Raw genomic sequence first — 144,179 nt, 5'->3', positions numbered from 1 at the left:
ATCCAGTTGTGCCTGTTCTAAGAAGCTCAAATATCTGAGAATAAAATAGAAACAGGTTACATAAGGTATAAGTGTATGTTAACTGGAACACCACCAAACAAATGTGGGGAGAAGTGCTAGACTTACAATATCACCTCTTTTTGTGGCAGGATAAAAAATATTTCATTTAGGATTGAAAAAACAAAACAAAACAAAAAAACCCAAAACTGAATAACTGGCAAAGGTGTGACCAATCAGGCATCCATAAACTACTGTGAATGAAATGACATGCATGCAAAGCTACAGTTACAATGTAACTTTTAATGACAATTCTTTTTTTTTTTTTTTAAAAAAAAGAGAGAGAGAGACAGGGGAGAAAGAGAGAGAGAGAATTTTTAATATTTATTTTTTAGTTCTCGGCGGACACAACATCTTTGTTGGTATGTGGTGCTGAGGATTGAACCCGGGCCGCACGCATGCCAGGCGAGCGCGCTACCGCTTGAGCCACATCCCCAGCCCCTTTTAATGACAATTCTAAAGCAACATATTTAAATACTGGAAATTCATTCCATTAGAATATAACCATGTTAATGGGAGTACTGCACAATCATCAAAAAGTACTATTTATCAAAAACCAGATGGGAAAATCAACTATGAATACATTAATGCTTCTAAAATTAAAATTCAAATAGAGTAATTCTAATCATGATGAACTGAAGAAAACAATTTTTTTTAAATATTTATTTTTTAGATGTAGTTGGAAACAATACCTTTATTTTATTTATTTATTTTTATGTGGGGCTGAGGATCGAACCCAGGGCTGCACATGTGCAAGGCGAGTGCTCTACCGCTGAGTCACATCCCCAGCCCCTGAAGAAAACAATTTTTAAGATACTGCGCAAGGAAAAAATCCTTAACAGTGACAAAGAAAATTATGAAAAAGAAAAAAGAGGGTACTCTGTAGGTTCTTATAATAGAAATATTTTAACCTCCCAGTACTGGGAACCTGGGTAGTTTACCACTGAACTAAATCCCTAGTCCTTTTACAGGCGAGTGCCACTGTGCCCAGCTCTACATACATATTATAATGGCACAATAAACATTGCTATTATTTCAACTGATGAGATTAAAGAATAGACAGTCCATAATTAAGACATAAATGTATCTGTTTAACTTACTGTTTAATAAAGGTGGTATTTTAATTTTGTGGGGAAAATGTGGTTTATTTAATAAAGGTGTTGGTATGGTTGTCTTATCCATCTAGAAAAGAACAAATCTAGACCATCACTTCAAACCATATCCAAAACCATCTTTCAGATGCATTATACACCACACACACACACACACACACACACACACACACACGCACACGCACACGTAAAAAATGAAAGAATAAAAATATTAGAAGAAAATTGAAAAGAATACTTAGAACATAGAAGACTTCCTGAACAAGACAAAAACAAAAAACTATCAACAAAACAAAACAAAACAAAACCCCAAAGACCAGGAGGAAATAAACTGTATTTTTTGTTAAAGAACTCTTAAGAAAAAGATAACATGTAATTCACAACAGAGATAAATGAATATTGTACTAAAATTGGGACAATGCAAATTAAAAGAAGAATGGAATACCACATTATCATCAGATTGATACCATTTTAAAAAGGCAATAGGAGTACAGGGATATTGTCAAATGCTTCAAGTTTTGGGGAAAGAAATCTGGCAGCTATATGTTAAATTAAAAAAAAATTATAAAAATATATGTTAAAAACTATGAAGTATATATAAGCACTTTATCCTGGCAATCTTATTACTGGGAAGCTATTTTACATAAATAAATAAATCAACATATAAAAAAATTAGTATTTCAGGCTATTTACAACTGTAGTTTGGAGTGGCAAAAAAGCAAAAATAATCTTGCAATCCATTCACTAGAAAATGATACAACAGTTTATGAAAGAGATTATGAAATGATCTGCTATCTTTAGGAAAAAAATTAATCTATACCATATCAACTAACCTAGAGTACCAGGACTGAGGGGCAGACAAATAAGTATGTTAATATGATTCAGTTTCTGTACAAATAAAAACAAAAAATCCTATGTGTGTGAATATGTTTACGTAAATTTGTATAGCAGAGAGAAAGGAATGAAAAGGAAAAAATGTATACAGTTAATAGTAACATTGGCTATTTTAAGATTATAAAAATAAAGGAGGTTAGGGAGATTAAGTTAGTAGAACATGATAAGTTTCATGAGCAAAGGGAAAAGATGGCAGGCCTGGTTCTATTAGTGAAATGCTGTCATTGCATTGTATTGTACAACAACAAAAATTAAGCTAAATGGGTGCCTGATTCAAGTTGGGAACCACTGTAATCTACTCCACTGGCCCTTTAAGAACACAGACGATCAGGACTTCTTACAATCATCTCATTAATAGCATACACACTGCTCAACAAATAAATAGAAAAAACTTCAAATGGTAATTTAGCTATCATCTCTACCAAAAATGTTGTTTCTTAAAAAACATTTTACAGAATGTCCATTTAAATTGTTACTTACACAAGGCCAGGAAAGTGTGCTTCGAATTCATCAAGACCAAAACTCTTCTTAGCAAGTCCTTGTTCATAATGTAGTTTTTTATATGGTATGTGTGATGTTCCACACAAAATGTAAGTAACTCTAAAATTAAGGCAAGTAGCTGTGCTGTTTGATAATTATCTAAAAAAGAAAGTCATCTCATGAAAATAGAATATTATAATACATCTAAATAGACTAAATAAGCTTATATCCTATATATTAGAGCCATTTTCTTGTCTGTTTTTATGACAATTAAGAAGGCTGTAGACGTATACTTTTTCTTAGGCGGACTATCTGAAAGTATTATCAGTTTTACCTACTAAGTAGATATTTTCTAACAGAAAGAAAACAATCTGAATCTACAAATGTAATATAATCTACAAATGTAATATAACCTTCATTTCACTGAGTTTTCTTGGTAATGCTTCCTTAGTAAGTATTATCATTAATATTAATGATGCTATAAAAGGGTTCATACTAAAGAGGAATTACTTCAAATGTTTTGTCTAAAGTGCTCAATACAAATCTCTTAAGAAAAATTACTATGCTTTTTAAAAAATATTTTTTAGTTGTAGATAGACGATACCTTTCTTTTATTTATTTTTATGTAGTGCTGAGGATTGAACCTAGTGCCTCATACGTGTCAGGCAAGCACTCTACCATTAAGCTACACTGCAGCTCCAACTATGCTTTCTTTGAACACATCTAAGGGAAAGATATTTTTGGCTATTTGAATATAAAGTGAAAAAATATTACATTAAAAACTATTAATTTTAAAAGCATCAATTCATGATATCCATAAAGAGAGGCCCACTGAAATAAACTAGTGTGCTTTTCCCCCTCAAGAGGCTTTGATTTGTAAATTCAAGAAATGATTATGAATTGCTATCAAATTTTAATGTGTATTAAGGACTTATATGGATAATTATGCTGTATTACAAATGTTTTAGGCAACGAAATAGGAAATATTAAATTGTGAGAAAACTGTGGAATCACAGCCTTACAAAATAGAAAAAAAAAATCAACATCCCAAATACAATTTTTTTTTAATACAAAAGATGATAAGCACATACTCTGTGGAAATATAAGCCCATTTGGAGTAAAGCAGCATTCTTTTTCATAACAAAATGGCCATAAAAAATATAATTCTGGTATTTCAAAGATTGCTTCCACTTTAAATGCAAGTAAGAAGTTTTACTTATTCCCAACATAAATAGCCAGTATGTCACAGCCAAAATTCCTCACCATTAAAAAATAATTTTTTATTTTTCAATTCTACAATTGTATTTTAAAAAGGATGCATGGTGTTTAACAAATATCTTGTTTACCCTTTCCTACATTAGGTGAAGAAATTACTCTTATCGCTACATATCTCTGTCTAACCCTATTTAATTTCTAAATAGTCTCCTTATTTGAAATTGGTTCTCCTGGAATTTTTAATTTATTTTTCGGTACTGGGGATAGAATCCGGGACCTCGTGTATGCTAAGCAAATACTTTACCACTGAACTACATCTTCAGACCCCATTCTACATTATTATTAGAGACAGAGGCTCCCTAAATTGCCCAGGCTGAGATGGAAATTGTGATACTCTTGTTTTGGCTTCCTGAGTGGCTGAGATTACAGGCAAGAATCCCCTTACCCAGATCTCTCCAGGAAATTTGATGAACTTGGCAGAAAAGATGAAAAGCTAGATGCACATAGTATAGTTTCAATACTACCAGACCCACACCTATTATACCTGTTCCAAGTGGAAGTAACAATGTTTAGACTTAGGTTCAAGGATAGTAAGAACAGACAATGCCTTCTTCAAAACCATAACAGAAAATACGCTGCAAATTTACAGAAAAAAAACAACTGTTTTTTCCATATTTTGTATTGAGCAGGTGAAATTTCTTCTTTATAATAAAGAAAAAAGTGAACCTATTATTTGATTTTATCTTATGTTGAAAATATGCTTTCCTTAGCCTTATATAAATGCTTTATACTCTGAGAAAAAAATAACTTAGAATTTGTATTAGTTCAGAAAATATGAATTTATACTTACCAGGGCAAATTGTGTTGTTTTTGTTAGATCCAACTATGTTATCTAAAAAAAAAATTACAATTAACTACTTCAGTAACAATATCTCATACCTCACAGATACTTTATAATATGTAAAACTCATCTTTAATCAATCACCTTTAACCTTCATAATGATCATTAAGAGCTGGCTGCCTTGGTTAGTTATATATATCTATCTGTAATCTTTCAAAAAATTGGGCGCAGATGTGGAATTATTAAAAGACAACATAGGATAAGTATTCTGATAAAAATATAAGTGAGACCATAACCAAAGATAAGACTGACTGATAAATCTTCTTTTATCTCCCATTCATCATTAACAATCAGGATATTGTTATATCCTCTGGATCACATATTTAAAAACAGAAAATACAGAAATTTTAAAACTCTGGAATAACATATGTTAATGATATGCTTTAAAAAATAAAAGCAGAACATTTTTTCAGGCATATATAGTTTATCATGCACATATAGGTGCACTGCATAGGGAAACGCATTGCACAGAAAGGCAAATTACACTGTATAAGAATGTATACTGAAGCATTCTTTTAATAGCAAAAAGCTGGACACAAAGGTATATGAGAAGTGGAATAGCTAAATTATAGCCTACTCATACAAGAGAATACTGTGCAAAGATTTTTAAATGCTATTTATTTAAAAATAAATAAGAACTCAAGGTATCAATATGAATAAATCTCAAAAATAGCATCAAATAAAAGGAAAGAATGCAGGTTAATATGTATAATCAGAATAAATTTAATATGAAAAACAATGCTCTATTATACATATAAAAAGCATATGCAAATATAAGTGATAAACTCCAAATTCAGCATATCTTGAGGAATGGGGGAGTGGGGATAGAATGGGAATGAGAATTTGAAGGGGCATATTTTCATTGAAAAAAATCTGAAAAGAAGTTTAGTAAGTTAGTTTTTTATAAAGCCAATACAGAGTAAATATTATCTATTTACTTCTGTATGCTATAAGTGTTTTACTTTAAAATGAACATTAAATTGAGTAATTATAATTTACATAAATGGAATTATTCTATAATAAAATCTTCTGTGATGTGTTTTTGTACCCATTCAGTTCATATTTTTGAGAATTACTCAGTTGATACATCAAGAATCATTTCAATCACTATAACTCTGTATGGTATTCCATTATATGAATATACCATGTTTTATTCAATTCCCTACAACAAACAATGCAGTAACATTCTTATACCTACCATGTATATGCATAAACATTCCCTATGTTTATAGGGATATATAATCAGAAAAAAAAAATCTATGGTATTATAGGGTGTGTCTCTGTTACAACTTTATATTTTGTAAAATTCTGTTTACTTTCTCTTAATTGATTTCCAATGTTTTCAAGATAGTTGCTAATACTCTAGTATGCCCCCACATACTTGCTTCTTCTTCTTTTTGGTACTGGTGATTGAACCCAGGGGCACTTTATCACTGAGACACATCCCCAAGTCCTTTTTTAATTTTGAGATGGGGCCTCGCTAAGTTGCTAAGGCTGGCCTCAAACTTTCAATTCTCCTGCCTCAGCCTCCCAAGGTGCTGGGATTATAGGCATTATCACAGAGTCTGGATGCCCCCGCTAATTTCTGATTTCACAAATTCAGCTGTATACTTATCTAAGTCCTTTGTTTAAGCTAGCATGTGTTATGGCAACATCATAATATGATTTAAATAGGTGGGGTCAGTAGTATACTCCTGTAATCCTAGCAGCTAGGAAGGCTCAGCCACTTAGGGTTTCACTAAGTTTTTAGGGCCTATCTCAAAATAAAAAATAGAAATGGCTGGGGATGTGGCTCAGTGTTTAAGCACCTCTGGGTTCAATCCCTGGTACCAATCAGTAACTAAATACTGCAGGCTGATGAAATTTAAGATAGCTAGAATATCTACAGTTAAATTGGATATAGTAGAGATCAACTAAAAACTGATGCTGAATTAAATATATACCTAAAGATACTACTTACAACTGTAATAGGATTTTGTATTCAGACTGCCTTAAAAATATCTTTACGTTTCCACTCCCCTTTAATAAACTGAAACCAGAATTTGCAGCTTATAAATTATAGTTATAATTTATGCAATGAAGATAATAAGGGAATACAATAAAAATGCACATGAAAAGCCCTTTGCCCCTATATACTAGCATATGAGTGTACATTTACAGGTTTAATGAAAATGTTTGAAGAGCCAGGTGCAGTGGTGAATGACAGTAATCCAAATGACTCAGGAGGCTGAAGTGAGAGCATTACAAGCTGGTGGCCAGCCTCTGCAACTTAGTGAGATCTTGTCTCACAAAAAGGGTTGGGGATGTACCTCAGTGGAAAAGTGCCCCTGGGTTCATCCCTGGTACCAAAACAAAATTAAAAAACATCATTATTTGCTTTAATCAACTTTTTGTTTAACCCTTCAATCAATTTCTGACCCTGACATTGTGAAATAAGAGGGCTTTCACATAATGTTAAATTGTTCTTTGGAATTGATGTTTCTTGTAGGTTTTTGTTTTTTGATCCTGGGAATGAAACCCAGGGATACCTTATCACTGAGCATACTTGCTCCTTTACATTTTTTTGTTTTGTAAGAGAATTTGCTAATATGCTGAGAGTCACCTTGAATTTTTGATCCTCCTGCCTCAGCCTCCTGCATCACTGAAATTACAGGCTGTAGCACTGTCCCCAGCAGTACCCTCAGATTTCTAATGTAGCAATACACTGTTTGCTCTTAACTCTCTCCAGATAATCTATTCTAACTCTGGGGACAGTCTCCTTTTTTAAAGTGTCTCTCTCTCTCTCTCTCTCTTTATCAGTGTGTAATACTTTTAGCCAAAATTTTTATATCATTCTTTTCCACAGACACTCAGAAACAAGGAAAATCAAGAATTTTACTGCAGTATAAATATTTCAGTAGTAATTTCCCTGTCACATAAAGCACCAAGTAAACAGCATGTTAGTTTTAATATTTATTTCACTCGTATTTAAAAATAGAAGTCCTAAGCAGATAAAAAGAGAACCTACCTTTTTCACATTTGTCTTCTGAAGTATTAGTTAAAAGTGGTGCTGTTAGGACATGCATACAATGATTGTAGAAGAAGTTTAGAAATTCACTTTTCTCAGTTTTCTGAAACAAACACAATTAAGAAAACATCTTCAAGCATTATTAGTGCAGGTCATATACTAACAACACATTTTAAGATAAGGTGAAAAGAACCAAAAACTAGTTATATAATGTGAAAGAACCAAAAAATGGTTATAGTCACTTTAATACTATTTTTTTTTGCAGAAATGAAAAACCAAGTCTTTTATATATTAAATAAAAATGGAAGTATGATAGAATACTAAAATGTTTTTCAGAACAATTGTTTTTTTTTTTTTCAAAGATGCTGGCGATATGAAATGTAAGAACAATCAATCTTCCATACAACAAGGTAATTACAATTAACAGCAACGTATTCCATACCTGAAGTTGCTAAAATTAGACTTTAAAGTGTTCTCGCCACACATAAACTCGAAGTAACTGTGAGGTAAAAAATACAACCAACTAACCAAACATGAGAACAGCATATATCTTAATAGTTACTACTGATCATTTGTTTCTTATTGTATAGCTTCCTGATTCTTTTCCCAAAGAAACAAATGAATAGCAGTGGTTATTAAGGTATATGTTATTCTCACTTTGCCCAACAATGTTTGGTTAGTTGTATAAAATTCTTTCATCTTTAAAAGAGTATAATTCAAAAGCAGAAAAAGATCTGTTTCTAAAGAAAAACCAAAAACACTTAAAAAAAGAAAACAAAAACAAAAACAAAAAACAAACCAAACAAACAAAAGAAAGAAAGAAAAAGAAGTTTGGTATGAGCTACCACAATAATAATCCCAGCAAGTTGGGAGCCTAAGGCAGGGGAAATCACAAATTTGAGGCCAGCCTTGGTAACTTAGTAAGACCCTATCTCAAAATAAAAAACAAAAAGGACTGGGAGCTCAGTGGTAGAACATCTGTGGTTTAAAAAAGAAGGAAAACACAGACGTGAACACACGTGCCATGTGATTGGTAAAGTGCTTAAAATCAGGAGCCTTAGATTTCAATACCTATCCAAATTTGAAAAACTGCTGAATTAATTTATTAAGCCAATATGCAAAAATATGAAAATTATAATTATTCTTTAAATTTTAATAGTTTACAATTTAGAAAATAATATCTTGACTTTTTGCCATTATTTTTCACACAATTGGGCCCACAAACTAGGAAAGATTTAAAAATAATGTACGTATTCTCTAATTTCAAAGGAAAATAAAAGTAAAAAGGGCTGGGGATGTAGCTGGGTTCAATCCTTTAGTACTGCCAAAATTAAAGAGAAAAGAAAAGAGATCCTTAAGAATACATTCTTCTTTTATGATAAAAACTATGTAAAATTCACCCTTTATCACTTTATAGTAAGCAGTTTAGTTGTTTCAATGATATTCATAATGCCATGTATGAATTTTTATGATGTTAACAGATTATCAAGATTTTAATAATTATAATTATAAACTCGTATATGATACAACTGAATTGCTACAAGAATACCACTTCTTCTTGAATACTACATATACAAAGGAAGGTATTTACTATTTGTCAAAATCTCATTGCAAAGCCAGGTGAAACTCCCCATGTCCAAATTTTTAATATCAGGGTGATTTCTTACATTAGTTGTAGCCAGCATGTTCTCTGGATCAATTAGAGTACGAAGAAGTCCCATTAACTGAACTGCACCTCCTAACTCAGGATCAGTATCACAGATCATCTGTTCAATTACTACATTAATAAGAAGAATATCCTGAAAGAAAACATGTTTCCATTAAACCCCTGTTTGGATGTAAGATAAATACACCAACTGAAAGAACAATATCAGAATCATATAAAGAAAAAACAACAAACACAAGAGTTTCTTTAAACTTTTTTCTTCCTAGTGTTTTTCAAAATTCTAAAAACACTAGACTGAAAAAATATCACTCCAAAAGAAAGAAATTAAGAAAAAAAAAAAAAAAAGAATATGCCCCAGCTTATAGGAAAATAAAAAACAATATAGTGAATATTGTTCACTAGAGGTTCTACATTAGATTCTCATTCTAGATTTCAGCCTCAGGCATAAATTTAGAGGTTGACTAAACAAGTAGATCACACATTGTGTTATATTAAAACACAGAAAATCTGAAAACCACTCAGCAAAACAAACAAAAATGACAGACAAGGAGTATAACCTAGTAATGTAACTCTTTTAGGAGATGAGTGGATGAACACTGTTATATAATTATCTAATATTAAGTAGATTTGCTATTTTAGCTTTAATTTAAGAGTCAGAAAGCAACTGGCAATACAAAATATCTTTGCATTCTATAGATAAAAAAGTAGAAATTCTAAGCATAACAGGACAAAAAGTAATTGGTATGTCAAAAAATGTTTTGACATTAGCTCAGTGGATTTGAGGAACATGTTCTGAGAAATGCATTATTAGGCTATTTTGCTGTTGTTCAAACACCACAAAGAGAAGTTACAAAACCCAGATGGCACAGCTTGTCATATACCCAGGCTATATTTATAAATATATGGTATGGCCTACTAAATAAGATAAATCAAGCACAAGAGGAAATGATGCAATCAAGAAAAATATATGGAGATGGTCCCTTCCTAACATAGCATACTGTTTTGTAGTGAGAGTTGTTTTTTTTTTTTTTTTTTTTTTTTTTCCCAAAGAGACAGGATCTTGGCATTCTTATCCAGACTGGTCTTCAACTCCAGGGCTCAGGCAATCCTCCTGTCTAAGCCTCCCAAGGAGCTGGGACTATTGACATATACCCCATTATGACACATTAAATCTGTGTTTGAATATGTTTATGTAAATTTGTACAGGTATAGAGAAAATGAAAATGAGATATAAAGGAAGTTAACACTAGTTATTTTAAGGCCATAAAATAAAGAAGGTTAGGGAGATTAAAAGTCACTAGTAAATGAAAGTTTGATGAAGTAGATGGAAAAGAGAGCAGGCCTAAAAAATGATTTTTAATAGGTACATATACACTCTAAAATAACAAAAATGTAGTTGTTTATTATCAAATGTTATGTAATATACATAATAATATGTGCTGCTATTTCTTCAAAGAAGAATTACAAAATAAATTTCACAGAGCTATGCACTACAAAGAAATGATAAATGTTTGAGATGGCAAATGTGTTTACCTTGATGTAAATATTACACAGGGCTGGGGATGTTACTCAGTGGGGTAAACCATTTGCCTAGTGTGAGCAAGGAACTGGGCTTGATTCCCCCTACTACACACACATACACAAATTGATAAATGTATACACATATTGAGACACAAAGACCCATAAATATGTACAAAACAACAATGAGTGTTGGTGAAGATGTGGGGGAAAAGATACACTCATACACTGCTGGTGGGATTGCAAATTAGTGCAGCCAATATGGAAAGCAGTATGGAGATTTCTTGGAAAATTGGGAATGGAACCACCATTTGACCCAGCTATCCCTCACCTCAGTCTATACCCAAAGGACTTAAAAACAGCATACTATAGGGACATAGACACATCAATGTTTATAGCAGCACAATTCACAATAGCTAAACTGTGGAACCAACCCAGATGCCCTTCAGTAGATGAATGGATAAAAATATGTGGCATTTATATACAATGGAATATTACTCAGCAATAAAAGAGAATAAAATCATGGCATCTGCAAGTAAATAGTTGGAGTTGGAGGAGATAATGCAAAGTGAAGTTAGCCAATCCCAAAAAACCAAACAACGAATATTTTCTCTGATATAAGGAGGCTGATTTATAGTAGGATAGGGAGCAGGAGCACGGGAGGAATAGACAAACTCTAGATAGGGAAGAGGGGTTGGAGGGGAAGGGAAGGGGCATGGGGTTAGAAATTATGGTGGAATGCAATGGTCATCATTATCCAAAGTACATGTATGAAGACACAAATTGGTGTGAATATACTTTGTATACAATCAGAGATATAAAAAATTGTGCTCTATATGTGTAATATGAATTGCAATGCATTCCACTGTCACATAAATTTTAAAAAAATAATTAAAAAAGTGTGCAAAAATAAAAAAGTATACAACTTGGGACTCAACCATTAATTAATACCTCAAATAATCTGCTCTATTATACACACCCATATAAAACATTATCACAAATAATGGATTTAAGTTATACCTAAATAAAAACACAGTGGCAAGGGCAGGGTTGTGGCTCAGTGGTATAGTGCTTGGCTAGCATGTGTGAGACACTGGGTTTGATTCTCAGCAACATATATAAATAAATAAATAAATAAATAAAGGTCCATCAATAACTAATAATAATAAAAAACTACAGTGGCAAAGAAAGACTGCTTAAGGTATAGATCATTTATTGAAGGAACTGTGTTCACTGAAAGCCCCATAGTTTGTTAACTTGTAAAGAGAAAAAGACAATTTATATATTTCATAGTGAAAATAATAGAAACAACTATAGAGAGCTACAGCTTTTAGGAGATAAAAGAACTGCTTTAAAAAGAATCTTCTATAAGAGCTCTGTCCCTGACAAAGGTATAAGCACCACAGGATCTCATTCTTTAGAACTTTTTCAAGACAGTAAAACTTGAGAAAGGGTTTAAGGTCACCAAGTGAAAGGAAATCTTCAGGGTCACGGATTATACTTAAATTTAGATCTTCAGAATCTATAAGGCAACCTTTGTGATTATTCAATCCCTATACCTTTAAAGAATTTATACCAACAAGAAGCAGGCTACAGAAGCTATCTAAAGCCCTCAAGGAAAGGCATCTTCCACTGCCTATCTCAGATATAGCTAGCCATAGCTGAGAGGGAGTCAGGGCTTTGGAAGATAACAAGCAATTCGTAAAATATGAGTTAACCACAGATCTAGAGGTTAAGTTGCATAGAAAAAGAAGGAATAGCAAGATATTCCTATCCCTGAGGTACCCAGTCTCAGCAGTTAGTCAACTTTAATTCATGACTAAATTCACTTACAAGTAGTATAGTGGTACTGTGGGTAACTGGTTTATTAAGGACCACCAACCCCACAGACAACAAAAATCTCCATGTGCTCAAGTCTCTTTTATAATACCTAAAATAATATAAATACCATAAAAGTTATCCATGGGTTGTGTAACCTCACATTTAACAAATATCAGATAAAAAAATTGGTTAAAAAACGTTAGTTACAATGGACATATACATATTTTTTTCTTGCCACTATTTCCTAACCCAATACAACTACTACTTATATGGCATTGAGATTGGATGAGGACTGGATGAGGGATGATTTAAAGTATATGGGAGAATGTGCATGGGTTATATGTGAAGATTATGGTACTTTATATAAGGGACTTGAACATTAACTGATTTTGGCATCCTGGCCAGGGTGAGGGGGGTCCTGGAATCAATTTTCCAATGATACCCAAAGACAATGGTATCTGGTAGATTTTTTGGGTAGCATTAATTGCTATAGTAGAAATCCAACTTTGTTTCCTTGTTTCTTCAACAACCACATGGTTCAGGAAAGAAAACTCATATTCAAGCAGTTTCAGGAGGATAATGAAAAATAAGGATAATGAAATATAATGGAAAATGCCTTCTTCTAATGTCAATGACTTGGTCTTAAACTCTTACGGAGGAACCTTAGTTACTCAATTCCAATGTTGCATCACCAAAAACTATTTTAGAGAATCTCCTCTTAAAAGATTCCAATAACTCCTTCCCAATGCCTGTTTACTCGTGTTTTCCTTGCTTTTGCTCCTTTTCCCAAACTGCCATTGTAGTTTCTGCAACTACAACTTTCAATTTATAATGAGTCTTTAGATGCCACTATTGATTTACTTGGTGTTCTGAGAAAGAGGTTTAACACAGGAGTCAGCAAAGTACAAAACTACCCTACTTACTCCTTGCTTTATAATAAGTAAAACATTAATTGGGATAAAGCCACACACATTAATTTTCAAACTGTCAATGGCCAGCTCACGCTACACTGGTAGAAATAAGTAGTTGTGACAGAGACCACAGGACCTACAATGTCCTACTTTGCTATTTGGGACTTAAAAAAATAACAATATTCAAGTGAGTTTAACCAGTCTGTGAAATATTTCAAAGTTCTAATTCTAAATCAAAGTTTTAAGAAAAATGATGCCCCTGTTGGTTTTATTCACTCCAACATGAAACCATTCTTACTTAGAGGCAAATACTTTGCTTTTAAAGTACATCTTAAGCAGGCTTAAGAATAATGTCCCAAACCACACTGAGATCCCATCTCCAGTCAGTACGGCAAATATCAAGAACAATAAATGCTAGTGAGGCAGGGAGCAGTGGTGCACACTTGTAATCCCAGCAGCTCGGGAGGATCCTGAGTTCAAAGCCAGCCTTAGCAAAAGTGAGGTGCTAAGCAACTCAGTGAGATCCTGTCTCTAAATATATTTTAAGAAATCAGCATACTACAGTGAGGCAGCCACATCAGTGTTTACAGTAGTTCAATTCATAGTAGCTAAGCTACAGAACCAACTTAGGTGCCCTTCAACAGATGAATGGATAAAGAAAATGTGGTATATATACACAATGGACTCAGCCATAAAGAATAATAAGCCAATCCTACAAAACCAAAGGCTGAATGTTCTCTCTGGTATGTGAATGCTAAGACACAGTAAGGAGATACACATTGGGTGGGGTACGGAAGAACAGAAGTTCATTAGATTCAACATAAGGGAATGAAGGGAAGGGATGAGAACAGGAAAGACAGTAGAATGAATCAGACATAACTTTCCTATGTTTATATATGAATATACAACCAGTGAAACTCCACATCATGTTCAACCACAAGAATGGGATCCTAATTAGAATAAGTTGAAATTAGAATAAGTTATACTTAATGTATGTATAATGTCGAAATACAATATACTGTCATATATATATCTAAAAATAATATTGCCCAAGTTGGGGTTATGGGAACATATGCCTGTAATCCAGCAACTAGACAGATGGAGGCAGGAGGATCACAAATTCAAGGTCAGTCTCAGCAAATTAGCAAGACCCTAAGCATTGTAGTGAGACCCTGTCTTACAATTAAAAAAATTAAAAAGGTAGGGGATGTAGCTTAGTGTTAAAGCACTCCTGGGTTAAATCCCAAGTACCCCCTCCCCCAATCATAATTCCCCAAATAATTAGATAGTTTGGGATACCTAACCATAGAATTCTGAAATTATTCAGATTGTGAGCTACATCTCTCATATTCTGATTGAGGATCAGAATTCAACATGCTTTATTTCGCTGATTCCTATTAATCCTTTTGAAACTGTGACACATCCTGTAATTCTATAGTCACTATCAACCAATGGTAATGGTTACAAATTTACATGAAAATTTTCTGACACTTTGTTAAGACAAGGAAAATATTAGCATTTGTGTATCTTAGGTTCCAGAAATACAGTTAAGAAAGAGAAGAACAGGAAGAACAGGAAAACTATTCTGAAGTAGTAGAGTAAAAAACTGATAGATGTTATAGAAAATTTTCATTTTGTTTTTTAAACATTAACTTAAGAACTTAATAAGAAGTCCGTGCATATTTGATAAATGATTACCACAGTATGTATATGTATGTGTGTGCATATGTCTAATACTTAAACCTATTCTGACATTTTAGAAGAAAATAACAATAACAACTCAAACTTTACATTAGAACTTAATGATCCAACTCCTTAAATCTCTGAATTGGTAAAAACAAGCTGGACAAAGACAAAAAAAAGTGGATCAAGGAGCTAGATATCAAATCAGAGACTCTGCGTCTGACAGAAGAAAAAGTTGGCTCCGATCTACATATTGTGGGGTCGGGCTCCAAATTCCTTAATAGGACACCCATAGCACAAGAGTTAATAACAAGAATCAAAATGGGACTTACTTAAACTGAAAAGTTTTTTCTCAGCAAGAGAAACAATAAGAGAGATAAATAGGGAGCCTACATCCTGGGAACAAATTTTTACTCCTCACACTTCAGATAGAGCCCTAATATCCAGAGTATACAAAGAACTCAAAAAAATTAGACAATAAGACAACAAATAACCCAATCAACAAATGGGCCAAGGACCTGAACAGACACTTCTCAGAGGAGGACATACAATCAATCAACAAGTACATGAAAAAATGCTCACCATCTCTAGCAGTCAGAGAAATGCAAATCAAAACCACCCTAAGATACCATCTCACTCCAGTAAGATTGGCAGCCATTATGAAGTCAAACAACAAGTGCTGGCGAGGATGTGGGGAAAAGGGTACTCTTGTACATTGCTGGTGGGACTGCAAACTGGTGCGGCCAATTTGGAAAGCAGTATGGAGATTCCTGGGAAAGCTGGGAATGGAACCACCATTTGACCCAGCTATTGCCCTTCTCGGACTATTCCCTGAAGACCTTAAAAGAGCGTACTACAGGGATACTGCCACATCGATGTTCATAGCAGCACAATTCACAATAGCTAGACTGTGGAACCAACCCAGATGCCCTTCAATAGATGAATGGATAAAAAAAAATGTGGCATTTATACACCATGGAGTATTACGCAGCACTAAAAAATGACAAAATCATGGAATTTGCAGGGAAATGGATGGCACTAGAGCAGATTATGCTTAGTGAAGCTAGCCAATCTCTAAAAAACAAATACCAAATGTCTTCTTTGATATAATGAGAGCAACTAAGAACAGAGCAGGGAGGAAGAGCAGGAAGAAAAGATTAACATTAACCAGAGACATGAGGTAGGAGGGAAAGGGAGAGAAAAGGGAAATTGCATGGAAATGAAGGGAGACCCTCATTGCTATACAAAATTACATATAAGAGGTTGTGAGGGGAATGGGAAAATAAACAAGGAGAGAAATGAATTACAGTAGATGGGGTAGAGAGAGAAGATGGGAGGGAGGATAGTAGAGGATAGGAAAGGTAGCAGAATACAACAGTTACTAATAGGGCATTATGTAAAAATGTGGATGTGTAACCGATGTGATTCTGCAATCTGTATTTGGGGTAAAAATAGGAGTTCATAACCCACTTGAATCTAATGTATGACATATGATATGTCAAGAGCTTTGTAATGTTTTGAACAACCAATAAAAAAAAAAAGAAAAAAAAAAAGAAAGGTCCATCAACAACTGATAAAAATATTAAAAATAAATAAATAAAAGTTGGGTATGGTGGCCCGTGCCAGTAATCCCAGCTACTCTGGAGGCTGAGGCAGGAGAATCATAAAATTAAAAAAAAAAAAAAATACTTATTTTTTAGTTGGACATAATACTTTTATTTATTTATTTTTATATGGTGCTGAGGATCAAACCCAGGGCCTTGCATGTGCTGGATAAGTGGTCTACACTGAGCTACAACCCCAGGAGGACTGTAAATTTGAGGCCACTCTGGGCAACAAAGTGAGATCCTATCTCAAGAAACAAACCAAAATATCAGAACAAAAGTTAGGTATAATTCCTAATATGACACAATGAAGGAAACACAACATCTGAACCATTTCTGCCACAGAAAAACAATTTGATAACTGTGAGGATACATAAGACAAACCCAAATTGTTGGGACACTGGATCAGAAACTGTTTTTTTCTTGGCTAAAATAGAGATCACTGGGCAACAGACAAAATATGAATGAAGACTATAAAGGAAACATCATGCCATTATTTCTATCTTTATTTTTTAATATTTCTTTTTTATTTGCAGCTGAACACAATACCTTTATTTTATATATTTATTTTTATGTGGTGCTGAGGATCGAACCCAGAGCCTTGCACATGCTAGGCGAGTGCTTTATCACTGAGCCCCAGTCCCAGCCCTCATGCCATCATTTGTGTACCTTATTCTTCAATGGTTTAAAAAGAAAACAATACATATGTAGGTATATATGAGTATATATAAAAATAATTAAAAGAAAAAAAAAAAGCAAATGACAGATAAAATGGTAACAACTGGGGAACCACTGTGAAGGGTACATGTGAGTTCTTAGTAGTATTATTTTTATCTTTTCTACAAATTTGTAGGAGGATCCCAATTAGGTGGGTCTGTGCAAATTAGCAAGATCCTGCCTCAAAATAGAAAAAAACTAAAAAAAAGGGTTAGGGATATGGCTCAGTAGTTAAGTGCCCCTGGGTTTAATACCCACTATCAAAACCAAAACCAAAAACTTTTAAAAATGTGGAGAAATTTTAAGAAATGAAATGTGGTATTTTTCAATACAAAATATTCAACATTTTACAAAACAAATTAGCTTGTGGGTTTCTTTTTTTTTTTTTTTTTGTATCAGGGAGGGAAGCCAGGAGTGCTTAACCACTAAACTATACCCTCAGCCCTTTTTAAAATTTTTATTTAGAGACGGAGTCTTACTGAGTTGCTTAGCCTTGCTAAGTTGCCAAGGCTGGCTTTGAACTAGTGATCCTCCTGCCTCAGCCTCCCAAGTCACCGGGATTATAGGCATGTGCTTTCAAGCCTGGCGTAGTTTTTATAACTTCTTTTCATGACAAATCTCAGAGATAGAGAAAATCTCAAAGCTAAAGAAAATAACATAATAAATCCTATGTACCTATCATTCTACTTTTGCAATTATTAACTCATGGCCCATCTTGTTTAACCTGTATACTTCCAACCAAATTATCCATATCCTCTAAAAATTATTTTGAAGCATTCTCCATATAAAACGATAACTATAATATTTCAGTATAAATCTTTAAAATAAGGACTCTTTTAAATAATAATTATCATCTTCAAAAAAAAATTTTTAAAGAGAGAGTGAGAGAGGAGAGAGAGAGAGAGAGAGAGAGAATTTTCAATATTTATTTTTCAGTTCTCGGCGGACACAACATCTTTGTTGGTATGTGGTGCTGAGGATCGAACCCGGGCCGCACGCATGCCAGGCGAGCGTGCTACCCCTTGAGCCACATCCCCAGCCTCATCTTCAAAAAATTTTAAAATTCATTCTTAAATGAGAAAATACTTGACAGAATAAGTAATAATAGTCGCATTACTAATCCTGTCAGATTCTATAGTAAAGTTCTACTCAATGTTTCAAAGGCAATTAGTACAAAAATGTGTGCAATCTGTGGCATAACAAAAAGACAATAGTTACTGCTAAACTGATCCTTCTATCTCAGAAACAATAACAACTGTAAAAAAAAAAAAAAAAAACTGCTAATATTTCCTTGTGTCTTGCACATATTCGAATATTGTAATATATGTTGCTAAAACCAAATTTGCTCCTTAATAGGAGTAAAAGTTTCAATGTTGATTTTTTTTTAAAGGGCATTAAAGTATCAACTATTTAACAAATATATGTTATCTTCTTTTTTCTTCTTAAAGGTCCAAAACAGAATTCAGTACGTAGGGCTGGGACTGTAGTTCAATGGTAGAGTACTTATTTTCATACACAATCCTCTGGGTTTGAGACCCAGCATTGGAGGCAAAAAAAAAAAAAAAAAAAAAAAAAAAAGTAGAATCCTCAATCTTGAAAAAAAATTTAAACAAACTTTAAATATATCTCTCTTCTAGGCTAACAATTACTTTTAAGACAAGGAAAAGTTCAAATTATAAAATTTTTAAGTCTTAGAAAATTCAGAAAATGAAAGACCTCAAAGACTATAATTTTAGGGAAAAGAGAAGCCAGGTTCAATGGCATATGCCTATCACCATTGCTATTTAGAAGGCTGGAAGGGTGGGTGGGTGGATATTAAGCCCAGGAGTTCAAAACCAGCTGGGAAACACAGGGATATCCAGTCTCAAAAGAGAAGGAAAAAAAAAAAAAAAGAAAAGGAAAAAGGAAAGAAACTGAAAAAGGTCATTTAACTATTTCTTCTCTAGTCTTATCCATCAATTAAATGAAAACAATATAATATTGCCAATGAAAACTGGAATCAAATTTTTGACAGTTAAAAATTCTAGAAGTTAATTGTTTAGGATTATCATGATCTGAGTGAGATTTATGGTCACTTTATGATGAATGCCTTTAATCACACACATCACTAAGGATGGAGCAATGGAAATGTTAATATATTTTTCTTTTTTTAAGACAGCAATTTTTGGCATGCTGAGTTATTTTTTTCCCCCAGTACTAGAGATAGAACTAGGGTCTCGCACATGCTAGGTAAACAGTCTATCACTTAACTGAAATCTCAGCCCAGGACCATTAATTTCAAAGTTATCTTCTAAAAAGAATGGTATTTTTCTCTATTGCCTAAATATAATTAGACAATCAATTCCAAAATCAATTCCAAAATTCCTTTTAAAAAAATTGGAACTGGGTAGTGACATGTTACTGTAATCCCAACAATTTGTGAGGCTGAGGTAGGAGGATTGAGATTGCAAGTACAAGGCCAGCCTCAGTAACCTAGTGAGGACTTTGTAACTAAGTGAGACCCTGTCTTAAAATAAAAAAACAGAAAGGGCTGGGGATGTAACTCAGTGATAAAGCACCCCTGGGTTCTATCACCAGTACAGCAAACAAACACAAAGTATTAAAAATACAGGAAATAAAATTTAAGTAGACATTAAGCGACACCAAGGTGGGGCTGGGGGCATGGTTCAATGGCAATGCACATGCCATTGAGCCATGCCCCCATGTGAGGCCCTGGATTCCATCCCTAGCACCATGGAGAGTGGGAGGATTTAAAAGAAAAAAAGGGGGCTGGGGATATGGCTCAAGCGGTAGTGCGCTCGCCTGGCATGCGTGCGGCCCGGGGTCGATCCTCAGCACCACATACCAACAAAGATGTTGTGTCCGCCAAGAACTAAAAAATAAATATTAAAAATTCTCTCACACTCTCTCTCTAAAAAAAAAAAAAGAAAAAAAGGAAGAGTAAACAAGAAATATGTAAAACTGTAATTTCTAATTAACTCTATAATTGAGTTAACCAAATTAAAATTGGGAATCAAACACCTTCCTTCAAGCATAGTTACACTTCAATTATCATTTATTTAACACTAAAACAATTTTACATTATAAGAAAAAAACACTTAAATTACAGTTACGTGTTCATTTGTCCTTAAAATAATTTGAGGGGAAAATCCTAAATTTTCTGCAATGGGAAGACACAACATTGGTCTCATCACTAAACTTTCATTTCCAAGAAAATTCAACAAGGGAAAGCAATTTCTTAGTTATAAGGACCTGACCTGCAAATATCCTAAGGATCTGAAATTCCATTTCTTTAACTCTTCAAATTTAAAAAAAAAAAAAATCAACATTTAATAATCTGATTTGAAGACTGGGAATATGTAGTTCAGTGGCAGAGCACATGCCTACTATGTCCATGGCCTTGGGTTCAATTCTAAGTACTGGGGGAATAAAGAAAAGAAGCTGATTTGGTTATAATTTATGCTAATACTGGTTTGTTAAATATCTGTTTTTTCTTTGCAATAAACAAACTAACTGCAACATATTCTGAATTTGCCATCACGACTGATCAAAAATCTATTATTTTTGAAAATTTAAGATTACAGTTATGTGTCACAAGCTATGGGCTGTGTGTGGACATAGTAAATAGCCTTGTGAGGGGATAAGTCTGGCTGTGGGAACTCCCTGGGGCACTCCCCACAGGGATACACCACCTGATGCAGGTGAATTTCCCCCTCAAGTTCTGCCTAAGAGCCCACAGAGCACCTGAGATGGGTGTGACCTGCCAAGATGTCAATCAACCTGCAGACTGCAGGACATCACAAAGCAAGACTCCGCCCCTGAAACCTTACACCTGCGCCTTTGATGTACCTACCTCCTTAAATAAACGCTGGAGACATTTTGTCTTCCTCTAGTTCAAGCACCCTCGTGGACTAGATCTACCAGGGGCTTTGGTTTTGTAAATATATTTCTGAGTGTTTGTGTTTTATTATTTGTTAATTATCTGAGTTTTAAGATTTAGGGTGGCTAGGATTCCTCTGGCCAAAAGAACTCCCCAATGAGATGCTGTCTTCTTCCCTAAAATTATGCTTTTTCTCACAATAGTTTATTAACACTATTCACATAGAATAAACAATTCACATAGAACCCCAGAATTATTACTTACATCATCACTCTGCTGGGCTTCTTGCATTACAAATTCTCGAACCATAGATGGACTAAACTCTACTAGATAAGAAAATATATCTGTAGCAGCTGATCTGACTTGCAAATCATCCATGCCCTAATAAAAGGAAAGCTAGGTTATTTAGAGACTGTTAACAACATTTATTCTTGCATTTACCTTTCCCCCACAAAACCCATGTATTACCTCTAAAGTTGAATTAAGACATTGAACTGCAATCAAAATATACAATTTCTCCATCATTTTCTTTCTTTTTATAAATATTACAATTCTGGGGCAGCTCTCTGATTAGTTGTTGCTGGTTTTTACCATCACAAAGAAATATTCACAGATCTTAAATATAAGAATCGGTATAAGATTATAAAGCAACGCTTTAAAAATGCTACCAAAGCTGGGAGTGGTGGCACACACCTGTAATCCCAGTAGTCAGGAGGCTGAGGCAGGAGGATTCAGAGTTCAGAGCCAGCCTCAGCAAAAGTGAGGTGCTAAGCAACTCAGTGAAATCCTGTCTCTAAATTAAATACAAAATAGGGCTAGGGATGTGGCTCAGTGGCTGAGTACCCCTGAGTTCAATTCCAGGGAACCCCCCCCCCCCTCAAATAAAGCTGCCAAAAATTCAGAAAGGGGATTTATTAAAAATATACTAAAAAATTTGAATATGCTTCCATCAAAGCCTTTCAGAATTCTGTCTTTTGTTCTAGACATAATAGGATTACTCTTCAGCAACTGACTCCATCTTCCTTGACTTGCCTAATAGATGATGCTTTTGAAAACACTTCTTGGGCACTTTTGTCCCTTTCCCATAACTTAGTTTTCCAAGGCAGTGACTGTGGAAACAGTCCCTCCTGCAGTTCTTAAAGTGTGGTTCAGGGAATCCTATTGAGGGGTCTAATACTCTTTTTTTTTTCAGGAAGTGTACAGATTAAAACTATTTTCATAGTATTAAGTAATAGATATTTTCTTTTTTATTCTCAATCACAAATACAGTGGGATTTTCCAGAGGCTACATGATGTGATAGATCTAAGAACAAGTTAAACATAGCAGTAGCTATGAGAATCTAGTTATATACTATGAAGACATTAAAGGGATCAGCAAAACAAACAAAAAATGGGCAAATGATGTCATGCTCTTCACTAAATTATTTTTGATTTGGGAAAATTTTAAGTTTATGTTAATATATAATGGATTATTTATCAAATCAAAATGAATAAAATTTTCTCATTTTAGTCAGGCACAGTAGGGCTCACATATAATCCCAGATATCTGGAAGGCAGAGGCAGGAGAATCACATTTGATACCGCCCTGGGCAACTTAACAAGACCCTGCCTCAAAATAAAAAATAAAAAGGGCTGGGGATATAGCTTAGTTGTAGAGCACTTGCCTGGTATATACAAAGCCCTGGATTCAATACCTATACCACCAAAAAAGAAGTCTCATGTTAATTTTTCATTCAGTAAATGCCAATGGATAAACTCGTAACTTAAATTTTGAGAACCATGCCCTGAACCCATATTGTAATACTAGACTCCTGGGTCCAGTCTGCCCTCATTCCATTCACTGGTCTAAAAAAAAGATATTAAAGAAAAAAAAAAGTAAAAAAGAAAAAAAATATTTTATTTGCATCTATGAAACATACTTGTTACAGAAAATATAATGATCTTTCAAAAACATGAGATATTTTTCTTCACTCAGAGATGTATCATATGCAAATTATAACACTGGTATTATAAATTAAGTAAAAATCTGAGAGCTGACATCATTGTTGCAGTAATCATTTTCAGGAGAATAAAACTAAATTAAAGAATTCAATATGTCTTACCAAACTCTCTTGAGGTGTCAAAAAATAAAGAATCTAATATATTGTACTACAATAAATTCTTTCCCATCCATAATATAAATCAATTTCAAATTCACAATTCCAAAAGCATGAAAAGAAACCATATAATTACCATTACAATTTCAAGAGCAGGAAGAATTCCCAATTTTGCCAAAGTTTTGAAAAATGCATCCCTGTTTTGAGGTTGTAATGTTTGAGAAAATGCACAAAATTCCTTGAAAAAATTAACCTGTAATGTTAAAAATTATAGTGAGAAGATGATAAACATAAAAATAAACTTGGGCACACTATAATGTGATCTGCCACAGAATGAAATTCACCCTTCTGAAGGATCTTGTCTTTTCATAGTATCCTGGCTTCCCAAAACCTACATTAAAAGAGATACTAAAAACTAGCACCCCCATTAAAAGTATTATTTCTCAAACACTATTCTTTCTAAACACATTATAGTACAAGAGTGCTAAATAAGCCATTTGAATAGAGACCATCCTATAATAAACTATAGCTGAATTCCCAATGAGCCCTCAAAAACATGATATAATTTTACAAGTAGAAAGGACATCAGAGATTCTGTTTTAAAACACTGATTTTACAAATGAGAAACCTAAATAGGCTTGTAATAAATATAACTACAAAGATGACTCATAAGTCATCAATTTTTCATGATTTCCTAAAAATCCTGGAATCTGATTATATTTGAAAAAGGGGCAAACATCTGGTAATCAGCAGTCACTATTCTTTTTTCCCAAACATGTTTTATATCTAAAAATAAAGTTTGTAAATACATTAGAAGATGAAAAATATTTCCAAAAAGACAAACCATGATTCCCTTATTCAAGAAGCATCCTTATACCTCTTGTTTAAAAAGCAAAGAATTTCCCTATGTAAATATCTGTAAAAACAAAAATATGTGTGGGTTTATAGTTCTGACATAAGACACTTATCTGATTTTGGGATTTATGAGACACTCAAATTCCCTTACTGGGGAAAAACACATTGGAACATCTCAAGTTTTCTAAAACATATACAAGCAAACTTTAGAAACTTTGAATGATCATTATATAGTTCAACCTAAATATATATCTTTCATTCCATATTTAATTGTTAAAAAAAAACTCTTAACAAATTCAAGATAAAAGCTATGCATGCCAAAAGGGAAAGTCCTCTTCAAGAATGTAAATTTCAAGAACAGCTTACCAATTCACGCCTTTTATCATCATCTGTAGCCTCATCTGTTAATTGTGCAAAAACTTCAGACAAAAACTTCTCATCTTCCTGCATGAAAACAATTACTATGAAATATTAACAGAAGTATGTTATGTTCAATTATGATTTACACAAACTATAATAAAAATTGATGAGAAGTAAATAGCATTTTCATTCCTGAAACCTAAAATTTCAGAATATATTTATAATTTCCCATAAACTGAGTATATCATTTACTTCTAGTTATACATTCAATAATATATTAATTTAGCTAGAAATCTCACTTATAAAGGACTTTTTTTTTTTGTACCAAGGATTGAACCCAGGGGTATTTAACCACTGAGCGACATCCCTACCCCTTGTATATGTATTTTATTTAGAGACAGTGTCTTGCTAAGTTGCTTAGACCCTTGGTAAGTTGTTGAGGCTGATTATGAATTCATGAGTCTCCTGCTTTAGTCTCTGGAATTGCTGGGATTACAGGCATTACCACTGTGCCTGACTGTAAAGAAATCTAAACAAAAAAAGAGATGTCTAAAAGATGTGGCAGCGCGGCCTGTGATACTGGGCGGCTGGAGACCGCCTGCCTGCCACGACCGGGAGCTGAAACCAAACAGAGACAGTCCAGTCACACCCCCCCATTAGGACACCCCGGCAAGGAGACTGGGGCCCGTCACTGCAGAGTAGTGTCGTCACTGGAGCTCGGACGTCGGAATTCCTTCCCAGCTGAATCCACGTTAGCAGGCATAGTTTAACAACACAAAGGAGAGACATCAGAGTAATACAGAAACAAAACAAATCTATAGAAGAGAGCAGAAACACGACAATCAAATAGAGCTGGAAAGTAACGTGGACAACATGAGAAAACAAGGGAAAAAAGGATTACAAACAATGCAAGACAACTCAATTCTACAGGAGGACATAGAAACATCAGAAACAGGGATAGGGAAAGAACTCAAGGCATACCTAACTCGAATGGAAAGGAATATTAGAGAAGACATGAGACAGCAAGTCCAAGAAATAAAAGTATATTTTGAAAATGAATTAAACAAACAAATTCAAATGGCAAAGAACGAGCTCTACCAGGAGATAGAGATCTTAAAAAAAAATCAAACAATAATCCTAGAATTGCAGGAAACTATAAACCAAATTAAAAGATGTGGCAGCAATTCACTTTGATACTTTTTCCAGTACCCTTTCAGGGCCCACTTACTCTTTATTTTATGTAAACACAATTCAGAAAGTCAGCATACATAGCAATACATGGGTGCACCCATATATATAGCAGCAAGTCACAATAGTCAAATTATGGAATCAGCCTAGATGTTCATCGAACAGATAAATGGATAAAGAAAATGTGATATGTGGATGCTAGAGAATAAAAAAGAAAAAGAAATAAGGGGAAATCTCATGAAAACAGAAAGGAGACCAGTAGAATACAAGAAAGGGACCAGGTGGAGGGAAGAAGGGAGGAGGGAAAATATTTCTGGGTAATGAAACTGATCAAATAAGGTTATGTACGTGTATGACTATGTTGAGAAAACAACAATTCAGCCACAGTGGGGTATGCCTATAATCCCGGTTATTCAGGAGGATGAAGCAGGAGGATCTCAAGTTCAAGGCCACCCTTAGCAATTTAATAAGACCCTGTGTCAAAATACCAAAAGAATAAAAAGGAATAAGTGGTAAAGTACTCCTGGGTTCAATCCCCAGTATCCCACCCCCCAAAAGCAGGTAAAATTACAAAGTCATTTAAAACATAAGAACTCAGTATGTAACAGTCTACAGATAACTGGAGCAGAGTCATACATGTTGTTGTGGTCTCCAAGAATATAATTTTATGAAAAACCACTACAGTAACTTCATTTGATGACTCTGAAGTATTAAGACAGGTAAATATTAATTTCCCTAGGTACTGCTTAAAAGGAAAAACAAAACATATAGCAGAGTATGTATTTTTTTAAATTTAAATGTGTCTAAAGTTCAGACGGTTATAATTAAAACGTTACTTGTGGTTGTATTTTGGTGATGGATTGTGTTTTTTATTTTTGCTTCACTATATTTTCTAAAATAAGCAGAACACAAAATTATAAAGAAAAAAAAATGTTGTCAAGATTGAAATTCACCTAGGTGCTGTGGTGCACACCTGTAATCCCAGTTATTTGGGAAGCTGAGGCAGGAGGACGGCAAGTTTGAGGCCAGTCTCAGCAGTTTAATGAGACCCTAGCTCAAAATAAGAAAAAAAAAAAAAAAAAAAGACTGGGAATATGGCTCAATGGTGAAGTGCCCCTTGTTCAGTCCCCAGTACTGCCAAAAAAGAGAGAAAAAAAAAGAAATTTGCTTTGGGAGATTTATACCAAAAACTGCTAAAGAATATAACTGAAATTGATGCGTTTAAGCTTTAGTTTTATTTTCAGAATTCCTTCTCAAATAGTTTCCATTAGTTTTAATTAAATAGCATGTTTTACAAATGTTTGTAGCAATAATATATGTAGAGCTGACAGTAAAATAAAAAAATACATAAGGATGCACTTCATCACTTAAATCCTTTCTTGAAATACACTGGCTTTCATCAATGAAAATCACTGGGAGACTGGGGATGTATATAGTCCAGTGGTAGAGTTTTTGCCTTGCATGTGTGAGGTTCTGAGTTCAATCCCCAGCACCAGGTGGGGGAAATCACTAGCTACAATTCTAGAAAGTATAATATGCTCACCCACTAACCATCAATGAGTGCTATTTAAAGACAAAACTCCTTCATTTGCCTAACTCAAAACCATGTTTCCTTCCTTACTGACTTCACTGATTCCTTATGTACTGTGGCCTGCATCATCCATCCTCTGAGGGAACTCAAATGTGTATGCAATCTATCATTTATTCCTCAATCACTTTTTCCCCAAATAATTCTGGTCTCAACATTTCTTTTGGGGAATACTTTAGCAGGGAACTACATCCCCAGTCCTTTTTATTTTTTCTTTCCATAAAGGTTCTCACCAAGTTGCCTAAGGTCTCCCTAAATTGCTAGGGCTCACTTCAAACTTGTGATCCTCCTGCCTAAGCCTCTCAAGTCCTGGTATTACAGGTGTGCACAACTGAGCCTGGCTGGTCTCAATATTTTTATTTTAATAAATAAGTACATATTTACCTCCATTTGCACCTTTAATAAATTCTTATCTTCCTATATCTCTCCCAATTAAATCTTCATCCTTTCCTGTCTGAAGATTAACTCTGTCAGAATATTTTCATAGGAAAAAAGTTCCAACTTCTTGATAAATGCAATTTGCCAATTAAATTCTTCTTATATGACTCAGTACTTGTGAGCTGACAGCTGGAACTACATAAAATATTATACATAGAAGCAATCTCAAGTGTTATAATTCATCAGAAGAATGCTTTCTGATTCCTAGTATATTTTCTATGGACTTCAGCATTATTATTATTGATAATATTTCTTAAGATACACAAATAAACTGTTCCAATATAAATTAAGAAAGTAAATTAAGACAGCTTAAAAGCCCATCACATAGTTGGAATGCTTTTTTCTGAACTTGCTTCTCAAACTAATTAAACTAATCTCTTTAGATCTTTTAGTTTTTCTTTTCTACTTGGTTTTAAGAACTTTTATTTAAAAAAACACAATTGTGTAGGATAAATTGTATGTGGCTGTTTTTCCAGGTAACACAATAAAACCTTGTGGGAGGCCAGGTGTGGTGGTGAATACCTGTAACTACAGCTGTCAGGACGTTGAGACTGGAGGCATACAGGCCAGTCTAAGCAAATCAGCCAGTATCTTCTTTCAAAATGAAAAAATAAAGAGGGCTGGGAGTATAGCTCAGTGGTAATGGGCCCAGGGTTCAATTCCAGTATAGTAAAAACAAAACAACAATAACAAATCCCACAAAAAAATCAAAATAACACAAAACAAAACAAAATACCTTGTGGGAAAAAGGGGTTACTAGAAGCTGGTGTGGTGGCGGACGCCTGTGGTTCGGGAGGCTAAGACAGGAGAATCCTGAGTTCCAAGCCAGCCTCAGCAAAAGTGAGACACTAAGCAACTCAGTGAGACCCTGTCTCTAATAAAATACAAAATAGGGCTGGGGATATGACTCAGTGGTTGAGTGCCTCTCAATTCAATCCCAGGTATTAAAAAACAACAACAACAACAAAAAAACCTATTTCTAAAAGACTAAATCAAACTTCTTTGCAATCATGCAAAAACAGACAAAATGAAAGAGAGGTTTTAACCTGTTCATCATTTTTAGAATCACATAAATAAATTTAAATTTAGATCAAGCTTTGTGTCATCATTCAAAGATTGCCTAGTTCCATGAGTGGACTTATCTGAGGCTAGCTAGTAAATTCAGAATTCAGGTCTCCCAAATAATAAGACAAAATAAAGTCACACCTAGCAAATAAACTTTGGATAGGTTCCTAAGTTCAAACTTAAGAATGGAACCAAAGCAAAACTCAAGCTAGAAAGGACCAAATCTAGTAAGATAATTTACTATGTTCAGTCTTATACCTGAATCCAAAAAAAGTCTTAAACACAAAAGAATAGCAAAAGGGCTTTTTTCTTTTAAAGTTATTTCAAGATTTTATGTATTTAATTAGTAACTGAAATCACTGCTATAACCTTATTAACTACAGAATATGTGGGGAAAAAAAAAGAACTAAACCACTAATACTGCTGGGTTTGTGGTATGCTCAACTTTTACCTATGGAATAGTGAAAATATTATATTCAAACATGTTAAGGAAATAAACAACTGACAACAGTTGGCTTTAGATCAACTCTATCATTTCCAGTAAGGGGAGAAATTAAAACTTATTGTTGTGATTATTTGTGAGGAAATAACCTCATTTTATTGGCTTTTAGGGACTTAATTTATAAAATACTTTTTGAGCACAGCAGGGCGGTCCACACTTGTAATACCAGATACTCAGAAGGCTAAGGCAGGGGAATAACAAATTCAAGGCCAGAAAAACTTGCAGTTTATTAATTCGATCTTAAAATGAAATAAAAAGGCTGGGGGGATAGCTCAGTGGTAGAGCTCAATCCTCAGTATCATGGAGTTGGGGAAAGTTTGAAGCATATTTATTCATTCTGCAACAGGGGTTTTGATCTATAATTAGCTAGAAAATTCAAATGAACTAAAATTTAATGCTCCTATCTTGACGATTTAAGAGAATGTCCACATGTATACTAGAGCCATTATGTACTTTAATGTAATTTCTCAGTTAATTAACCTAATTTAAGCTATTATTTATATGAACCTTTGTACTTCCTTATTTTGGTCCAGTTAGATAAAATGCATACATTTTCACTTGCCTTATTTAATTCATGCAACAGCAGACTAATACTCACTTAAGAAACCACAGATATGCATACTAGAAAACCTGGAAACACCTAATACCTAACTAGAAACTTCTATAAAGAAACCCAAGTTGGGCTTTAGGCAATGAGTAGAGGCTATGAACCACAATCTTAATTACTTTCCTTCTCATACATCTTTTTAAGTAGAATTCAGCATTACTGCTAGCACATGAACCATAACTGATTTGTAAATACTAGATAAAAAACCCAAGCTCCTATGTATTATAAAAGAAACTTAATTATGTGCATGTTTAACCTTCTTCACACTCATTATAGGAGAATAATGAGAAATTTCAGTTTGAAAAACTTATAGTTTGTAAAAGAATCATCTGGAATATATTCTACACTAAAAATAAAGTTACAGTAACAGAAAGATAAATATTGGTTGTAAGTGTCATAGAATAAAGTCAAACAGGTAGTTTGTTCATAGTACTTGGGCATTTCAGAAAATGAATCTCACGAACCAGAAGTGAGTAAGACTTTCTTTTTTTTTCTATTCTTTCAAATTCTATTTATTTATTTATTTATTTATTTATTTTGGCACTGGGGATTGAATACCAAAAACATTCAATCAATGAGCCACACCCCCAGCCCTATTTTCTATTTCATTTAGAAACAGTGTCTCACTGAGTTGCTAAGCACCTTGCCATTGCTGAGTCTGGCTTTGAATTCGTGGTTCTCTGGCCTTAGCCTACTGAGCCACTGGGATTACAGATGTGTGCCACCGTGCCAGGCCAAATTTATCTTCATTTTTGTAGTACTGAACTTCATTTTGGGGACTGAACACAGGAGTGTCCTGCCACTGAGCTACACTCCCAAAACTTTTCATGAGAAAGGAACTCACTAAATTTCTGAGGCCAATCTCAAACTTGTGATCTTCCTGCTTTTGTCTCCTGAGTACCTGGGACTACATGTATGTGCCATGGTACCTGGCAAAACTTTCCTTTTTTAAAAGTTACAGTTGATTTATATTATAAATTTCACAAACCTGTTATAAAATATATGACAAATATGTATCACAAATATTTATAGATTAGTTTGTACAAATTTTTCAAAGTATAAAAGAGCATTTGATGATTCATTGTTAAGGGTTTGGAAACCCTTCTGAAATCAAAACCAGTTAACTGGAAAGCTAATTTTAAGATCCTGACAATAGGTTCTTTACATCAACTATAGATAGTGACTCCCATCTCCTGAGACTGTAATCATTTTGTCTATAAGAAAAACAACATCCTGAATTTTATAGTATGGTTTACAAAACAAAACAAAACAGGTTTTATATATTATAAAAAGAATCTGATGTGTAAGTTTAAACTCCCTCACACTTACTGCAGGAGAGTAACAAAAAACTCATTTGTAACAATGATTTGGAGACAGATATCCTATACAAAATATAAAGTAACAATATAAAGGTGAATATTGGATGGAAATATCATAAAAATAAAGTCACATAGCTAAGTACAAAGTCAGAGATTCTCAGTGATTGGTCTCAGGATCCCTTTAAACTCTAAAAAAATATGGAGAGCCCCAAAGAGTTTTATTATGTGGGCTACATTTATTGATATTTATCACAATTAAAATAACAAAGGAAGCCTTTGAAAGCATTAATTTTTAATAAGCTATTATGTGTTCAAGTAATTATATACATTTTTAAAATTTTTAGTTATAGATGGACATAATACCTTTATTTTATTCATTTATGCGGTACTGAGGATAAAATTCAGTGACCAACACATGTGAGGCAAGTGCTCTACCACTGAGCTACAACCCCAATCCCTCAAGTAAATATTTTAAGAAACAACTATATGATTCTATATTTTTAGTTTAGAAAGGAGAATGGCTCTTTCACATTTTTTTTTTTTTTTTGCAAATCTCTTTAATGTCTGGCTTAAAAGACAACTAGATTCTTCTCTGCATTCAATCTGTTGTGAAACACTGATTTGGCTTTAGTTTATGAAAAAATAACACACTGACATGAAGCTGAAAAAGGGAAAGCCTCATGAACTCCTTTGAAAGGGTTTCAGGGACCTCCAGAGTTCACAGACCACATTTGGAGAACCACTACACTAAGTATATAACAGCTGCTCAATAAACTTAGTGACTGTTAAGGAAATAACAATGATAATTATGTAGGAAATTGGATATACTCTAATATCACAGTGTAAAAATCTTCAAATGCATGATTACTATATAATGAGGATGTAAAGGAGTAACATGATAAACTCTTATTTACAACTGAAGAACAAAGAATAAAATCAACTTTGCAAAGTCAATAACCTAAGTATCATTTCCTAAAAATTACTATTTTTCAATGTTGATTGCACATTTAAGTTATCTGGGACATTTTCAGTACAAATACTCATACAGACCCCAATAATAATTGTGTTTTTCAAAATGAAATAAAATATGTTAAAAAAAATAGTTGCATAAGGTGAGGGATGCTGCTTCAGTGGTAGAGTGTTTGCCTAGCATGTGCAAGGTGTGGTGGGACATGCCTTTAATCCTAGCTATTTGGGAGGCTGAAGCAGGTGGATTGCAACTTCAAAGCCAGGCTAGGCAACTAACTTAGAAGATCTTTTCTCAAAATAAAAATAATAAAAAAGACTGGGGATGCAGCTCAGTGTAAAGTGCCCCTGGGTTCAATCCCCAGTACTATAAAAACAGGGTTATTCATAACGTAACTCCATTTTAAAAATACAAAAAACTTAAAAACAGCTGCATCAGAGAATACTTACAAATACAATTTGTTAAAAAAACTTTTCTCCTTCACAAAACAATATAAAGTCAAATTTTTCTATGCTTGATAGAACATTTAAAGTAAACAAAGTAGTATTTTTGAATACCAGCTTGACATACGAAGGAACTACATATCTCAAAACAAAATCGTGAAGAATTACTTTACTTACCTGCAACATGCTGACTATCTCAACTTTGTTGAAGAAAATAAAAGATGTGAGAGTAGAAAGAAAATTCTCTTCAAAAACCGATGGTGTAGGCAAAATGATGTCCTGAATATACTGTACCCTGTAAGTCTGATGTATTTTTTGCCTTAGTTCAGAGTCTGTAATTGGTATAACTTCTTTAAACTTTGCAGTTTTGGTCAAGAATTCTCTATGTCTTTTTGGCTGAGCCAAAGCAGGATCATATTCAAGGCATCCCACAACATCCATGATACATTCATCAGAAAACATCACCTCAAAAAGAGTTGCCTTATTTAGGAATAAGATTCCTCTAATAATTTCATACAAATGATGTAAGCCTTCAGTGTTTTCTAGGTTCTCACAAGCTTGAAATAGCTGCAGTAGTTTTTTAATATAGCCTTCATTTTCCAAGGCCAGAGCCAGCTTTTCCCTACGGATAGGTGAGGAGAGAACTGAGGTAACCAAGTCAGCAATCTCTTCAAGTTTGTTGAGTTCACACGTGGGCAGGTCAATTAGATGACTGGTTTCAGGCATTTCTTCAAATCGTTCTTCTTCTGATTCATCAATGAGGTCCTGTGTGACTTCTACTGATGGGTCCTTACCTTGAACCTAAAATACAGAAGTAGAGCTGGTTATTTTAAAATTTAAAAGAATTCCAACATTTTGGAAATCAACACGCTGACCAGTGAATTTAAGTAGTTTAGAGTTACCTGAGTCTCAAGTAACTGACCACAGATAATTTCACCTATTAATTTTCCACACTATATTTTCAGGATAGCCTGAATATTTCAGCTGATATTATATAACTGTATAGTCATTTAATCTTCACTATATCCAATAATTTTCCATTTTAAAGAAGGCAAACTCTTCTATTTCACCTCCCCCCACCTAGCCACTAAGTATGATATTTAGCAACCCACACTGGCTGGGATGAGGATACTATTAAGTTTAAACCAAACTAAGACCTCATTCCTTATAATGAGTGAGAAAATAAGATTTCTCCAAAATGCCTTTGAAAAATATTTTGCTTTTGCTACAAACCAAAAGAAATAAAGTCTATTTTTAAAAAACGATATTCAGCCAGGCGCAGTTTAACACACCTATAATCCCAGCAACTCAGGAGGCTGAGGAATAAGGATCAGAAATTCGAGGTCAGCTTCAGCCACTTAGTGAGACCCTGTCTCAAAGTAAAATCTAGTAAGTGCTGGGGATGTAACTCAGTGGTAAAACATCCCTGGGTTCAATTGCCAGCGTCATCAAAAATGAATAAAATAAAAACCCAAGAGAACAATATTCATTTAACATCTGTGATAAAGCCTCCAACTTTTAATCTATATCAAAATTACAAAACAATAAATAGCAAACTATTATGATTCAGATTGTCAACTCAGGTTAAGCAAGGCTAAAACAAATTTTCTATAATAAAGTACTTCAAAAAGTAACTCTTGGGGCTGGGGATGTGGCTCAAGCGGCAGCGCGCTCGCCTCGAATGCGTGCGGCCCGGGTTCGATTCTCAGCACCACATACCAACAAAGATGTTGTGTCCGCCGAGAACTAAAAAATAAATATTAAGAAAAAAAAAATTCTCTCTCTCTCTTTCTCTCTCTCCCTCTCACTCTCTCTTTAAAAAAAAAAAAAAAGTAACTCTTCATAAAATTTTTTCTAATTAACACAAGAATGCAACTATCGTCTTCTCCACTTCAAAACATCCTAAGTTCTACAAATTTCTGTATCCACCAAAACAACACATGAAAAAAAGATCTAAGAGTTTAGAGAAATGTAGATACACAGATGCACATAAGTTCTTTTTCTACAGAGATGAATATTTTTACTTTTGATTTTTCAACAGTGTGGCTGGGTTTGGGGAAACTGACACCTAAGTAGCAAGATCATAGAGCAATTCACATAAAATGCAAAGATAATTCAGAATTTCCTTCAGTTCTTGGTGTGTGTGTGTGGGGGACTTGGGTGGAATGAACGGGAGCAGGAAAAGAATTATAAAAGTAGCAGTATTTGAGATCTTTGGAAGCCAAAGATGGGTAAAATTTAGATAGGAGATCAACTATCTCGAAACTCAAAACTCAAGGGAAACTGCACAAAGGCAGAGAGACAGAAATATATGTGACATGCAAATGCCAAACACCCAGACTGGAAATGTAAACTGATGGCAAATCATGGAATGACAAGCTAAAACACTGAGAAATTATGCAGGAAGTGTAAGTATAGAACCTTCTTAGAAAGTTAATGTGGTTGGGCTGGGGATTAGAGCTCAGTGGCAGAGTGCCTGCCAAGCATGCCCAAGGTACTGGGGTTCGATCCTATGCGTGAACAAACTGGTGGGGGGGGGGGGGAAGAAGGGAGGCCACGTGTGTGTGGTGTAGTACCAGTCATATGGAATAAATTTTAGACTATAGACAAATTAGAGCATTATTTTAAAGTTTACATGAGCAACTGATTTTGGATAGTGGTGGTGGAACAGATAAGAGAATGGATAGATGAGGAAAAACTAGAAGAGGAATCACAAATGTCTATATAGTATAAAATGTGTTACCAGCAGGATTACAAATTCTTTAAAAGAAACTGGAATAATGAGGGAGGAATGATCACAAGACTGGTTTCACTAAGTCTACAGTGTTTGAATACTCAGCTTACAAAAAAATCTGTTGGCTCACTACTCGGGAAAAAGAACAGATAAGTTAACTTTACACTTCAAATAAATACAGCTTGCATGTTTAAGACTAAAATATTCAAGAAGCATTAAATTGATTATAGTGTTTATTTCTGCAATCTAGCATTAATTCTCACAAATTTCTTTCATCCTCTCCTAAGGTCAACTTTCACTGATCTGATTTGTCAACCCCACATTCATCCAAATATTTACATAGAGGCCATAGGTGTAGTCCACCAACTATTTCTGATTCTCTCCCTTTTGAGATGCATTAGTTATGTTCTTCAATACATTTATTTTTAGCTGTATAACTTAAACTGGTCAATAAAACGCAAGCAAAAAAAAAAAAAAAAAAAAAAACCCACATGAAGCTGAGGGAGGAACATTCAAGTTTGAGGACAGCCTGGCAGTTTAGCAAGACCTTGTCTCAAAAAAAGAAAAAAGTTGGGGGAGAAGAGTGGTGGTGTAGATAGATGGCAGAGCACCGCTGGGTTTAATCATCAGTGTGGTACAGGAAGTTAGTGCTCTGACGTCACCTTTCCTTCCCACTTTGCAATATTTTAGAAAAATTAAAATGTGTTCTCTATCAGTCTGGCCGCTGAGTGGCTGTCAGAAGCAAAGTATCTTTCCTTCTAATCCTGGCCTACACTGGTCAAATAGGGAGATGCAAACCCAATCCAGAACCAAAAAGTAAAACATAATTTATAGGAACAATAACTAAATGTATAATCAGCAACATACACAAATCTTTCAAGTAATCTATACAATAATTAACCCTATAGGACTATCAGAGTGGCCAAAGCTAACATTCCTTCAAATGTTGGAAAACTTTGCATAAAAATCAATGACAAAGAGGAGAAATAGTAACTGAGGGAAAAGGAATTAATAAATGGGTAATGCAACAAAAGAAATCCAATGTTAATAATTGTGTCTCAAGAAAGGTTCAGAGCAAGATGATAGGATCTCCTAGCTCAATTACAACAGATACCTAGAATGGTGAAATCTTATGTCTTCCAAGATCATCTCTGCTCTTAGAACCTGATATAGGTGAATGGAAGCCTGTAAACTCTGATGAATGACATCTCTGACATTTTATCATATAATATTATGATGAACTGGACTGTTAATGACTAAAGTCTAGTATATGCTAGTATCTATTAATTCTTACTTTTCAGGTTATATCTACTACCATACTATGATATGCATAACACTGGTACGGTTGATTAAACTACTTTTATGTATGTGCATAAATCTTATAACAATATTGATTATTTATTAAGTCAATTGACAAATGGGAGTTAAGCTTCCTGAGGATATGATGCCAACAGAAAATGACTAGCCTGAGGAAGAACTGGATTTTATTAACTACTGGCTAAGCTCTATGCTAAACAGTTCTGTACAAATTTATCAAAATGTATAAATTACAGTAGATCAAGAAGGGAAATGAATAATCATATTAGTAAACAAATATAAAAAGTATGTTGTGGCTTTATAAAACAGATGAGCTGTTTCTTCATATCTATCTCTACCTTATACTGGCTCTTTCAAATGACAGGCACATTCACACTCATATTGCTCTGTCATATAAATGATTATATTAGATGTAGATTCTTAGACAGTCATGATCATTTTGATGGGAAAAAACCTAGGCAAAGGGATTGACCTTTCCCAAAGAAAGGTTTGGATCTTGCTCAGCTTCCGAGAGATAATCTTTCTGTACCTGAACTATTCTTTCTAAAGCTGTGTCTTGGTTTACCAAGGAACATCAGGCTATTCTGGATATTCTATGCTAATGATATGGTTTATGATAGAAGGTAGTCCACTTTTTGAGGTGTTGAAGACTAAGGTTAGCCATGCTTTTGTGACCGATCCCACTGAAAACCTTGGACACAAATATTTGGGTAAGCCACCCTGGCTGGCAATACTTCATGAGTATTGCCATACCTGGTTGCCGAGAGAAATAAGCACTGTCTATGTCTATAGGAGAGAAAACTAGAAACTCAAGCCTGGACATAACTTTCCTGGATCCTGCTCCATGTATCTTTTTCCATGTGGTAATCTTAATCTGCATCATTTCACTATAATAAATTGTAGCCAGAAGTATATTAGCTTTGTTCGGTTCTTACAGTCATTTCAATGAATTATATTGGACCCTGAGAGTGGTTTTAGGGATCTCCCAAACTACCTGAGTAAAAACAGTACAATATACATTTTAGCAAAAAAATTTTAGTACAAATATATTTAGTCTTTAATAGTATATAAATATTCAAAACCACAAATTAAACAGTAAATACTGAGGTAGAGAACAAGGTACAACCTATATGTTGATCACTGCAAAATATTATCCATCCTATAAATACACGTTATAGTGAATATATCAATCAACATCCTAGTTCTTCACAAGGAGTTTGTCTTCTGCATTATTTTTTTCTTCTTTAAATGTTTACTAAGTACACGTATAGTTACCATGCTAGCTACCATGCTGTTAAGAGGGAAAGGAAAAGAGAATGAAATAAAACATCACTTTTGTTAGAATTTATAATTTAAGAAGGCTATTCTTATATACTTTCATTAATATTCTGAACAATCTCAAACACTTTCTTTCATTTTGTAAATTAGTAATTTAAATAAGTGATTTTTCACTTTTAATGTTTTCTCTATAATATTTTTTATAAATTAGTTCATACCCTTCAGTATGTTTTATTATTTACATGGGTCAGCCCCTGCCCCACTGCATGGAAGAACACATGATCCAAGCTCATCTTAAATCAAGAACAGAAAAGCAAATATTTGTTGCATGCATTGTATATGTCTACAAGTTAAGACTTAATTTCTTAAGTCTTAAGTTAAATCTCATTTTATAAAAAACTTCTTACATGAAATATTCAATTCAATCCTCACAGAACTCCTGGAAGAGCAAAAAGAAAAAAAAACAAAAAACAAAAAAAACAGGACCCTTTCACCATCATCCACAGGTTTAAAGGCAAAACAGTAACAAAAACAATTCTGTTTTTTTTTCTATGTATAGTCTATATCAATCACAAAATCTTATTTATTAGTTTTTAATTGTTTATCAGCGGAAACTATGTTTAATATTGTATACTAATAATGCTCTAGCAACATAAGATGCACAGTAAGATACAAGGTAGAAAAGAAACAAAGCAACCATTCCCAGTTAAAAGTTTATTGATTCAGGGCCTCATATCAAATAATTCTTATTTGGAATGGGGAGGCTCACACTACACTTTCTTGAACCATTTTATTAAATTATCTGGCACTGTTATTAGCAGAACCAAGGGAAAAAATGATTGTATTATTATCAGATCCATAAACTAATTCAAAAAACTTAAGTACTAAAAATCATTAGAGGTAGGTGCAGTGGTACACATCTGAAATCCCAGTGACCCAGGAGGCTGAGGTAGGAAAATCTCAAGTCTAAGAGCAGCCTCAGTAACTTAGTGATGCCATAAGCAACCAAACCAAGTGAGACCATGCCTACAAAAAAAAAAAAAAAAAAGTGGGAGGAGGCTGGAGATATGCTCAGTGGTTGAGCACCTCTGGGTTCAATCTCCAGCACCCACGAAATAAACAAACAAATAAATAAAATTTCAGGACTCTGGAGGGATGTAGTTCCGTGATACAGAACTTGCCTACCAAGGCCTTAAGTTTCAATTCCCAGCGTTGCAAAGAAAAAAACAAAACAAAACAAAAAAAAAACCCAAAACTTACCTGACAAATTTTTTCCCAGATCTCATCACAGCCAGCTTTTTCCTGAAAACTTAGAGCCAGATCATAGTTCTCAGCTTCTGACCAAACAATTAACGTATCCTGTTGAAAAATAAAAGATTTCTACATCATGATGACAGCAAAGATATGTACAAAGTGTACATAAAGTTGCAGAGAACTGAAACAGAATAGCAATGACAAATGCCATCTGATAAGCACAATTAACCTATACTCAACTGACTTTAGTAATATACTAGCAATGAAACAGTACTTTGGTATTCAAAATAACATTGATGAATTTTCTAAAACAAAACAAAAAATACTAAAACAGGTTAGTGGGCTTTGTATGTTACCAAGATAAAACTTAAACGGATTAATTATTCTTGGCTAAAGTTGTAATGTAGACAATTCTAACCATCTACTTTCTATTGTTTCCAGAAAGTCAGCTGCTCCATTCACTAATGGCCTACATGTTTGCTCTTCCTTTTTAGCTAGTTGTCAACTAGTTAAAATTATGCTGACAAAAGCCAACTATACTGGTGCATGCCTGTAATTTCATTGACTTGGGAGGTTGAGAAAGGAGGATCACAAATTCAAGGTCAGTATCATCAACTTAGAAAGGTCCTAAGCAACTAAATAAGACCCTGTCTCAAAATAAAAAAAATGAACGGCTGGAGATGCAACTCAGTGGTGAAGCACTTCTGGGTTAAATCCTCAGTACCCACCCACCCCCACCAAAAAAAGTATGCCAACTAATACCTGAAAAATGTTAATGTTTAACTCTACTTTTGGCTTTTTTTTTTTTAAATTGGGAAAAGCCTTTAAGACCTTAAGCAATCTAACGGTGAAATGAAATCACTCATTCTACCTACAAATACTACCAAGAGCACCCACTGGTCTGGCAGCTTAGGTTGTAGAAAAATTAACCCAAGGTTTAGCTTAAGTGCCTTACTACAATGTCTTCTTACATCGTATTAAAAAGATTGCACCTTTAAATACAGGTTGTCAACCACTATGTTAGAAACTAAGGTTTGGATTTAAATTAAAACACATACAAAAATCACATTTAAATACTAAAGTCACTATGCAATACTCAAATATTTCAGGATTCATAGTAAAACTAAAAAAAAAAAAAATTGGGGGTAGTTGTAGATGGACAGAATGCCTTTATTTATTTATTTATTTATTTATTTATTTATTTTTATGTGGGGCTGAGAATCGAACCCACATGCTAGGAAAGCACTCTGCCACTGAGCTAATAAAGCCCAGTCCCTCATAGTAAAATTTAATAGAGCTACAATGCTGATTTTAAAAATAAACATGAACTGAACATGATGGTACAAAACCTATAATCCGAGCAGGTTGGGAGGCTGAGGCAGGAGGATTGCAGGTTCAAAGCCAGCCTCAGAAACTTAATGAAGCTCTAAGCAACCTGTCTCCAAATAAAATATAAAAAAGGGTTGAGATGTGGCTCAGTGGTTAAGTATCCCTGGGTCCAATTCCTGGCACACACATGCACACACACACAAAAGGCAAACAAACAAACAAATGCAAAAGTGGGCTGGGGGATATAGCTCAGTTGGTAGAGTGCTTGCCTTGCAAATTCAATTCCCAGCACCACAAAAACAAACACACAAACAATAACAACAACCCAAAACCAACCAAAACCAACCAAACAACCCCAAAAAGCAAAAGAAACAAACCGAACCATGAATTTAGTTATACCTCCACCAAAAATATAATCTAAAAAATACCTTGTATTTAATAATTGTTCATCTGACCAGTACTTTTAAATATTATGGCCTGATGTTAAGAAATGTAAAACTAGGGATGGGGATGTGGCTCAAATGGTAAGGTGCTTGGCATGCGCGGGGCATTGGATTCGATCCTTAGCACCATATAAAAATAAAATAAAGATGTTGTGTCCACCGAAAACTGAACAATAAATATTAAAAAATTCTCTCTCTTTAAAAGAAAAAAAGAAAGAAATGTAAAACTAGCTGGACACAGTGGCACTTATTTGTAGTGTCAGTGATTTGTGAGGCTGAGGCAGGAGGACAAGTTCAAGGCCAGCCTCACCAACTTTATGAGCACCTAAGCAACTTAGTGAGACCCTGAGTCAAAAAAAAAGAGGGAGGATAGCCCAAGTGTCAAAATGCTGCAGGGTTCAACACCAACACCAAAAACAAAAAAACAAAATAAAATTTAAAAGGGCTGGGAATTAGGTCAATGGTAGAGCACTTGATTAGCATGGGCAAGGCCCTGGGGTTTGATTCAATACTGCAAAACAAAAGAAAAAACTAGAAATGAGCCCCAGATTAATAAAGACAAAGCCTTGAAAATGAAAATATTGGTACTTTTTGGCTCTAACCAGTACATGAAAAATATCCCTTAATTAATCCAGGCCTCAGATTAATACTTCTTATGTGCTATATAATCAGGTAAGAATAAATGGAAATCTGTGTTATCACCAAAGTTATCTACTCAAAAGTTTTTATCAGTTGCTCTCACCATCTATGTTTCAAACCTTTCTGAAAATCTCTAAAACCATTTTTATAAAATTTATAAAATTTTATAAACAAAATTTTACTAAGAACATACACACACACACACACACACGCGCGCGCGCGCGCGCACGCGCCTCCTAAGTCTCTAAGGGGAATACTTAAAATAACTAAAATACATAAAATGGAAATAAAAGGCTTAAAGATAAAATAAGCAAAATTTTTAAATGTTTCAGTTACACTGACTCCACATTAACAGACCACATTTAAGACCCAATATGTACTTAGGGTATAATATATTCATAAAATGACAGCGGATATATATTTATATTTAAAAACAATCCTTTATGCTGGGTGCAGTGGTACATGCCTCTAATCCCAGAAATTCAGGAAGCTGAACATAGAATTACAAGTATGAGGCCAGCCTTAGCAACTTAGCAAGACCCTGTCTCAAAAAATAAAAAGGTCTGGGGAAAGGTACACTTATACATTGCTGGTGGGACTGCAAATTGGTGCAACCACCTGGAAAACAGTGTGGAGATTCCTCAGAAAACTTAGAATGGAACACCATTTGACCCAATTATCCCATTCCCCCCATATAACCAAAGGACTTAAAATCAGCATACTACAGTGACTCTGCCACATCAACATTTATAGCAGCTCAACTCACAATAGTTAAACTATAGAACCAACCTAGGTGCCCTCAACAGATGAATGGATAAAGAAAATGTGGTACATATACACAATGGACTTTCTCTCAGCCATTAAAAAAAAAGAAAGAAAAAAAGAAATTATGGCATTTGCTGGAAAGTGGATGGAACAAGAGACTATCATGCTAAGTGAAATAAGTAAATCCCACAAAACCAAAGTCTGAATGTTCTTTCTCTCTGATAAGTAGAGGATGACTTAAAATGGGGGAGGGGGCGTGCCGCAGTCTGGCTGGGCACAAAAAATAACCGAGCCTCCACCAGGCACTTGTAGGTTCAAACAGGAACTACTTTATTGCCCCAACTCTCACCGCACTCCATGCGCGCTTCCAGGAACACCACACACCAACCGGAACTCCCTCTATTGGACCTTCACCAACCAACAAGAACTCTCTAGGAATCCCTGCTAGAGCTCAACCAGAACTCAACAGGAACTCAAAAGTAGCAGGTGCGTGAGGCATCAGAGCCACCCTATTGCCGGACAGCAGGGTTCTAATATACAACTGAATACACAGCCTGTTTCAATCCAGCATCATCCAGTCACAGCAATTACACACAACTTAACTTCTAAATGGCTCACTGGCATCACCTATTTCTGGCAAAATGCCAGGGGCCATTCCGACTTGGCTGTGGCTCTCAACAGGGGTGGGGGCACACTGGATTGGACCTGCCAGAGTGGGGGGAAGAGAGAGGGATGGGAATGGGAAAGACAGTAGAATGAATTGGACATAATGTTCCTATGCTTATATATGAATATACAATCAGTGTAACTCCACATCATGTATAACCACAAAAATGGTAAGTTATACTCCATGTATATATGATATGTCAAAATACATTCTACTGTCATGCCTAACTAAAACTAATAAAAAATTTTTAAAAAAGGGCTGGGAATATAGCTTAGTGGTAAAGTACACTGGGTCAGATTCCCAATACCATAAATCTAATATCCTTTAAACTTTTTAGGAGTGGCAAAGCTCTTGTCACGAGTTATCAGATCATTATCATCACCTCTATTTTGTCACACAGCTCACAGCTAACACTAAAAGTGTAAATATCAGTCTGGACCATTATTGTCTTCATTTGTATGTACTGTTTCAGTCTTTTTTCCATTTTGTTGGGGTTAGAATAGTTGGACTACAATAATTTGTACCTACTGAACAAAGTAGGTACAACACATTTTTCATCAAAGAGCTAGTTTTCTCTTGGAATATCATATTTTTGACATGATCACCTGCTTAATAAACATTAATAAAACTCAGTTATTTTCTTTTGATAAAATATGGGAAAAGAAAGTTTCTTCTTCTTGAAGTCAGAGATTGAACCCAGAGGCGCTTAATCGCTGAGCTACATCCCCAGGCCTTTTTTAATATCTTAATTAGAGATAGGGTCTCCCTGAGTTGCTTAGGGCCTTCCAAGTTGCTGAGGCTGGCTTTGAACTTGAGATCCTCTTGCCCTAGCCTCCTGAGCTGCTGGTATTACAGACCTGTGCCACTGAGCCTGGCAGGAGATTTTTTTCTTAATTCCTTCATATTGTATATTTCATTTCAACATCACTAGTACTACAAAATGGAATTCACAGCCCTTCTTAGAGGTATCTTAGGCACTTTATATTCAGGCTCTAACCACCTTCTGAAAGAAAGTACAGCTGGGCAGTGGTGTTGCACACCTGTAATCCCAGTGACTCAGAAGGCTGAGGCAGGAGGATCATAAGTTCAAAGCAGCCTCAGCAATTTAGTGAGTTCTAAACAACGCTGCGAGACTCTGTCTCAAAATAAAAAAAGCGCTGGGGATGTGGTTCAGTGGTTAAACACCTCTGGGTTCAATCATCCCTGGTACCAAAAAAAAAAAAAAAAAGTAAATCTGGATTAGGACCTGAGTACTATTCTCAGCTTCACTGTTGACTATTTCTGTGGCTTTTGGCAAATAATTTAAACTCTTTGATCTTTCCTGAGAGGAAAATCATGCCTACATCAAGAATGTAATTATCATGAACACAGTTCTTTTACTGAATTTATTATGTCTAGGCCCTGTGCTAAACCATTTTTCATATGTTAACTTGTAACTACCATAAGATAGGTAGCTTTAAAAGATAAGGTTCAGAGAAAAAAATTGTCCTCATTCTCTAATCTTTCCAACTATGTATCCTTCCACTTTATTGTGTATTCATTCTTCCTGCTTACAAAGGTCTAATCCATCAGCATGCCCTGTCAATTCCATCCTCAAAATATATCTCAAATCTTTCTGCCTTTAAATACCTTCACCACCACCATATTCAGTCACACATTATTTTTTACTTGGACTATGCAATGATCTCTCAACTAGTCTCTCATTTATTGCTTCTTTCCAATTCCACAGACTTGATATTAAGATTTTCAATTATGTCACTCCCCTACTTAAATTCTTCAAAAGCTTTCAAATTTAATATAAAAAAATCCAAACTAGAGCTAGGTACAGTGGTGCACATCTGTAAACCCCAGACACTCAGAAAGCTGAGGCAGGAGGATCATAGTTTGATACCCTTCTGGGCAACTTAGTCCCTGTTTCAAAAAAAAAAAAAACGAAACAAGTGAAAAAAACAAAACAAACTAGAGAGTGACCACAAGCAAAACTCAACCAAGTATTATTGGATCAATGAGTAAATGTAGATAGTTCAACAAGGCTTAGTTTTAAATTCTGTTTTTAGTTTATATTTACTCCCTCAAAGGAGGTGCCCTCTTGCAGCTAAAAATTGATGATTTTTAAATTAGAACCTCTTTTCCTAAGCTACCCTACCACTAGTACCAGATGTCATTTATAAAATTTCCCTTTATTATTTTTTTTATTACCACTTCAAAGTTTAATGAAAAATAGCAAGACACAGGACAGTATATTGTATGCTTTTATTTAAGGGAGAATCTATGTATGATTGTGTGCATTTCTGTTTACATGTTCATACTTCAAGGAAAAGAGATATGTGCGTATATATATATACAACACACACACAAACTCAAGTGGTAATACTGGTGGCTTGCTTTTTTTTGAGACAAAGTCTCCCTAAATTGTCCAGGCTGACCTCAAACTTGTTAGCCACTGCGATTATAGGTGTGTACCCAGCATGTGGGTGGCCTTTAACAAAGAAATTATATGGATAGAGGAGGTTTTGTTATATACATTTTGAAGCCTCAACAACTGAAGAGGCTTAGTCAGGAGAATAACAAGTTGGTGGGCAGCCTCAGCAATTTAGCAAGGACCTATACAAATTAATAAGACCCTGTCTCAAAAAGTAAAAAAGGAGTGGGGATATAGCTTAGTGGTAAAGCACCCCTCGGTTCAATCCCCAGTACCTTCCTCCCTCCAGAAAAAAATCTTTATTTTTAATTTTAACCATGTATTACATAGTCAAAATAGTTCCCCCCCCCCCAAACAAACAAGCCTCAAAATGAATAATTAATGTAAGCCTGCTCAACTTCCCATTTTCTTCCAATTTTTCTGGTCCCAAAGACTCAAACACAAGATAGAATCAAATTCTATCTTGTTCATATTAAAAAATTCACCAAATCTTCTAGCTCTTTAAGGAAAATATACTGGATCTCTATCCCCTTTTTTTCAAGCTCATAAATCATACTTTCATGTATTTGAATTACTGCTTGCTACCAAAACCTCTTCTGCTCTGCCTACCCATTTTATTATTCTCAACATTATCACACTGTTTTCCTTAAACACAGTATTATTTTCATTATCTTATGCTCTTAGAAGAACCTATAGTGGCTAGGTATGGCACAATACATCTGTAACACCAGCTATTCAGTATGTGAAAATGAGTCAAGTTCAAGGCCTGTTTGGGCAACTTAGGGAGACCTTCTGTGCGGGGGAGAGGGGAGGTTGGGGATGTAGGTCAGTTATACAGCACTCCTGGGGTCAATTTCCAAATCACAGCAGCAGCAACAACAAACCCCAGCCCAATAGTTGCCCCCCGCCCCTCAAAGCAAACTAAGCTCTCAAAAAACTTATGCCTTTTATAGCAGGTGCTCTAATTCCTTCCATCACAGTTCCTTCAGCAATAACCACCATTAAGACTGAAATTTTTCTGATTCTAGCTTATATCAATCCATCCCATCTCTAATTTTCTACTGCCCAAAGCTATAAAATATAAGTTTACTGTTTATAACATTTTATGTTGGCACATACCTGTTATACAACCCTAGTCAAGACTCTTAACCTTTCTGTACATTAGCTGCCTCTCCATGAAATCTTTTTGAGGGATGGGTTAAAATATTTTACTAGCAATATTATCATCATTCTGCAATTGTTTCATTTGTGACATTTGCCAATAAAACTGAGGTGAGGATTTCCTTCTACGCCCTTCCTAACCCTGACTAACACACAACTATGTTAAATATAATAAGTAAACTTACATTCTTATGACTCTGCTTTCCATTTTGACAAGATCAGTGGAACTGATTTCAAATAACTTAAAAATTTTGACACACATCAGGCACTTTTTTTTTCACGCTGTATTATATAATCATTCTTTCCCCAATGTGTTTAAAAACATAACAAAGTGTAGTAACAAAGTACATTCCCTTCTCATTAACTTCTTCAGTATTACACACAGTAAGGAAGAAAGCAATGAGAATGATATTCAGTATTTGACATTCAACAACCTGAATTTATTTAATATGTTTAAATGTAGCAAATCTCCTACAAATACTCCATTCACTAAGTTTTTAATTAGAACTCCCTAATGAATAATCTACTTTATGTAAATTTTGGAAATACTTTTCTAGATTAAATTACTGAAAAACTCAAAGGATGACATTTAAAAATTAATTCTCATGAATAAAAAATACTAATGTATTTGGAAATCTCAATTTGTATACTAGTAAAAAATGCAAACCAAATTTAAGATTTTGGTGAAAATACGAGAAACCACATCTACTACAATGAAACTAAATTTAACACTTAATTCTTTTAGTAAAGTGCATTTGATTTAAGTAAAAATAAAGAAAATAAAAAACCAGGTTACTCCACTTGCAGGTTTTTCATTCCTATACAAAGTTTTTCCATACCAAAGAATTCCCTGATGAATTTTAATGTTATATAGTAAAAGCAAACTACAAAGCAAACAAAGCAAAACAAAATAAAAACTAGCATTGAGAGGTGGTGTGCTCCTGTAACCCTAGCAACGCAGGAGGCTGAGGCAGGAAGATCGCAAGTTTGAGGCCAGCCTCAGCAACCTAGTGAGACCCTGTCTCAAAATAAAAAATAAAAAGGGCTAAGGATGTGGCTCAGTGGTTTAGCACCTCAAAGTTCAATCCACAGTACCAAAAAATTGTGGGGAGGGGAAAAGGGTTTGAGATATACAGCTCAGTGGTAACATGTGTGAAGATCTGTGGAAAAAAAATGCTCAAGATATGGTAAACATGTTCATGTATTTATGACAAATATTTAATTTGATTTGTCACCAAAAAAAGATATATGACATTTTCTAAGTAGAGGAAAAAGCTATTAATTGAATACTAAGAATTTTAAAATATTTTGAAGAACTAATTATATATGAAAGTTTTTAACAGTAAAACTTTTCATTAGTTGTGCAACAGACATAATTTTAGTCCCTTCACTGTTAAGTATTTGTTTCTGGGAATCCACATTTTCAGATATCTTGAAGAAAGTACTTGATGCTGTAAATGTAATTCTAAAATAATTTCTCTTTTCCTTAAAAAAAAAAAAAAAAACCTCTGCCATAATAATTTTATATACTATACATGCAAAATGAAAATAATCTAAATGTTTGGTGGGTGTATATCACATATTAGAATTCAATAGTGTGGGCTGGGGTTGTGGCTCAGTGGTAGAGTGTTTGCCTGGCCATGTATGAGGCATTAGGTTTGATTCTCAGCACCACATATAAATAAATAAAATAAAGGTCTACCAACAACTAAACAAAAAACAAACAAACAAAAGAACACAATAGTGTCTTAAAAAAAAAACCCAAATATATCTACATTATTAACACATAGAAATCTTCAAAATAAATGAGTGGAAAAAAAATGCAAGTTGCAGAGTACATGTAAGAATATATGACAATTGTGTAAAGTTAAAAAAAAACATAGAAGACTACATACTATCTTTGGATATGTATATATACAGAAAAGGTATAAAATCATCTACAAAAAAGAATATACATCAACTTTAGAATAGGGTTATCTACAGGGAAGTAGAGAATGGATAGAATGGGATGGACACAAACTGGGCTTTAACTTTACCCATAATGTTGAACATTATAAAAATATTTCAAACAGATATGGCCTATCTTTTTTAAACTGGGAATTGAACCCAGGGGCACTTTTCCACTAAGATACAATCTCAGCCCCCACCCCCCCTTTTTTAAATTCTCTACATCACATAGGGCCTCATTAAATTGATGAGGCTGGCAACTTTCCTGGCCTCAGCCTTCTAAGTTGCTGGGATTACAGAGTATGTCCCATCATGCTTGGCAAATATGGCATAATGTTAACATTATTAAATCTAGTGGTGTTACAGATATCCATTATAATATTCTCTTTACTTTCCAATTATGATACATTTCTCATAATAAAAATTAAACACATTCACACAAAAAACTTTAATCACTGCTACCATTTTCAGATTAAATAATTAGGCACCTTAAAACACAGCACAAGTTTTCTTTCCCAAAATAAGACAATAAATGTACATGGGAAATCTATAAAACTGGCAATGTACATGTCCATACAGTACCCACTGATTATTAAAAATATACAACAATCAGAGATCAGTACTTACATGCTTCTCCTTCAAAAACTTAGTTACCTGAGTTAAAAGATTTAATTCCCACTAGAAACAGACTTCCCTTCAAATTTTCTTTTATGCTATTTCCTTCAATCAAAGGTGATTCTGAATAAAAGGTTTAGTGTACCAGGTATAAGAGAGATCCAGCTTACTGCAGTTAAGTCTAATGAATACATTGTATACTAATATAAACTAAACAGTGGCTCAATTTAATAATTAAATTATTGACAGTACAAAAACCTCCAATTTTCAGTATGAACCTGTCAACATGGAAGGGAATCACACATGGTCTCTTTGTTTACGGAACATTTTTTCCTTGTCAGGAAAGCATTCCCATCTTTGTCAGATTAATATTTCCTTGGTGACAGATGAAGTCTTTCAAATTAAAAAAACAACTACTTGCCTGTTGTTTCTGATATGCAGTGTTTGGATTTATCTTTGATTCTAAGAGTAGTGATCCTGAAAGATAAAAAATAAGTCTCAAATTATAAAACTGTGAATAAAAAACTAACACTTTAAAACATTAATAACAGGGCTGGGGATGTGGCTCAAGCGGTAGTGCGCTTGCCTAGCGTGCATGTGGCCCAGGTTCGATCCTCAGCACCACAAACAAACGAAGATGTTGTGTCCGCCGAGAACTAAGAAAAAAATAAATAAATATTAAAATTCTCTCTTTCTCTCTCACTCTCTCTTTAAAAAAAAAATAAAAAATATAAAAAAATTAAAAAAATAAAAAATTAATAACAACAAGCAGGACACTGTGGTGCAGGCCTGTATGTAATTCCAGCGGCTAGGGAGGCTGAGACTGGAGGATCTCAAGCCAGCCTCAACAAAAGCAAGGTGCTAAGCAACTCATTGAAACCCTGTCTCTAAATAAAATACAAAATAGGGCTGGGGATGTGGCTCAGTGGTTTAGTGCCCCTGAGTACAACCCCCCCCACCAAAGAAACCAACTAAACAAATAAAAAAAAAATTAACAACAACAAAAAAATTTTTTCAGGGCAGAGGTTGCAGGCAAGTGGTACAGCACTTGCCTAATATGAGCAAGGCCCCGTGTTTAATCCCTAGTACTACATAAAACACAAAAATCCCAAAGTGATCATGTCTTTCCACTCTGCTGAACACCTTAAGTAATTTCTCTCCAAATATATGCTTCGTTATTTAATTTACACTATTTCATTGTATCCCCACCTACTCCTAAAGGAAAAAAAAAATCCATCTAAAACTAACACCCAGACCAAGAAGATGAGGAGATGGGATGATTATTTAAGTTTCAATGAAATGAAAATTTTAAGGTCAAAATGACCATTTGAAATCAAACTTTTAATAAAAAGTTGCTTTTACCGTATTTCCAGTTTAACAAGACAAATTATGAGGGACCACGACCAAGATCTGTAAGTATTCAGTATACAAATTAGTGTTGCATTTATCCTTTTCCTAATCCTAAGAACAAAAGAATGCCTTGTAATACAGAAATAAATGCCCTTGACTGTTTAGCTATATATTTTATAATTTAAAAATACTTCACATGACTGGTATCATCAATCAACGAAATCAAGGAGTTTACAATCTGCTTTGGTGTCCTTGCTGAGATTGTGATGTATCCACTTTTTCATAGCACCCTCTACAAAAGCAGCCCGGAGGAATCCCAGACTAAAGATGTATGTGTTTGTGCATGCACATGTATCGTGGCAACGAATCTGCAATAACTCCAGGAAAAGGAGCCTTCTGATTTTCCCCCGCACCTGTCGACTGTAGCAACGAAACCGGTTGCTTAAATTTAGTGTTAAAAAAATAAAAAGAAAAATTAAAAGGTACTCATAAAAGTTTCGCTAAATCTTTTGTACAAGACACATAATGGATAAGAATATAACTGATGGAGGTGTCAGCTCCCCAGGGTAGGCAGATAGATCACTATCGCTTTTCAGTACTTCCTCCCACCCTCTCTCTAAAACCGCTTCAAAGGAGGAACTGGAGAGGAAGGGGTCAAACAAATCCTTAATAGGGATGGGAGGCGGGGGAACGGAGAATCTGCGTCTGACCGAGGGTAAATCCAGGCAAAGTAGTTTGTTTTTACCATGTGAGCAGGCTCGACACCAATCGCTGTCCCAAGAGATGATAATAGGAGTAACCGGGCTTAGGGCCTAAACCTCGGGCTGCACCCCAACGGAAGAGACTTATTTTATGGTCCCAATAACCTTACCGTCGGACTCTGCCCGAACCAGCAGCGACATCCCCTTGAGTTCCTCCACATAAGTGGAGGAGACGTGCCCGGTGCCTCGGTCGTCCCATTGCCGGTCTTCGTTCAGGGTATAAACCTTCACTCGTCGCCGTGTATCCGACATGGTGGCTGCCGTCCCCACTGCTCCGCCCGCCGCCTCCTCGCTCACCTCTTCCGCGACCCTCACTCTTGAGAGACAGTAGTGGCGGCGGCGGCGGCGGCGGCGGCGGCGGTGGTGGTGATGGCAGCGGCGGCGGCGGCGGCGGCTCTGGAGAGGCCCCAGTTCACCATGGCTCCAGAGGTTCAGCCGCGAAAAGGGTTGACAAGAGCCACTGAGACCCCTCCACTCGGAGTCCCCGTTATCTCTTACTTCAGCCCCGCACACCTCCACCCTCCCGTCCCTTTGCCCCCCAGAGCTCGCTCGCTCTCCCGCCGCCGCCGCCGCCGCGGTAACTACTACAGATCCGCCATCTTGTAACCCGATTCTCTCTGCCTTTCTCTTCCTCCTACAGCAGGCTCGCACGGGCTGTCCTAGCAGGGGCTACGGCGGCCGACGAGTGCAAGGCAAGGACTCCTCCGCACACGCTTCCCGGGCCCGAACGCTCAGCGCTATCGCGAGGAGGGGTGTGCCTGGGGTGGGAGGGGCTATGTAGGCCTTCCTCCACTTCCGGCCTCTCCTCTTGCGCGAGATCTCGGTTGGACGGGAGGTTCCCGCGAACTCCCCGACTCCTCCGGCGCTGAGATTTGTTTGTGCGGCGCGTGATAGCCAGGTGTGGCTCGGGATTGGTAGGGCTGGTACTGGCACGCGAACTCACAGATCCAGTTTTGAGGAAAAGTGAAGGCAGCCTGAGAAGTACATGTCCTTGAACAGGACTAACCCGAAGCAAAAAGGAAAGAGACGTGCTTGCAATCCTTAGTGGAAATTCGTCGTCAGCCAGAAACAAAATTTAAACTTTTTTTCCTGTGAAGACGAAGGAACGTGGAGCGCTTTCAGCCTAACTAAAACTCATAATAATTTATTACAGTTGAGCCTCGGTCCAGGAAATGTTATATGGATACCAGTTCTTTAGGAGATTTTTATGTCCTACACAAGTGTTGACAGTTTCCTATTTCCCGCCAATGCCTTTTACCATTAGTCTCGTAGTAGTTGGCCATTTGAAAAGCAACGTTTCCGCTTCATGAAAATACAGTAGGTTATGTTACCTCGAAAAATAAATCGGTAGATAAGGGGAGTGGCGGGGAGCTACCTTCTTAACCCATCAGAGAATACTCCTGCGGGCATTTCCTGAGTTTTCTGTCTTGCGCACTGAATAAGCGAAGAAGGAATTCTCTTGGCATTCATATTGTCATACATTGTGTAGTGGATACAGGTGACTCACTGGGTCTTAGTACATGTCGCTTATTTAAGTCCCTTTATTTGTTATCTAACACGGTCTTTAGAACCCTTTATCCCGAATGATGAAAACCGAGGTGCAGACCTTGACCCTGTAGTGCATTTTGGGAGTTCTAGTCATCATTTATCAATGGTCTTGTCAAAACGTGCTCATGTTTTGACCAGATTACTTATTACTTATGTGTGAGTACACTGAAAAGTGAGACAGTGCCTTAAACAGAAAAGACGCCTGGAAAAAATTAAATTCTAATTTGAAAATCTGGATTCAGCTGGACGTTGTGGCACATGCCAATTATCCCAGTGACTAAGGAAGATTAAAATAGGAGGATCCACGTTCCAGGCCAACTTTAGCAATTAAGCGAACTTAGTAGGTCTCTGTCTCAAAAAAGTAAAAAAAAGGAGTGGACTGGGGATGTAGCTTAGCTGTAAAGAGCCCCTGATTTCAATCCCCAGAACAAACACAAAAATCCGGATTTCTTTTCTTTATAAAGAACTTCAGAATATAAACTTTGTTATACATAACAATAAATGCTCAATAATTGCTGTGATTGATGTGCACAAAATGTATTTTAAACCCCAAAATAATTGTCTTGGGTGAAAGATTTAGAGACAACTTTTGAGCCCACTATTAGAGGACACCTCAGCCTTAAATCCAAGACCTTTCTACACTCCTGAGTATAGTCTTAGGAGGACGTATCTTGGGAAGAGGATTTAGCAGACCCTGGAAATAGGCTACAAAGTGGAGAGTGAGTTTTAGGTAGATATGTCCCCTTGATTCCATGGACTTCTTCTCCCTGGGGAAATGCAGGGAAAGAGGCCCCTAGATTAATCCCTAGTATAATAAATAGAAAAACAAACAAATAAATAAATACAACTTTTTCCATCCAAGGTTGTTTATATTTGTAGGTGCAGAACCCCTGAATACAGAAGACCAACCATACTCCCTTTCTGGTATCTGCTTCTCTGAGGACCAGAGCTGACATAGGTGGTACACTGAGTGGTGCAAACAAAACAAAACAAAACAAAACAAAAAACCAGTAAGATGAGATTTGGAGAGTAGTGGAATGGCTTTACTCAGAACCACCCTGGTGATAAAGACTTTACCAGTAGTGATTATAGGAAAACATCAAAAGAGAGAACTTATTTGTCTATGTGACAATTCAGGCATTTGAAAGATATGGGAAAAACAATGTTTATTACTAATGCAAGTAATACTTTGCAAACTGTTAAGGAGAAACTGAGGGCACTTCAGTTAGAGGCTAACTTTGGAAGCCTGGGGACCTCTCTGGAGCTTAACAAAGAAGCTCTTTTTGCTGCAGTGCAAGAGTAGACATGGGATTGGATAGTCATAGAGCTTTATAGATCCTGGTTGGGAAAACCTGAATCTCTGAAACTTGGATGGCTTAGGATATTGGCTCTAAAGACACCTCTGGACCCTCAGAGCTTGCAGAAGCACTTCATAACTTCTAGTAAGAGAAAGCACTAACTCCCTTCAGTAAAACCTCTTTCACAACTGATCTCATTTCTCTTCTGGCTGTAAAGCCATAGAAACCAGGTTTAAATCTCAGTATAATCTATGTGGGGACTTCTGGGTCTGATAAAGGAGGAAGGACTACATATTGAAGGAACTGAAAAGCTAATATGTACTATCAGGAGCCAGAAAATTACACTTGAGATGGGATTAAGGGGGCTGGAATTAAGACTGCCTAAATAGGCACTTTTTTTGGGGGAGATTAAACCTTAGCAAGAACCCCAAGGATATGAGGTTATAGCTCAGTGGTACAGTGCTTGCCTAGCATGTGTGAGGCAATGTGTTTGATCCTCAGCATGACATACAAATAAATAAACGAACATATAAAAAATACAATATTGTTTAAAAAAATGAACTCCAGGGTTTGGGGCAAACTCACTGCCTAGGAAAATAAAGGCTTATAACTGAAAGCAATGAAAATGAGCTCACACCACAGAAACTTTTGACTTCTGGGAAAGAAAGCTATTTATTTTGGCATGTCCATGCAGTTGCTGTTCACTTATTAGTACTAATTTTTTTACAGTACTGGGGAATGAACCCAGAGCCGTACATGCTAGGCAAGAGTTCTTTTCCTGAGAAAAGAACTACACTCCTAGCCCAGTCTTAATTGCTTTGAAACAACTTAAAAATTGCTTTTTAGATGATTATCTGCTAGTTGTTTCTCCCCACCTCCTTTTAATCTCATCATGTTGATTAGTACCTCCAGACTATTGAGTTACAGTGGCGATTCTTGTTTTGTTCCTGACTTTAACGGTGATGGTCATGCCTCTATTGTTAAATACCTGTTTCTAATTCCTGATAGATTCCACTTACTGATATAAGGATATTTCCTAATATTCTAACTCTCCAGGAACTGTATATCATATTTATTTATTGTTGTACCAGGGATTGAATTTAGGAGTGTTTAGCCACTGAGCCACATCCCTAGCCCTTTTTATTTATTTTTACTTTTGCTAGGGTCTTGCTAAGTTGCTGAGGTGGTCTTGAACTTGTGATCTTCTTGCCTCAGCCTATGGAATTGCTAGAATTAAAGGTGTGTCACTACACCCAAAACTGTACATTGAATTTTATAAATTATCTCTTTTGCATCTGGGTAATCATATGGGTTTTCTCTTAATATTTATTATTTTGTGTGTATGCTACCGTGGATTGGACAGAGGGGTTCTTTACCACTGAGTCGCATCCCTAGCTCTTTTTTATATATTTTATTTAGAGATAGGGTCTTACTAAGTTGCTTAGAACCTCGATAAGGGGGCTGGGGATGTGGCTCAAGCAGTAGTGCACTCGCCTGGCATGCATGCGGTCCGGGTTCGATCCTCAGCACCACATACAAAGATGTTGTATCCGCCGAAAACTGAAAAATAAATATTGGGGCTGGGGTTGTGGCTCAGTGGTGGAGCGCTTGCCTGGCATGTGTGAGGCCCTGGGTTCGATTCTCAGCACCGCATATAAACAAATAAAATAAAGATTTGCCAACGACTTAAAAAAAAAAAAAAAGAACCTCGCTAAATGCTAAGGCTTTTAACTCATGATCCAACTCATTAAAGGTGTGCACCACCACATCTGGCTCCGTTTTTAAATTTTGAGACAGGGTCTCACTAAATTGTTTAGGGTCTTGCTAAACTGCTGAGGCTGGCCTTTAATTGGTGATCTTTCTGCCTCAGCCTCCCTAGTTGCTGGGATTACAGGCAGGCACAGTAACACCCAATGACCCACACTCCTATCTATCTGGATTAATCTAAGTTTCTTCATTCTCTCTTTACAATTGCTCAAGTTATGAAAGTATCTTGGTATTTCCTTAACCTTTTTCTGAACACTTTTGTAAAAAAGACTTGTAAATCCTGGTTCTAGGATGTGTGACTTGTGTGACTTGGCTACTTTGAAATAAACTTATAGTCCTGCAATAAATTCCCCCCGACCCTTGCTTTAGCTTAGCTTGGGTTGTCTTCTAATCGTTGATATCCAGCAAGTCTTCAAAATATATTCTTTTCCATTTCTGCTGTCATCCTAGCCCCACTTTCTCTTAAGCCTGGAATTTTATAAAAGCCTACTAAACTTTTCATATGGTTCCAGTGTTCTACCTCTTCCTTAGAAATAACCAAGCTTAAATGATTAACACTTTGAAGATATTACATTGAGCTGGCTATGTCCTCTTATTTCTTAAGATTAAGGCATAAAAAGCAGTTGAGTGTAGTGGTGTACACCAATAGTATCTCTTCTGGGGAGGCTGAGGCAGGAGGATTCCAAGTTCAAGGCCAGTCTGGGAAACTTAGTGAGACCCTGTCTCAAAATAAAAAATAAAAAGATAAAAAGGGATTGGGATATTATCGCTCAGTGGGTAGACTGCCCCTGAGTTCAATCTCTAGTACTGGGAGTAGGGTGAGGAAGACATGAAAAGGCTGGTTGTAGATGGACACAATATCTTTATTTTACTTATTTATTTTTTTGTGGTGCTTATGATCGAACCCAGTGCTTCATACATGATAGGCAAGCTCTCTACACTGAGCTACAGCTTGAAAAGGCTATTCTTTTATTTTTAAAAGTTATCATTGTTGTTGTTTTCAGTACTGAGGGGTAAAGCCAGGGGCTCTTTACTACTGAGGCACAACTCCAGCTCTTTTTTTTTTTTTTTGAGACAGGGTCTTGCTAAGTTGCTGAAGTTCTTGTCAAATTGCTGAGGCTGGCCTCAAACTTGTGATCTTCCTGCCTCAGTCCTCCCAAGGCCTTAGGATTATAGGTGTGCACCACTGTGTCTGGCTGTTCTATCTTTTAAACTTACAATACCAACTGAAAATGAAGTTGCTAAAGCCTCTATCTGAAATTCTTTCCCAAAAAGCTGCATATGTCTCTCCTTTACTTTATTTGGATCTCTGTTCCAATGTTATCTACTCAGAGAAACTGTTCAGGATCATTTTATCTAAAATAGTAACTTCTTATTACTCTACCCACTTACACAATTGTTTTCTTTAAGGCCTCTATCACTACTTCACATATTGTGTATTTATTTTCTGTCAGTTTCCAGCCACTAGAATGTTAGCACTGGAACTTTAGCTGCTTTGCTAACTGACACACCCACTGCACAAAATATAGTGCCTGGCACATAAGTGTTGAATAAATGAATGCTATGCTTGGCTGAACTGAACTAGGAAATAGGCTGATATTCATATTTCTTAGATTTAGAAATTTAACATATTCTGGAAGAAAAGAAAAAATGGTTGCACAAAAATTGTAAAAAAAACAGTAATTTATGGAGTGCATATCAACAAAATTCATAGAGGCCGGCATAAGGATGGGCACTCAATTTGAGAAAACTTCATTGGAAAGTAAGAACTGGTTTCATTTTTCTAAATTTTAGCAGTTAAGTGCTCCACTAAAAAAGAAAACAGAACACTTAAGAAAAATAGAAATTATAATTCTGAATTTCTACCATTAAAGATTATCTTAAAAAGCAAAATGAGAGTAAAAATATTCTTGTCACTATTACCAAAAACAGCCGATCAAATATAGAAGGCAAATTTTAATCTTTCTCAATTAATCTTTGCTATTTCAGAAAGAATATCAAAATTACTTAACATGTTATTTTAAACATAGTGGATATATAATCAGTGTTTATTGACTTAAATACACATATCTTATAAATCTTTGCTTTGGCTAGCTAAATTTTATGAACTAGTTAACCTTGAGTTATAAATTTATTTTTTATAATATTATAAAAGATACATTCTAAATGACTCCTATGTACCATTTACTTTTTTTCTGAAATTATAATGCTTTAAGTGATGGGAATGAACAATAATTACATCAATAACCGCCATATCTGATTATTTTAAATTACTATTTATTAACTGAAAATCATGATTCTACCAGCTTTTATGTCAAGAATATCCATGTTGGCAAAATACACACTAATAAATGATCTAGTTCTATTTGACAAGTATTCTGTTTGGTTAAATTTGAAAAATTTATTCCCTCATTCTACTGAAAGTCCCATTTCTAAGATTACTCCACTATGTTTATATTTTTGGGACAAATTTGAAAAATATCATATCATTAAAAATGGGTCAAATTTAGCTCCTTTCCACTTCTTGTTATATGTTTTCACATTTCTTTCTTTTTTCTTTTTTTTTTTGGTACTGGGGATTGAACCACTGAGCTACATCCCCATCCCTAAACTCCTTCATATATCTAGTAATTACTTGGAAAAAAAAGGTCCTGCTTATTTCCAACAAAATAGAAAGTTCCAGTTTGTGAAATAGTTGTAGGCAAGAAAAGCTGTTAGGCAAAAAGGTAAGCCATAATATGACTAAGGGAAAACTTTACTATATATAAAGAAGAATAATAACATATATAGGCAGAGATCCATAATGATAGCATAGTGATCTATTATTTCTAAGCTTTTCAGGTATTTCATAATAATAGGAACAAAAGGGTAATCTTCCCTAAAATGTATATAAATGGTTTGCCATTAATTAATTAATTGAATCCAGCAATATATACCACTGATCTACACCAGCTCTTTTTGAGACAGGGTATTGCTAAATTCCTAGTCTGGCCTCAAACTTATGGTCCTCCTGCCTAAGCCTCCCAGGTCACTGGGATTATAGGCATGTGCCACTGCACCCTGCATGGTTTACTTTTAGTAATAAATATTTATTGGTTTATATTATAAATAAAAACATGTTATTCTTGTAATAAAAAAATGGCACATGTGAGCATTTTAATACAAATGATTAGAATATATTTATACTATATATAAGTCTACACATTAGAATACTAAAATTTTGCTCTATATAATATCACCCTAGAATTCTTTAAAAAAAAAAAATCACTGGGAAGAATTAGATGATGTTTGTGAAATAGGTTCTCCCATTACAATACTGCTTCTGTCATTTAGAGTTTTGACAACATTTGTAGCTGGAGACTGAAGCACTTTACGAGAAAGCCTCATTCTTCCATCAGCTGGATCACGACCGAAGTATTTCACCTGTGTTAAAAAAATTTACTTTTTAAAAATTTATAGCACATTGATTGACCTTCAAAATTAAACACATATGATCTAAATAAGGCAATTATTAATGTTTTTACTTATTCACTGAAAGCATAGCTCAGTGTTATGAAGAGGTATATGCTCAATAAATACAACTTGGTTAGGTAATTATTATAAAAAAGGAAAGAAGGCATTTAGTTGTCTGATTATAACCTTCTGTTAAATCATCTGTCCCTTTTTAGTGTCTCTGAGTCTCCATCCTAGAAGACTAGTCAAAGCCACAGTGATTCTTGACAAGGCTTTCTGTACCTATTTGTGCTACAAACTATACTAGGTCATACTCAGATTTTCATTACTGCTCAGGAAACTATCACACTGGAGTTTACTTGGCTTCATTGTGGAAAATGGAAGTTAGGGGGGAATGTAGAAATTTTAAAGTCCATCCTGATGTAAAAAAAAAAAACAAAAACTTTAAATAGAGATATGTTGTAGTTCTCCTTCTTTCCTTAGAGGCTCCATGAACAAAGGGATTATGGATCAGGAATAAACTAGTGGCCTTAGTTACTCAGGTCATAGGTATTAGGTATAACTGGAACACAATGTGGTGCAGCCAAAAAACCCAGACTAGCAATGACTTCTTTCATCTACTAAAAGGACTAAAAAAAAAAAAGTCAATTTTACTATCAGCATTGTAGACTTGAACAACATAGCTCTTATCAAGCTCAAAGTGGTGGAGAAACAGAGTCTCAACTCCTCAAAAATCACAGTTAAGGTTTCCAATAAGGTAAATGATGAGATTTTTATGTCTCTCCCCAAAACACTGAGCCTGCATAACCAATATGCTCATGCTCTCTCTTTTTGGTACTCGGGATTGAACCCAGGAGCACTTTATCACTAAGCTATATCCACCATTCAGAGTCCTTTTTTTTTTTTTTTTTTTAAATTTTGAGACAGGGTCTCATTAAGTTGTTGAGGGTCTCTTTGATCTTGTAATCCTCCTGCCTCAGTCTCCTAAATTGCTGGGATTACAGGTGTGTACTACCACACCAAGTTTCATGTATTTTTTAAAAGCTCTAAAGATAGCTGTTTTAGCTTAGCTGTAAGTTTCTTGAGGGTAAAAACTGTGTCCTAAATCCTTAATGAATCTATATAAAGCAACCCTGAGGTTAAAAAACAAGACTACATATAAATAATATACATCATAGATGTTAATTCTACTCTTTCAACTTACTTCTTGAAAATGATAATTAAAACTTCAAGTATAATTTAGAACTTTAAGGCTAAAAGTTTGAACACAGGTACCTGAATTTCTTGGCCAACTTCTAATCCTAGGGCAGTGGGATGTTTAATCTGAAAAAAAGAAACAAAACCAAAAACACCATGTTATAATACATTTTTTTTTCCTCAAGTGGACAAAAGCTTTATTGTTTTCTCTGATTATATAATCTGTTAGTTGGGAATGGTGATGCACACTTACAAATTCAGCTATGTGGGAGAATGAGACAGGAGGATGCAAATTGAGATTGTGTTTCAAAAATAAAAAGGCTAGAGATGTAGCTGAATGATATAACACTTGGCTACATATGTGAGACCTTGGTTCAATCCCCAGTATTCTGCCTCTGCCCCCCAAATCTGTAATCCCCAGTACTCTGCCTTCACCCCCTAAATTTATTAATTAAAGTAACATAGTGGTACTGAGAAGAAATTAAAAATCACCCAAAATCCTTCTACCTGCAGATAACTACTGCTAACATTCCAACGAGTATCCCTTCAAATGTCTACTGTATTGCTTTTATAAAAATGGGCCTTTTTTTTCATTCAATAATATGTTAAGAATGCCTTTTCATATCAATAAATGAAGCATTACAGAGGAGTATCCAAACTATATAATTTATTTAATCAATCCCTTAAAGATAGTCATTTAATTTCTTATAAATTCCCAACATCACAAATATTAATTACTGATAGATTTAGGTGAAAGGTATATGAGTGCTGAGTGTATTATTCTTTCAACTTTGCAGCAGGTTTAAACTTTTTTGAAATAAAAAGTTGAGACAGGTGTGGTGGGGCATGCCTGTAAACCCAGCAACTTGGGTGGCTGAGGCAGGAGGATTGCAAGTTCAAAGCCAGCCTCAGCAACTTAGCAAGACCTTGTCTTAAAGTAAAAAAATTAAAAAAGGACTGAGAATGTAGCTCAGTGGTTAAGCTACCCTGGGTTCAATTCCTAGTACCAAAAAAAAAAAAAAAAAAAAAAAAAAAAAATTGAGGAAAACCCCCAAAGTTTTAGTGTTGCACTGATCATTTAGTTATCTACTCTAATTATCTTCTGAGAATAAAGTCCTATATATGGAACTTGTGGGATCAGAGACATTTACCAAACACTCCCCAAAGTGTGTCACAAAATTGTCCCTTAATAACGGTCTAGAGAATATCCTTCTTTTCTCTTACCCACACTAGAAATTTCCAACTATTTGAAAGTTAAAAATATATTGATTTTATTGAATTTTAAAGAATTATTATTGATATAGAATACTATGATTGGTTTGAGAAAGGGGGAAAAAAAAGCTTGGGGTTAGGGCTATAGATCAGTAGTCAGAATACATGCTTGGCATGTAGGAGTCCCTGGGTTCAATCCCTAGCACCAAAAAAAATAAAATAAAATAAAATAAAATAAACAAAGCACCAAATGAAAATCAAAAAGCCTGCCCATATTCTTTGCTCATTTTTCTACTGATATTCATTTTTAAATGATCTATAAAACCTGTGTATATTCAGCCCGTCCTATGTTACAAGCACATTCCCATAGGTTGCTGTTTGTCTTTCATTATTGTGATTTTTGCCATACAATTAAATTAAAAAATTGCAGTTAAATTCTTATCAATTTATTTACATTTTTACCTTTGATACGATGAGAAAGGGTTCCTCAGCACAAATATCAAAACATTCTTACTTTCTTCTAGAGTCTCCCTCCTCCAAAATTTTATTTCTTATTCCTACCATCTCTTTAGAAAATTTAGCTGTTTAATTTAGATGGAATTTTGGTATAAAAATGACTGAAGATCCTACTATGATAACCAATTATATACAGTGAAAATTGAATAATTTGTATTTCTTTCTTCTTCTTCTTTTTTTTTTTTTTTGTACTGGGGATTGAACCCAGGGTTAACTGAACTCAGGGTTAACCACTGAGTTACATTCCCAGTCCTTCTCATTTTTTAAAATTTGAGACAGGGTCCCACTAAGTTGCTGAGGCTGGCCTTGAACTTATGATCCTCCTTGAGACCTTGAGAGTTGCTGAGATTATAGATGTGTACTGTTGCACCCAGCAATTTTTATTTCTTCATTTAGTAAAAATGCAACTTTAAGCATGTATTATGGACCTATGTATATAACTGGTTTTATTTTTTGGTCTCTCTCTCTCTCTCTCTCTTTTTGTATAGATTCTCTAATCCTGGGCCAATAATATTTTCTTTTATTCTCTGGAGCTTTATATTTTAATATATGGTAAAATGGACACTCACTCTTATTATTCTCTGACCCCTGTATTTTCATTGAGTAGTCTTAGTCTGCCAGATGTCTGAATTATAATTAAAATTAATGAATTTAAAACATTTTAAGAATTAGATTCCCATCACTGGTTGGTCAGTAGAAAATTGAGAAATCATAGTTACATGTAGATATTTTCAGTCACTGCTATGTGCTAGTTCTAGATGTTGTTCAACCTTAAAATGCTTAGGAGAAACATAAACATCTGTGATAAACAATGTAAAATCTTTTGTCAGCAGTATCTCTGCCATTTTTGTTTTCTGTACTTAAACTAGCAATCAATAAAGTGTACAATTCTCACCAATCCAAGTAATTTATTTTTTTGGTCCAGGAATTGAACCAGGGACACTTAATCACCGAGCCACAACCCCAGCCCTTTTATTTTTAAACTTTGAGTCAGAGTCTCGCTAAATTGCTAAGGGCCTCGCTATTTAGATGAGACTGGCTTTGAACTTGTGATCATCCTGCCTCAGCCTCTCCCACCACTGGAATTATAGGTGTGCACCACCAAATACCCAACTGATCCAAGTAATTTCTACATGGTTATATTCAGGCAATAAAAATAATCCAATCTGTATTTTTACCTTTCGTTGATCAAGTTGTGTGTTATGAAGAAGCACAGCAGTCATATTTGGATATAGTTTTACCATTACTCCAGTGTCTCTACAAGAAGGGAATAAGCCTGGTTAAAACAATAAGTGTATCTACTGACAAAACTTATTATAAAAGTTATGATTACCTAAAACAGGTATTTTTCAGCTGAAAATATACTAATACTTGTCATCAAAAGAAAAAAGCTTTTAGTATATTTACCTATATCTCTTTTTGTAACTTCCAAATTTTTTTGAAATGACATTAAATATTTTAAAATAGTATAGAATATTAACCTATTAGAAGTGATTTAAGAAAGGGGTTACATAAAATAGAAAAATTATTTAATTAATAAAGCTCTCTTTCTTTGCTTTAATCTATTAAGCTAAGCCATCCTATTTCTTATTTTTATCTGCAATATTAAACAAATTATCCCACTGCCTTTATTCATATTAAATAGTTTTAAACATTCCTGCTACCTTGGTAATTTCTTTAAAAAAAATGGAACTCTGAAATTATTTTAGCTAGTTAAAAATGCTTTTGAAGTTAAAATTGGCTTTTAAAAATGTATATATTAAACATTAAGTAGTACTATCTTTAACTGCTGGTTAGCCAACTGCTGGGTATGGTAACTGCATGCCTGTAATTCCAGCTCCTTCAGAGGGTGTGGCAGGAGCATCACAAGTTGAAGGCCAACCTGGGAAAGTTAGTAAGAACCTGTCTCAAAAAAAGAAAAACATTTTTTTTTTTTTTTTAAACAGGCCAACAACAACAAAAAGAAAATATTGATTTTTGTGTTTTGGGCCTATTTATTGTTACTGGAAAAATTAAAATGGTAGAAAATTTGGCTAAAGAAAAAAACTCAGAAGAACCTATCACTTGAAAATCTACAAACTGGCATAGAAAATAAAATACAGTACAATTTTAAAAATATTAATGATTATATGGCAATTGACATATAATCCAAACACTTTATATTTTCAAAGTAAATAAAGCAAATGTGAAGTTAACCTGGACTTGAAATCTTTTAAAACCCAGTGTAGTGTATTAGTTGGTAGTACCTGATTTCAGTTATTGTGGCAGTATAAACTGCTCCAAACTCTAATTGTTGTTCTTGCTGTGAATTAAAAAAAAAAAAAAAGCCATAAGATTCACAAAGAAAACAAACAAAAAGAAGATAAAGTAATTAGTATAAGATCTATACTTACATCATCTTTGCAGATTTCACTAATGAATTCTTTTGCTTCATGCATTGCACTGGGTGTTGGTGCAAATACAGAAAATGTTTCTTCATCCAACTGATTAATAGTTACACCTTTTAAAAAGATAGTTTAGTTCCCAGCATCAAAAAAAAAAAAAAAAAAAAAATCATGGAGACTAGTCTGAAAGTCAATAGGAGAGCAAAGAGGGGCAGCTGGGCAGGTTTATTCAGTGTAATCATTGGTTTGGGAAGGGATCAATTCACCAACAAGTATATACTGCACACCTGCTATGTATCTGGCATTATATTAGGTCCTGGGGATAAAATAGAGAACTAATGTCCTATCATATCAGGGCTAATTTTTGAGGCTCTCGTTTTATTCTCTTAATTATGACTAGAAACTATACTAGAATCCTTTCCTCACCTTTTTGTCTCTCTTCCTCTTATCCTGTAGAGTGAACAGATGAATGAGGAACAAAATTATGTCAGTTTCTCATTCTCAACAACTAGCTACAGCAACTTTGCTTCTTATCCTTCTTCAATAACCTCAAAGCTGCTAAGTATTAGGAAACCTAAATGCTGTTTTCAGAAGAAACAAATTAAGGCATAACTATTTCTACATATACTTTTAAATAAAAAGAGTGTAAATAAAACTAAGCAAAATTAGTAATAAAAAATTCAAACATAACTTCACTAAAGGGAAACACTAAAAATTATTCAGGAACAATCCATTTTAAAATGTTGCCAAAAAACCTTGATGAATGCTTGACTATCCTTCTTGAATATAGTTAAGAATTAAACATTTACTGATTTATAAAGAGGCACACAAAAAACTCACAAGAAAGACATGAAATCCTTCTCTCCTGGTCTTTCTCTTTGTTTTTCAAATACATATATTTTTGGAACAACATAGTAGAGATGAAATAGCAAAACTACATATCCAGCATTTAATAAAACCCATCTGTTTTATTAGATTAACTAAAATCTCACCTGTTTCAGCTTGAAGTTTTTTTAAATGATATCCACCTGGTCCAACAAATCTTGCTCGTTTTGATAATGGAACTTGAACAGTTTCTGAAATGCAATACAGATAAATACATAAATGAACCTAAAACATGTAAAAATATTTCATTATGAAACAGAAAGACAATGTTACTTGATTAAAAATGTCTAGGAGTACCCCCTAGGTTAAAATAAAGTATTTTTTTTTTATTTTTTAATTGATACATAAAAACAAAAAAATTATACATGTTTATGTGATGTTTCTATACACATAGTGTAATGTTGAAATAAGGGTAAACATATGCCCTTAGGTAAACATATACCTAAATATTTTAGGTATTTATCATTTATAGTGAAAATATTGAAAACACTTCTAAAGTATTTTAGCAATAGAAGTACTTTGAATATTTTTATTTTGCATATGGGGTAAAAAAAAATTAAAAATCTATAATATACTTTCACATACTAATGTTTGTTATCGTGAAATCAGTATTCATTTGTTTGTTTGTCTGTTTGTACCAAGAGCTGATCCCAGGAGCCCTTTATTCACTAATGGATTACCTACAACAGGTCCATTTTCTTTTCTAGATGCTCGAGGTTTTGAAATAGTTTTGTTCATAATCTGTAGTATCTCTTTCTTTGCCACTAGAAAGATAAAGACACAATAAAGGTTACAACTACAAAACATGGGACCCGAAATAGCTGCATTCGGAGTCCTGTGGCCCCGCCCCACCCTACTCCCTACTGGAGATGAAACCCAGGGTCTTGAACATTCTAGACAAGCACTCTATCACAGAGCTATATCCCCAGTACTTTTCCTTTATTCCTCCCTATTTTGATAGGGTCTCACTGAGTTGCCCAGGTTGGCCTTGAACATTGTGATCCTCCTGTCTCAGTCTCATGAATAGCTGGGATTACAGTTATGCAACACCCTGCCTAGCTCACTCTTAGATTTTATGGAATAAAATTCAAACTCTTTAGCCTAATAATCAAAGCTTTCTGTATCATAATTATTTTTTAAAGATTCACTCATATTCCCTCCTTTATAAAGTCTATCTTAGATGCTTAATTGCTGAAAATCAAAATTTCTCTGGTCTCTTACTTGGATGATTAGTCATGTGCTCAATAATTAATACTTCTTGATCCCAGTTAAATCACATAAAATTCATTTTTATTTTTGGCCATGCTAGTGGTCAAACCCAGCATCTCACGCATACTAGGCAAGCACTCTACCATTGAACTATATCCCTAGCCATATGAAATTCCATATATTTATATTTATTTGTATATTTTTAAAATTGGTACTTGGGATTGAACCCAGGGACACTTTGCCACTGAGCTATAACCCCAGCCTTTTACTCTTTATTTTGTGACAGGGTGTCACTAAGTTGTCACACCTATAATCCCAGCTGGGATTATAGGTGTGCACGATGTCTGGCTGAAATTCCATTTTTTTAAAGGAAATATCTTATAGTAAGTCTAATGAAAATTATTGCTCCAGTTGACTAGACACTGGCTTACCTGATGCTTGCTGAATGGCTTCCATTACAATTTTCATTGGTATTCCAGGTAATTTAATATCAGCCTAATATGGAAGGGCCAAAAATAAATGAATAAAAACACTGATTCATAACATTATTTAAACTTACAAAAATGAGACAAAGTACGTTTTAAAAATACCTGTAATGCAGTTATTCCCTTATTAGTACCAGCTATTTTGAAATCCATGTCTCCATTGTAATCTTCAATTCCCTTTACGAATTTAAGAAATTATGAAAAAATTTTAAACAAAAACAAAATTCACCCATAGTCACTGTAGAAGAATTTTAAAACATAGCCTTAGAAGTAAACCATGTCCTCTAAGACTAAACATAAAAAAAAAGTCTCCTATATTAACTGCTGCTTCCAATTTGTGGCTTTTTAAAGATACAAATATTTTCAACAGAAACATTATTTTTAGATCATGCCTTTCACAATAAATGTGTAAGAATTAATTTACAAATTATCCTAAAGCAAGTCATTATGGATACCTATCCTGTAATATATATTTTTAACATATCCTTTAAAATCCAAGGCAATACACAGAGGATAAAAGTAAGAATCACTTGACCTCTATTCTTTGAGAACCAACATTCTTCTAAGCATATGCTATTTCTGAAGTATTTATATTTAAAACTGGGAATATACTTGCCAGAATATCTGTCAGCAAACGATAATCTTCTATTTCACCCTTCTCAGGATTGCTTTTGGTGACCAATCCTATTGCTACACCTGCAACAGCAGATGAAATTGGAACCCCTAGAAGCGAGAAAAGATAATTTTGTGTAATATGTATATCAACCTAACACATATTTATTTATTCTGTTGACATTTATTTTAATGAAAGGGGATAATGTTTCCTAAATAGACAATCACGAGAGCTAAGTTGGAAAGGTCTTAACAGATCCTCTAACTACCTCATTTCTTTTGGAAACTATAATAAAGTCCCTTAAAACAACTTTAAGAGGTAATCCTATATTTGGCATAAACCTTTATCAAAATTGCAAACTTTATAACTCAAATGACTCATTGCTTTTGGTGTCTTCTTTTTGTTGAAAAATAAGCATGTATTTGATGTGTTCTTCTAGCCTGAACCCCTCATTGGCACCATTAATAGAACCCAGAAAATTTCTGTGCACAAGTATAAATGTAAACATAATTTTAAAAAAATGTTTTCTTGTAGTTGTAGATGAACAGAATGCCTTTATTTTCATGTGGTGCTAAGGATCAAACCCAGTGTCTCACACATGCTAGGCAAGTACTCTACCACTGCTACAGCCCCAGCCCTAAATTTTTATTTTCTTTACTCATGGGAGCAAGGTATAGGCATTTGTTACTCTGCACATACCCTTTTTTAATTAACAACTTAGCTTGGATAATGATTCATTTCACTAACGAAGCTCTAATTTATTTCTTTGAATGCCTGCATACTACTCCTCATATATATTTTTTCCACATGTTCCATATATTTTTATAAGTCATAAACAGAAATAAAATTGCTGAGTTAAAAGATATTTGTAGGGCTGGGGTTGTGGCTCAGTGGTAGAGTGATGATGGTCTTAAGGGGATAAGTTTTGGACAGTGCCTTGCATGTGTGAGGCACTGGGTTCAATTCTCAGCACGACATACAAATAAATAAAATAAAGGTCCATCCACAAATAAAAAATATTTTTTAAAAAAGTATTTGTATTTTATACTTGCTATACTGTCACATTATATATAAAAGGATACATGCTATTCTAAATTGTGCCTAACTCTTGTTACACTTTTTGATCCCTGTCAACTTATGGAGCAAAATTGGTTACTTATTTTTAAATTTCATTTGTTTATTTTTTATTTTTTAAAAATATTTATTTATTTAGTTAGTTTTTGGCGGACACAACATCTTTGTTTGTGGTGCTAAGGATTGAACCCGGGCCGCACGCATGCCAGGTGAGCGCGCTACCACTTGAGCCACATCCCCAGCCCTTGATTTGTTTTTAATAAGTGTGGTTGAACACATTCATGTTTGTAAGCCTACTTACATATCTTATTTTGAAGAATTGCCTGTTTATGGTCTTCAACCACTTTTTACATAGTAACCTTTTCCTGTTTTGTTTGTTCATTTTGTTTAAAGTGACTTGTTTCTGGGTAGAATTTTTAAAATTTATGTAATCCTGGCTCCTGGATTTTGCTTAAAAAGGCATTCTTCTCTTAAGATTTTGATAAAATCTTGTTTCATTAAAAAAAAGTATGTTTTTATTACTTGTAACTTATTTTTAGTATAAAGGAATGTGATTAAAAAAACCTTAAAGGTACAAAAACACAAAAAGATATTAGCAATTCAAAGAAATAATACAAATGGGTACAGGACACACAGGGAATAAATAATGAACTAGGTTGAAGGTAACTGACTCAGAGAAACTCTCATCTCATTTGGATGAGAAATGAAAGCTCCATAAAAACAAGGGCTATTTTATTAATAACCATGTCCCATCTGGTTTTAAAGACTGTGCAATGTTATGAAGCAGTATAGTATGTTTCTAAGTGTACTAATGGTAGAGTGCTTGCCTAGCACAAGGCCTTGGGTTTTTCTACCTTAGCACCACCACAAAAAGGAAAGAAAAAAAACCTCCTGAAGGAAGATAATGGAGAACTTGAAATATTCTGAGTGTCATATTTTGAGTCTGCTTTTTAACTTTTTTTCTTTTGAGTAAGCTATTCTTAACTTAGATAATGGCCTTAAGGGGATAAGGTTGGACAGTCTAGGAGGTGAAGGGACAGAAAATCTGGAAAGCCAGCAGGGAGATTGCTACAAAAGAAGAAATGATGTGGACTTGAACTAAAGTAATAGCAATAGGTACTTCAGAAGTTAAGGGAAAGGATATTTTTCTTAAAATTTTGGAAGATATGGGATGGGGATGTCGCTCAAGTGGTAGCATGCTCCCCTGGCATGTGTGCGGCCTGGGTTTGATCCTCAGCACCACATACAAACAAAGATGTTGTGTCCACCGAAAACTAAAAAATAAATATTAAAATTCTCTCTCTCTCTCTTAAAAAAAAAAATTTCAAGATAAACAGATCTTTGTGACTTGAGAGAATGTAAGAAATGAGAGAACTGTTGATTCTGGCATGAATGTCATAGTTACTTTCTACCAAGATGAATACAAAAGGAAAACTATTTATTTAGAGTGATTCAATTTTAAATGAATTAAAATATATATTATGCTGTGGGGGATGTTAGCTAGAGATGTCCAAGAGGCAGTTTATATGGATCCAAGACTTGAGAGCTAGGTTGAAGGGGTAAATATTTAAGTCATAATCATTATAGTGGTAGTTAAAACATTGAATATAGGTGAGATTGCTTAGAATGTCATCCTGAAGTTTTTATCATTACATCACTGCCAGGATGGGTTTTTCTTTAGAACAAAAGATCTGAATTAGAGCTTAAACACAGGGGTTCTATCACTGAGCTACATTCCCAGTCCTTTTTAAAATTTTATTTTTAGAAATGGTCTAAGTTGCCAAGGCTAGCCTCAAACTTGTGATCCCTATGCCTTAGCCTCCAGTGTAGCTGGGATTACAGATATATGCCACCATGCCAAGCATGACGTCTCTTATTTTATCTTTTGATTAATCTTTTTCAGAAGTTTTTCTGTTTTCCAATATAATATTTGGATGAGACATGCAAGCTCCATAAAAACAAGGGCTATTTTATTAATAACCATGTCCCAAGAGCTTAGATCAGTGCTTGGCTCACAGCACACAGATTTGTTGAATGCATACATGAAGATGAAAACCAATAGCAGAATATTACCACCTATCTGTATATTACATTTTCCTTCAGTGAACACAACTAGAAAAAATTCCTTAAACATTTTTTCTTTTGTTTAGCCTGATCCAAGTTTTAATTTTTCTGAAATATTTCTATTATATATCCATATTATTTCATTTCACCTTTGGTTGTCTTCCTTTCCACCTTTCACATATATACTGTAAATGTGTGAAATTATTAGAGAATTCCTTTGTAGCCTCTTTAGGTTCCTTTCCTTTTTCTTCTTCTTCTTTTTTCCCCGGTACTGGGAACTAAATTTAGGGCCTTGTGCATAGTAGGTGAGTACTCTACTGCTGAGCTACATACATCCCCAGCCCCTCTTTCTTCTTACATAACATCAGTGATACCTATATGGTAGAAACTGATAACTAGTTTTGAGAGCATAACATGCCAACTTTTTCTCTTCTAGTATTTCAGACCCAGGATGAACCACTCACATTCTATCTTCCTAAAATTCTATGTACACTTTTGGAATAGCAAAATCTCAAAGGTTACATGATGACTTTCTCTAAAGGGCCCTAATCCTTCTGTTACCAATCAAAAACTTCTCTGGTGGTTGGAATCAATTCTGGGGCTCTCCTTTTTGGAAGGTAAGAAAATTCTCTGGGTCACTGTAATGGTCAATTGAATGAATAGTCAACTTGATTGGATTAAGAGATGCTGAGGATTAAAAGGCTCAAGGGGTGTCAATGAGGGGGTGTCCAGGAATGATTGGTATTTGGGATAGCCAATTGAAATGGAGATCCTTCCTGAGCATGGGCAGCACCATCTAATAGGATGACGACTTGGATGGAATAAAGTTGGAAGTACAAGGAAGCAGCAGCAGACGCAAGCTCCATTCTCCTTGAACAGGTTCTTGATCGATGCTGTAATTATCTGAGGATATCAGACTCTCACTTCTTCACTCTTCCAAAGCAGACTCTGCCAGTGATTCTCCAGAAGCCTTCTGTCTTGTACTAGGGTAGCACTGTTGATCCCTCTTGTTCTGGGGCATTAGCCTCTTAGAATGTGCTGCTACTGGTTCTTCCAGCTCTCCAGCCTGTAGATAGCCATTGTGAACTATCCAGTTCCTGGTCCCATAAGCCAACCTAATAAGTCCCCTTTTTATCATTATACTTCCTGTTGATTTGGCTCCTCTAGAGAACCTTGACTAATACAGTCACTAAGACAAGTAATTCTCAGTGTACTGCTTTTATCTAAAAATAAGAATTCCAAAAAATATCTAGATATTTGAAGGAGTACTTTTGCTACTATCTTACATTTGGCCTGGCTTGGTAATCTATAATCTGACTTCAAGTCTTACTAAAATTCAGTTTTAAAGAAATCTTATATTTTATGCTAATCAAATTATGTATAAAGTAGTAGCAATTTTGAGACACAATTCTTTTACCTGCATCCATTAATGCCAAACTTCCTCCACATGCAGATGCCATAGAAGATGACCCTATCAAAACAAAAGAAGACATGCTTTATAATATACTGATTTTTAAAAAAATGTAGAATATTGTTACATCAATGATATCTTTATTTCTTTTTCTTGTTTTTTTTGGTACTGAGAATTGAACCTTGGAGGCACTCAACCAGTGAACCACATCCTCAGTCCTTTGCCTCACTAAGTTGCTAAGGCTAGCCTTGAACTATGACCCTCCTGCCTCAGCCTCTTCAGTTGCTGGAATTACAGGCATGTGTACTTCAATAATTTCTTTAAAAATATTCAATAGCCTTTTCATCCTACTTTTTTTTTTTTTTTTTTTTTTTTGTACCAGGAATTGATCCCAGGGACAGTTAATCTTTGGGCTACATCCCAGACCTTTAAAAAAATTTTTTTTTCTTTTAAAATTGTGAGATAAGGTCTTGCTAAGTTACTTAGGGCCGCTCTAAGTTGCTAAGGCTGGCTTTGAACTCAGGATCCTCCTGGTTCAGCCTGATTACAGGCATGCACCATGGCACTCAGCTTCTTCCTACTTTTCAGAAGTGGTTAAAATCAAGTTCTTGGGCTGAGATTGTAGCTCAGTGGTAGAGCGCTTGCCTAGCATGTGTGAAGCACTGGGTTTTTGATTCTCAGTATCACATATAAATAAATAAAATAAAGGTCCATGGACAATTAAAATAAATTCCTAAGCCACCAACTACAGAGTTACATGGCCCAATATAGTAGGTGTTAGCCATTTGTGGCTACTTAGTGTTCCCTGTCTAATGAATCACTGTATTTTTGCCCCTTTTCTTTCTAAGCTGGCCTTGTTCTATGTTTTGTCAAAAATGAACAAATGACCCATATTGGATGGATTATAACAGATACAAAAAGAAAAATACTTGTCTTATACTGATTTACAAAGAGTTCATTAGCTAAGAACAGAGACTCAAAACAAATAATAGGCTCACGTTTATGATCAACCAAACACAGTTTTTCATGCAATAGGTTTGGGCCCTGTAGTAATAAACATTTTGTAACATTACTTTTGAAAAGTTAAGAACATAACAGGGAATCTGGTCTTTTCCACTAGGGAAAAAATAATACATACCGTTCGACTCTAAGACTTCAGATGTCACTCTTATGGTAAAAGGAAAATCTTTGGGAATAACAGGATACAAAGCTTTCTCAGCAAGAGCACCTAAGTTAGAATAAAAAACAGTAAGTAGAAAATATATTAAAAACAATAGGCAAAAGTGTACTAAAATGTCTCTGTAAAAACACCATAAAAGTTTATAGATTATACTCACCATGCCCAAGCTCTCTTCTATTTATGCCAGTGACTTTGCCAATTTCATTAGTTGCATAAGGAGGAAACTTCAAAGAAAATATACATATATAACCAACATGGAAAGATGCCCAAGATACATTACCAAATGAATAAAACAAATTACAAAACAGTAAAATCCCAATTTTTTAAAAACAAAAGTAGGTTCATTTATGCCAGAACATGTCAGGTATAAATCTAAAATAAACTGCTAAAAGTAGCCATTTGTAGTGTGTAAAACTATGTTCTAGGAAGTGAATGATTATAGACAACATAAATTTCCATACTGTTTAATACTAACAGTAACAAAGTATCTTTTTGTAATAATAATAAAATATATATATTTAAGAAGTACACATTGAGGAAATAAATATCACTTTGATAAGGGTTTTATTTTACCCAGAGGTTATAAACTGTTTTGTTTTGATAGAAATGTTATCTGCAAGGTATACAAATTAGTTGATCATTTAAAAATTGAAGCTGCCCCATAAAAATCTGAAATTCCAGTTTAACAAAAATTTTTAAAAGGATCAATAGGGAGGCTAAGGCAGGAGGATTCTAAGTTCAAGGCCAGCCTCAGCAACTAAAGGAGGCCCTAAGCAACTTACTGAGACTCTGTCTTAAAATGAAACAAAACAGCAATAATTCAAGAATTGAATCAAACCCCTGGACCTAACAGTCAATTTGCAGGAAATAGAGGAGAGAGAGGAATATGCTGACATATACCATGAGTGTGCAATCAACAATGCCCAGATCAAATGGCTCTGGACTTTAGTAGACAGATTGTAAAGAAAGTGATGGAGTAGAAATGCACAGATTAAAAGACTTAAAGAAATATCACATATAAGAAAAATTGACAAGTCTAAAGTATCTATGGATATACACTGAAAATGTAAAGAAATGGTTACTATAAAACTTGGGAGAAGGGGCTGGGGATGTGGCTCAAGCGGTAGCGCGCTCGCCTGGCATGCGTGTGGCCCGGGTTCGATCCTCAGCACCACATACAAACAAAGATGTGTCTGCCGATAACTAAAAAATAAAATATTAAAATTCTCTCTAAAAAAAAAAGATTAAAAAAAAGAAAACTAAAAAATAAATATTAAAAAAATTCTATTTCTCTCTCTCTTTAAAAAAAAATAGAAATAAAAAAATAAAACTTAGGAGGACAGTTGGTACTTTTAGGGGAAAATGGTTGTTGAGACTGGGATGAAAAACATGGGGAAAATTCGGAGGTGGCTGGTGATATATTCCTTGACTTGAGTGGTTGTTAAAAGGGTGTTTGCCTTATAAAAACTCACTAAGTCATCTTCTGTTTTATATGGTTTACAGAGGGTCTTAAAAATGGAATAATATGGCAATAATAGCCCATTTCTTTTCTGGCTTCCCCTTTCATCCTGTTCCACAGTTACAAACCAGAGATGCATTTTCCACAACTGTCCTTTCTAGATTATCACATGCTCACTAGTTAATGACAAAGGATGTGCTTTATTCAATTATAATTCCTCTCTGGCTTTCTGTAGCTTCTGGATATATCTAGAACAGTGTATTTTTAAGGGATTCAGAATAGTGATAATCTCCTGGTTCATTGCTATTTGCAGCAAATACTTTCTATATAATATATTCTGTATTTTTGTTACTGGGGATTGAACCCAGGAGTACTCCACCACTGAATTATATCCCCAGTCCTTCTTTATTTTATGACAAGGTCTCAGTAGAGCACAATGGCACATGCCTATAATCTCAGCAACTCAGGAGGTTTAGACCCTGTAACAAAATAAAAAATAAAAAGGGTTGGGGATGGGGCTTAGTGGTAGAGCATCCCTGGGTTCAATTCCCAGTACAAAAAAAAAAAAAAAAAAGACAGGGTCTTGCTAAATTGCTGAGGCTGGCCTTGAATTTACAATCCTCCTATCTCAGCCTCCTGAGTTGCTGGGATTACATTTACGGGTCACTGTGCCCGGCTATAATATGTTCTCTATTGATTATAGCAGGTTTGCCTAATGTGAAATATTGGGATTCTAGGCAGTCAACAGTGTTATCCAAAAGTGAAGTAACTTATTACTTTATACTAGCTTCCCATAGCATATACCTCAAGTAATAAAATCAAAGAATTATATTTTATACCTAGTCCCTTAGAATTAGTTGTAAAGATCAATCATAAACTTAATCATATATAATGACTTCATATAAAGAACAATGTTAATTACCTTAGATCATTTACTAATCAACTAAGTAAACATGAACATTTAAATGAGCTAATGGGATTGGGTGATTTTTTAAATCAAATTTGAAATGCTCCACTTTTGTTTGACACACGGTAGGCATAACTCTCTTACCTAAAACAGCACTGTCTAATAATATACTTTCACTTTTATTTATGACTTAGAATAAGAAGTTACTGTACTATCTCTCTAAATCCCTTCTGTATGCAGTAAAACAATAGCCCCTAAATTAACTTAACAAATGTATGATAAAATGTTAATGGGATAATTTAGGTAGTAAAGATAAGAAAATTCATTGCAAAATTCTTTCAATGGTGCTGTATCCTAGAAATTTTCCACAATTAATGTTGGGGAAAAAATTCACCTTACCTCATAGTGCAGCATGAAATTTTTGTCTTTTATCCCACTATAAACAAAAAGCATAATATTAAAAACATTATAAGGATAAATTTATTTCATTAAATAAATTTCAATAAATTTATTTCAATAGACAACTAAAAAAAAAAGATTTAAGAGCATTTGAACAAAACCTGGATATTAATGAGAGTTGGTTGAAACAGAAAACATGAAGAATTAGATGAATGAGAGAGGATATATAAGTGTGTGTGTGTATATGTGTGTATAAAATATATACATATTTTTTTCTCCTTCTTTTGAGATGGGGTCCTGCTATGTTGTCCAGGTGGGTCGTGAACTTCCAGGGCTCAAGAGACCCTCCTGCCTCAGACTCTCAAGTATTTGAGAGACGGTATTTTTTTCCCTGTGACTTATGAATTAATTCTACAAGTACTCAGGAAAACGATTTTGCTTCAAATACCCTTAAATATTAGGTTTGAATTATATGGAAGAAGACATATATTTTTAAACATTAGTAACAATTGAGAGAATATTAAATGTTATAAATACAATAGTTCAATCTCAGAATTACAATCTTTCTCTTCTTAGTCACCCTGTGAAATGAAAATTGGTAATTAAAATGATACAACACAACAACCAGAAGATCTGTCAGGCAAACATAAACATCTTTTCAGGGTTGGGAAAAAGAACTACTGACAAAATATCTAGAAAAATGGTAAAAAAAAAAAAAAATAAGGATGAGAAGAAACAATTCCTGGAGGTAGGAAACTGGGTTTATTATGAATAGTCAAATAGTAGGGTCAAAGAACAGATGATGCCCACTTTGCGTAGAGTAAGCAAAACACACTTATCTGTGTATAGAAATCACTGGCCCATTTTACTTGCATTTAAAAAAAAAAAAAAAGGAAACCAAAGGCCAGATGGATGACTGATGTGTGTTCCCTCATTTACACAATTATAGATGTAAGCCTTGAATATATAGAAAAGAGAAAGGAGTCAGGAGTCAAAAGTGAAAAAGTGCAGGGCAACCCAGTTTGGGCTCAAATATTTGATAAAATATAGACAAATTATTAGGATGAACATTCCAGCCTTATATATAATTTTTGTCAGATACAAAAAAAAAAAAAAAGTAGAGTAATTCCTGAAATACTAGAGATTATCCTTGTTAGTAGGGCAGTAAGAAGAGGAAAGCAGGGAAGCAGGCTTTCCCTATTAGCCAATGAGGAAAGAAAGTAGTTCCAGGACTCTGAGGTGGTGGTGCTGTAGGGCTTGATCATCTAATGGTGACTGACGTGATTTTACTACTGATATTTTAGAAACAGGAGGAGAGCCAGTATTTCTGAACACAAAATCACAATGTGGCTTGGATTACATTTTTCATTAACAGCCTCCAGATTATTCTCAGCAACTTTTGCCAATTTGTTTGTTCTCTAATTTAAAATAGAAAAACAAATCCATTCAAAATTACCTAGAAAATCAGTCGTGAGGAATGATTCAAGAGGCAGAGAATAATCTAAATGTATTCAGATTAAATAATTAAATTTGTTCCAATTATGTGTTTAAAACCAATAATTTAGAAGAAAATACAACATATGCACATACAAATTCCTTGAAATTCTGACTTCATAAACAGAATAAGTACAGAGATACTGGTTTAAAAAGTAATAATGACTAATAATATAACACATGAGCTTTAATTCTTTATAGGAACATCACAAAATAACATTAGAAAAACATAACTTACTTTATTGCTGTTATAATTTGGTCTGATTTAATACTAGATTCTAATGAATCAAACGTAACAGTACAAAGCACCTAAAAAAGAAGGAAAATTTTCTTGGGCTTTAATGCACTAATGACAAAGATAAAAACAACAACAAAAATACACATTTTGTGTTTTGGAGGGTCTTTGTGCATCCTCTACTGCTGAGCTACACCCTTAGCTCAAAAATAAAAGTGAAGAACCCAATTAACTCTTTCAAAAAAAGGTAATAAATACATTCTACACAATACTGGCCATGACACTTAATATAGTAAATACTTATTCATTCTCTGTATATTCAAACTGTATGTAAAACTGAATAATCCAAAGGTCTAACATTATCATATAGACTACATATATAAAACAAACAACTTAGGCATGTTAGGGAGGAAGAAGGAAGAAGAAAGAAAAATATTTTTAAAAACTATGTACTAGTCCAAAGAAGCCTCAACAAAGCTGCAATCAATGAAACAGACTGCTTAAAAAAAAAAAAAAAAAGAAAAGAAAAAAAAAGTCAATCTTCTTTGGAGGGATATAACATAATTCAGAAATGCTACAATGCATCATTCACAGCTTCAGGATACATTCTAAAGAAACAGGAAACAAGGCCCAATCTCAAGACAAAAGATACAGAATAGAGACTGATTTTAGCTAAGATGTTAGATTAGCAGGGCAGGTGTAGGGCAGGTGTAAGGGTACATATCTATAATCCCAGCCTTTTAAGGAGCAGAAGGATCACAAGTTCAGGGCTAGTGGAGGAAATTTAGTGAGACCCTGTCTCAAAAAATAAAAGGGGCTGAGGACGTAGCTCAGTAGTAAAGTGCCCCTGGATTTCACCCCTAGTATCAAAAAACCAAAAAAACAAAACAAAACAACAACAACAAAAAACAAAATACAAAAAACAACACCACCATCACCAACAACAAAACAGGAGATTGATAAAAGACTTTCAACAGCTCTAATAATTATACTGAAGGACATAAAGAATTAACAGAAGCTGGGCATGGTGGTACATGCCTGTAATCCCAGAGGCTTGGGAGGCTAAGGCAAGAGAATCAAAACTTCAAAGCGAGTCTCATCAACTTAGTAAGGCCCTAAGCAACTTAGCAAGACCCTGTCTCAAATTAAAAAATAAAAAAAATAAATTTTAAAAAAATATAGGCTGGGGATGTGGCTTAGTGATTAAGTGCCTCTAGGTACAATCCCTGGTACAAAACAAAGCAAAACAAAACAAAAACCAAAAATTCTAGAACTGAAAAATATATTACTTCATAATTGAAAGGAGATGAAAAGTCAATGAACATGAAGATAGATTAATAGAAACTGCCCAAGTGGCTAGGGGTGTAGCTAGTGGTAGAGCACTTGCCTCATATGTGCAAGACCCCAATTTCCATCCCTACTACCATTCCCACAAGAAAAAAAAAAAGCCCAATTTGAAGAAGGGGAAAAATACACATTCTCAGGGACCTATGGTATAATATCAAACAGACCATTATAGTGTATATGTAATCCCAGAAGGAGAGAAAAAGAGAATAAGGAAGAAAAAAATAGTAGTTGAAATATTTCAAGCTTGACCAAAAAAAAAAAAAAAAAAAAAAAAAAAAAAAAGATAAAAATTTATGGATTCAAGCTTAAAATTCTAAGCAAGATAAATCCAAAGAAAATTTTGCATGGTCATACTGCTAAAAACCAAAGACAAAGAGCAAATCTTGAATGTACCCATTTGAAAACAATAAATAACATGCAAGAAACAGGGATTTAAATGAGTTCTTTCTTTTTCAATACTGGGGATTTAGTCTACAGGTCCTTTACTACTGAATTACATAAATTCAATCACATCATAATTAAACTAAACACAGACTGGATAAGTATCCAGTTAAAAGGCAGACTATCAGAATAAATAACAAAAGAATGAATAATACTAGAGATACTTTAAAAATGTTATTAAAGAGCATAAAAGAAAACTTGAATTAAGAATGATTTGAATTGTAAAAATGTCATTTCTCTTGAATTAACAGGTTAAATTCAGTGCAATTCCAATAAAAAAAACCCAAGACTTTTTTTTTCTTTTGAGAATGTGATATAATTCAAAATTCAATCAAAGGAACAAATCTGCTTGAATAGCTTAAGACAATTTTGAGGGAGGAAGAAGCAAAAAAGGCAAGATTTGCTTAAGACATTTATATAAACTCCAAGACCATTATAATTAAAATAATTTGACACTGGCCCAGGAAATTCACAAAATAATAGGACAGAACATAATTTAAAAGTTAATAGAAAAAAAAAAAAAGGAGACGCATAAATTTTGACTCTGAGGTAAAATATGATTCTTTTTTCTTTTTGCAGTACTAGGTATTGAACCCAGGGGTGCTTTACCACTGACCAGTAACTATATCTCCAGTCCTTTTTAAAAATTTTGAGACAGGGTCTTACTAAGTTGCCTAGGCTAGCCTTGAACTTGTGATCCTCCTACTTGAGCCTCCCGAGTCACTGGGATTATAGGTAGGCACCAGGGCTCCCAACAAGAAACGATTCTTTAATAAGACTTTGAAAGTGAAAATGACAAAGATTAACTACATCAAAACTAAAAATTTCAGGTTTTTTTCCTACATGTAAAGAATCAAGCAAAATTAAAAAGCAAACAACAAAGAACATCTACATAAAGTTTGGTTTGTTACTAGAATAGATTAATGTTTAAAACACAAAAGAGATTACTGCAAAATAGAAGGTAAAATACAGGCCATATTAAAAATAGAAAAAAAAAATTTGGTCAAAGGCCAAGGACAGGAAATTCACAAAACAGCACACCTGAAGCAAGGGCACCACATTTTACAACTCTAGGGACAGTGCACTTGAGGTGCACAGTCCCCCAGGGTATGGTTTACACAGTGAGCATGTTCATTGGTTATTATATCAAGATTCCGAGTCTTACTAGTAAACAGGGAAATACAAATTAAAACATCATGATGCTACTTTTTAATACCTTTCTGACTGGTAAAATTAGTTACTAATGTGAATAATTTTTAAGAAAGAGGTAGACGGCATAATACCATACACAGAACAATGGGTACATGTGTTGGTTTAAATAAATTAACTGCTAGCAAATTAGGTGAAATACAAGGGAGTATCTATGTAAAGAAAAAGAATGGGGCTTAGGTGAAGGCTAATGGAGAAAACAAATGAGGGCCATGATCAGACCCCAAACAATAACATGCCATAAACTGAGGAGTATGAGTAACTCAATTTTGTGCACTTAAAATAAAAATATAATAAAAATACCTAATAATTTACAACATGTCAACTATAGTAACAAAAGATCAGCAGTTGTATAGAGGAAGCAGGAAGAAGGGATTAAAAACAGGCAAGAAACTTTTGGGTGTGATTGCTATGTTCATCATCTTGACTATGGCAATCTAAAAACTTAGGCAATCATACACTTAAAACATATATAATTTACAGGATAGAAATGATACCTCAAAAAACTCTTAAGCCAGGTACAGTGGCATACACATGGCCAGTAATCCCAGTAATCTGGCAGGCCGAGGCAGGAGGATTGCAAGTACATGCCAGCTTTAGCAACTTAGTGATATCCTGTCTCAAAATAAAAAATAAAAAAGGCTGGGATATAGCTCAATGGTAAAGTGCCCCAGGGTTCAATTTTTAATATAGAAAACCAAACCAAAACAAAAAACCTGTTAAAATCATATTTTAAAAAATCCGACATTAATCTGAATATATTCCATATAACGAAAATTATAGCATCTATAAAATGTACTTCTAGATCTAATTAAACATTCCTAATTCAGCATGTAGTTTTTTAAAACATGTATTACCTGTGTTTGTCCCCTTTGAAATAATGCTGATCCATGAAGAGTTTTAAACATATCTACCTCACAACTTATATTCCTAAGTGAAGTCAAATCGCGTCCATCACACCTAGTCATAAATAAAATAAGTAGTAAAGCTGTGTTGGAAGTCAGAAAAATCACATATTATTTCTTTATCTCTACCAAGAAGTTCAACTCCAGCTGCATATCATAAAACCCTGTGGATATTTAAAAAAACAATACAAATAACTGGGCTCCATCCTAAATCCCACTGAATCAAAACGTCTGGGGTTGTGGCCTATGTAACTGTATTGTTAGTACTGTTACTGCACATCTGCAGGTAACTATGATGTTCAGGCAAGGCTGTGAAGCATGGCTCGACACACAAGCCCCAAGAGAGTCACATATCCACATATTCTTTCTTTGATACAATTTACACAATAACTATTTGCTTTACTTTCCACTTAAAAATCAGTTCCTTCCTTTGAGTAAACAGCCATTTTCAAGGTAACTTGCAGAAACAGTACATACTTCTCTTCTATCAAGAGAGTATGTTTACCTTTTGTATTCAGTCAAAATAATATTTCTGAAAACCTCCTTTGCAACAACATTGAAGGATTCTATTATTTCATATGGATCGACGTCTGGAAATGTTTCTGGAGGAAAAAAAAAGAAAGAAATCAAAACAAAGGTTTTCTTTTCTGAAAGGCTGATTTCTCCAAAGTTCACAGAATCAAATCAATTACTAAGGGAGTAAGCCAAGGGGGTTGACTGAGTATTTGGTCCTCAGGCAAACAAAAGTAGATAAATCAAATGTTCTCCAGCAAGTGAGACACACCAAATATTAATCCCTTAAACGTGTTGTGATTGGGAACTTAGTTAGCTTATATCACGTCACTTGATACACCGAGTCAACCATATTGTTAAAAGGTTTAACTGACAATATTAAGAGTAGTCACCCTCACTCTTTTTTTGCCTTGAGAACTTTTACTTAAATCTTCTAATTAAGAAATAATTTTCTTTATATATTACAAATTCCAAACAACAAGTTTTTCAGTTAACATTACCAAGTGCTTTCATATAGACATTTCACAAGTTGCTTTTTAAAAATGCCTTTAATCTTCATAACAATTTATGAGGTAAATTTATTATTATCCCTTTTTACAGAAGAAAAAGCTAAGGCTTGAGGAAGTAAACTGCCTGAGATAACACAGACATAACTATTACAGCTGTGACCTGAATACAGATCTGTCTGCCTCAATGGTTTATGCTTTTAAATGTTGTTATTTTACTTCATTAATTTCCTTGTCTCTCCTTCCGTCTCTTTTTTTAAAAAATATTTTTCTAGTTACAGTTGGGCACAATACCTTTATTTTATTTGTTTATTTTTATGTGTTGCTGAGAATTGAACCCAGCGCCTTGCACGTGCTAGGAGAGTGCTCTACCGCTGAGCCACAACCCTAGCCCTCTCTCTTTTTTTGAGATGTTGCCCAGGCTGGGTTCAAACTCATGATTCTCTTGCCTCAGCCTTTCAAGTAGTTGGGATTATAGGTGTGCACTGCCATTTCTGGCTATACCAAATATTAGGTACTGTTCTCTCAAGTCTTTGATTTACTAAATAAATGTATAACTTTAAAGTAAACTGAACATAAGAAATGGCAACAAAAAAAGAGATAATATATTAAGTATCCTATCTCATCAGGCAAGAATAACTTTTAATATTATACTTCAATATGAATTTTTATGCTTTAACTGGGTTGAACATGGAAACAATAAGTAACAAAATACTTACAATGTTATACTACCAATTCAGAAAATAATGACATATAATACAAAAAAACCCACAAAACTTTTCTTTTTAAATAAGATAACATGAATTATACAGCTTTTCATTCTTAAAAACAAGATGAAATGTAGTGACAAAAGACTAAGCATTTCAGTGATTAATACAGATAATGGCATTAATATCATAGCTAATAGCAGAGTTTTAAAATAAGATAAACACTCTTGTGAGAGAATGTCAGTGAAAAAATTAACAAGAACTCTCACACTTCCTTGGTATTCAGTTTATATGAGATTGACTATGTGCCAGGTACAAATGTAAATGATTTACTCATTTAATCTTCATAGACCAGGTATTACTGGTACTGCAGTTTCACAGATCAATCAAACAGGAATTTTAAAAGCTATATTTTACGGTTTCAAATGACAGGACGCAATGCTATCCATTTTAGAGGAAAAATATGAGACAGAAAAGATACAAACATTTCACATTCAATATTTACTAGGTGTTTACTCTGTATTAATTGTTGTGTTAGCTATATTTATAGAAATTAGTTTAACCCTGTGATGTTTCATTATCACTAATTTACTTAAGATAAAACCAAGGAGCAATGAGAATAACTGACTTTTTCTGAGAAATTTTTACCAATGACTGAAAAAAAAAAAAACCAAAACTACTATTTCCTTCAATTTTTTTCCAATTGAAAAAACAGAATTCACCCTTTAGTTGTTCCTCTGTATCTAATCTTATCTTGTTAACAGCTTCATCTCTGGAAATCTAAAAGAAAGTTAAGGTTCAGTTATTATATAAAACATGATAACATTTAACATTTCTATTTTTATATTGTAAGGGTACTCATATTTTTCTAATGACAATATTCTTTAAGAGATTAGAACTTGTCATTGATTTTTAAGAAATACTATTTGTTTTTCATTCAAATGTATTTGCAGACTTCCCTAAAAGTTATATTAATTAATAATAGAAGAATGGAGAAGCAGACAGGTAAGCTTTTACCAAGATTTTTGGCTCGAAATTTTAATAAAAATAGGACAATTCATAAACAAAACTACATGAGTTACGACAAAAAAATAATACTGGAACAATTATACAAGACAAACTTCAGGTATACCTACTTTATCATGTTCATAATTTGTAAAAACTGCATAGAGTTTTTCCATGGCAAGTCTTTTTAAAATAGAAAAGAAATGTTAGCATAATAATATTTGAAACAAGAGTCAATTTCTATTATTAGTGAAACAAATACTTAGTAAACTATAAATTATTTATAAACATTTCATAAAGAATTTAAAAAAAATATGGACATACTATTGTTTATCACTGCTAATCTATCTACTACTTATGATATGGGAACCCAAATATCTTTACCTTTCAAGGCAAATCACTTATACATGTACTATGCCCCCCCACCCCCGCTTTGTCTTTAATTTTTAAATTAATTCCACCTGAGACTTATTCATGTGTGCCAGGCACTGTTCTAAATACTAGGCAAATAGTGGTAGTTTATACTTGATTTCTTTTTGAGAAATTCAACAATTTCCTAGATATTCAAATATCTATGCTTATTCTCTTTTTCCTGTCTGGGCACAGAGAGATACAGGAATTTTGTATATCTTGATCAAGAAATGTCTCTCCCACATTTAAGATTTCTCCTGGAAGAGCATGGGTTTTTCCTGTTTTAGACATTGGACAGGAATTTAGAGGATCAATATTTAAATCAGAAAAGTGTTATTTCTGAAGTAATGTATGCAAATTTTTTCCTTAAAGGAGATTACATCTGGTGACAATCTGATATTTTGTGGTACAGATGTTCTTACTTATGAACATATTTCACAATCTCTTGTGAAGGGGTAAATATCTTCTGAGGTGTCCTCTTGGTAACACCAATTTCTTTCACCAACTGCTGGATGCCCTGAATTATTTGTTGAGTGTGTTTCACTCCCACTTTGATAGCATGGCAAAAGTCTTGCTGTAAAATGTTCTCTGCAGAGGCTTCCAACATGACTAAGAAAAACAAAAACAAAAGATGATAATTGTCATTGAAATGATCAATACAGCATTTCAAGTACCATGATGTGACAAATATAGATCAATTTCATTCTGTGGTGATATATACACTTTTAAAAATTTCTTTCCTTAGAGTCAACCTACTTCCAAAATATATACAGTAGATGAATAAAGAAGTCTTGACATTTAAGTTTATATTCTCCTAAAATTTAATGAGGAATTTCCTATCCAAACCGAAACAGAAGCTGGGCATGGTGGTACACACCTGTAATCCCATTGACTCAGGAGGCTGAGGCAGGAGCTTTACAAGTTCAAAGCCAGCCTCCACAAGTTATCAAGGCCCTGAGCAATTTAGTAAGACCCTATCTCAAAATAAAAATTAAAAAGAGCTGGGAATGTGGCTCAGTGTTTAATCCTCATTACTAAAGGGGATTCAATCCCCATTACTGGGGGGGGGGGAGAAAATAAAAAACTTAGTAACTTTAGTATTAGCTTTGTTAACAAAACTCAATCTTTCAAAGTATACAATAGCATATACTTTTAATGTACATTTTTAAGTTAAATTTAAAAACATACAACATACTAGGTAACCAATAAATGTTTACTGTTTAACAATTATTTGAAGTGACCTCCTACTTAATTCTGACTCCTCACATTGTCTAATTCTTCCACAGGTGGGAAAATCAATGCAACTCTAAAGTTGGGCTTCCATCATGTTATGATGTATTTAAATTTGCCATTCAGCCTGGCTTTGCATTCTGAAAAGCTAAACAACCTCCTACCTAATAGTGTTATCAATTCTGGTGGCTTTCAACTTGTATAAAGTCAAAGATCATGAAAATGCATAGACATATCTCATATATTTAACCACATCATGTTATCATTAAGATTTATTATCCAAATCATTGCTTTTAAGATATTAAAAAAAAATCTTTATGTACTTTCTTTCTTTTTATGGGGGGGGAGAGAGTTACCCAGGATTGAAGTCAGGGGCACTCAACCACTGAGCCACATCCCAGTGGTTTTTATATTTTATTTAGAGACAGGGTCTCCTGAGTTGCTTAGGGCCTTGCTAAGCTGCTGAGGCTGGCTTTGATCTAGAGATCCTCCTGCCTGAGCTTCCCAAGCTGCTGGGATTACAGGTGTGCACCATAGCACCTGGCAAAATCTTTATGTACTTTCTATGTAGGAATTTCATCAGTTAATTCAAGTAGAACCCGTGAAAAGATCAAACATTTGTGTTATAAGAGTCATGGAAAAATAGGAAAGAGGTAAGGCCTTTCAAAAAAGCACTGGAAAAAAAAATGGCTGAAAACTCCCCAACTCTGGCATTCATAAACCTAGAGATTTAAGAAGCCGAATAATGGGGCTGGGGATGTGGCTCAAGTGGTAATGCGCTCGCCTGGCATGTGCGCGGCCCGTGTTTGATCCTCAGCACCACATACAAACAAAGACGTTGTGTCCGCCGAAAGCTAAAAAATAAATATTAAAATTCTCTCTCTCTCTCTCTAAAAAAAAAGAAGCCGAATAAACTCTGACCAAGGCAAACCCAAGAAAGGTAGACAATGACATCGAAAACTTCTATACGTGAAAACAATTCAACTAGCAGATCATCATCAGAAACCATGGAGGCCAGAAGGAAGTAGTTCATATTTTACAGGTGCTGAAAGAAAAGAATTGGCAACCCAGAATCATATACCCAGTGAAAATATTTAGGAGTTGAGTTTTGGGAAGAGGGGAAATTAAGATTCTCAAAAAAATGAGAACCAAGAAAATTGGGTGCCAGCAGACCTACCCTAAGAAAATAGTAATAAAAGGAAATTCTCTAAACAGAAAGGGAACAAAACAAGTCACAGACTGTTGAGAAGAAAAAGAACATGTCAGGGGCTGGGATTGTGGCTTAGCGGTAGAGAGCTCGCCTAGCAGGGGGGGCAGGGGGCCAGGTTTGATCCTCAGCACCACATAAAAATAAAAGTATTATGTTGTGTCCATCTACACCTAAAAAATAAATATTAAAAAAAAAAAGAAAAAAGAACATGGCAAACAAAAATAAGGATAAATAGGCTTTCTTGAGTTTTCTAAATCATATTTGTTGGTTTAAGCAAAAGCAAAAAAAGTAACACTGACTGATGTAGTGTTGTGAATGTAGAGGAAAATTTAAACAATTGTATTACAAGTCAGGAAGGGCCAGACAGGGAAAGATTTAAATTCTTCACTCCAGGCATGAAAAAGCTTCCTCTGATGTCGTGATAGTGAGATGGTTACATCTTTTTCTCATCTGTACTTCTAAAACATCCTCTCACTTTCATAGAATTTAATTGGAGATAGAAAAAATATAATGCATTCAATATATTTAAGTTATATCTCAACAAATTTATTTAAAAATAAAATTTGCAAAGGAAAATACTCTTCAAATAAATTTTGTTTTCACTAATTAAGCCTTAAAGCAATTCCTTTTTGGCTTCCCTGTACTATCTTTTTGTTTTTCCATTTTTTTATTGGTGCATTATACTTGTATATATTAATGGGATTTGTGGTTACATATTTGTACATGCACACAAAATAACAATACATTTTGGCCAATATTCCTCCCCAGCACTTCCCTCCTCTCTCCCTTCCTCCCACCCCTGGTCCCTTTCCTTTAACTGATCTCTTTGATTTATAGGAGATCCACTCCCACCTTTGTTTTCTTTTCCTCTCTAGCTTCTGCTTGAGTGAAAACACACAACCCTTAACCTTATTTTGCTTAAGATGATTGTCTCTGGTTCCACAGTTTTCCTGAAAATACCAAAATTTCATTTTTCTTTATGGCTGAATAAAACTCTATTGTGTATATATGCCATATTTTCTTTTCCCATTCATCTGTTGATGGATACCTAGGCTGGTTCCATAATTTGGCTATTGTGAATTGTGCTGCTATGAACATTGGGTATGCATGTATCACTACTGTAAGATTACTTTAATTCTTCATGATAAATACTGGGAAATAGTATAACTGGGACATAATATGGTGGGGTGGTTTAATGCTTAGTCTTCTAAGGAGCTTCCACACTGGTTGCCATAGAGATTGTATTAATTTAGAGTTCCACCAACAGTGTAAAGTGTTCTTTTTTCTCCAGATCCTGTCTAGCATTTGTAACTGTATGCTTGATGACTGTTATTCTGACTGGTAAGAGATGAAATTTCAGCATAGTTTTGGTTTGTATTTCCCTAATTGCTAATGCTATTGAACATTTTTTCATGTATTTGTTGGCCATTTTGAGAAGGTTCTGTTTAATACATTCACCCATTTATTAATTGGGTTATCTGACTTTTTGGTATAGTTTTTTGAGGTGTTTAGATTATATAATCTAGATATTAATCCTCTGTTGAAAGAGTACCTAGCGAATATTTTCTCCTATTCTGTGGGTTCTATCTTCACAATCCTGATTGTTTCCTTTGCTGTACAGAAGCTTTTTAACTTGATGCCATCCCATTTATTAGCTCTTGGCATTATTTCCTGAGCTTTAGGGGTCCAAAGCAATTCCTTTAAAAAAATACTTTAAAGGACAATTTCTGATAGTTCTGGAACCACAGACCTGTGCTGTTCAACATGGTAACTACTAGTCACATATGGCTATTTGCACTTAATTAAAATTATACAAAATAAAAAATTTGTTTGCCCAGTCACTCTAGCCACCTTGCAACTACTCATTAGCTATCTGCTCAGATAGGAAATATTTCCTTCACTGCAGACTATTCTACTGAACATTGCCACATATACAAAAAATTTAAATTAAAAACTTTGTTAAAATGATTATTTTAAGCCATTAACTATTTTTAGTAACTGAAGATGAAGGAATTGTAGGATTAACTAAAGTTTTGAATTTGAGACACAGAATCTAAAAACATGGTGTTGCTATACTTTTCCCTCAGTTATATCCTATCACACACTGAATGATAAGTAATATCAAATGTACCAGTTTAAAAAACAAGCACCCAAAAGGTATTGTGCAGAATATTGGTTAAAGATCTGGACTACTACATATTTTAGTACTGAAATGGTAGCAATTATTATTATTTGTATCCCAGAAGTTTCATGATGGTGGTATTAATCATAATGCATGAAAAAGGGGTCAAAATACATATCTGGTATACTTTACAAAAGCAGAAAGATGGCTGAATATCTTTATGGAAATAGTGTGTGAAAGTCAAAAATGTAGGTTGGTAATTCTTGAAGCTAGTTACAGGTTGGTTCTAAATTACCCTCAGCCTCTCCTAATTATTTAAAACTACCCTCTGAGGTTCACTTAGCATCTAGAGTCTCATTCTTCCATCTAGGGAGCAAAAGGTGAGAACAGCCAGCTCAAAGGCTGCTTATGGTGTTTCCACAGCACACCATAGATGCCACAAAGATCCTTTGTTCATTCTTCCAAGGTTTACTTAAAATTAGAGTGGATCAACTCTAATGTAGATTGGGATTATAATAACAATTAGAAGCAGGGGTTTTTTTTTTTTTTAATCTTAATGACAATTGCAGGTATTAACTTTATGCTTACTAGAAACAAAGATTTCTACTTGTCATTTTGCAAACTTTGACTTCTGTCTTCATACTACCCTGTGAAGTAACTGGATCAATTTACTAACTGAAAGTAAATGAAAAACGCAACTTTAAAGAAAAAATTCAGATGCAGATCAAGCGAACTTTAACCAGTTAACAAGTACTTTCATGGAGGCTCTTTTCAAGATGCCCATTTATAATGTAGGGATTATCTGTTACTCATGGCTTTCCTAAAATTTGGAATATGCTCTTTACATTGTTATAGTTCCTGGTGGTATAAATCCCACTCTCTGGAATTAAAATTCAAAAAACATGTCCTTGCCTTTTCTACAATCAATGATGTGCCACAGTTATGCCCAATGAGATGTAAAAGAAACTGCTGGGTGGGGATGTCTGGGAAAGCACCTTATAAGGCAGGGTGACTCAATCAGGGGTCACATGGCTTTCTGCTATTCCACTCTTTGTTTTTCCTCCTGCCTATAGTCAGATAAGTTGGCAAGAGCTCTGGCAATAAGATTGTTAAGTATGAAGATGAGGCCACACCTTGAAGGTAGCAGAGCAGAAAGTCAGAAGGAGACTGGATTTCTTAAGACAACATGGAGCCACCATCACTGTCACGGACTCACCACCTCTAAATTTCTTTTACCTGAGAGAAAAATAAATTTCCATCTTGTTTAAGCCTTGTTATTTGGTTTAACAACACAAACTAATAATGTGGATAGCATACAATTCCTATGTGTTTTGTCCATCATACGGTGCCTAGTTCTACTTCATTACTGACCAACATAATAGTAGCTGGAAATGAGGTACTTCATGTATTTATACAAAAAAAGTACTAAAAATTTAGTAGTTTATGTTTCATTAAAATGTTGCCACATCAGAGGCCGGGCGCAGTGGTGCATGCCTGTAATCCCAGCAGCTTGGGAGGCTGAGACAGGAGGATCTTGAGTTCAAAGCCAGTTTTAGCAACTGCGAGGTGCTAAGCAACTCAGTGAGACCCTGTCTCTAAATAAAATACAAAATAGGGCTGGGGATGTGGCTCAGAGGCTGAGTGCCCCTGAGTTTAATCCGAAGTACCCCCAAAAATAAAATAAAATAAAAAAGTTGCCACATCAGAAGATGCAATATCAAAAAGTCCAGGACATCAAAAGTTCCATAGCAGAATAAATGGATAAGGCTTCTAATATGTTCAAAGTCAAATGATTATAGTTGTAAAGGAAGGTTTCAAACCTAAGTCTTTCTAACTGCTAAAGTCTATTCTCCTTCCATAGACTAGAACAAGGCCAAAATTTTCATTCATGCAATTAATGACATTTTTATTACAGGGAATAAGTGCAAGTGAATCATTGTTAGTGTATTTCTTCTACTTTATTACTGGTTTTCCATTTACTAGATGTCCTTAGAGGACATCAAGGAAGCTTTACGATGGCTGAATTGTTTAAATAAAAATATTTAAACCAATAAACAATAATTTGATACCAGATTCAAAACTTTTATTTTTAGATTAAGCTATTAGTTTAAAAATAACTTAGTCTAAAAATAATTACTGAAATTATCTGGCTAAAGATTTTTGTATATTTTAACTGCATAACATTCTGCATAACATTCTGTAATTTTAAGTATTATGTGATAAGAAGCAAAGGCTCTGCTAAAATATGACAGACATAAAACAAAAATTTTCACTGCTACTGAAAATACACATACAAGAGAGTTTAAAAACATTTCTTAAGAATCAAGAACTTATGAGTAAAATCCAGAACAAATGTGGTACTTAAACTACTTACCAATCTGACTTTTAGGTGCTCCAGCAACCACTAAATTTAAAGTACTTGAAGACATTTCTTTTCTTGTTGGATTAACAATACATTCCCCATCAATCATTCCTATTCGTACTGCCCCTAAAATATATTAAAATATTGGTAATTGTTTCAAGGCATTATTCCAGTGATGGCTTCAATCCCCTATCTTTGTGACCACAGAAAAATTCCTCTTTTTCTCATGGTACTAAAATCCTACAGAACATCCTACCCTACTCCACTTTCTAGATCCAGTGAGTTGTTCAAGTATATCATTTCTTCTACACATTTTCAGTTATGCTGAATGCTCTTCTGGTCTACAATGTACTCTCTCCAAAAGAGATGTTTATATCTGATCCTACTGAGGTTCAACCTCCATACTGGCTACTTTAAGAAGCCCTCCTTGATAAATCAAAACCACAAAACTAAACCTGACCTTCCCTATCATTTTCTAAGCACCTCAGCTATATCTTTAACACAATAATGCAAATAATTATGTCTCTCTCTCTCTTAAGCTAACAGCAAAAATAGTTTCTTTTGTCTTTGTGTTGCTAGTCTGTCTTTGTTTCTTCAGTACTTAGCTCACTAGCTTATATTTAGGATTCTTGATAATCATTTATTTGATGAATAATTTTTATATTGTATGATTACAACTTATAAGAGCTATCCATTACAAACATTTGTTTGTTTTCTCCTGAAAGACTGTGTGCTCTGATAATTTTCAAATGCAAATAAAGAAAAAGTTCTTTTATAGAAAGAGGCAACTAAAAAGTGAATATATCTAGGAACATTAAATCTAAATGGAGCGCCTTCACACATTGCTATTAAAAACAGGCAAGGATCAGAATGTCTCAAAGACCTGCAAGGACTCTTGGATTATCAACCCCATAAGAATTAATAAATCAGAGTCAATAAATCTATGGCCTTGCTAAAACATGCTTACCATTATTAGAACAACATAAATACAGGTTTTTATTTTCATAGCCTAACTTACCAACAGGTCCATTCCAAGGAATATCTGATAATGAGAGGGCTACAGAAGCTTAAAAGAAAAAAAAAAAAAGGAAAAAATAAGAGCTGAAATTAAAATATTTCATTATTTTTCAAAAATCAACAATGATCCTTTTAATCTCTATTTTTATACTTACCACCATTAATTGCTAGGACATCAGGTTCATTAATACCATCTACTGCTAACAGATTACAAAGGACCTGGTAGGAGGGGAAAAAAATTTGAAGTACTTAACAACAAATGTTATTTGATTTGAGAGGACTATCTTAACCTAAAAATATAGGAATACCACATGTTAAAAGCATGGTTAATTTTGGTTATAATTTAACTAAATCCTTGACATTGGGTAAATTAGTTAAATTAAACTTTGAAAGTTTTCTCAACTTTAAGAAAGAAAAATAATGGCATCTTCCCAAAGGGTTTCTATGAGAATTGAAGAAATACTGTATGTAAAGTATTTACCACAATACTTGTCGAATTGCAAGTATTCAACAAATCTTAGCTATATATTTCTACTATCTGTTTATAAGTAAAGATGAAACAAACCAATGAACTGCTTAATACTGCAGTGATATGCCTATGTCAAATTCTTTTTTTTTTGTCTATGTGATATTCTTAAGGAAGTAATTTCCCTTTTAGTTCCTAGCACTGAAAAAAAAGAATCTCCCTGAAGCTGTGACATCCTTGCAAAGGTAGAATTACACATTTAGTTCATGTAAGTAAAATGATTACTTAATTAAGCACTCTTAATTAAAGTATATGTATCATTATGAGCTAATAATCAGAAAATATTAAAATTTAATGAGGTAGAATTTCAGAGAATCCAGTAATAAAGATAATTTCTTTCTGCCTCAGGGCTTTTGAGCTTCCCATTTCCACTGCCTTGAGTGCTTTCCAACATTCCTGGTTAGCTGACTCCTCAGAATTCAGGTGTCAGCTCCAACTGATACCAAGTAAATATTAGCTTTTCAAAAGTATTCTTTTTTTTTTTTTTAACATGACTTAAAGCAAAATGCAAGAGCACTACCAAAATTTTTAATAATATTTAGCCAAAGAAGAATTACAGAGATTAAATAAGTTTTGATTGACCTGGAAACAAATAACATAAAACAGAACTTACTTGTGTATCATAAAAGTAGCCAGCGGGAAAGAGAGGTCTAATTGAACGATCTCCAAAAAGAAAGAAAAAAGACATTAAATAGTACTGACAGAGTTGCTTTAGAGTCCAAAACTTTTGAAGTAATATTGCAAGTTGTTCAATATGTCAAAACAAAACCAAACCCCTTGGATTGATTTGCTAACAGGAAAGTTGATAAATATCAATCCTTCAATTAATATAGACCATGACCTAACACTAAGCAGAGGAAAGACAATTAGGACTAAGAGCAGACCAAAAGAAAACGGCCCCTTGGTAGACTGTGCCTGTTCATCAACTACCAATTTCTGGGTATGGGAGCTATAAACTATATTTATACATATGACTGTCAAAGACTTAGAAGATTATGCACATATATCAGTAGTTGATACATATTATGTTTAGGAATAACTATGCTCAACATAAAAAAATGAAAAATACTAGGGACAGATTCAACACAGCTTAGAGGCATGAGCTATGGAATTCATATGCTCAATAGATATTTATTAATTTAGTCAACAAATATTTATTGAATGCCTATCCTTTTTTGTTTTTTGGTATCAGGGATTGAAACCATGAGCATTTAACTACTCAGCCACATCCCCATCCCTGCGTTTTTTTGAATCAGGTTCTCCATAAAATTGCTTAGAGTCTTGCTAAGTTGGTGAGGCTGGCTTTGAACCTGTGATACTCCTGCTGCCTCAGCTTCCTGAATGGCTGGGATTACAGGTGTGTGCCGCTGCACCTAGCTGAATACCTGTTCTGTGCCAGGCAGTGTACAAGTTAAAGAAGATTTGGTAGGTAAAGAGACATTTTTTTTTCTCTCATGAAGCCTACATTCAAGTGAGAGAACAGAGATAGTAGATAATCTTTAGTGGCATTCATTCAATGAAGGAAAATTAAAGAAACATTGGCATATCTGAGAGCATTAATGCCTCTATCTTAATATCTTACCTATTATTCGACTTGTAAGAATTTCTCTATCAGAAGAACCAATCTCTCTTCTAAGATAGTTTGTGGGAATTCTACCTGCTGCAGCAGCCTTCTGTCTGTAGTCAACCTGCAACAGCAATGAAAAAATAAGGTTTGTATGATTCTTTTTTTTAATTAAAAACATGTCACAAAATCTAAATAAATAAATACTAATTTTCTTGAGTTTGCTAACAACATACTCTACACTATGAGTAAAGGTTGTTTAATTTACTTTTAAAGTTTTGTATATTTTAGGGAAAGGAGAGTTTATAGAAATATATCAGCCAGAGTTGGGCAGGGTGGTGCATTCCTATAATCCCAGTGACTCAGGAGGTGGAGGCAGGAGGATCACAGGTTTGAGGCTAGCCTCAGCAACTTAGCGAGGCCCTAAGCAACCTAGTGAGACCCTGTCTCAAAAATAAATAAATAAAAATAAAAGTTAAAAAGGGCTGGGAATACAGTTCAGTGTAAAGTGCCCCTGGGTTTAATCCCCAGTACCTCTCCTCCAAAGAAAGAAATATTTCAGCCAATTAATTAAAAAAGTCTTCTACTTACCAGTCATATGACTACCTAGCTTCACTACTTTCCACAGTGGCTTATTCTGGTCAAGTCAAACACTGACTTTTTTTTTATCAACTGTTAAGTATAACTGCATTCCCGTTCATATTAGAAAGAAGCCATAACATCCTAAGGCTCTCTTCACTTACCATATACTTGTAGACACATACTGAAGGGAAACCCATGAAGGCAATGAATTCATTATTTATTTGTTGTCAGAGCACTCATGCACTTCATTCACTTATCTCATCAACTCATATAACTGGACATTCTAAAGAATGTTTACTACTAGCATGAAAAGTGGTTATAAAATAATCCATTCAAACTCTCTTAATGATTCAGTATTAAACAACTAAGGACGATCTTTTCCTGTACAAAGTTTATATTTTGTACTCATAAGAAAATGGAAAAATATTATAAATTCTACATTATGCTATAACTACAGTTCAGATAAATTAGCAAATTACTTACCACCAAAGGCATGAACTGAGAAGGTGAAGGTTTTGTTTTACTGACAGCTGTGACCATCACTGCAGTGTCACCTGACTTAAAACATAAACAGTGATAAATACCTTCGAAATCAGATATTAACATCTAAGTAGCAACTGAATACTCACTCCAAAAACAAGCAAAGAGATGTCTTATTCCAAGTGATAATTATTCACAGATAGTCCACTCTTGGTTCCCCCCACCCCCTGCTTTTTTTGTACTGGGGACTGAACTCAGGGGCTTCCCTTTTTTATATTTTATATAGAGACAGGGCCTCACTAAGTTGCTGAGGCTGGCTTTGAACTTGTGATCAGCTTCCTGAGTTGCTGGGATTACAGGCGTGTACACCTGGCCTGGCCTGATCCCTTCTATATGAGCATAATCAGCATTAGAATAGTCACTAAATTTTTGAAAAGGACAAAGAAGGATCACTGATAGCTTAGTCACACCAAATAAATTAAATCATATTTTCTATTTCTAATGAGGAAATTTAGGTTGTATATAATAAAAATTTCAATTTCACTATTCTATTGAGAATAATGAAATCACTTTCTCTAGAAATGTCTAACAGATTCTATTAACAAAAATCCAATAAAAATCCCAAGTTTGGAAAGGATTTTCAGGGTCATTTAATACATTCAGGTCTGACTCTGGTTTTGTCACTGGGAAAGATCTTAGTGTCTGAATTAATTCCCAATATCACATTTCTAAGTTATATGATGTTATAAAGATTCAGTACCAGTCTCCATAAATATTTTTAGGATGAAGTTCTAAAAACCTGGATTTTTACCTGTACTACAGCAGAGCCATCTGCAAATCTGGCCAGTTTTCCAGAGGATATTTCTATTTTTCTGTGAAAAATAAAAATTCAACACAATGACTAAGTATCATATAAAATAATTCAAGATTCTAACAGAAGAACTAAAGGGTATCAAGCCTCACAAGTTCTCTCCCCTCAGCAAAAAAAAAGAATGAGATTCATGTACAAGGGGGATTTAAGAGCTGCTTATAGACGATAAAAAGAAGGTACAGGACAAACCTGAATGAGAGATAAAGTATTTTAGGGGCACAGAAACTAAGTGGCTTTCTAAATATTAATTCCCACTTACCATCTCAGTTCAATCTCTTTGCATCCCTTGCCTTGTTGACTACAGTAATCTTTTAGTACACAAACTACATCATTTCCCTATTAAAAATCTTATAGGGGGCTGGCGCTGTAGCTTAGTGGTGGAGCGCTTGCCTTGCTGGTGTGAGGTGCAGGTTCGTTCCTCAGCACCACATACAAATAAATAAATAAAGATATTGTGTCCATCTACCACTAAAAAAGTAAACAATTAAAAAAAATCTTATAAAATTTCCCCCAGTGCTTTCAGGGCAAAATATAAACTACTAAATATTACCTATCAAGCCTTTCATGTTTGAAAGAGTGTCAAGATAATTTAATGGTGGAAAAATAGTCTTTTCAAGCAATGGTGCTAGCATAACTGGATATTCATATGCATACACATGCAAAATAATTTGGACTCCTTCGTCACACAAAGATAAAAACTAACTCAAGATGGATCCTAGAACTAAAAAAACTAAGACTACAAAATTCTGAAAATAACCACAGCAGTAAATCTTTATAAATTTGAGCTAGACAGTTTTTTTTAAAAGATATGATATCAAAAAGCATAACTGACAAAAAAAATAAAGTGGACTTCATCAAAATTAAGAACTTGGCATGAGTCAATGGATATTATTGAGAATGTAACCGAAAGTCCACAGAGGAGGAGAATACATTTGCAATTCACATATCTGATAAAAGACTTACATCTAGAATGTTAAAAATTCTTACAAATGAACAAAAAGACAACTCAGTTTTGCTAGGGGTGGTTGCACATGCCTGTGATCCCAGAGACTCCAGAGGCTGAGACAGGAAGATGGCAAATTCAAGTCCAGCCTCAGCAACTTAGCAAGGCCATAAGCAATTTAGCAAGACCCAGTCTCAAAATTAAAAAACATAAAAAATAAAAAGGGCTGGAGATGTGGCTCAGTGGTAAAGTGCTTCTGGGTTCAATTCCTAGTACCCCAAATATAAATAGCCTTCCCCATATCACCACTCTCTATAAACAATACGTGTGTGTGTGTTTGTGTGTGTATGTGTGTGTGTGTGTGTGTGTGTGTGTGTGTGTATATATATATATATATATATATATATATATATATATATATTTCAATTTTTAAAATTGGCAACGGATTTGAAGGGACATCTGTCCAGAGATATACAAATGGCCAATTAATACATGAGAAAAAGCTTAATATCATTATCCACCAGGGAAATGCAAAGCAAAATCACAATGAGATACCACTTTACACCTAGTAGGATGGCTATACTCAAAAAAACTGGTAATATATGTTGGTATGACTGTGGAGAAACTGAAATTCTCATTCTGCTGATGGGAATACAAAATGATGTTCTAGCTTCATGAGATAAACTAGCAGTTCCTTAAAGTATTAAATAAAGAGTTCCTACTAGCCCAGTAATTCTACTCCTTTGTATATACTTAAGAGAAATGAAAATACATCTGTACAAAAATCTGTACATGAATGTTCATAGCATTCTTCTTATTATTATCATCATCCTTTTGGTACTGGGGATTGAATCCAGGGGCGATTTACTACCAAGTTACATCCCCAGCCCTTTAATTTTTTTTTTTTTTTTTTTTTTTTGAGACGGGTTGTCACTGAGTTGCTGAGGCTGGTCTCTAGCTCGGGATCCTCCTGCCTCAGCCTCCCAAATTGTTGGGATTACAGGTGTGCACCATTTCCCCTGGCTGTAGAATCTATATTAGGTAAAGAAAACAGGTGGTTGCTTATCATTTTATCTCACAATTTCAGCTGGGATTAAACTGACTTATAGTTTTTTTCTGGTCTATGTACTTGTAGTTGTTTTTGGTAAAAGTCTGTTATTACTTTTGTTCCATGGTTCATTTTACCTGTGATGGTTTAGATATGAGGTGTTCCCCCAAAAGCTCATGTGAGACAATACAAAAAGGTTTAGAGATGAAATGACTGGGTTATAAGAAGGTTAACATAAATAGTGCAGTAATCCCCTGATTAACTTGTTGGTAATTATAAGTAATTCATGGTGTGGCTAGGGGAGATAGGTCTCTGGGGGCATATCTTTGGGGTATATATTTTGTCCTTGTTGAACAGAGTCCTCTACTTCCTAAAGTGATGCCTGAGCCACTATTTTTGCCACACTCTTTTGCCATGATGTTCTACCTCATGTGTGAGGCGTTGGGTTAAATTCCTCGAGCCCCAAGGAATGGAGCCACATTCTAGGGACTGAAACCTCTGAAAACAGTGAGCGCCAAAATAAACTTTTCCTCCTCTAAAATTATTCCTGTCAGGTCTTTCAGTCACAGCAGCAAAAAAAAGCTAACTAAAGCAAACTCTCAGCCAATTGACTCTTCAATATTATATGCATAAAATATTTCCAAATATATAGAAGACTGATAATATAGGGACGGGGGATGGCCTCTGGGGGTTGGAACTGCCTGGCTATGGAAATGTATGGAAGACTGTCACGCTATTTAAATGTTGAACCACGTAAGCGAATACCTAAACAAAACACACTTCTGAAAAAATAAATAATAAAAAAAAAGGATGATAAGATGAACAGGGAGATCTTATTGGTGGGGAGAAGAGTAGGAAGAGGCAGCTAAAGAAGGAATTGGAGAGAAGAGAGGAGCCACACAGGAAGTAGAACTACAGGGAAAAAGAGGTACTTAAAGAACATTTTTAGGAATATTGCAGGATGATATAGAATGTAACCAGCTTTTTGTAGGCTTCTGTCCTGGATCCGGAGCCCAGGTGTCAGTGCTATGCAAAATCTGAAAACAAACCACAGGGAGAACGCTGAGAACCCTGAGAGCCAGGAAATGTTTTGGGCGGACACAACATCTTTGTTTGTTTGTGGTGTTGAGGATCGAACCCGGGCTGCATGCATGCCAGTTTTTATCTCAAACCACAGATGCTGCTTCTACATCCAAGCGACATGGCACCAGGATGACACCACCCACTCTCAGTTTATGGGTCAAGGCGATTGCCCTTTCAGTGGCTACAATCTGTCTGTCACCCTTAACATTACTGGATTCAACCAAGCCACCTCCAATACTTCCTAGAGTCCCTGCTACAGGACCAGTGGCTGATACCAAGAATCTCCTCCATCCAGGACTGGTTTGATGCCATCGAGGACTTGTGGCTTCAAGAAACTTTTATGGACTTTACCCCTACCACAGTAGTTGTCTGTAGCCACTGAGCGTTATTTCTGGCTGCCCTGGTGTTCTCAGACCTGTCCCCCAAACATTCCTCTGCTTCCCCTTCTAGGTCTAACGCAGCCCACCATTAAGCACGAAGTAGCCAGAGGACTTTACACTGTCCCACATGTCACTTAGAAAAACAAAAAGGGAGGAATGTTGAGTGCAGAGCAGGCTGAACTGTGTTGTCGGCAGGGCAGGCTGAACAGATGTTGGCTGCAAGATAGCCCACACACTCAAACCCCCCTCTATCTGGTCCTTTATCACCTGTTTGTGTCAAGTCCCGCTCAAGGCTGAGCACTCAACCCCCCTTGGGCCAACAAGGCAGCTTGCAGACCCAGAGGCCCCATTAGATTTGGGCTATAAAAACTCCCTCCTGCCAGGCGCCTCTCTCTCTCTTGCTCTTTCCTTGCTCTCTCTCTTGCTCTCTCCCTGTCCATCTCATCTCTTCTTTCTTTCTCTCTCTCTCTTTCCTTTTTCTTTTCTCTTTGTTGCACTGCTGCAATAAAGATCTTTTGGTCACTCTGGAAAAAAAAAAAAAAAAAAAAGAATGTAACCACCTTCCTAAAAATTCCACCAAGAAATATTCAGTAAAAATACTTGCCTCCACTGAAAAATGAGGGGTGGAGGTACTTTAAGATTTGGCTTTGGACTCTGTAAAAATTTTTAGATTCAGATTTTTACTGTTTGCTACATCCATAGTGAATTATCTATAGTTACTAAAATGCCATTTCACCTTTCTATGATAGTACCTTCCAATTTTTCTGTTGCTATTCTCCTTACTATTTGAGTTACTGATAATTCCTCCTTATCCTTCAAAATTCACAACAATTGCAAGCTTTGGGGTAGGAAAAGTAATGCTTTATACTCCCTTAGTGCCCTATTCTTATCTTTCCCCACAATGATTTTCCAGTGAATGTGTGTTTATTTCATTTTTTCATCAGACCTTATATCTCCAATTCCTTGTACACTGCAGTTGTGCAATAAAAGCTTGTGAAATGAAAATTAAACACTTGCCTCAAAGGCACTATGAGCATTAAACATACTATCTGGAAACACCTACCACAATAATATATAGTCTCCCATGGTGTTAAAAAATATTAAATATAATGTATCTGGAATATAATGGCTACTCAATAAATGTTGCAAATGACAAACTTAAGACAAAGATGAACTGATTTATCTAGCAGGTATCAAACTCACTGAGCTGTATTTTTCAACACATAGCACACATTTACATAAAACTAGCTTCAAGGGGGCTGGGGATGTGGCTCAGCAGTAGAGTGCTTGCCTAGCATGTGCAAGGAGTTGGGTTCAATCCTCAGCACCACATTAAAAATAAATAAATAAATAAAGATATTTTAAAAAATAACTTCAAAAGCGATCCAGATTGATTAATAAATGAATTAAAGTAGATTACTTATGGGAATTATGGATGTCACTGCTTTTAGTAGATCACAGTAAGTGTCTGTTGAATGAAACGTTGTAGGGTTTATTTTGGGGCAAAAATGTGCAGTCCTTAAAGAATGGAAGAGATATCCTTTCCCTAGTTCCTCTTCCCCCTAAAATCAGAATTAACCAAGGGTAGAAAGAGTCTTAGAGATAATCTAGTTTAGAGGTAAGGAAACTACTGCCTATGGCCTGTTTCTGTAGAGTTCTTCAACTGAAAATTTTTGTATAATGTTTAGAAGTTTTGTAGACACATACACACAAAGAGGAATTGAGAGGGTGACAATATGCCCACAAAGCCTAAAATATTTGCTGAAAAGTCTGCATACTCTTGATCAAATCCTGTCTGATCATTTGTCCCATGTTGTGAAGTAATTAGTTTGTTGTTTATTCATTATATTAGTGAAGTGGCTCTGGATTCTAAGCCAGTTTTTTTTTTGTTGTTGTTGTTTGTTTGTTTGGTATGAATTAGGGTTAAAATATTTTTAAAGTGCAATAAAAATTTTTAGATAAGAAAAGTATGCATTAGCAGTTTTGTTTGTTTGAAAAACGATCACATCAAAAGTGACTTTTCATGTTCTTGTGGTGTGAACTGATAAATACAATCAATAAGAGTGTAAATTAGAGGTTATAGATTAGTAAAAATATAGATTATAGATATAAGATTTTGATAAGTGAGATAAGACAATTTTAAAGCAAGAACTGTCATAGACAGGCCTAAGACTCCATTTTGCTGTCTTCTATAAAACACTGTTACAAGAGCTGTTTCTGAGAAACTGAAATAAAATCTGTTTCCTTATTTAAAAAACTGTCTTTCTGCCCTTTGCACCTCACAAATTGTACCCTACTCAGGAGGCAGCAGTGGTTGTGGTGAACTACATCCTGGGTGTGAATACCCTTGTAGATTCTCGCCCACTGACTCCTGCCCAATTTCAAGATGCCACTGTCTAGTACCTGCTTGAACCCAGGACTGTGGTCAGACGAACTGCAAAGCTAATGCTATTTTAGCTTCTTGCTTGCTGACTGGAAAATTACAGTCCTGCCTAGAGCCCAAAGGTCCCACTTACCAATGTTTTAATTTCTATGACTGGCTAGCTTACATGACAATAAGCAAGTCACTGAGTTGTGGTTTTTGTGCTCATATTCTCTTTGGATGGACCAGGAAGCTGCTGTCCTCCCACAGAGCTTGAGTCTCTGTGGTGGGTAACAGTCTCTGGCCAGGTAAATAAAGCTCTCTTTTGATTTGAAATTCGGATTTAGAGTGTTTTCTGAGGCGTCTCCCCATAACAATGTGAATTCTAGCAAACGGACGGACCCCTGGGAAAATTATGGACTTAATAAAACACACTATTTCACAATCCATCTAGTTTGGTTTACTCTGAGAAAGTTACCTAGCCTTTTTTGTTATCTTAACTATAAAATGAGGGTGATAGCACCTTTACTATAGGTTCAAAAATATCGCGTGCATCATATAATTGGCGTTCAATAACCTGACTTTCCATTTCCTTCCAGGGTCATGCTGGTCACACTTTTAGGCAATCAGTTGGGCTCGATGACGAGTTGCACACATAGTCAACTCGTTATCTCAAGGTGGAATGCCTCCCACTTCAGCGCCCATGGGTCTTTGAAAATTAACAGAATAGATGTCAGATGGAAAGAGGCTCTGGAGAAAAGAATCCCGAAGAGAGGAAGGAAAGATTCAATAAGCAAAGTCACAAGGCAGAGCGGGAAGGAGGAAAGTCCGAGAAGACAGACTCCATACTCGGAAAAGGAAATATAGAATTAGATTTGGGGTAAAGAGAGGTTAAAGAGACGTCGGACGGATTTGTAACCAGGAAGATTAATGTACCTGGTCTGGCCGGAAAGGATACATTGGGACAAGAAGGGAGCGCACCCCGTCCCTTACCTGTTGCCAAGGTCCACAGCCACAGCTCGGGACCCCACGCTACCCCATAGTGCTCGCATCTGCAAATATGTGAACGCCGGATTCCGCCTGGGCATGCGGAGGGGACTATCGCCCAGCGGCCGGAGCCGGAGGCAAGAGCAGCAGCGACTGCAGGCCGCCATGACATCCAGCACGAGATCAGCCCGGGCTGTGCCCTGATTGGCTCTCTCCCAGTCCGCGGGGAGGAGCCTGGTGCAGTTTCGTTTCCGCGGTGCTGGAGGTGCTGGGAAGCGGATACCTTGTCTGCTTTCTACGAAGACTAGAGAGGGTCAAACCTATGAGAATGCGATTGCTCTCTTTCTTCTTTCCATTTACCCACCAATTAAAGGCAAATACATAAAAAATACGCGCATGCGCGTGTAGCTATCGTAGTTTGAAAGAAAGTCCTTAAATAATATAAGCCTTTAATAAGTAAATATAGTAATAGTGGAAGTCACTGGATAACACACTGTTATTTGCCTCTGTGAATTAATAACTGCGTGGCCCGCCATGGAAAGAGATCCTTACATCTCCGCCGCCGCGGTTTCTATTTTATAGATTCCACATAGCAAATATGTTACTGTAAAAGTTTATGTTAATTGATTTCCAGTAAATTAATTTTATTTCTCGTTGACTCCCATATCATATTTTAAAGTATCTATAGTGTCATTCCTGACTCATCTTCATTTTCGTTGCTAATATTCAGCATTTCATTTTCTTGCCCCTTTTGGTTAAATGTTAATGTTTTCTAAGTCAACTCTTTTATTTTTCTTTGTTATTATAGTATTATAGTTACACATGGTAGTTGGGTTCATTTTGACAAAATCATACATGCATGGACTTGAGTTTACTCCATTCAGTATCCCCTTTACCCATCCGTCTTCTCTCCCCCAATTCGCCTACCTCTGATCTGTTGATCTTCCTTTTGCTGATTAATTAATTTATTTTTATAGGTGCTTTCTCTATATACATAAAGGTATATTTATTTATTTATTTATTTATTTTTACCTTCTCAAAGGTACCTTCTTCTTCCTTCTATTTATTTATTTATTCATTTATTTTTGTGGTACTAGGGCCCAACCCAGGGCTCCACCCTTGCTATACCACTGAGGTACATCCCCAGCCTGCTGCAGTATATTTACTTATGTACATAAATGTGATTTTGCTAAATTCATTCAGCATTTCCTCCCCTTTCCCATCCTTCCTCTCTCCCTCTTGATCTTCTTCTACTCCACTGATCTTCCATGTATCTTTATGATATTTGACACACACACACACACACACACACACCTTTTTTTCCTCTTACTTTGTTATAGCTTCCACATATGAAAGAAAACATTTGACCCTTGATTTTCTGAATCTGGCTTATTTCACTTAGCATGATATTTGTTCTCCAGTCCCTTGCACTTACTGGCAAATGCCATAATCTCATTCTTCTTTATGGCTGAGTTTGTATCCCTGTAGCATGCTGATTTTAGTTCTTTTGGATAAATACCAAGGGGATAGGATAGCTGGGTCATATGGTGGTTACATATGTATCTGGGCTGTCCCAAAATGATACCTTGTGACAAGACGGGTGCTGCATGCCTGTTGCCTAGGTCCACAGCCACAGCTGGGGCTGTGGCCTAGTGTCTTGTTTTTTTAATCTACCATCTGTTTTCCAGAGTGATTGTACTAATTTGCAGCCCCACCAACAATGTAGAGTGTACCTTCTCTTCCCCCACATCCTCACCTGCATTCATTATTATTTGTATTCTTGATAATTGACATTCTAACTGGAATGAGATGAAATTTTGGTGTAATTTTGATTTGCCTTTCCCTGTTTGCTTGCAATGTTGAACATTTCTTCATATATTTTTTGGCCATTTGTGTTTCTTTTTTAAAATGTCTGTTTAGTTCTTTTGCCCATTTATTTATTGGGTTATTTGTTTTGTTTTATGGTGTTAAGCTTTTTGAAGTTTTTAAAATATATTCTGGATATTAATCCCTCCCATTCTGAAGCAGTTTCTCTCTTCATGTTCTTGTTTCCTTTGCTGTGCAGAAGTTTTTTTTGTTTTGTTTTGTTTTGTTTTGGTGCCAGGGATTGAATCCAAAGGGCATTCTGCCACTGAGCTACATCCCCAGCCCTATTTTGTATTTTATTTAGAGACAGGGTCTCACTGAGTTGCTCAGCACCTCATTATTGTTGGGCTGACTTTGAACTCAGGATCCTCCTGTCTCAGCCTCTGTAGCCACTGGGATTATAGGCATGCACCATCGTTTCCAGTAGAAGCTTTTTGATGACATCCCACTTATTGATCCTTCATTTTATTTCTTGAGCTTTAGGAGTGTTGCTAAGGAAGTTGGTGCCTGCATCAATATGATGAAGTGTTGACCCTGTGTTTTCTTCTTGCATAGTTTCTGTTCTAATTCCTACTTTGATTTGACTTTTGTGCAGGGTGAGAGATATGGATATCCAGTTTCCCAAGCCCCATTTGTTAAAAAAAGGCTCTCTTTTCAGGAGCTCTTTTTACTGATTTTGGATTTCCATGCTTGAGAAGGAATTATCATTAGCTTTGTTTATGGGTACTTAGTGTTAAAATTACTTTTTGCCTCTTTTATCTTTGACTTTACCTTGCGTTGCCACAGTGATTTCAAGACCAATGCATTGAAACCTCTCCTGAAGACAAATCTATCAGGATATACTTGCAATAATTCAACATGACTTAGGATTTATAGAGTAAAGATACTAAATCACCTTTCAATAATGTGCCTTTAACAAGTACATGAAAAAATGCTCACCATCTCTAGCAGTCAGAGAAATGCAAATCAAAACCACCCTAAGATACCATCTCACTCCAGTAAGACTGGCAGCCATTAGGAAGTCCAACAACAACAAGTGCTGGCGAGGATTCGGGGAAAAGGGTACACTTGTTCATTGTTGGTGGGACTGCAAATTGGTGCAGCCAATTTGGAAAGCAGTATGGAGATTTCTTGGAAAGCTGGGAATGGAACCACCATTTGACCCAGCTATTCCCCTTCTCGGTCTATTCCCTAAAGACCTAATAAGAGCATGCTACAGGGACACTGCTACATCGATGTTCATAGCAGCACAATTCACGATAGCAAGATTGTGGAACCAACCTAGATGCCCTTCAATAGATGAATGGATAAAAAAATGTGGCATTTATACACAATGGAGTATTACTCTGCATTAAGAAATGACAAAATCATAGAATTTGGAGGGAAATGGATGGCATTAGAGCAGATTATGCTAAGTGAAGCTAGCCAATCCTTAAAAAACAAATGCCAAATGACTTCTTTGATATAAGGGGAGTAACCAAGGACAGGGTAGGGACGAAGAGCTTGAGAAGAAGATTAACATTAAATAGGGATGATAGGTGGGAGGAAAAGGGAGAGAGAAGGGAAATCGCATGGAATTGGAAGGTGAGCCTCAGGGTCATACACAATTACATACAAGAGGAAAGGAGGGGTAAGAGAAAAATAATACAAGTGAAGAAATGATTTACAGTAGAGGGGGTAGAGAGAGAAAAGGGGAGGGGAGGGGAGGGGAGGGGAAGGGGGATAGTAGAGAATAGGATAAACAGCAGAATACATCAGTCACTAGAATGGCAATATGTAAATCAATGGAAGTGTAACTGGTGTGATACAGCAATCGGTATACGGGGTAAAAATTGGGAGTTCATAACCCACTTGAATCAAATTGTGAAATATGATATATTAAGAACTTTGTAATGTTTTGAATGACCAACAATAAATTAAAAAAAATAAAGGAGGATTTTAAAGATAAATAAAGTGAACTTTATTCAAGGGCAAAAAAAAAAAATAATGTGCCTAAGTACTATGTTTTCATTCATGCAATGTTGCCTAATAGATTAAAACAGGTACTTAGTCCCAGGCGATTCTAAACTTGTCTTTCTCACCAGTTGTGTGTGTCTCTCTCTAAGCCTGTTTCCTTGCCTATAAAAATAGACAATGATATGAACCTTGCAGAGTTTTAGTTTTGGTAAGGATTCTCACAGAGGATAGAAGATATTTATTACGCTACCTGGCATACAGTCAGCTTCAGCTTTGAGTCAACTTTTTTCCCCCCAGCCCTGGAATTTGAACCCAGTGGCCCTCTACCACTGAGCTGCATTCTTAGATCTTTTTATATTTTTCATTTTGAGATAGGGTCTCACTGAATTTTCAGACTAGCTTCAAATTTGTGAGTATCCTGCCTCAGCTTCCTTCTTAATGGCTGGAATTGCAGGCATGTGCCACCATGTCCAGCTCAATCAGTCTTTTCTTAATTTTCCTTCTTTTCCTTTTTGGGGTTGGGGGTGGCATGTACCAGGGGTTGAACTCAGGGGAACTAGGCCACTGAGCCACATCCCCAGCCCTATTTTCTATTTTATTTAGAGACAGGGTCTCATTGAGCTGCTTAGTAGCCTTGTTTTCTGCTGAGGCTGGCTTTGAACTCGCCATCCTGCTGTCTCAGTCTCCCAAACCACTGGGATTACAGATGGGTGCCACCGCGCCTGGCTCCTTTTTTTTTTTTTTTTTTTAAATTTACTTAACTACTTTCTTACCTTCAGAACCCCTTGATCCAGTTAACTTCCATCCAGTCAGAATTGCTGGAAAGGAGCATTTATTTAAAGAGCTCACCTTTGTTTCCTCACACAGATTCAAAATAATTAGAATAGTTGTAATTGAATTATAAACTCAAAAGCAAACACAGCACTGAAATCCTGCAGCAGAACTTTGTTATGAAGCCTTCATACAGATGATACACAAAATATTTAAGTATTTTTAGATTAGCCTAGAAACAAAAATATATAATGTTTAAATTTTTGTGGCTGTAATTACTGAAACTATGACTCATGAAAAGACGATCTATTGAAAAGATGTCAAATTCTAGAAGTATAATTCTGTCACATATAATTCCACAGCCACAATATAATTTAAAATGAATTTTTCTATTGTGACTCTTGAAAGACATTAAAAATTATACAGTTTAAGAAGACAAGCAGAATTTCTCAGATTTTCTTCTCTCTTTTTTCATACTCAAATGAACTTGCATCAAAATAATACCATTGCATGCTTTGAGTACCAATTTCATTTAAATAAAACATCATTGCATTAAATTGTCGAATTAAAATGTAATTTGGTTTATAATTGGTTTAGACAGTATATACATTTATTTTACTTTTGTGACTATCTAAAAAGCTGCAAGAATAATGAGTCTATATCTTGTTAAATATTTGTAGATATTTAAGTAACTTTTTAATTAGAAGTATTAACAAACAGTCCCTGAGAATTTTCTCTCTTGGAAGAACGTAGTCTACTCAACTTTAAGAAACATTACTCTATGCAACTGCCAAAGGGAGCTTTCTAAATCACAAGTATAATTGTGATTAAAATTCTTCAGTAGCTTCCCAAGTCTTTAATCTGCAGGATAAAACCAAAACTGCTTTGTGTGGTCTATAAACATTTTCTTCCTGGTTAGCCTCATTAACTTCTGTTTACTACTTTATTTTTCTCCCCACTTCTTCATCTTATACCCTAAGTAAACTTTCATTCCCCCCCTCCATATTTTTGTTGGTGCATTATAGTTTTACATAATTGTGGGATTCGTTGTTACATACTTATACACATACACAATATAACATAATTTGGTCAATTTCAGTTCCCAGTATTACCCCTTTCTTGTCTCTCCTCACTCCCGGGAGTCTTTCCTTTATTCTACTAATTTTCCTGAGAATCCCTCCCCGTTTCTTTTCCTTTTTTCTTTAGCTTCCGTGTATGAGAATAAGAGAAAACATATAAACAACCCTTGACCTTCTGAATTTGGCTTATTTCACTTAACATAAAGTAAATTAAGTTCTTATTCCCTTGTAATGTGTGACTCCTGCCTCTGTACTTACCACATGCTCCCTCTTGAGTCAATCTGGGAAGCTTAGTTTTCAGTGTTATGCCCAGACAGACTTATTGATACAACCTATGCTACCATTCCACCTTATTAATTTATTTATGTAGTCATTAATTTATCCATGAAAGTAAACTTGAGGGTAGATATTGCTTCGTGGTTAAAGTGTCGACATCAGATTGCCTGGGTTTGAGTCTTAACCTCTTTCATCTTCTAAACATGTGACCTGGGTGAGTTGCTTACCCTTCCTGTACTTCAGTCTTCTTATTTGTAAAAAGGGAATTATCCTCCTCCTCCATTTCCTCCTCTTCCTCCTCCTCCTACCTATCTCCTAGGGTTGTTATACAGATTTAAATGCAATCATATTTTGATGGAACTAAACATACATAGTTCATGTCACTTGGAAAACATAATAAAGTGTTGTCTGTTTTATTGAATAACTAATGTATTCTTCAGGGTGAGAGAGTGACAGCGAGAGTGAGGGGGGAGAGAGAGAGAAAGAGGGTTGTAGGGAGGGGGTGAAGAAGGGAAAGGCAGAAGGGGAAGAGAGGGAGCAGGGCACATATTCCCCACTCATTTTTATCAATTTGTACTAATCTTTTCTGGAAATACTCTCACAGAGATATCCAGACATGATGTTTTTATCAGTTCTTTATGTATTACTGATTTCACTCAAATTGACACATAAAACAAACCATTGGAACTGAGCACATTTATTTTGAAAATAATTTACTTGGAATGCTTTTAAGAAAATATGTCATGTAGTGTCATATCTTGTAGTGGGTTACAAGTACCCAGAGAGCTAATTCCTGCTTGGTGGTATGAACTGGTTAAGAAAATAAAAAGTTTTGAAATTAATTAATAAAGAACAAAAGACAATAGGCAGAAGATAGTTTTAGAAGTGGGGAGCCTGGTGGATCTTCCAGCCCTGGTAGGGACTGGAACTGGAAAAAGGCCCATATTGTTTATTTAAGGGGAAATACAGAGTTTTCAGTGTGCCAGGCTTCTTAAAGAAAACAGGATAAATATGGGGAAAAAAAGTTGTTTGGGGGTAGGGAGGTTATGCCCTACTTCAGGAGGCTGCATTTGAACCCAGGGCTGTGAGCTAAGGTAGGGTGTTAACTTTACTCTGAGCAATCTGCATCTGGTGGATTCATACCAAGAGTTCTCAGAAAAGCAACTGTCCTACCTTGTGATGGCTCAAACAAACCCATAATTCATACATGGCCTCCAACAATGTAGGTTGTCTAAAAATAAAGTGCATTTAAACTAAAACAAAAAACAAACAAACAAAAAACAAATAAACAAACAAAAACCCCATCACACCCTCTTTTTTCCAGGTGCTGTCTAGGCTCAAGAGAGCCATAGGGCACACTCCCTGCTTTATGGAACTTGCAGTCTAATATGAGAGATTGACAAAAACACAATGAAACAAATAAATAGATAAGTTAGAATGTGGTTAATAGTAAGAAGGAAAGAAACTGGGTACAGAGATAGAAAATAAAGGGACAGAGGGAGAGTATCTTCAAATACAGAGGCCAGGGAAAACCTTCCTGAGAAGTAGAGATTTAGGTTGAGCTGAAGGATGAGAGGACAGCTCAGCTTCTGAGGCATGAGTCAAGTAGGAGGAGTAACTTGTGGGGAGAAGTTGCCCCAGAGCAGGAAAGAATTTGGTTTAAGTAAAGACATGGATGATGTGGAATATAAATGGCTAGAGACTAGAGAGCAGGTGTGCAGGAGATAAGAGGTAGGAGAGGAAGGCAGGCACTAGTACAGGATTTAGGAAAGCACTGGAGAGTTTTAACAGAAAAGAGGCATGATCTGATCTATATTTTAAGATTATGCCTGTAATTGCAAAGTCTACAAGGATCAGAGGAGGACAAGAAAGTGTAGCACAAGGAGTAATATAGTAGCATGGACCAATATGGTGGCAGAAGTGAAAAGAAGAAAGGATTGGCAGATTCAGAATATGTTTTGGAGTAGTAATTGATATGACTTGATGACTTGGTTAAGGGAGGGAGGAATGAAGTCCATGAATAGACCTAGATGGGTCAAGGATGCAATATCTGAGGCATGTGAGAATAGCTGTCAAGAAGTAGTTGGACTGAAATATAGACTATAATCAGAAACTATTTTGAAAATTTATACTCCAATAAAATAGAAATTCTTGCAGACACCAACAGATTTCTAGAGACATATGACCTACCCAAATTGAATCAGTAGGACATACACAATTTAAATAGGCCAATTTTAAGCAATGAAATTGAAGATGCCATCAAAAACCTACCAACAAAGAAAAGCTCAGGACCAAATGGATTCTCAGCCAAGTTCTACCAGACCTTCAAAGAAGAACTAACACTAACCATCCTCAAATTATGCCATGAAATAGAAAAGTAGGGAACTCTTTTTTTAAAAAAGACAGACTTATTTTTTAAAATTTTTAGTTGTAGATGGACACAATACCTTTATTTTGTTTAATTTTTTATGTGGTGCTGAGAATCGAACCCAGTGTCTCATATATGCTAGGCAAGTGATCTACCACTGAGCCACAACCCCAGCCTGGGAACTCTTTCAAACTTATTCTATGAAGCTAGTATCACCCTGATACCAAAGACAAATCAAAGAAAGAGAGCTGCAGACCAATATCCCTGATGAACATAGATGCAAAAATTCTTAATAAAATACTGGCAAATTGCATACAAAACATATTAAAAGATAGTGCATCATGATCAAATGGGGTTCATCCCAGGGATGCTAGGTTTGTCCAACATACAGAAATCAATACATGTAATTCATCATATCAATAGATTTAAAGATAAGAATTACATGATAACCTCAATAGATGCAGAAAAAGCAAGTGACAAAATACAGCATCCATTCATGTTCAAAATACTGGAAAAACTAGAGATAATAGGAACATACCTCAACATTGTAGAAACTATATATATTAAACCCAAGGCCAACATCATTCTAAATGGAGAAGAGTTGAAAGCATTTCCTCTAAAAACTGGAACAAGACAAGATATTCTCTTTCACCACTTCTATTTAACAATGTCTTTGAAACTCTTAACAGAGCAATTAGGCAAAAGAAAGAAATTGAAGGAATTTGAATAGGAAAAGAAATGCTCAAACTTTCCCTATTTGCTGAGGACATGATTCTATATTTAGAAGACCCAAAAATCTCCACTAGAAAACTTCTAGAACTTATAAACAAATTCAGCAAAACAGCAGGATATAAAATTAACACCCATAAATCAATCATATTCCTATACATCAATGATGAATCAGCTGAAAGAGAAGTTAGGAAAACTATCATTCACAATAGCCTCAAAACAAAACAAAACAAAAACAAAACAAAAAAAACTTGGATCTCAATCTAACAAAGGAGGTGAAAGATCTCTACAGTGAACACTACAAAACACTAAAGAAAGAAATTGAAGAAGACCTTAAAAGATGGAAAGAACACCCATGTTCTTGGGTAGGCAGAATTAATATTGTCAAACTGACCATACTACCAAAAGCTCTATACAGATTTAATGCAATTTCTATTAAAATTCCAATGATGTTCTTCATATAAACAGAAAAAGCAGGATGAAATTCATTTGGAAAAATAAGAGGCCCAGAATAGTCAAAGCAATCCTCAGTTAGAAAAGTGAGGCATCACAATACCAGGCCTTAAATTATACTACAGAGCTCTAGTAATAAAATGGCATGGTATTAGCCCCAAAACAGACATGAAGACCAATAATTTAGAATAGAAGACACAGAGACAAACCCACACAAATACAATTATCTCATACCAGACAAAGGCACCATTAACATACATTGGAGAAAAGATAGCCTCTTCAACAAATGGTGTTGGGAAAACTGGAAATCCCTATCTCTCACTTTGCACAAAACTGAACTCAAAGTGGATCAAGGACTTAGGCACTAGCATAGAGATCCTACACCTAACAGAAGAAAAAGTAGGCCCAAATCTCCAACATGTTGGTTTAGGAACTGAGTTCCTCAACAGATTCCTAAAGTGCAAGAAATAAAATCAAAAGAATCAATAAATTTTCAAACTGAAAATCTTCACAGCAAAGGAAACAGTCAAGAACGTGAAGAGAGCCTACAGAATGGGAGAAAATCTTTGTCACCTGCACCTCAGGTAGAACATTAATCTCCAGGATACAGGAAGAACTCAAAAAACTTGACACCAAAAACAAAACAAAACTAAATAACCCAATCAATAAATGGGCAAAGGAACTGAACAAGCACTTTACAGAAGAAGAAATGTGAATGGTCAATAAATATATGAAAAAATATTCAACATTTCTAGCAATTAGAAAACTTCAAATTAAAACACTGAAATTCCATCTCACTCCAGTCAGAATGGCAATTATCAAGAATACAGTAACAAGGGCTGGGAGTGTAGCTCAGTGGTAGAGCACTTGCCTAGCATGTGTGAGGCATTAGGTTCAATCCTTAGCACCACATAAGAATAAACATATAAAATAAAGGTAATGTGTCCATCTACAACTAAAAAAATAAAATAATAATAAGAATACAAATAACAGATATTGGCAAGGATGTGGGGGAAAAAGTTACACTCATACATTGTTGGTGGGACTGCGAACTGGTGCAACTACTCTGAAAAGCAATATGGAGAGTCCTCAGAAAACTTGGAATGGAACCATGATTTGACCCAGTTATACCACTTCTTGGTTTATACCCAACGGACTTAAAATCAGCATACTGCAGTAACACAGCCATATCAATGTTTATATTAGCTCAATTCATAATAGCTAAGCTATTGAACCAACCTAGGTGCCCTTCAACATATGAATGGATAAAGAAAATGTGATATATATATATATATATATATATATATATATATATACACACACACACACACACACACACACACACACACATACATACACTGAACTATTACTAATTCATAAAAAATAATGACTTTATGACTTTATGGGTGGATTCAGAGACTATTTGCTAAGTAAAATAAGCCAATCCCCCAAAAACAAAGGCTGAATATTCTTTCTGATATGTGGATTGATATGGTTTAGATATGGTGTCCCCAAAAGCTCACATGTGAGACAATGCAAGAAGGTTTGGAGGAGAAAATACTGGGTAATATCATTAACCTAATCAATGAATTAATCCTTCATGGGATTAACTGAGTGGTAACTGGAGGTAGGTGGGGTATGGCTAGAGGAAGGGGTTCATATGGGGCATGGCTATGGGGTATATATTTTCTATCTGGAGGGTGGAGTCTCTGCTTTCTGATCATCATGTGAGCTGGTTCCCTCTGCCACACTCTTCCACCATGATGTCCTGCCTTACATCGAGTCTCAAGGAATGGAGCCTGCTATCTATGGATTGAGACCTCTGAAACCATGAGCCCCTAAATAAACCTTTTCTCCTCTATAGTTGCTCTGGTCAGGCCCTTTCATCATAGTGGTGAAAAAGCTGACTCAAGCATGGATACTAACACACACTAAGGAGGAGGGGGAGGGAAGAAAAGAAGTTCTGTGTATTAGACAAAGGGGAATGAAGAGAAGTGGGGGTGATGGGAATAGGAAAGACACTAGAATGATTCAGACATAACTTTCCTATGTTCACATATGACCACATGATCAGTGAATCTCCACATCATGTACAAGAATGGGACCCTAATTAGAATAAGTTATATTACATGTATGTACAATATGTCAAAATATGCTCTACTGTCATTAAATCTAAAAAGAACAGATAAAAGGAAGTAGTTGTATCTGAGTATAGGACTCAGGGGAGAGGACTAGGATGATATAAATACAAAGATACCATATCAATGACATAAGCCATGGAGATGCATGATATCACCTAGAGAGAGGACAGAGAGAGAAAAGTAAAGGGCCTGGGGTCTGAGTCCTGAGTAGAAAGAGGCCACCAAGGGTATGGAGTTTGAGCCAACATTGATAGAGGACGACAGCTAGGAAGCATTATGCTGGGTGTTTTCCATTAGCTTCCCTCTGAGAATTCTCTACACTTGCTCTGCCTTATGCTACAGGGATTTACATTTATGGATGCCACACCCCAACTTCCTGACCTTCTGTCTGTTGGTAGGTCTGCTGATGAGAGGCACCAGTGGGAGATCAGAGGGCAAAGGGGCAGGTGGTCCCTCTGCCGTTGTAGCTCCTACCTGGCAGCTTGGCTGGAGCTCTCAGTTCAGTTACATTGCTGCTTCAGGCCTTCACAGCTTCCTGGAGTTGCTAGTCCCTCAGTGCTTCAGCATTCTTCCTTAGTTTCCAGAACATATCCTCATGTCTATAAATAGTCCTTTCATTAAATTCTCTTCAGGATTCATCTGAGCATATGCTCTGTTTCCTTCTTCCTTTTGCCCTACTCCTCAGAGAAAGAGAGTGTCTCTGTCACACTCTTGCTGCACTCCCAGCAATAGGTATTATTACCTATTACTAACTAGAAGCTTATTGGCCTGGAGGTGGGAGGTGGGGGATTGCTGCTATCCATTCTGTGTCACCCTCAGTCTTTGACAGGCATCATCTCTAGGTCTTGGGTGGAAGTAGCATTCTCAATGCTCATTCCCCTTTCCTGCTTTAATTCTAGGCCCACCATGAATTTTGTCCCTTTCCCAGGGATCAGTTGAGTTCCTTCTCCCAGTGGCAATGGGTTTTCACAGTGCCTTAATCAGGGTAACAGCGTTTGTTGCTTTCCTAAAGTTCCTAAGGGTTCTTCTATTTCTTTGACGAGACAGGGGAGAAGGATCCAGTGAAGTGACCTCTCTCTTCTTTCCCCAGGCCGGCACAGGAGGGACACTTTCTCAGGATTCTTCCCTTTACCCAGTCTTTTTCTAGTGTGAGCACCTTCTGAAGTCCTGGAGAAGAGTGTCTGAGTGGTTGCAAGTTCCTCTTCTGTTTCTGGCCTCTGGGGGCTTGGTATTCTCTGTGTAGCTGTGTTTGTCTTCTTGGTCCAGAATACCATAGACTAGGTGGTTTTAAATAGTGCTCATGCTTTTGGAGAAATTTATTTATGACCCTTTCAGAGCATGAGAAGTCTAAGATCAGGGTGACAACTGATTAGGTTCCTGGCAAGGACTTTTTCCTGGCTTATAGATGGCCATTTTCTTTCCATTTCCTCACAAGACAGAGAAATAAGGAAAGAGAGAAGGGGAGAGGGGGAGAAGGAAGGAGATAGGGATGGTGGCAAGAGACAGTAAGAGACCCTCCTTGGTCTCTCCTTAAACGAACACAGATCACAGCATGAGGATCCCATCCTCATGACTTCATCTAACCCTAATAATCTCCCAAAAGTCCTATCTCCAAACATCATGGCATTGAAGATTGGGGCTTCAAATATGAATTTTAGTGTGATACAAGTCAGTACATATCAATAGCCTACACTTGGCCTTTAACAATTAGTTAAAACATTCAGTTGAATTCTTGTCACCAATGTTTGATGATAACTGTGCCAGGTGAGCAAGAGCTCATGACCCTTCTCTCTTTTGAGGTGTCCATTTTTTTCCCTTAGATTTTCAGTGAGTTGGTTGCCCTGCCGCTTCAGCTCTGAGATGGGTTCAAGGAGACATGAGCATTCTCAGATTGTCTGGCCTTCTTGTTGTTAGTGTTATTGTTGCTGTAAGGGTGGAAAGCTCTTTCCAGATTTTCTACAGCCTAAGTAGCAGCCAGAGATCTCATGTGCAGTTCAAGAACTCTCTTTTCCACCAATCCAAAGAGGTGAAGAAATGATATAATTTGTTCTTTCACTATTTTTTTTTCTTTTTAGCCTTTACCTGCTTCTATGATTTTTATAGCTGTTCCAGAATTGGAACACAGGTGAAAGGAGTAGGAGAGAGATGAAGTAGGTGTGGGTTATCTGGGTGATGTCTGCTGGGACCAACAAACTCTTTTCCTAATATGAGAGAGTGACCCTTTCTGACCTTCTCAGCCTCTACCCCTGGTGGTCTGTTGTACTGCTTCTCACTGCAGAGATCCTTTCACCTGTGTTCTTATCACTCGTGGGTAAGGTGCCTTCAAATGGTTTTCTTGGATTCTCTTGACTCACAAGTTCAGACATCCTTATCCCCCAACAGGTAGAATAATAGTATGTCTCAACTACTGGTGTCTTTTCTTGCCCTACCATTTCAGGTGGCTCCAGTAAGTCTTTGTCTTCCAAATTCTCTGTGTAAGAAGCAGGAACTAGTGTTTCTGTTCTTAAAATCCCTGTCATGGACACTTCATAGAAGCAGGATGGACCACTATCCAACATTTGTTTTGGATGACAAGACTGGCAATATCATATATATATACTCTAAGAGGTTATTAAAGGTTTATTGCTTATGTTATGAGCCTTTTTAAATTTTTTATTTATATATGACAGTGAAATGCATTACAATTCTTATTACACATATAGAGCACAAGTTTTCATAACTCTGGTTGTATACAAAGTATATCCACATCAATTTGTGTCTTTATACACATACTTTGGATAATAATGACCATCACATTCCACCATCATTTCTAACCCCATGCTCCCTCCCTTACCCTCCAATCCCTCTGCCCTGTCTAGAGTTTGTCTATTCCTCCCATGCTCCTGTTCCCTATCCCACTATGAATCAGCCTCTTTATATCAGAGAAAACATTTGGCATTTGGATTTTTGGGATTGGCTAACTTCACTTTGCATTATCTTCTTTAACTCCATCCATTTACCTGAAAATGCCATGAGTTTATTCTCTTTTATTGCTGAGTAATATTCCATTGTGTATATATGCCACGTTTTTTTTTATCCATTCATCCACTGAAGGGCATCTAGGTTGGTTCCACAGTTTAGCTATTGTGAATTGTGCTGCTATAAACATTGATGTGGCTGTGTCCCTGTAGTATGCTGTTTTAAGTCCTTTGGGTATAGACTGAGGAGAGGGATAGCTGGGTCAAATGGTGGTTCCATTCCCAATTTTCCAAGAAATCTCCATACTGCTTTCCATATTGGCTGCATCAATTTGTAGTCCCACCAGCAGTGAAATACAAAAAGCAATCATGAAATTCATCTGGAAAAATAAGAGACCCAGAATAGCTAAAACAATCCTTAGCAAGAAGAGGGAAGCAGGTGGCATCACTATGCTAGACCCTAAACTATACTACAGAGCAATAGTAACAAAAACAGCATGATATATTGGCACCAAAACAGACATACAGAATAGAGGACGCAGAGACTAACCCACAAAATTACAATTATATTATATGAGACAAAGATGCCAAAAACATACATTGGAGAATGCCACAGTCTTGTCTGGGAACAAAATCACGAGCCACTCACAGCTTTGTAGATTCAAACAGCAATTCTTTATTCCCGAACTCACACCGGCCTCTACACACACGTTCTGCGGAAATCCCAGTTCTGCCGCCACCCAATTCACCTACTCCACGAGGCTTTTTTTTCCCAATACTTTCTGAATCTCACGAGAACTCAATGGGAACTCAGGCAGCAGGAACGCCCTATTCCCAGCAGCAATAATCTTCAACCTGGAACTTCCCTAAAACCCATATTGTCTTAAACCGGGAACGCCCTAAACTTGTCTTAAACCGGGACGCCTTAAACCCAAGGAGCGGGATACTTCCTCAAACTGCAGGATACACCCTAAATCTGGATCCACCCTCGTCCTTGAGCAGGGTCACCTTACATGCAATGTCAACAGCGAAATTCCAAGGCAAGTCCATTTAACATGGGGTACGCTGGCAAGGAAATTTCGATGCGTCATTCCTACTTGGCAATGGCCCTCAGCAGGAGAAACGATAGTCTCTTCAACAAATGGTGCTAGGAAAACTGGAAATCCTTATGCAACAAAATGAAATTAAACCCCCTACCTCTCACCATGCATAAAACTCAACTCAAAATGTATCAAGGACTTAGGAATACAACCAGAGACCCTGTGTCTAATAGAAGAAAAAGCAGGCCCTAATTTCCATCATGTGGGATTAGGCCCTAACTTCCTTAATAAGACTCCTTTGGTGCAAGAATTAAAAATCAAGAATCAATAAATGGGATGGACTCAAACTAAAAAGTTTCTTCTCAGCAAAAGAAACAATCTGTGAGGTGAATAGAAAGCCTTCATCTTGGGAGCAAATCTTTACCCCTCACACATCAAATAGAGCACTAATCTCTAGGGTGTATAAAGAACTCAAAAAGTTAAACACCAAAAAAACAAAATAACCCAATAAATAAATGGGCCAAGGACCTGAACAAACACTTCTCAGATGATGATATACAATCAATCAACAAATAAATGAAAAATGTTTATCATCGCAAGCAATTAGAGAAATGCGAATCAAAACCACTCAAAGATTTCATCTCTCTCCAGTCAGAATGGCAGCTATTATGAATACAAACAACAAGTATTGGTGAGGATATGGGGAAAAGGTACATTGTGAGCCTTTTTAGGGACAACAGGAAAGGCTTTTGAAATCTCATCTGAAAATGACTTGAGAGAACAGGGAAAGACTGGCTCATTTTCTCATCTCTACCAATGATTCTCTTGGGCTCCTACTACTTTGTTTGGGTGATGGTGGGAATTTACAGGGAGGACTATCTCTCCCTCCACAGAGAGAAGAGACATGCCTCATTATTTCTAACTAACTACCCTGGCAACTCCCTACCTCAATGGTTCTCCTCAATCCCACTTCCAAATATCTAATGTTCTCCTTATGGCTTGAATGGGTGATTGTAATTTGTGATTATGGACTGGTTCTGCTATTTTATATTTTATGGAACACTGGGGTAGTGACCACTCATTGTTTTCCATTTTGGAACCTTAACCCAAATTCTGACACCATCAGAAAAGCCCCCATTCAACACCCCGTTTTATACATACAAAGAGGAAATTTTCTTCACTGTAGTAGAAAAGAATATAAGGCTGGGGACAGAAGTAGGTGAGTTTGGAATTTGCTTAAAAGAGGATCAGGGGAATATGCTTTGTTTCAGTCTCTAATGAAGTTAGAAGCAAGGAGCAGCAGCTGAGAGTAAGAGAAGGGAGAGATGATATGCAAAGTTCAGAAAGAAAGTTATTTTGGAGGATGAGGTAGCAGACATATTTTTGGTATCATCATCTCCAAAAACCAAGCAAACTGAGTAGTTTTGTGGCTTTGGACCATTTGGATACTTAAAAACTCCCAAGGTAGCAGCAGGTTAGTTCAGGTCTAGATGATACTTGCTGCTGCATTCTTTTTGGAGAATAAAGGATAGCAAGGATAGCAAAAATCGCTTTCAGCCTGGTTTTGTTTTGTTTTTGTCTCTTGACATGCTGGAATTTTTCTTCATCTCAATAAAAGAATCAGAAAGGGGTGTATTCCAAAGAAGGGATCACCCCTAGTTTTTCCAGATGTTAAAACAGCTAGATTCAGTATCCACACCCTCAGTTTCATGGGGGTTCCTCTGTGTCATGCTACCTCCAATCACAATTTTGGTTGTTTGTTACCTTTTAACCTTTTTAAAAAAATAAATTATTTATTTTTATTTTATTTTAATTTATTTTTAAAAATAAATTATTTTAATTTTTTTTCCTTGTTTGTTACCATCAATAGTTGTCATTTTTCCTAGTAGGTGGATTTTCCTGTACTGATCACACTCTTGATGGCCTTCCTATCTTGTCACATACTATTTCAGAGAAAGTTTTACAGATTTGTGATAAACAGAATCAGTTCACATATAGATGTTTGTGTGTGTTTGTGTGTGTTTAGGATTCCAACTAAATGCAGCCCCCTCCCCACCATGGATTGTCATTTAAATTTTCATGTTGGTTAATTATTTTAGCATAGTGGAATCATTATTCTTTCTGACAAAAATTTCTTTAAAGCCAGCATGAATGAACAGTAATTGAGCACAAAAGCCTGACCTTGCCAACTCTGCATTGCATGCTTAGTCAAATTAGTTCAGACCATTATGGTTTATATTAACTGTGTTTGTCATTTGTAATTAATGTGCATTGAAATTTGGAGGAGATTTTGGAATTGTTTTTGGTTGATTGCGCTAGTAGGAATTTTAGATCTTATTAACATTTTTCTCTATTTCTTAAAATTTATTGTCCTCCTCTTTCTCCTCCTCCTCCTCCTTCCCCTGCTCCTCCTCTTCCTCCTCCTCCTCCACAGATTGTGTCCTTTTTTAAAAAATATATATATTTTTAGTTGTAGGTGGACACAATACCTTTATTTAATTTATTATTTTTATGTGGTGCTGAGGATCAAACCCAGTGCCCCATGCGTGCTAGGCAAGCACTCTACCTCTGAGCTACAACCCCAGCTCTTAAGTATGTTTTTGATCTGATTTTGGAATAGGCTCACTTTAATGTTAGCTCAGGAGCAATATGGAGGTCACCCTTCACCCATTTTTCTCCAGTTACCTTTGACATTTTTCTCCAGTTACCTCTACTGATCAAAAGGCTGATCAGTATAGGAATAATTCATATGTTTGAGTTTTAGTTCATTGTATAAAATAATAATGTTGATCCAAATTTAGAATGTCTTGGAGTAATTTAAGGTTTTATACTAAAATACACTTATTGTATTTTAGATATGAAACAGATAGCTCCGAAGATGCACAGAGCTGTTGGTAATAAATGGACTGTTGTGTGCGAAGGAGCTTTACATTATTATCTTTGACACTCAATTAAATTATAAGCCTTTAACTTCTCATGGCTTGTAGTCTTTTAAAGAGATAATGTTCAAGGAGATGCAATAATTTCTGAAATTTACATTTAAAATAATATCTTTCTTGGTGTGCATTCATCTTATGAGAGGAGGTTTTGAAGTTGAGCAGTAATATGAACTTTATTATTTCATTCTTTTTTAGTCTTTCATATAGCTTTCAAATATTAGTCAAGTTCACAACTTTTGAGCATCCACATTTGTAGTTTTTCTTTCTTTTAGCAATCCCTCTCTCTTTTTACTGCTTCTCATATGCATCATTCTCATTACTATTAAATATTTATGTGGTCTATACCATTACTTGACAAAACACAGACATTTCTTTAGCAAATTAATTAACACTTTATCCCCTTAAATAAACTTACATGAATGTTAAACAAAACAATAGTGGGATGAGAAGGGTTTATAAAATTTCCCCTGCCTGGTTCTCATTAGGCCTATTTTAATTTGGTTTGGCCTTAGATACATAGCCTAATTTAATCTCCCCCAATATTTTCTTATGGAAATTTTTAGTTTGAGTTTTTATCTTTTATAAATTTTGTCACTTTTGTTAAGAGATGAACTTAGGCATATTAAAATTTTATTGAATTTATTTTAACAGACAGGGATTCATGAATTGGGCAGTGCAAGACTACAAATGGTTCAGGGCTCCACCAAGGGGGTGCCAAGCGAAAGCTTTTATAAGGTGTTTGTGGAAGTAAGACAAAGAAAATATTTGATTAATTAAAATGGAAAGTCCCTAGTTAGAGGTTAGTTGGTGATTTCTAGTCGGTAAAGCCTCCATTTAGAGGTTAGTTGGAAGTGTCTGATGGGTTAAGTTCAAGTTTCATTTTACTGTTTACATCGAGTTGGGTTTCAGGCTGCTAGTAGGAACCCAAGGAATAAGAGTCATCTTAGTCCAAAGGCCTCCCAATTAATTTTTTTTTAAATTTTCAAAACACGTTATTAAGAAAGGATACTTCAGTAAAGCCTTGAATTATGTGCACAAATTGTTAACCCTTTTGGTAAAGAGGTACAATTGGAAATGGTACTTAAAGTATTGAGATTCAATTTCAACAATATTTTATTGGATCCATTGGGTGTATGCAGTATGCTGTTTTTTTCATTTTGTTTAATTGTAGAGAATAGTGGAACATGGCCATGTAGACTTGGCCTAATATAAATTTTATAATCAATGTGCTACTAGGGATTCAGGTGGTATGGAAGACTCTATCCTCTTGAGAAATTTGTAGGAGGCATATAAATATAGTGGGATAAATTATTTGAGACACTAACTTATTCTTCTTTCCCAATATTTTCTGCTGTCCTACCATTTTTGTCCACTGAGAAAGTAACTAGGGTTTATTACTCTGCTCTCACTGTCTCTAGGGAAAGTTGTTGAGAAAATAACTTTGTTTTTGAGTTTCCAAATAGATGCAGACTGTATTTTGAAAGACACTGTTTGTGAAGCTCAGGGCATAAACTTCTGCATGCCATTGGAAGAGAGAGAGAGAGAGAGAGAGAGAGAGAGAGAGAGAGAGAGAGAGAGAGAGAGAGAGAGAATCCTTTTCCCAGAAGGAGAATTCAGGTTGGAGAAGGATTATAATAGAACTTCTCATAAATTTGAGGATCTGTGGGTAGAGGGGACTTCTGTCTTATGAGCTACTTTTAGTCCTTTTAAGAGCCCTGCTCCGTTACTTCTCAGTGATTTTTTTCAAGGTACCTTTACATTTGCTTGATGTGTTTTCACACATATGTTTCTTCTGGGTAACACTTGACTCTCAATATGCAGCTCAGGTGTCATTTCTGTTGGACGGTTTTCCTTGGTTCACTCAGCAGGCCTCAGTTGCCCAAACTCTGCACATTCTTCTCAAAAGTTTTCAGGACTGGTTCTTTAATAGCTTTTGGGAGATAACTTCTGAGGCCCTGAAATATCTTTTCTGATAAGAGTGTTTTTATATACCTGAGATTTTCAGCTACATCAGGTAGTTTATAGTAACACTGATTTATGGCGCATAGTTGTTTTTGTATGTCTGGAGACCAGGGCCACAATTTATCAGTTTGACCTCTGAGTGGGAGACTAGAGCCTGAGTAACTGAGCTCAGTCATGGAGGTGCTCCATGCCTTCATGATTGACCCCCCTCACCCCCAAACAAAACAGAACAAAACAGACACCTGGAACCAAAGCTTATGTGGGGTTCCCTGGTTGGCAATACTTTGCACCTGTCTCTCCTAGAGAGGTGCGACTAACTGTTCCTTAGATGTGAAGAAAGCCAGATCCGGGGGTAAGATAGGTAAGTTCAGGTTTGGTTGTGTAGATGTTGTTTGATATTTATTTCCTCTTTCCCTCATTTATTTCCTCTTTCCCTCATCTATAAAGTCAGCCAACACTTTTTATTAAAAATATCAATTCTGGTATTACTTGATAGTATTATTATTAAGAAAATTCTCACTATGTAAAGTACATTATCAAACTATTGTTTCAGTAGAAAAATGAAATTAGGGGCTTGAGAGTTTTTAGATTAGCAACAACTAAGTTATTTTTGCTGCAATAATTTCAATAATAAAGGAATTTTGAATATGCTTATTTAGTTATAAAATGCTAGAACAATAAATTATATTAAAACTGATGAAGCGAACTTCATTTTCATTACATTTCACCTATTCCAAAGCCTTTTTCTATTTTTAAAGCTTTGGCCTTGCCCTGGCAATTTTACTTGCCATATACACTACAAACACCAAAGGTAAACATAAGAGCAAAGACCAGGTAAAGAAATATGTGAGATGCTAACAGTGTGGCTAGCCACTTCAGAAAAGTGGTTCTGTAGCCTATGCTTTGTACACATTTTTAAACTTAGCTTTCTATCACAATCAAATTATTAAACTGTTGATCACATTATATTATAGAAAAATTATGAAAATTAGCACTATTGGAGAAATAGCTGTTCTTCATTCCCTGAATGAGATGATATGCTCCTTTTTAAATTTGCTCAATTTGAGGGAAACTGTATTAAAAAAAATAAAGAAAAACTCAATAAGAATTCTTATAGTCAGGTTTCTATATGATGGCTACGGATAATGTGAAGATATGTGCTATAAGTCAGAATTCCTTCTCCTCCAGCCAATCTCCTGATGGTGAGATAGCATGAACATAATATTTCAGTTTAAACAACATGTACTGAATGTATGAGACATTGGGCTAGGAGTTGAAACTCTAAAGATAAATTGTGGGTTAAATATGGTACTGTGAGAGACAAACATAAACAGAGAATTAAAAAAATATATGGCAAGGAGCTATGATAGAATCCATTTGCACAAGCTATTGAAGAATTCTATGGGAACTTTATGGGAAAGATGGATTTAAAAAATTTTTTTAATTGTAGATGGATACAATATCTTTATTTTGTTTATTTATTTTTATGTGGTGCTGAGGATCAAACCCAGTGCCTCACATGGGCAAGGCAAGCACTCTGCCACTGAGCTACTACCTCAGCCCTGGGAAAGATGGATTTTTAACTGAACCACAATGACAGGTATGACTTCACCACATATGAAAGTGGATCCGAGAGTAACAGGGGCCACTGCTGACACAACTAAGTATATACTGTGTGAATGTGAATGATGCCCCAGAGGTCATGTAACACAGAGACTCTGGAAGGAGTGGGGCATTAATCCAGATAGAATACAGGCAGACGAGTGTAAAATAACAAGAGTTTCCAGGGAACTGGAATCAGTTTGATGTTACTAGATTGTAAAATGAAGTTGGAAAGTGGTAGGATACAAAACTAGAGGATGAGAAATTCTATGCTATGGCTCTTGGTCTGCACTCTGTAGGCAGTAGAGAACTACTAAGAGGTTCATGCAGGGGAATGACATGGAGTTTTGATTTTCCAAGACTTTGTGTCATATGGTGTGGAGGATGAATTTGAAGGGGTAATGAAACGAGAGTTTCTCTGCTGCTGGTGGTGGGTGGAGTCTGCTTAAGCTTCAGGTCACTACAGGCATAACTACCAGTTTCTTCTTTCTGGGTTCTTGTGAATTTGAAGATTGAAATCCACAGATGAGGATGCGTGAGCATAAAAGTAGGATTTACTAAAGTGTGAATAGAAGAAACAGAACTCCCGCAGAGCGAGAAAGGATGCTAGAGGTGTTGCTGCTTGAGTGTGCTAGTCTAGGGGTTTCTATAGCACTTGAGTCAATGCTGTTGGTCCAAATTTATGCTAATCAGAGTTTGGAAAGCACTGACACTGCTGGTCCAAATTTATGCTAACGAGGGTTTGGGAAAGTACTAACGCTATTGGTTAGCCCTGCCATCCCATCCGGGTCTGCCTCACTTCTGTTTTCCCACTGCTCATGGAGTAGTGGAGGGTTGAAGTCAGCAGACCATGGATGTTGTGGGTTCTGCTGTGGCACTGTGTGGAGTGGGCCCTTACAATAGGCTCAGTCTAGGCCACCATCCAGTAACAAGTGGGTGTGTCTTGTCCCTCCTTGGTATTGGAGCCTTAGGCCTTCTCCATCTCAGGCCTGCACCAGCTTGGTAGGCTTCAGGTGGCTGTGCTCCAGCCCGCCAGAGCCAGTGCTCTGCTGTTCCACTGCCACTTCTCTGTGGGGATTGTTGGGCTGGCTGAGCAGTTCAGCAGCCAGGGAGCCAAGTCAGTAGGATCAGAGGAGAAGAAAGAGAATATTGCTATAGTTCCAGGAGCCATGAGGTTTATCTAAGGGAGTGAGTGTTAGAGATGTTCAGGGAGTACTAAATTTGCTGTGTGATTAAAAGTGAGGACTAGGGATCAGGGAGGAGGACTCTAGGATGACTTAAGAGAGATTTGGAGCCAGAGAACATGATGCCAGTTTTGGTCATGCAGAGTTTGATGTATGTATTAGCCATCCTGTCCCATAACACAAAGTTGAAAATACTAAATTACACAAAGGAAATAGAAATAAAACCCCAGAGGGGGAAAACAAAAATAAAACTCAAAGGAGAAATCATTTCTGGTTTGCAGAATCAGGAAAGATAGAATCATAAAGAAGGTCTGATTGAGGACTTGAAGAATTGGTAAGATTTTGTTGTAAGCATATGATGGAAAGAAAATGTACTTGCAAAGCAGAGACACCCTTAAAATCCAGTTTGACTGGAGAACATCATGCTAAGTTTAATAAGTCAGACTAAGAAAGTAAAGGGTTGAATGTTTTCTCTTACATGTGGAATACAGAGAAAAATAAGAAAAAAAAGTGAGCAGGGAGGAATCTCATGAAAATAGAAGGGAGACCAGTGGAGTAGAGGAAGGGGGTAGAGGGGGAGGGAGGAGGGGCAGTAAAGGGAAGAACTGCAGAATGAAATTGAACAAATAATTCTATGTACATATATGAATATACCATAGTGAATGCCACCTTTATGTGTATCTATAAAGCACCAACTAAAAAAACAATAAATAAGTAGAAGGAAGACCGCAGAATAGAGGTAGGGGAACAAGGGGAGGGGAGAGGGGAGGGAAAGAGAAAGTACTGGAGGCTGAAGTAGAGCAAATTATATCCCATGCCTGTATGATTATGTCAAAATGAACCCTACTGTTATGTATAACTATAATGCACTAATAAAAATATTTAAAAAAGATAAAGTTTGAGAACCAAAGAGACCTCCTGTTTGTGAATAAAGAGTATGTTAACCAAGATGAGGGAGGGATGTGGCTCTATTGGCAAATTGGAGCCAGGTATGAGAGGCCTTGGGGTTCTGTATGTAGTAAGCCCTGGACAATAATTTGAATAGAGTCATGATTAGGGAAGAATAATCTCAGGTATCACTTAAAATAAATTAGAGGTAGAGAGATTGATGGGATTGAGTTGGGATGCTGAGCCTGGAAGCAGAACGTTGGGGAGGGATCAGTGAATAAAAAATGATTGGGTAGTTCATTGCTTTTGAAAGTGGGGTTCAGATGGGCATGGTGGTGCATGCCTGTAATCCTAGTGACTCAGAAGGCTGAGACAGGAGGATCACAAGTTCAAAGCCAGCCTCAGCAACTTAGTGAGGCCATAAGCAACTTGTCAACCTGTCTCTAAATAAAATACAGAAAAAGGGCTGAGTATGTGGCTCAGTGATTAAGTGCCCCTAGGTTCAATCCCTAGTACCAAAAAAAAAAAAAAGGTAGGGTCTAGGTCATATGTTACTAATGATTGGATTATCAGGAATGAGGAAGATGGTGTTGCCTTTATAGAAATAAAGGAGACTAATAGAAAAACAGGTTTATGAAGATAATCTCTGGTAAAGGGACCAAGGGAATGTTTTAATAGAAGTCTACTTGTGTCTCCATTTGTCTTTTTCTTTGTCACTGCTAAGGAGACAAAAAAAAAATTAATGAAAAGGGAGGTAGTGGGCATACTGGTTAGAAGTGTAAAGACACCTTGTGCTTAAATTTTTCTCCAACCTTTATTAGCTGTGTGATCTTGTGTAAATGTTTCAACCACTGGAAGGCTGAGTTTTTTATGTGTAAAATAGAAACATAAAGTGGTTATGAATAGCACATAACATCCAATAAACCTGGATACTATTATTAAAATTCCAAAAGGAAAGAAACACTGTGAAATCTAATCAGTTTCTATGCTAAAAATACATTCATTCAAAAATATAATTCATTAGCTCTCCCAGTGGGTTGAAGGATTGGTAAGAAAAATATTGATATTATTATCATTATATTGATAGTGATATTTTATCATGACTAGTATAATATCCCAGCTATGGTTTTCTGGTAACCAAGCAAGTGCTAGAGATTACCTGTTGTTTAAAAATGTTTTGAACTAAATCCTTTAGATCTGACTCTGAACATAAAGTTATACGGTAGACTAATAATAAATTGAATCCATGCACAGTGTTAGGACACTTTACAAAATAAATAAGTTAGTCTTACAAATTTTCAGATAAATAAAAACAAGGCTGTGACTTCAAGAAAAGTCTTAGTCATTTTCTAGTCAGATCAGTAGAATATTCAAACTTGAGATAATCTCAAGTGTTTATGAGAATTTTGTATTTGTAAATTGACATGGCATTAATGTGATATAGATTTTGTGGTATAAATTAAAATGTTTCTGCAATAGTAATAATGATTTGTTCAGGCAAGGATCATCAATGGATGCTTTCAACTAGTGATTGAAAATTTGAGGAGTAACAAATTTACATGATCTAAAATTTAGCTTCTTTCTATTTTATAACAGCGTTCTTTAAAATCTCTCATCTCAAGTCACTATTTTTCTTTATATTTGTCTTCAATACACAAATGTTCATCAACTTCAGAGGGCTAAAAATATAAGGGAAATCTTATTTATTGTTTAGCAATAAATTCTGCAGCCTTCAGGCAATGCAGAATAGCCCAATAATTTATCTCCCTCTAGAGGGCGCTCGGGTGCTACTTAACTCACCTCTTCAGATTTGGGGACCTCCTTTGTAACTTCAACTGTAAAATGAAACTTATTCGTCACATGTGTAGGTGACTTAATAGGTATTTTGGCATTAATATAACTCTGACATTTTAAACCTTCGGTATATTTTGTTTTCTCTTCAACATTAAAAACAATTACCCAAATCAGCACTTCCTCCCCAAAAGAATGATAAAAAAAAAAGAAAAAAAAAAGAAGAAAGTAAAACATTAAAACTTACATTATCCCAAAATAATAATAATAATAATAATAATAATAATAATAATAATAATTATTATTATTATCAAACACTTCTGGTTCATTGCAGGTTTGAAAACAAAACTCTTTTTCCATATGATTTACCTACTCTAGAACCTGGTTATGGAGCATGGGGTCTAAGATGACAAGAACTCTCAGTTTCAGACCTGTGGTACAAGGACTCTTATAAAATTCATGATGGTTTGAGAAACAGTATATTAATGGTTCTCAAAGTGTGGTTCCCCCACCGGCAGCATCTGCACCAGCATCAGCATCATCAGAATCATCTGGGACTTGTTAGAATGCAAATTCTTAGAGGTGGAGCCTATCAATCTGTATTTTAACACTTTTTCTGAGTGATTCTGATGTATGGTACAGTTTTAGAAGCACTAAGGTGTACACTTTTTGTTTTGTTTTTCTTTCTTTTCTTTTTCTTTCTTTCTTTTTTTTTAAGTAAATTTGTTTTTGTAGTTGTAGATGGACAGCATGCTTTTATTTTATTTATTTATTTTTATGTGGTGCTGAGGATAGAACCCAGTGCCTTATCCATGGTAGGCAAGCAAGTCCCTTCTGGACACTTGGTTTTATAAAGCAAACTACTTTTGGGCAATTTAGAGCTCAGTTTTTATTTATTAATTAATAACCAATTTATTATTGGTTAGCTGTGTTTGTAAGAATCAGGACCAGACTTTTTTCCAGGCTGTTTCAGAACCTCAAGGGGGTTTCTTTCCTTTTTTTAATGAATAAAATAAGTAAAACTTTATTTTTTAAAAACCATGAGAAAGAATGCATTTTCTTATTTCTATTATCAGGTATGAATTGTACATAAATATTAATGGGGTACACTGTGGTGTCTCAACCCGTGAATACAGTGTGCACTAATCAAATCAGGATTTGCATCCCTTCAACATTGCTTTATGTTTGAAGTCTTTGAACTCTTCTCTTCTAGATCTTCATAAATTTATAATAGGTTATTGTAAACTATGGTCACCTCATTGTGCTGCTGAATACCAGAAGTGATTTCTTCTTTCTTTTCTTTTTCTTTATTTTATTTTTGTAGTTTTACTTTTTTAAAATTTATATATGACAGCAGAGTGCATTACAATTCTTATTGCACAATTTTTATGTCTCTGGTTGTATACAGAGTATATTCACACCAATTCATGTCTTTATACATGCACTTTGGATAAAATGGCATACTACAGGGACACAGCCACATCAATGTTTATAGCAGCACAATTCACAATAGCTAAACTGTGGAACCAACCTAGATGCCCTTCAATAGATAAATGGATAAAAAATATGTGGCATATATACACAATGAAATATTACTCAGCAATAAAAGAGAACAAAATCGTGGAATTTGCAGGTAAATGGATGGGATTAGAGAAGATAATGCAAAGAGAAGTTAGCCAATCCCATAAAACCAAATGCCAACTGTTTTCTCTGATATAAGGAGGCTGATTCATAGTGGGGTAGGGAGGGGGACCGTGGGAGGAATAGACAAACTCTAGATAGGGCAGAGGGGTGGAAGGGGAAGGGAGTGGGTATGGGGTTAGAAAGATGGTGGAATGTGATTTCTTCTTTCTAACAGTGTTTTGGTACCTGTTGTTCAATTCTTTCCTACCTGCTTCAAGTTTTTAAAGGAAACTTGTTTTTCACCTATCTAAGCAGAGACACCAATCCATGGAAAGAAGTTTAGGAAATAGATCATTCATATAGAGAGAGGACCAAGAGAGTCAGTGAAGAGGGCTGGGGACATAGCTTAGTTGGTAGAAAAGACCTTGGGTTCAATCCCTAGCACCACCACCAAAAAAAAAAAAAAAAAAAAGAGTCAGTGAAGAATTTAGGAGATGAGGTATACCTTGGTGATAAGATTCTGGTGCCAGCTTGCCTATTCAAGTACCAGCTCTGGCTAGGTGTGGCGGTGCATACCTGGATTCCCACCAAGTTAGGAGAATCACACTTTTGAGGCTAGCCTGAGCAATTTAATAAGATCTTGTCTCAAAATAAAAAGGACTGGGGATGTAGTTCAGTGGTAAAGTGTACCTAGGTTCAATTCCTAGTACCAAGAGAAGAAAATAATTAAATAAATAACAAGTTCTGTGTGATATTGGGCAAATTGCTTTCCCTCTTTGTAATTCAATTTCCTTATCTGAAAACTGGGAATAATAATAATACCACCTGAATTTGGGTCTAGTGTGTCCCCCAAATTCTCATATGTTAAAGGCTTGGTGGTGAGCTGTGTTGCTATTGGGAGTTAGTGGAGACATTAGGAGGTGGGGCCTAGTGAAAGTAAGTTAGGTCATTGGGGATGTACCTTTGAAGGGGGTATTGGAACCCTGGCCCCTCCCTCCTCTTTTTGCTTCCTGGCTGCCTTGGGGTGAGCTGTTTCCTCTGGTTACGCCATGATATACTGCCTGACCACAGGCTCAAAGGCAACAGGACCAACTGACCATGGACTGACACCTCTGAAACTGTGAGTCAAAAAGAAATCTTTCCTTATTTTAAGCTGATTTTCTCAGGCATTTTGTAACAGTGATAGAAAGCTGATAATAATACCATGTTATGAAGTGATTATGAAGAATTAGACAAGATTGCTAATCACTTAAACCAATCCCTGGTGCATTATGTGTTTTATTTTTATTTTTATTTTTTTTTAAAGATAGAGTGAGGGGGGAGAGAGAGAGAGAGAGAGAGAGAGAGAGAGAGAGAGAGAGAGAGAATTTTTAATATTTATTTTTTAGTTCTCGGCGGACACAACATCTTTGTTGGTATGTGGTGCTGAGGATCGAACCCGGGCCGCACGCATGCCAGGCGAGCGCGCTACCACTTGAGCCACATCCCCAGCCCCCATTATGTGTTTTAAAATGCTGTGCTCTGCATTACTTCCAGGATACTTAAAGAACTAAAAAAAACTTAACACCAAAAACAAAAACAAAACAAAACAAAAACAACAAAACCCCCCAAATAACCCATTTATTGATTGATATAAATGGGCAAAGGAACTGAACAGACACTTCACAGAAGAAGAAATACAAATGGTCAACAAATATATGAAAAAAATCATCACCATCTCTAGTAATTAGAGAAATGAAAATTAAAAGTACACTGAAGGCTAGGGTTGTGGCTCAGTGGTAGAATGCTCACCTCACATGTGTGAGGCACTGGGTTCAATTCCTAGCACCACATAAAAATAAATGAATAAAATAAAGGTTTATCAACAACTAAAAAAATTTTAGAAAAAAGGTACACTGAGACTCCATCTTACTCCAGTCAGAATGGCAATCAATTATCAAGATTACAAGTAACAATAAATGTTGGCAAGGATGTGAGGGAAAAGGTATGCTCATAAATTGCTGGTAAGATTGCAAATTGTTATAACCACTCTGGAAAGCAGTATGGAGATTGCTCAGAAAACTTGGAATGGATCCACCATTTGACCCAGTTATCCCCACTCCTTGGCATATATCCAAAGGATTTAAGGTCAGCATATTGCAGTGACACAGCCCCATCAATGTTTATAGCAGCTTAATTCACAATAGCTAAGCTATGAACCCAACCTAGGTGCCTTTCAACATATGAGTGGATAAATAAAATGTGGTATATATATACAGAATGGACATACTCAGCCATAAAAAATGAAATTATGGTATTTGCTGGTAAATGGATGAAACTGGAGACTATAATGCTAAGTGAAATAAGCCAATCCCCCAACACCAAAGGTCAAATGTTCTCTTATATGCAGATGCTAACACTCAATGGCGAAGGCGGAAGCGAGGGTGGGGGCATTTCTTTTGTGTGAAGTATTTTTAGTTCTTTAAGTATCCTGTAGGTAATGCAGGGAAGAATATAAGTACTTTGGATTAGACAAAGGGGAATGAAGGGAAGGGTGAGGGGATGGAAATAGGAAAGACAGTAGAATGAATCTGGCATAACTTTCCTATGTTCATATATGGATACATGACCAGTGAAACTCCACATCATATACAACTGCAAGAGTGCAATCTTAATTGGAATAAGTTATGCTCCATGTATGTATAATATATCAGAATACATCCTATTGTTGAGTATATATAAAAAGAACAAATATAAAATTTTAAAAAATACTGTGTTCTTGTTGGATGCAGTGGCACATGCCTGTAATCCCAGTGGCTTGGGAGGCTGAGGCAGAAGGATTGCAAGTTCAAAGCCAGCCTCAACAATAGCAAGGTGCGAAGCAACTTAGTGAGACCCAGTCTCTAAATAAAATACAAAATAGGGCGGGGGATGTGGCTTAGTGGTTGAGTGTCCCTGAGTTCAATCCCCAGTGCCAAAAACCAAAAAACCAAAAACCAAAAAACAAACAAACAAAAAAACAAAACAAAACAAAAAAAAAAAACCCTGTGCTCTGTATAGGCCTCGTACTATCTTATCAGCACAATCCTATCTTCTTTCCAATTATTATGGGAATTTTTAAAATATAAATACTCTCCATCACATTTACCTAGATGACAGGAGTTCTAAGAACTCCTCTGGAGTCAGATGGACCTTTACATTTTAATCCCAGCTCTCCCACTTAATAGTGTCTGACTTTGAGCAAATTACTTGAATTCTCCTTAAATTCCACTTTCTTTTTCATTTGTCAACTGAGGTTGTGATATCCATCTCATTGGGTCAGGGTGAGTGAAAGAAACACAGAGGGAAATTGGTGCCAATGGGGCACCATTATCTGTATGTTCTAGGCAAAAAGAGTGTGGGATAGTGCTTGACAAGTCATAAAGAGTCAAAGTCAATTATGTATGTTCTTTCACTGTTGGCTTCTATATTCAAACTCCAGCTCCTGTACTTCTGAAGTGACTGGGAGAGGGTTCAACTTCTTTCCTCACACACGGGTCTTCTGGGTCTCATTTTCTATTTTGACCCTCTCCACCAGATTACAAAGCTTATATTTTTCTTTGTAGAAAATTTGGAACACTAAATGAATAAAGCATAAATGAAAAAACATTACCAGTCTCTCCCTGGAAGACAACATCATTAACATTTTTGTGTATTTCTTGCTAGACCTTTTCCCCTTTGCTTAAATAAAATTGCTATCATGGAATATGCTCACTTTTCCTTCTTGCTCCAGGACTGTGGTTTATGTGATTCTCTTGGCTGGCTGTGTCTCTTTCTGGCTTGGGATACTTTGTCTTCCCTACCCCTTCCTCCTATCCCACCCATCTCTGATGTTTCAGATAAGGAGATGCCTTATCTGAAAATTGTTAGGCAATTTTCAGAGCATGCTGCTCTCATTCTAGAGTGTTCCTCACAGCTGGTGACTCTATATTTACTTTTGTAATTATATGAGTAGTATCTGTCTCCACAATTGAACTGTAAATTCCAGGAGAGTAGGACCCTTGTCTAGCTTACCCATAACTGCATGTATGGTACAATGCTTCACACACAGTATGTGCTCAGCACATACTTTCTGAAAGAGCAAGTAAGTAAATGAAAAAAAAAATCTCTATTTTCTTTCTGGGTATTGGGAATTGACTCCAAGAACACTTTACCTCAGAACTACATCACCCAGCCCTTTTTATTTTTTACTTTGAATCAGTGTCCTGCTAAGTCACAGAGGCTGGTCTCAAACTTGGAATTCTTTTGCCTCAGTCTCTTGAGTATCTGGGATCATTTGTATGGGCCACCATATCCAGGTAAATGAAAAAAATATTGTAATATAGTTTTAAATGGCTGATTGATGACAGGGGCATAGATGAGAAGTTCCCTTAGGATTTCTGATAGCTCCATGGATTTCTGAAGTAGCTTCTCAGGATGGAAGGACTTCAGCAAACCAGGAGATCCATATTTTCCTTTTTGCTCTGCCAGTTACTCGAATATTCCGCAAGTCTCTGGCTGTTATGGAGCCTCATTTTCCTTATTTGCTCTGCTTCTGTCACAGAGAACATCACATATCGAATAAAATAATACATAGGAAAACTCTTTTCACCTGGTAAAGGGCCATATAAATATATGGAAGAAACCTTTCAAAAGACATTTGCTTGATTGATAGTCATCTTTAAATGCTTTTTTCAAGATCATTTCACATTTTGAAGATTAAAAGTTAGAAATAATTATGAGTCTGAATTTTTTAAGTAGCCAAAATACATCAACTGCTATTTATTCCTTAAAAGTAGAAATTGTAGAGTTTGTTACAGTTGTGTACTTAAAGATCACAATAAATAATTCTGTTGTGACAACACAAACTTAGATTTATGTGTCTTTCAAATTTCAATAGGTTGATGCTGTCAAAATAATTTTGACAGATTAATGAATGAATGTAAATTAAATATTTTTATCATTTAAAAAACCTTAGTTTTTGAATATACTCTTATTCAACAGGAAAGAGATATGATAAGTTTTGGATTTTCCAAAATAGAGCTAATATTTTTGTGATGTGATTTAGTGTTCATATTTATAGGCAGGATGGGGATGTAGCTCAGTGGTGTAGCATTTGCCTAGCATACCAGAGGACCTGGGTTCAATCCCCAGTACCTAGTGAAAACTACCATGGTTTTACCTTTGAAACCAAAGATGGATTACCCTGAGGATCACCTACAGAGGATTTAGAGAGGAGAATGACATCTTATATCTTAGTCATCTAACCAGCCAATCTGACTTCAGTGCCTATGAAAATAAGGGAATGGAGAATTCAAGTGAGATAATGAGGCTGATGAGTGAGGCAGAGTAGCATCCTATCCCCATTTTGTGGCATGGCAATGCTGTGTGGGTCTCCCAGGGGTTGAGAGGCTACCAGGGAAAGTAGTTAGACTTGAGCTTTCTTGCCAGTACCTACTCAAGAGGCTGCGGTCATAATGCCAGGAGTAGCAATGAAGAGGGCAGTAGAACAGCAAAGTATGAACTGGTATTTCCTTATCAGGAAACTCTACTGTGGGGAGACCCTACAGGAGTCCTTAAAGAACTCTCAGAGATACCTGATGGAAGAGTCAGTGTTAGGGTGCTTGCTACACAGAGACTGGTCAACAGCATTGGCCAAGAGAAGACCATCACTGAAGCATTGAAGGGAGGAGACCCTTGTTGCTTTGTATCTCTGCCTCTAGTACAAGTCCTCATCCAAAAGGAAGAAAGGAGACCATATCCCTTCTCTCTTTCAGGCCCTCATTCCAATGCCTGAGCTACATGCAAGGTTAGAGGAACTGAAAATGAGGTTTTAAATGGATCTGGGCTTCTTACTAATGAAGTCAATTCAAAACTACCATTAAGAGATGAAGGGAGATTCAGTGGATCAGAGTTAAGACAGTAACGCCAGAAAGAAAGGCATTTTATATTTTCACTCTACTGAATTTAGGCTTCTTAGAATGAATCTTACATATGCCTTATTACATATGGATATAACATTTGCATAGTGAAATACATATAATAATCATAGTTTACCTGGAAAGTTTTGCATCCTTTTGAAATATGCAAAAAGTTTTATGCGACTATGTTTTTAGGAACCAAGTTAACATCTTTAAAATCCTTCATTGATGTATATCCACGTGATGATATCCAGAAAACATGGGCCAACAAAAAGGTAATCCTTTCTTTTCTTCTGATTTTTCCTTTTGCCAGTTTATGTACCAGGATGAATATATGTTATTTCCCAGCCAGGCAATTTCACTTATTCATAACCAGTCTTGATGGACAGACTGATAGATTTAATCAAACAAGTAATATTTAATGAGTGCCTTTTCTGATAACTACCGTAAGAATTAGAGTATGTAGAAAGGCCCCTACCTTCAAGAAAGATACAATCTAGATAGACATATACTCACTAGAGACAGGGCAGGGATAAGTGCCAAATGAATTGGAAGCAATAGCACAAGTATTGTATGAATTTCGATAACATAGAGATCTTCTTGCACTGGTTGCAAGTCAGAAAAGACAAGGCTTAAATGATGCCATCAAAGATGGGTAAGTGGGCAGAGAATAAAGAGCTGCTACATGAGTAAACAGGAAGAGATCTGGACAGTTTGGAAATTGCATGTAGGGGCATTGGATCCCCTGAAACAAATTCTGCATCATCCCACTTTTCTTTGCAAGTAATCTTAAAAAATCTTTAAAAAATAAAAAAGAAAGGGGATTTATCGGTTCGGGTAACTGAAAAGGACTACAGGCAGAGTGGGCAGGAGTAGATCAGTTAAGGTTATAGCTCTGATTTTTCTGTGGTCCTCAGAGCCCTCTCTTTACTTTTACTCTCCTTTCACCATCCATGCTATTCCCCTTCTCCCTTCCTTTCCCTCCCACCCCTATTCCCTATCTAGAGGTAATCTTCTTCCCTTGCTCGCCCTCCCAATCCAATTTTGAGTCACCCCCCTTATATCAGAGAAGATATTTGGCATTTGTTTTTTGGAATTGGCTAACTTCACTTAGCATAATCTTCTCTAATGCTATCAATTTCCCTGCAAATGCCATGATCTTATTCTTTTTATTGCTGAGTAATATTCCATTGTGTATAAATGCCACATTTTTTTATCCATTCATCCACTGAAGGACATCTAGGTTGGCTCCACAGTTTAGCTATTGTGAATTGTGCTCCTGTAAACATTGATGTGACTGTGTCCCTGTAATATGCTGTTTTTAGGTCATTTGGGTATAGTCCAAGAAGAGGAATAGCTGGGTCAAATGGTGATTCCATTCTAGTTTTCCAAGGAATCTCCATACTGCTTTCCAAATTGGCCGCACCAATTTGCAGTCCCACCAGCAGTGTATGAATGTACCTTTTTCCCCCCAATCCTTGCCAGCACTTGTTGTTGTTTGTCTTCATAATGGCTGCCACTCTTACTGGAGTGAGATGGTATCTTAGAGTAGTTTTAATTTGCATTTCTCTGATTGCTAGAGATGATGAGCATTTTTTCGTATATTTGTTGATTGATTATATATCCTCTTCTGAGAAGTGTCTGTTCAGGTCCTTGGCCCATTTATTGATTGGATCATTTATTTTTTTGTTGCTTATCTTGTTGAATTCTTTATATACCCTAGAGATTAGAGCTCTATCTGATGTATGAGGGGTAAAAATTTGTTCCCAGGATGTAGGCTCCCTATTCACCTCACATATTATTTCTTTTGCTGAGGAAAAACTTTTTAGTTTGAATCCATCCCATTTGTTGATTCTTGGTTTTAATTCTTGTGCTATAGGTGTCTTCTTAAGGAAGTTGGGGCCTAGCCCCATGTGATGGAGATTAGGGCCTTCTTTTTCTTCAACAAATGGTGCTGGGAAAATGGAAATCCATATGCAACAAAATGAAATTGAATCCCTATCTCTCACCATCCACAAAAGTTAACTCAAAATGGATCCAGGATCTAGGGATTAAACCAGAGACTCTGTATAGTTTCTTGTGACATGACTGCTGGGTTCTCCTAGAGCAAATGATGAGAAAGAAAAGGAGCAAGAGAGCTTAATATGTTATAATGTAATCTCAGAAAGTGACATATGATCACTTCTGCCCTATTTTGTTGATCATATGGACCAATTCTGCCACTGCTGGTACTTTGTAAAGAGGGAATTATTCAAAGGTATAAACATCAGGGGCTGGAATCATTGGGGGCATTTTGGAGGTAGGGCTACCACACCTGGCCTATGTGATTCCTTGCTTATAAAAAGAAGGAGCTTCTTCTCACCATTGAACAAAAGATCCCAGATTTTCTCTGAGATTATGTGATCCTTAAACCACAGTGACTTGGAGTATAGCAGATCCTGAATCACTTAGGTCTTGGTTATGAGCCAATATCTGTTGGAAGGGGGATAGGCTAACAATGACTGCCTGGACAACTTAGAATATACCTAGAGCTAGAGATGTGTATTACTGCTACTTAAACAGCATAATTGATCTATAGAAGGGGGTGGATAATATGTTGAGCCCTCTACAGTCTATCTTAGACTATGCAATGTCTGTGAATATACACCCAGCTACCCAAATACCTTTCTGGCAGTTGTAACTCCTCTGTAAAGGGAGATAATTCAAAATTGAATTCAAGCTCAAGTCCAGGATCTCTGGATATTGTCTATTCCTCCCCATTAGGTTTGGGTTCAACTTTTTACAGTCTAGTGATTTTTAACGAGTCCATTTCTACTACAACCAGTGTAAAATTGTAGAGAAAGAACAAGATAATGTCAATAAAACTCCCGCTGGAAAAAGAGACTGGAATACTATACATAGTTTTTCCTGGTCCACAGCAAATACCATATCCTCCTGGATAGGATATTCCCTGCTCTGGATAGGATATTCCCCGCTCTGGGTAGGATATCCCCTGCTGGATAGGATGGAACAGATTTCTCTGTAAGAGAGAGAATCTGGGTAGAGAGGACAGAAAGTGAGATGGCAGCCATTAATTGCTGCCAGATTGGGAGAGCCTTTGGAACTTTAGCCTGTAGGCAATGGAGAAAGAAAATCATCGAAGTTTTTTTTTTTTTTTTTTTTTTTTTTTTTTTTTTTGAGTAGGGTAGTGAAATGATCGAAATTTCTCTGGAAAACTTAATTTGGAAGCACTATGCAGTATAAAATCCATAAATCCCCTTAAAAGAATATCCTGGGGACAAGTTTTCTCACATCAACTGAAAGTGATGCTTGAAAAAGCAATGCTAACAGATTCCACAGTAAAAGTCCATGTATAACCCAGGCCTCTGTGTTCCCAAATAGAAATTATTATAAGTTGTTTCTAGGCACCTACAGGGAACAAACAGGGTGGTTCATGTTGTAGCACTTCCCTGGCATTAATTCCAAACTAGAATGAGTAAGCTTTTAAGACTCTTTAGAAAACGTTTGTCATAAAAGGTGAACTTTGTAAGTAGAGAGTAACTGGGACTAAGTTTAAGTAGCAAAAGTAAGAAAGGAATTACTAGGGAAAGCATTTTTGGATAACAATAACGCTTCATTTTCCTGTGTGTAGTAAAGGAAATAATAAAGCAAAGATTGCTTAAATTGTTTTATTATGATAAGTTTTATGCAAGTTAGCTGATTAAAAGTTTGTGTGAACTGTGAAGTATTAGTACTTTAAAAGAGAACCAGGTTGTGGGGTAAGAGAAGTTGTGAGTCTAGAGTACCATCTGCTGTTGTCGGGGGTGGGAGGAGTTGCTAATTCAGAATATGAAGGAACCTCCTCTCATAGTGATAAAGCTTTGGTATTTCTCCTTGGATGGTCTGGAAGGAATCCAGGATGAAACATGGTAGAAAAACTTTATTTCTCTTTGAAATTTCAGATATTAAGACTTAATTTGCACTTGACTTATTCCTGAGAAACATGATGGAAATACCTCCCACCAATAAAGTTGTGTTATTTCTCTAGTCTACAGAATTGAGTATGGGTGGGTAAAATGTATAAAAGAAAACATTTTTTGAGGTAGGAATAGATTCATCATTGAGGTTCCCTGCCAAATTCAGAATTAGATAGTGGAAAAATTCTATTTATTTTGAGTTTGTGAATCTGCCAGCAAACAGTTGGGAAAAATAAAGACAAGCCAGATGAGGACTTGGGTTATGGAATGAACCATAGATGACATATGACTGAAATTTTTAAGAGAAGAATATAGTTTTTCCTACTTTCATTTCCTGGTTTTTAGACTCATTAATAACTTTGATTTGCAACATGCATTTCTGTTGTAATAGTCGTAGTGGCAAAATGGAAAACTCTGCACATTGCAGTGTTGAAATCAACCTTAAGGGTCAGGAAATTGAAAATTTCACATTTCCATAGTAACACTAATTTAGTCAGATCACACATGTTGCTTCTGAGCCATTAGTTTACTCTTATGATGTTAAAAGAACATAATATTTACTCTGTAATGTGGTTAAGTTAATGTTACAATGCAAAACACTTTAATATTTTCTGCCCACACATTGGAATTCCTTTTATTATGGTAGGTTTGATATCTGATTACTTGTACTGTTTTGGAAAATGCAAAAATGTTATAACAGCTCTTAAAAACGTTTTTGAAGATGATTAAACAGGAAATCATGACTATATCACAACTTAGAAAGATTATGAGATAAATATGAACAGGATTTCTAAAGTTTGCACTAGAACTTTCTGCTGACTTTTTTTTTTTTTGAAATGGGTCTCTATGTTCCCAGGCTGGTCTTGAACTCATAATCTTTCTGCCTCAGCCTCCTGAGTAACTGAGATTACAGGCATGTGCTGCCATGCTCAGCTTTTGCCAATTTTAAAATAATTTATTTGGTTCTTCAGCTGGGTGGCTTTGACTTGATCAACGTTTTCACAGTTATCATATTTTCTATGGTTTACCCTTAATGTTTGTTAAGAATTTTTCCCCAAGTCTTTTTGTGAATTCCTAAATTTGTGAATACTACTGTTTATTGGCTGACTTTTGAGGCCCAAGAAGACTTTCCCTCCATTACTTTCTTGGATTTGCTACAAAGATAACGAATGATCCATATGAAGGACAAATCTGCCTTCTCATTGGGCTCTTTTCTGGTGCAAACACGGGTCTCATTTTTATGATTGGCTCTCATATACCAGTGTCCAATTGTGTGGTTCAAATTTGCTTCTTAGTAAAATGACAAAATGGTATATGTCATATCTTGGAGACCATTCATGATTATCACATTGATTTTTCAGCTGTTAAACAACATTGCAATCCTGGGATAAATCCTCCTTGGTCACAGTGTCTAATGCTTTTTATATGTTGCTGGCTTTGATTTGCTAATATTTTGTGGTGGCTTTTTCTATCTATATTCATAAATGACATTGGTCTGTAGTTTTCTTTGATACCCATGAATATCACAGTGTACACTGTCTACCCAAATTCCCATTCAGTTCACACAAAGTAATAAGAACAAATCTAATCAAAAAGAAAATCGTGCTTTTTGGTATTGTGAGCATTAATACAATTTATTTGGTTGACCGGACTGTTCACTGCTTGATTCTCTGGTAAGAAATGTTGAGGGATTAAATTAAATTCAAGGAGTATTTATGGGGGCTGAACTCAGTGGCAGAGTGCTTGCTTAACGCATGTGAGGCACTGGGTTCTATCCTTAGCACCATATGAAAATAAAAAAAATAAAATTAAGGCATTCTGTCCATGTATAATTACAAAAAAAGAAAAAAAAAGAAATGTTTGTGGAATGCCTACTAAGCTAGGCCTGGGCTAGGTACTTGGGGTGTATTAATGAGTAATGAATAGTAGTAGTTGTATCAGAGTAGCTATAATTTTTATGGTGAGTGAGAATATGTGGATTTGACTCCTATCTCTTCTTCCTAACCTATAGGGCACAGGCAAATTACTTCACTTCCGTTTCCTCATCTGTGAAATATGTCTACTAAAAGCATGTTAAATTCATAGGATTGCTGTGAAGATTAAGAATACCCATAAATTGTGCCTAGTACTTAGTAATCACTAGATATAGTGTAGTTATCATTAGCTATTATTACTATTTCTTGCTTTTCATGTGCCAGAAATTAGATACAATATTTCATTTTTCATAATAACCTTGTGGAGGAGGTCAGTGTTACCTCCATTTTTAGAGCTGAGAAATTGGGGCTTAGAGAGGTGAACTTGCCTGAGATTGCTGATATGGTGAAGCAGAATTCACATCCAGAATATGCCTAACTGCCAAGTAGTGCTCAAGTACTTTACATAGCCTTTCCCTGGCTTAAAGAAACTCTCACCTAGTTTTTCCAGGAAGCCCTGTCCAATAACTAGCTTAGGTTCTTCAGAGTTTCCAGTGGAGATCTTTTGGTGCCATATACCAATGATTTGTTCC

At 35.6% G+C, this 144,179-nt stretch overlaps 2 protein-coding genes across 5 annotated transcripts in view; both read right to left on the bottom strand.

The window, feature by feature from the left end:
• PPP4R3B (protein phosphatase 4 regulatory subunit 3B) overlaps window positions 1-52,246 on the bottom strand; it is a 65,932-nt gene extending 13,686 nt beyond the window's left edge. The window contains exons 1-11 of one of the 3 annotated variants that reach the window (XM_081265248.1): window positions 51,684-52,246; window positions 49,884-49,939; window positions 39,481-39,579; window positions 33,069-33,692; window positions 24,781-24,858; window positions 23,696-23,812; window positions 21,728-21,844; window positions 9,331-9,462; window positions 7,664-7,766; window positions 4,606-4,647; window positions 2,541-2,699 (exon numbers count right to left, since the gene is read on the bottom strand). In XM_081265248.1, the coding sequence (XP_081121374.1) occupies window positions 2,541-2,699; window positions 4,606-4,647; window positions 7,664-7,766; window positions 9,331-9,462; window positions 21,728-21,844; window positions 23,696-23,812; window positions 24,781-24,858; window positions 33,069-33,692; window positions 39,481-39,579; window positions 49,884-49,939; window positions 51,684-51,825 (1,669 nt within the window). In that variant the 5' untranslated portion in view covers window positions 51,826-52,246. The remainder of the gene's footprint in view (window positions 1-2,540; window positions 2,700-4,605; window positions 4,648-7,663; window positions 7,767-9,330; window positions 9,463-21,727; window positions 21,845-23,695; window positions 23,813-24,780; window positions 24,859-33,068; window positions 33,693-39,480; window positions 39,580-49,883; window positions 49,940-51,683) is intronic. The other 2 variants (XM_081265250.1, XM_081265249.1) reach the window with 2 other exon arrangements.
• A 5,955-nt stretch (window positions 52,247-58,201) lies between these two features.
• PNPT1 (polyribonucleotide nucleotidyltransferase 1) lies at window positions 58,202-104,377 on the bottom strand. 2 transcript variants are annotated; one of them, XM_081264733.1, is made up of 28 exons: window positions 104,181-104,377; window positions 97,312-97,372; window positions 96,504-96,578; window positions 95,457-95,562; window positions 94,488-94,537; window positions 93,504-93,567; window positions 93,350-93,397; window positions 92,344-92,457; window positions 85,830-86,016; window positions 85,128-85,179; window positions 84,714-84,771; window positions 82,771-82,867; window positions 82,218-82,320; window positions 78,367-78,437; window positions 76,635-76,671; window positions 74,027-74,093; window positions 73,828-73,917; window positions 72,696-72,749; window positions 68,144-68,250; window positions 67,633-67,704; window positions 67,474-67,537; window positions 66,514-66,597; window positions 65,941-66,024; window positions 64,958-65,064; window positions 64,811-64,866; window positions 63,743-63,821; window positions 60,915-60,962; window positions 58,202-59,609 (listed from the first exon to the last, which is right to left on the bottom strand). In XM_081264733.1, exons 1-28 carry the CDS (start codon window positions 104,339-104,341, stop codon window positions 59,451-59,453), a joined length of 2,355 nt encoding a protein of 784 aa, XP_081120859.1. In that variant the 5' UTR covers window positions 104,342-104,377; the 3' UTR covers window positions 58,202-59,450. The 2 variants fall into 2 exon arrangements, with proteins under 2 accessions (XP_081120859.1, XP_081120860.1); XM_081264734.1 differs by having other exon boundaries at window positions 96,504-96,574; window positions 104,181-104,253.
• Window positions 104,378-144,179: the final 39,802 nt, after the last annotated feature.

Source organism: Spermophilus citellus (assembly GCF_964194105.1).
Source record: "Spermophilus citellus genome assembly, chromosome: 13".
In the NCBI taxonomy this organism is placed as follows: domain Eukaryota; kingdom Metazoa; phylum Chordata; class Mammalia; order Rodentia; family Sciuridae; genus Spermophilus; species Spermophilus citellus.
Note: the sequence above shows the minus strand (reverse complement) of the source record. Positions and strands in the feature narration are given on the sequence as shown.

What these genes read in the sequence shown, in the direction of transcription:
- PNPT1 (XM_081264733.1), bottom strand. Translation starts at nt 104,341, where the DNA reads ATGGCGGCCTGCAGTCGCTGCTGCTCTTGCCTCCGGCTCCGGCCGCTG. An exon ending in CAAATTATGAACATGATAAA is followed by an intron (nt 84,772 to 85,127) that starts GTAGGTATACCT and finishes ACTTTCTTTTAG; the next exon opens with ATTTCCAGAGATGAAGCTGT. An exon ending in AGCCATTCAGCAAGCATCAG is followed by an intron (nt 66,598 to 67,473) that starts GTAAGCCAGTGT and finishes TTATCTTTCTAG; the next exon opens with TGGCAAAGAAAGAGATACTA.